The 127,384-nt window shown below is 50.2% G+C and overlaps 3 protein-coding genes and 1 long non-coding RNA gene across 9 annotated transcripts; 3 read left to right on the forward strand and 1 right to left on the reverse strand.

Annotated features, from left to right (window-relative positions):
* Positions 1-9,564: 9,564 nt before the first annotated feature.
* On the forward strand, positions 9,565-20,974 carry LRRC37A (leucine rich repeat containing 37A; the record flags this gene model as incomplete). The annotated part of the gene is made up of 7 exons (XM_079798659.1): positions 9,565-9,642; positions 11,761-11,892; positions 12,151-12,278; positions 13,135-13,239; positions 17,896-17,945; positions 20,698-20,752; positions 20,834-20,974. The coding sequence occupies exons 2-7, from the start codon at positions 11,790-11,792 to the stop codon at positions 20,972-20,974; spliced, it is 582 nt and encodes a 193-aa protein (XP_079654785.1). The 5' UTR covers positions 9,565-9,642; positions 11,761-11,789.
* A 2,293-nt stretch (positions 20,975-23,267) lies between these two features.
* On the forward strand, positions 23,268-71,478 carry PLEKHM1 (pleckstrin homology and RUN domain containing M1). Of its 2 annotated transcripts, XM_079796846.1 has the most exons (13): positions 23,268-23,402; positions 26,440-26,817; positions 32,379-32,467; positions 36,642-36,889; positions 38,426-39,052; positions 47,230-47,629; positions 54,339-54,609; positions 56,584-57,501; positions 59,737-59,882; positions 63,820-64,013; positions 67,671-67,734; positions 68,387-68,544; positions 69,358-71,478. In XM_079796846.1, exons 3-13 carry the CDS (start codon positions 32,420-32,422, stop codon positions 69,464-69,466), a joined length of 3,183 nt encoding a protein of 1,060 aa, XP_079652972.1. In that variant the 5' UTR covers positions 23,268-23,402; positions 26,440-26,817; positions 32,379-32,419; the 3' UTR covers positions 69,467-71,478. The 2 variants fall into 2 exon arrangements, with proteins under 2 accessions (XP_079652972.1, XP_079652973.1); XM_079796847.1 differs by lacking the exon at positions 26,440-26,817 and having other exon boundaries at positions 23,294-23,402.
* A 1,364-nt stretch (positions 71,479-72,842) lies between these two features.
* On the forward strand, positions 72,843-105,581 carry ARHGAP27 (Rho GTPase activating protein 27). Of its 5 annotated transcripts, none has more exons than XM_079797336.1 (18): positions 72,843-72,960; positions 74,350-74,481; positions 76,021-76,701; positions 97,104-97,523; positions 98,875-99,057; positions 99,298-99,375; positions 99,447-99,530; positions 99,901-99,968; positions 100,672-100,762; positions 101,266-101,370; positions 101,660-101,758; positions 102,574-102,679; positions 102,826-102,948; positions 103,028-103,126; positions 103,310-103,387; positions 103,469-103,603; positions 103,721-103,826; positions 103,917-105,581. In XM_079797336.1, the coding sequence occupies exons 3-18, from the start codon at positions 76,039-76,041 to the stop codon at positions 104,092-104,094; spliced, it is 2,616 nt and encodes an 871-aa protein (XP_079653462.1). In that variant the 5' UTR covers positions 72,843-72,960; positions 74,350-74,481; positions 76,021-76,038; the 3' UTR covers positions 104,095-105,581. The 5 variants fall into 5 exon arrangements, with proteins under 5 accessions (XP_079653462.1, XP_079653461.1, XP_079653463.1 ...); XM_079797335.1 differs by lacking the exon at positions 72,843-72,960 and adding an exon at positions 72,992-73,338; XM_079797337.1 differs by lacking the exon at positions 72,843-72,960 and adding an exon at positions 73,557-73,784.
* LOC307114684 lies at positions 77,379-79,094 on the reverse strand. The gene is made up of 2 exons (XR_013815031.1): positions 77,957-79,094; positions 77,379-77,648 (listed from the first exon to the last, which is right to left on the reverse strand). It is a non-coding gene; the product is annotated as an uncharacterized lncRNA (long non-coding RNA).
* Positions 105,582-127,384: the final 21,803 nt, after the last annotated feature.

Genomic DNA, 127,384 nt, shown 5'->3' on the forward strand with positions numbered 1-127,384 from the left:
CCTTTGTCCATGGCATCCAGAACTGCGTATGTCATTAATCTTTATTAAGCAAATGAATGATGCTCTTTAGCAAATAGATTCTTTTTTCAAATGTAGAAGGCTTAAGGGAAGTGGGTATAAAGAGTATCATATGACACTAAAAATAGTCCTTTGGATTACCAAACATTTCAAGCCTTAGGAGGACACCACTTTTGTATTAGTCTTGGGTATCTGCCATCTGGGTTCCAAACCTTACAGTTTGGAGAAAAGCAAATGAGGTAACTGCTCAATAGATTAGGTTATTGATTACTTCTACTGTGAAATACTTTGTAAGCTAATTATTTCATGCTATCATAAGTATTCGCATTCACTTAAAAATGTCAATCAATAAATAAGCTAGTAAAGAATATGCCAAGCACTATACCTAGAATTGTAGGCACAAAGATGGGTAAAACAGGGTTTCTACCCTTCTAGTAACTCATGATCTCATGGGGAAAATAAACACAAGCTCAAACAGTGCACAAGTACTATATGGAAGACAACGTGCTGCAGAGGCACACAGGAGGGAGCCATGAAGTGATAAAACTGAAAATCATTTTTCTCCCTCTACTTCCCAGCTATTTGTTTATTTCATAAACTAGAGGCCAGTGCACAAAATTCATGCACGGGTAGGGTCCCTAGGCCTGGCTGGCGATCAGGGCCTATCGGGGCCTTCTAGCTGCCAGCCGGGGCCTTCCTTTGTTTTGCACCGCCCCCTGGTGGTCAGCACATGTCATAGTGAGCGATTGAACTCCCGGTCTCCTGGTCAAACTCCTGAGGGGACACTTTGCACATTAGCCTTTTATATATATACTAGTAGCCCTGCGCACAAATTTGTGAGCCAGTAGCTCTCTGCGGGGCCTGGCTGCTCCACGCCTGATGCCCAGAGGCTCTCCACGGCCCAGAGGCCCATCCGCGGCCGGGCGCGAAACACTTGCCTCATCACCCCGGCGACGACACAAGTGTTACCCCCCCACCCCCTGGCCACTCCGTGCCCGTTGCCCAGAGGCCCTCCGCGGCCGGGGTGGAATGCTTACCTCATTGCCGCGGCAATGAAGCAAGCATTCCGCCAGGCCGTTCATGCTGCCCGCTCTCAGCGGCCGCCCCCCTGGGACTGGGGGACTCCAGCAGGGCTGAGAGGACTGGGTGCTGCCATCTTGTGGCTATGGGCACCGCCATCTTTGTGATGGAGTGATGGTTAATTTGCATATTACCCTTTTATTAGATCGTATATAGATATTTGAATTTTTTTATGTTCACATATCTGTTTTTAACATAGTAGACAATGCAAATGAGCAAGACCCAGTGCATACTTTCAAGGAGTTATTCTCAGAGGAAATAGGATACAAAAATAACTTTTAAAACGAGGAAATAGATATGGGCAATGGGAGCTATAAATTGTTTTTGGTTACAGCAGAGGGAAAAGAGACTTCAAGTTGGATTAGCAAAGATGTTACTAGAGTAGCTTTTTGAACAGGACCTTGAAGGGCCCTTGGGGATCATCAGACAGACATCTTGGGTAGAATAAGCTTGCAAAAGGAGCACATGGAAAGGCAAGACACAGGAAAAATACATTTTAGAGTACAAGTAGAGAGAGTAGGAATTTAGAATCAGATCACTAAGGCTTTGAATGCCAAGCTACCATGTTATCACACCAGTGCTCTAGGACAAACTTTAGCCTACAACAGAATCACTTGGAGGGCTTGTTAAAACTCAAGCTTCACCTCACAGTTACTGATTCAGTGGGTCCAGGGGAGGATTGAGAATTTGCATCTTCAGTAAGTTCCCAAGTGATGCTGGCTAGTATTTGAGAGTAACTTCTGGAGAGTTAATCTGGTGACTGTGTGCAGGATGGATTAGGAAGGAGGAGATTATAGAGGGAAACACCAGTCAGAAAACAGTTATACTCGGAGAAACCAAGATGGCGTCATAGGTAAACACCTAAACTGCTGCCTCGCACAACAATATCAAAACTACAACTAAAAGACAAAACAGACACCATCCAGAAGCACAGGAAAGCTGGCTGAGTGGAAATTCTACAACTAGAAGGAAAGAGGAAAGCACATTGAGACTCAGAGGAGCTGCAAAAGGCTGAGGTACGGAGACACACATGCGGAGAGGATGGGCGGCTGAGTGCACGGGCGGCTGAGTGTGCAGCTGGCTTTCTAAAGCGGGAGGGAGATGGAAGCTCCTGACTGCGCTGAACTCCAGTCCCGGGTGAGACTCTGGGAAACCAGACTTATTCGGGGGGAATCTGGACTGTCAGGAAAAGAGAAAGCACACTGAGACTCAGGGGAGCTGCGGAAGGCAGAGGTCCAGAGGCGCGCGCAGAGAGGACTGACTGCTGAGTGCACGGGGCGGCTGAGTGTGTGGCTGGCTTTCTAAAGCAGGAGGGAGACGGAAGCTCCCGACTGCGCTGAACTCCAGTTCCGGGTAAGTTTCTGGGAACCCAAACTCACTCGGGGAGAAACTGGACTGTCTGGCAGCAGACAAAATTCAAGGGCGGCTTTCTCTCAGAGGTGCTTGCAGCGATTACAGAGGGACACTGAGACCCAGGGGCCTCATAGGGCAGGGCTGATGGGAAGCCAAGGCTGTCTGTTCCGTGCTGAGACTCCGTCCCATCCAAGCTGAGCACAGAGGCTTTTGCAATTTTGCAAGTCTTGTCTCATAAGGGTGTCTCCAGCACAGAAGTTCTCCCAGCATAGACACAGCTGATCCTCACAGACAATTGGCCTGGAGGTCAATTCCTCCCAGTGATATCAACAACAATCAAGACTTAACTACAACAAGGCTGTACACACAGTCCACAAAGGGGTGCACCAAGAGTGTCCACCTCAGGTAACTGGAGAGGCTGAGCCACTGGGCCCTATAGGACACCTACCACACAAAGCTACTTAACCAACTCAGGGAAGCAGCGAAAATGCGGAGACAAAGAAACAGATCACAAATGAAAGAAATGAAAGAAAGCAAACGACTGGATATAGAGTTCAAAACCACGGTTATAAGGTTTTTCAAGAATTTCCTAGAAAAGACCGATAAATTTAGCGAGACCCTCGAGGATATGAAAAAGGACCAACTAGAAATTAAACATACACTGACTGAAATAAAAAATATTATACAGAGACCTAACAGCAGACTAGAGGACTGCAAGAATCAAGTCAAAGATTTGAAATACAAAGAAGCAAAAAACACTCAACTGGAAAAGCAAAAAGAAAAAAGAATCCAAAAAGTTGAAGATAGTGTAAGGAGCCTCTGGGACAACCTCAAGCATACCAACATCCAAATTATGGGGGTGCCAGAAGAAGAGAGAGAGCAAGATACTGAAAACCTATTTGAAGAAATAATGACAGAAAACTTCCCCCACCTGGTGAAAGAAATAGACTTACAAGTCCAGAAAGTGCACAGAACCCCAAACAAAAGGAATCCAAAGAGGACCACACCAAGACACATCATAATTAAAATGCCAAGAGCAAAAGACAAAGAGAGAATATTAAAAACAGCAAGAGAAAAACAGTTAATTACCTACAAGGGAGCACCCATATGATTGTCAGCTGATTTCTCAACAGAAACTATGCAGGCCAGATGGGAGTGGCAAGAAATATTCAAAGTGATGAATAGCAAGAACCTACAACCAAGATTACTATACCCAGCAAAGCTATCATTCAGAATTGAAGGTCAGATAAAGAGCTTCACAGATAAGAAAAAGCTAAAGGAGTTCATCACCACCAAACCAGGATTACATGAAATGCTGAAGGGTATTCTTTAAGAAGAGGAAGAAGAAGAAAGGTAAAGATAAAAATTATGAACAACAAATACATGTCTATCAACAAGTCAATCTAAAAATCAAGTGAATAAAAAATCTGATGAACAGAATAAACTGGTGAATAGAATCAGGGGCATAGAAAGGGAGTGGACTGACAATTCTCAGGGGGAAAGGGGTGTGGAGGGTGCTGGAAGAGACTGGACAAAAAGCGTACACCTATGGATGAGGACAGTGGGTGGGAGATAAGGGCAGAGGGTGGGGTGGGAACCGGGTGGAGGGGGAGCTATGGGGGGAAAAAAGAGGAACAATTGTAATAATCTGAACAATAAATATTTATTAAATTTAAGAAAAAAAAAACAGTTATACTCATCCAGGTGAGGGACTAAAGTGGAATCAATGAAAATAAGAGCGCCAACTATAGACAACAGTGGGTGTTTTCAAGTAAAAATTCAGCAACATGTTGTTTTCTGTTGTCCCACCACTGTACAACTGATGCAGTTACATTCATGGGTTATTAAAGCAATGTAAAATTAAAATGAATTTCTATTAATATAATAGAAGGTATCATTCTGAATTAGTTCAAAGTTCTGTATTATTAGAGAAATAACTTCCTTTCAAGTTATGTGAAAAGGCATCTTTTATTTCATCTGATAGTGAATTGGCTTAGACAAACAGAACTAAACCAGAGGGTGTGTAAATGTGAGACTATTTATTTTAATATACATTTATAATTACATATGAAAATACAACCTTTGAGCTCATAATCTAAATTTGATGGGATAAAAGGTCATCTAGTTGATTCTTCTGCTCTCAGGAAAGATTACCCTTAAAGTCTATCAAGATCTATAGTTGCATATTTTATTTATGAAGGTCATGAAAGTGAGAGAGGTGAGGGCAGGGTGTGGGGCTCGGAAAGGTTCAAATCACAATTCCTAAGATTTCAAGTTTAGACTAAAGCTATATTTTCAATATTACCATTCTAACCTCTACCAATTATTCCTACTAATTAGATATCTAGTACCTAATTGAGACACTATTTTTCTTTTACTTTTTCTAGAGATTTATCCTGCAATAAAATACAATTTATTGAAAGGAATACATTTGCATCACTACCTTTTTTGCAGTATATGTAAGTTATAAATATAACTTAATTATCTTTATAATTTTTATAAAACTTAATTGTAAACCTCATTGTTATTCACCGTTTTGTATCTAATGTACCACATATATAAACATGAAAGCATAAATCATAAGCAACTCTCTTCTACAGTGAGATTTATTTAGTGTGTGGAGGGAGTATTGAGGTTGTTTATTATATATAAACTAGCGTTCCCGTTGCAGGAAAAATCCTGCAATAGGGTTTCCTGCTGCACTCTACCCCACCCTGCCTGCTCTCCTCCCTTGTCCCCCGCCCCGTGATCTCCGCCAGCCCCCCTACTTTTCTAACTTCTCCGCCAGCCCGCTCTCCTTCCTTCTTCCCTGGCCCTGCCCCCGCTCCTCCCTTCTCCCCCGGCCCGCCTTCTCTGCCAGCCCGCCCGTTTTTCCCTTCTCCCCCGGCCCCGCCTCCGTTCTTCCCTTCTCCCCCGGCCCTGCCTCTACTCCTCCCTTCTCCCCTGGTCCCGCCTCTGCTCCTCCCTTCTTCCCCGGCCCCGCCCCTTCTCCCCGGCCCCGCCCCTTCTCCCCCGGCCCCGCCTGCTCAACTTCCTTCTCCCCCGGCCCCGCCTCCGCTCCTCCCTTCTCCTCCCCCTGGCTTGCTTGCTTCTCTGCAGCTTTGCTCCCTTCTGCAGCTCTTGGCTTCTTTCTACGCTGTCGCGATATGCAAATTAGCCGCCATCTTTGTTTTGATAATTTGCATACTTGTCCTGATTGGTTGGTGGGCGTGGCTTGGCTGGTGGGCGTGGCTTGGGCGTAGCAAAGGTGCGGTCAATTTGCATATTTGTCTATTATTAGATTAGATTAGAATCACTGCCAAAAGAAAAATGATCAGAAATAATATTTTTTGTCTTCTTTTGCTTGTGTCTTTTTGTAGAAACCTTGGTTGCAATTTAATCAGAAAAGTGAGCTTTGGAACATTTCAGGCTTGGCATGGAATGAAGTTTTTACACAAGTTGTAAGTGAAATAGAAGATAAACATATGTAAAAAGCTATGTGTAAAAACATCATACAGTGATTGGTTAGTTGGATGTAAGCCCAGTTTGAATTCTGAAAAGTATGGCTTAAGAGCCATTCATTTTTTACTCAAATGAGGAAAGTAAAGTACAAAGAGACCAAGAGACTTGTCTAACTCATATATGGCACTGTCTGCTTTCCCTTGTACTGACCTTTGGCATGGGCAATAGAAGGCACCAAGCACATAATGTTCAATGTAGCATCGTCATGGGAATCCCAGTGGTGCTGCTGCTCCGATATATGAATGGTCCTTGAAATTCCAACATCTGAATTTAACTTTGATTCCTGTTCATGTGCAAAGTTCCTAACTGCTTAAATGTATGCAACATAGAACTGAAATAATTAAGTTTAGCTCAGAGTTCTCCAGGGAGCAAAAGGTGTGGGTGTTTCCTCAGCCATGAGTCTCTTTTAAATGGCAAAGCAGAAAGAATTCCTAAAAATCTGCCACAGGGTACTTCTCTCCCCAATCACCCAGAACATTATTTTTCAGAAAGTATATGCCTCTGAAGTGAATTATCTGTGGCAAGGGGAACCTTTGAGAGGGAGAATATGGCTGTTTATGCTAAGGTGGGGTGTGAAAAATATAAAGAAAAAAATAAATAGCTGTAGCCTCATTCCAATTTCTTTCCCGGAAGGAAACCATCCCATTGCTCTGCATTGCTCTAGAAATTCCTGTCTGTTCACAGCTGGAGGTACAGCTGGAGGAGTAGAGGCAAAAAAATTAATTTTTAGTGTTGACTTCAAATAGTCTAGTGTCAAGAAAACAGAAACCGCAAAACTGACCCCAAAATTTGGTTTTGAAACCAGGATGTGTGACTCCTCCCATGTTGTTCCTCTTTATCAAGATTGTTTGGGCTATTCTGGGTCCCTTGAATTGCCATATGATTTTAGAATTAGTTTGTCACTTTCTGGAAATAAGTCAGTTGGGATTTTGATAGGGGTTGCTTGAAACCACACATCATTTGGGGGAGTACGGCCATTTTAACAGTATTATCTTCTGATCTGTGAACAAAACATGTCTTTCCATTTATTTAGATCTGCTTGAATTTCTTTGAACAGCATTTTGTAATTTTTATTATTTTTATTATTTTTTAATTACTTTATTGATTAAGGTATCACATATTTGTCATCAAACCCCCCCCATTCCCTTCCCACACCCCACCCCACCCCCGCATTTTGTAATTTTTAGTGTATGAGTCATGCACTTCTTTGGTTAATTTTTTCCCTAAGTATTTCATTCTTTTTGATGCTGTTATACATGGAATGGTTTTCTTCATTTTATTTTTCTATTACTCATTGTGTATAGAAATATAGTTAATTTTTGCATAGGGTTTTCATTCTGAAAAGTTCTTCAGCAGTTTTTCCCGTATGCTGTCTACTTTTCTCCTTCCTCCTTCTCCTCCTTCTTTTACTTTCTCTTCTTCACTTTATCATTAGAAACCTGGGTAATTCCCTGAAAAAGAGTGCTGTACGAATTCTAAGGGTGATCTATATGGATAAAGACAGAAAGTTATTTTTTCAATCTTCAAGTTTTGTACCAACAAAATGAATATAAACTTTCATGGAAATTATTGAAAATGCAGATAATTTTAATTCCATTGCATTTTTCAGAATTCTCAATCGGAATCCTCTGACAACTGTTCAAGATCCATATCTTTTTAAATTGCCAGCATTAAAATATTTGTAAGTATTACAACAATCTCATGGCTCATGAGATGATTTCTGCTTTCTTACTTTCATCAATGATTAAGTATTTTGGGTTTTGACTAAAAGGTCATAATTTACATTTTAACTGGGTTATTGGATAAGAGTTATTGGCACAGAAAAGTGATTAAGAAAGAATGCATATGAACAAGCCAGCCAACAGAGGAAGGGAGTGGCGTTGAAGAACACATACAGATATGGAACATGTAGGTGCATGTAGAAATACTATTGACACCAGAAAGAAACAAGTTGTACATTATGTATTAAAAGAGTAATCAAGTGGTGGGCGCAATAGAGAACGAGAAGTAGGATAATGGTTTTAATCAAAGATAAAAGATTGTTGCACCAAGGTCATTCATTTGATGACACAAATAAATTTAAATTTCTTCAAGAAGAGCTTTCTGAAATTATCTATGGCAAGTAAGCTCTTAAGCTGGCTTGACAGAAGCCAGAATTGAAGTATTCACATGTTGCTAAATGTCTTTTTAAGTGTACAGTTTTTGTCTTTGGGTTTACATCATGCATGTTTGGGCTTTCTCCTTCAGAGACATGGGAAGGACACAAGTGTCACTTATAACAGTTGGGAGCGTCCTCATGATGACCCCTCAATTGGAAAAATTGTAAGTTGATTTTTCTTATATTTATTTTCACTTAGTCCTTCTTTTAGGCTTCTTTTATTATTTTCTTAAGTCAGGCTTCTTGAGGCCAGGTAGCCACATAAAGTTTTTTATGCCCAGAGTAATTTCTAATATATGTACCATTCATAATTAGGAATTGAGAAAGGGACTCCATAAGATGGGGACTTATCCAGAGTCTTCTCAGAAGTCTTCCCTCTTCCTGTGTATTCTCAACCCAAAGTGAGACCTTTGGGTTGGGAAAAGGAGATACTTCTGAATTAAACTACATACTAGTGTCACCCAGTTCTAATGCCTATCACCTTTATTCTGGGCATGCCATACCCACTGCCATTCTTATCCTTCTGTTGGGCACTTCTGTCCTCTGCTCTATTTATTTACTGTATTCAAGAGTAGCAAATGGCCAACTGATCCCTACCAAAGTGCTCAGGCGATATGCCCAAACAACTCTTGTTGTTGTTAATCCTCACCCAAGGATATTTTTTTCTATTGATTTTAAAAAAATTTTTTTAATCCTCGCCTGAGGATATTTTTCCCATTGATTTTCACACACAGTGGAAAGGAGTACAGAAGGACTCTACTGATTTTTTTTTTTTTGATATTTTATTGATTTTTTACAGAGAGGAAGTGAGAGGGAGAGAGAGTTAGAAACATTGATGAGAGAGAAACATCAATCAGCTGCCTCCTGCACATTCCCCACTGGGGATGTGCCCGAAACCAAGGTACATGCCCGCCCTTGACCGGAATCGAACCTGGGACCCTTAAGTCCACAGGCCGACGCTTTATCCACTGAGCCAAACCAGTTAGGGCGACTCTATTGATTTTGAGAGAGAGAGAGAGAGAGAGAGAGAGAGAGAGAGAGAGAGAGAGAGAGAAAGAGAGAAAGAGAAAGAGAAAAGGAAGGAAGGAAAGGAAGGAAGGAAGGAAGGAAGGAAGGAAGGAAGGAAGGAAGGAAGGAAGGAAGGAAGGAAGGAAGGAAGGAAGGAAGGAAGGAAGAGAAAGAGAGAGAAACATCGATATGAGAGAGAGACATCCATCTGTTGCCTCCAATACTTGCCCTGACGGGGGCTGGGATCCAATCCAAGACCCTTCATTGTGTAGGCCGATGCTCTAACGATGGAGCAACTCTGGCCAGGGCAGCCCCAACAATTCTTTTCTTCACAGCTCTGTGGTAGCCTTGGCCTACCAACTCAAGTAACTCCTTTGCCACTAATTTACTCTGTGTTTCCATTTATAGGATCTTACCTAGCCATTTGACCTGCTGCCTCTGCCAATTTAAAAATAATATTGAGACTGTTGCCAAGACAGTCAAACTGCATTGTGATACTGAATGTCTGAAAAATATACCTTGTGGTGAGTCTGAATTGCCCAATGATAAACTTCTAAATTTTTATTTGTTTTAATTTTTTATTTTTAAGCGATGATAATAAATTTTTAAACAAATAATGTAACTGCATTGTTTTTATTCACTCATTCAGAGTTCAACTGCCTAGATTTCTAAGAACTACATCTTGCTAAAAGTCAGATAAAGAACAAGAGAGGAATAGAAGGGGAAGAATGGAAGGGGGAAGGGAGTTAACATTAATGGCCACATAGTGTGTGCTGTGCTCTCTGCTTGGTGCTTTACTTCCAAATGAGAACTTGTTCATTAGTGTGTCAGTTTGTAAACTGGTTTTGTATGCATGCAGTTTCAATTGCCCTTTGCCTTGTAGGACAGGTATAGGTACATTTTTATTTCATTTATTTTTGCAATTTTATAAAAAGAGTACAACTGATGCTGTTTTATTTGGAATCTGAGAGTTTCTGGATCCATCCCCAGAAGCTGCTACTCAGCCCTTCTAATGGATGGGAGGGCTCTTGCATCCTTAGACCAGCGGTCGCCAACCTGTGGTCCTCGGACCACTGGTGGTCCCTGAGGTCTGAAAGGTTGGCGAATGCTGCTTTAGGCCATTCAGCTCTGAACTTGCTCTGAAACACAAAGTTTTCTATCCACCAAACACTCAGGTGCTTTTAAGTATTTTTCTACATATTAAGCTATTGGCACTACTTGATAACTTCCAAAATGTGCTTTCATGCCCAGATAGCTTGAATATGGGTCTCTGTCAGTGATCTGGGACACATCATAAATAATAATGCTGTTGCTTATTTTTCAAAACAATGTTTTGACCAATTATATTATTCCCTTTTACCTCAAGGGTGGGCAGAGCATGCATTTTAATCTCCTTTCACAGGTGAGTAAAAACAGGGTCAGAAAGTGCTAAGTGCTGTCACTGGTGCCAGGTCTCTGGCTTCAAGTTGGGGCTCTCGCAAGCCCACGCTCCTCCTTCCTCAGGGCCCTTACCTCCTCCTCTGGCCCTCACCACCACCAGCAATACTTGTAATTTTTCTGGAAAAAAAACAACCCAGCTGCCCAATGGTACATTTGACCTTCATGCAGTCAGAAGCTTTGGATGGTTCCCCACATGAAACTGAAAATATAAGAAATGACATGAAATGAAAGCAAAGTAGGCAGCTGACAAAAGTTGCTCTTTCCACCCTAGCCAGTTTTGCTCAGTGGCTAGAGCATCGGCCTGGGGCCAGAAGGGTCCCAGGTTCCATTATAGTCAAGGGCACATGCCCGGATTGCAGGCTTGATCCCCAGTAGGGGCATGCAGGAGGCAGCCAATCAATGATTCTTTCATCATTGATGTTTCTGTCTCTCCCTCTCCTTTTTTCTCTGAAATCAATAAAAATATATATTTTTTTAAAAGTTGCTCTTTCCCCAAGTATTATTTCATAGATTTATTGAACATTCCACAGTGGCACACAACCTTGCACATTTCTTAATCTACATCCCAGATGCCCGCCTAAATTTAAGCGAAGAGCAAGAGTGGACATAGTGTTTTTTTCTGTATAGAGCCTTCTGTTATGGGGGCTGGGATGTGTGGGAGCAGGGACCAAGCTAAGGAATTGGTGGGTAAGTGGAGAAGGGCGTGTCCAGATGAGGACCTGTTAGCAGTGGGCGTTAATCCGGGACCTCTTTGATGGTAGCAAGAACACGAGCTCCCTGAAGAGTGGAGAGAGGAAGCCTCTGGCCCTCACTGCATCTCAGGCAAGACAGGATGGGTACCCGAATGTGGGGAGTCACAGTAGGTCTTCAGGTTCTCACTGAGTGGGTCCTTCAGACTTGGCTTTTCTTCAATAACCGGCAATTGGCCCTTGGGGACCAATGGAATAATCCTAAATATAGCTACTATATTCCACACTATGGAATGTTCTCAATAAATAACCACTTTTTAAAATGACACCTTTTCTCCTTTTGTTGTGTTGACAATAATAAGTTTAAGTTGGGATTTATTTTTCTCCTCTCTAAATGGCACTCAGATATTTGCTGATTCCCAATTTATTTGACTGGGATGTATGGCTGAGGACTGAAGAAAAGCTGTCCCATGAGTCTTTCATTATCAAAAGTGGTCTCTTCTTTTTTGACAGATGAGGAACTACTTATAGAAGGACCATTCATGAAAATACTACAAGGCCGGAAGAACACCGGCACTGAGCTGACTATTAAGCCAGAGAGGGCATCCTCAGACAAAAATGGAGACAGTTCATCATCCCTAATGCGTGAGCAGCAGCTAGACTCTAATGATAAAAGTGATGTTATGCATGCACCAAATTACATATTGCCCTATTTCTTGGAGGAAAATCTAGAAAATCTAGAACTAATGTTATTACCATTCACTAAACTTCCCTTTTCAAATGTACAAGATGGAGACATGTCCCTGAGTCATTTGATAAACAACAGAGGAAATCTTTCTCTTAAACCTGAGTTTTCCCGTTAAAGTTACAAAAATAAATTGAGGAAGCTGTTTTCTGGAACAGGCCCCCTGAAGAAGCCGCTCAGTAAACAGCAAGAAGAAAATGTTTCCAAGGCGGAGCAGGCTACGGATCAAGGGAAAAAGCAGAGGCTGAAAGCTCAGCGTGAACGGGAAGAGGAGGAGCCCAATGAGGTGAGGACAACTCCCCAAACATACGACCTGGACTTCTAGGCAGTTTAGGACGCCATGAAAGCACCCAGGCAGGAAGGCCAGGGCGCCTGGTCTGAATCTTGTCTTAGCCGTCTGACTTTGGCTAAGACAGCGATCCCTCCTTTGCTCATTTGGAGAACAGCACCACTGTTCCTAGGGTAGACGAGAAAAGATAAATAAGTTGTACAAGAAAATGCTAATGCTCAGATTACATAGCACATTAGATTTGGTATGTTCTTTTTTTTTTTTTTCCTTTATCTTTTTAGATTTGGTATGTTCTTTAAGAACCTATAAGCTGCCCTAACCGGTTTGGCTCAGTGGATAGAGCGTCGGCCTGCGGACTCCAGGGTCCCAGGTTCAATTCTGGTCAAGGGCATGTACCTTGGTTGCGGGCACATCCCCAGTAGGGGGTGTGCAGGAGGCAGCTGATTGATGTTTCTCTCTCATCGATGTTTCTAACTCTCTATCCCTCTCCCTTCCTCTCTGTAAAAAAATCAATAAAATATATATATTTTAAAAAGAACCTATAAGCTATTCACCTGAAAGAATGGGGTTTTAGAGTAGTAGTTAAGAATAGTTAGCCCTGGCCAGTATGGTTCTATGGTTAGAGCATCGGCCCATGCATAGAAGGGTCAAGGGCACATACTCGGATTCCTGATCCCCTGCCCTCCTCCTCTCCTTTCTACTCTCTCTAAAAATCAATGAGAAAAAAAATCCTCTGGTGAGGATTGACAACAACAAAAGGAATAGTTAGAATAGGCTAGAGAATAGTTTGTTTTTATCCTTTCCATCTTTGTTTTTTTTTTCTTTTAATGCATTCTTTGTTTTTATTTTTTAGCTCACAAAAGAAGTGCCAGGATATGGCTATAACAACCATCTCATCGTGGCAATAATTGTGACTGTAGTAACAATAATTTTTATTGTAATTTTCAGTCTCATTGCGGTAAGACAATAGTCGATTCAATTTCCAAAATATATTCTGTCTTTAGAATAGATTCAGAACCCATAATCTGAAAATCAAGGCCATTTTCCTACTGACTCCTACTTCATATTCCTCTTTAGCCATGAGCACTGATATATGCTTTGTTCTTTTACTATAAATTATATTCCAGGGATTTTATATATATATATATATATTTTATTGATTTTTTAACAGAGAGGAAGGGAGAGGGATAGAGAGCTAGAAACATTAATGAGAGAGAAACATCCATCAGCTGCCTCCTGCACACCCCTCACCGGGGATGTGCCTGCAACCAAGGTACATGCCCTTGACCGGGAATCGAACCCGGGACCCTTGAGTCCGCAGGCCGACGCTCTATCCACTGAGCCACACCGGTTAGGGCTATTCCAGGGATTTTTAAAGGAAGCCCACCCCACTCCCAGAGACCTCTGTGGAAGTGAAATCAAGATAACAAGCCCCTAGAATAGTTAGAAAAATTAAGTTTAATAAGCCAGAGCTGACATGATAGCAAAATTTCTTCAGTTCAAAATGGATGATGTTAATTTGATGTACCCACCAATTACTTACTCTCTATCGCTGATTTCTTTCCTTGTTGGCTGAAGTGAGGAGAGAGATAGAATCTCCACCTCATGGAGCAATGTCACCCTGGAAGAAAGGACACAGCTAAAAGATAAAAGTGTGATCTTATCAATTCATAAGATTTACTCAGCAGCTTTCTTCTCCAGTGTGTAAGATATGGTGTAAATAGGTTCAGTTGAAAAACACAGCAACCTAAATCCTGCATCAGGCTTCTTTAAAACATGTCATAATAGAGTCACCTGTTCCTGGAGCTTGCCTGTATCCCTTTTGTTCAATGACATATGGTGTATTTTCCCTACAGGCAGGTTGCTAACATTAAAGAGTGATTTACTAAGCTGGGGATCTTGACTCTACCCTACTATCCAACCTAATTTACCTTTGCAACAGTCATGGCAGCCCTCCATTCAGCCAAAGCAGCCCCTCACCATAACCCCGCCACACCATGCCCATTCCCACTTTTGTTTGTGCCTTGCCCAGCTAAAATCCCCTTATTTTGCTCTGTCTGCAGAAGTCCTATGAATCTCTCAAAAGCCAGTTCAAGTTCATCTTTCTTCAGGAAATCTTCCCTGAGTACTCCAGCCCCACTGGTCTTACTCCTTTCTCTATGTTCTGTCACCATTTTTTTTTTCAGGGTAATAGTGAGGCATTCCCCTCCCCTGAGAACTTAAAAATATGGTAAACAATTTTTTACTCCCCATCATAGCCAATTTGGTTCAGTGGATAGATCGTCGGCCTGTGGACTGAAGTGTCCCTGGTTCGATTCCGGTCAAGGGCACATGCCTGGGTTACAGGCCCGATCCCCAGTGTGGGGCATGCAGGAGGCAGCCAATCAATGATTCTCTCTCATCATTGATGCTTCTATCTCTCTCTCCCTATCCCATCCTCTCTGAAATCAATAAAAATATATTAAAAAGGAAAAAAGGTGGCTCCCCCAGAGAGAAATACTAAGGTGAACATGTCGTAGAGCAGAGTCGAGTTGTGTAAGGACCAAATGGCTTCCTGGTCTATCAGACTTGAGTAAAACCGATGGATGTATTAACTGCTAAGGAGAAACATGCCTATGTGCAGTTGGTCAGCAAAAAGCAGAGGAAAGGTGAAGAAGAGCCCAACTTGAGCATTGCCCATCGTAGCATTGCTTAAGTGTAGCGATGGCATCTCAGGCAGCAGATGTGGAGAGTCAGGCCCACTAGCCAGGCTGTGCCTGTTGGGGAGACAGATGGATCCTGCTCAGTCCTTTCCATTAAACACTGGATCTAGCTGATTCCTTTTGTTCTAATTCTGTTCTCACCAGTAGCCTTCTGATGGTTGCTTTAGTGTGCCATGGTGGCCTATCTCTACTGAATGTGTTTCCTTGATCATGTAGAGACAGATGCTGTCTGTGGAACAGATGTAGTTCTCATCGTCAGGTCATAATCTGGCATTCTGATTTTTTATTTTTATTTTTTAAAATATATTTTATTGATTTTTTACAGAGAGGAAATGAGAGGAATAGAGTTAGAAACATCGATGAGAGAGAAACATGGATCAGCTGCCTCCTGCACGCCTCCTACTGGGGATGTGCCCACAACCAAGGTACATGCCCTTGACCAGAATCGAACCTGGGATCCTTCAGTCCGCAGGCCGACGCTCTATCCACTGAGCCAAACCGGTTAGGGCCTGATTTTTTTTATTAATCCTGTGGTATTGATAAGGTGAGACATCCCCTGAAGGAAGAAGTGAGTTCTCTCTTGGTGAGGACAGAGGCTGATTTCTAAGCTAGGAGGCTGGGGACTGGCATGGGGATCAGTTTGCCAAGGCCTCTGGGAAGACAGTACCTGGCCATTGCCCAGACAGTACCCTCTGCATCTCCACGTGGCAGATGGCCCTTTGCTTTGTTGGAATTTCTATAAACTCCTATACTGCACTCAATGTCTATATAGTTTAACTTTACATTTATATATATGGTTTCATTATTTCCTCTCCCCACTTAGATGATAAGCTCTTTGAGGATGTGGACCATGCCTTGTTTTGTTTTGTAGTGGACAGTAATAGTGTTCAAAGGCAGAAAGATGAGGCGTTTTGTCAATTTCACAATGAGGACTAATGCAACTTAATATTTATTTGAAGTAGCATACAGAGTCCAGCAATAGACAGACCCATGTGTTCCTAAGACTTTTGAAATGTCATCTTTCAATATTCTAGTCAGTGAAATATAATTAAATGGAAATCAAACAGCTACTTAACTATTTGAGGGAGAAATAACAGCAGATCTCTGTTTCTCACCTTAAACCAATGTATTTACGTAAATGTAAAAAAAAAACACAAAAAAGAACTCGTAAAAGTACTAGAAGAGAAACAATACTTTTGTAAACTGGTGGTGGGAAAGAGCTTTTTGAGCCTGATACCACAGGTAGAACCCTTTGATAGATTTGACCACTATGACACCATTAGCAAACTTGGCACTAGTTTATGCCAAGCATAGGATGAAGAATTTTCCATATAATGTCTGATTCAATCCCTACAATCCTGTGAGGATGATAGTAACACCCTCTTCCATAGATGGAGATCAACTGGAGGCCCCAGTGGCAAAACCAAAAGCAGAACCCCATTTTGCCCGACTGCAAAGCCTGTGCTTCTTACTCCACTGTTCTGTCTCCTCAAACACAAAAACACTGGGGCGTATTTGAAACACTGAAACTCAGAAAGCTACGGAAAGGAGTAAGATAAACGGACAGGAAGATGATAAACAGTCAAGGGGAGAAGAGGGCAAGGGCTGTGAGGAGGAGGCTTTGTACTAACAGTCTGTCACCATACCTGTCAGTCCTCTCATGGCTTACTGGGGTGTAGGTTTGGTTAACAAGGCCTTTGTCACCTCGTGGTATGAAAGTAGTCTCTGGTATTTTCAATTCCTTTTTATAACATTTCTTGTTATTTATAAGTTTTTAAAATCTGTCTACCATTCATTTTGTTTTCAGTCTGGTTGACTGTTTACCCCCCACACAAAGATGCAATTGTTTTAGAATCTTTTATTGAATGACTCATTCTTCTCTGATCTAAAATACTCTCTTTGTCTGGCTTCTATTCTGTTGATCCAGTTATTTTTTTTTTCTGTACCAGTAGCAGTATCACCATATAGTTCCAATTCTTCTTCATATATTTTGATATCTAGTAGGATAAGCTCCTGCTTTTTTATCTTGTTTCTCATACATTTCATAGCTATTCTTGCATATGTTTCCTATTAAATGTCAGCTGGCCAGTTTTTGTCTTTTTTTTTGGGGGGGGGGAGGGTTGTTTAAAAGCTATCTTGGAATTTGAATAGGATCGAACTGCATTTGAAAGTTAATTTGTGGAGAATTGACATGTTTACAACATTCCAGGAGCATGGACATTCTTCCTAATGTCCTTCAGAAGAGTTTTGATGTTTTCATCACATAGGTCTTACACATTTTTTTTGTTAAGTTTATTCCTAGGTACTTTCTGTACTTTCATTGATATTGTAAATGGGCTCTTTCATTTTTTAAACTAGTTATTTGTGGGATATAGGAAAGCTATTGAGGTTTGCATGTTGATCTCTTGATCATGGATTTAGCCATCTTACTGAATTGTTGTAGTACTGCCAATAACATTTTAATAGATGCTTTTGGGATTTTTAGGTTATACATCATCTCATGTGCAAATATGTTTTATCTTTTTTCAATACTTCATTTTTTAAAATTAAATTGATTAGGACCTCCTAAAAAATGATGAATAGTAACAGTAATAATAGGCATCCTACTCTTGTTCTTGGCCTTAAAACAAAGCTGCTATGTAGGTTTCTGGTAGATACTTTTATTTTATTTTCCTACTTCTAAGAGTTTTTTGTTAGGAATTATCTGCTGAATGTTCTCTAAAACAGCCAATAAAATACATTGCCAGCTGCATGCAAAATTCTAAGTTAGGAACTATGGAACAAAAGAGTCAAAGGACTACTCAACAGAGTTCCTGTCAAAAAAGTTATCATCTCACTTAAAAGGGAACAAATAAAGATTTAGAGATAGTGGTCATTGTGATGAATAATCATGATGTTTTCTTCCAAAACAGATTTATTGTCATAGAACACCATCAAAGGAAAGGAAAGAAGGAAGCTCAAGGTAAGTATGAGTCTGGCAATTTTTAAAGTGGAATTTTGAAAGTAGAGGAGCTTCTTCTCCCCATAAGGAGCCTGAGGTGACCCCTGAAAATGGTTCCTCATTCACGTGACCCAGAAAACCCCCCAAATCAGGCAAATCAATAGGTTTAAATCTCCATGTTCACTTTAAGAACACTAGTGAAACCCAGCCACCATGGCTCAGTGTTGAGCGTTGACCTATGAACCAGGAGGTCACAGTTCAATTCCCAATCAGGGCACATGTCCGGGATGAGGGGTCAGTCCCCAGTGTGGGGTGTGCAGGAGACAGCCAATCGATGTTTCTCTCTCATCATTGATGTTTCCATCTTTTTCCTCCCTCTCCCTTCCTCTCTGAAATCAATTTTTTAAAAAAGCCACCAAACATCTGAAGGATGTCACTTTATAGAAGTAATGTGTGCCATTCTGTTGTTAAAATGGTGGAGTTAGTAGATATGCCCAGGCCAAAGAGTAGGGCTAGATGCAGGGTCGGTGGCCCAAAAAGAATGCTCAATTTTTGCAGAGCGTAGGGATGTAGATGTAGATTCTCTGGTCTTTTAGCACATCTAGGTGAACAAAGCTCCCAAGATGCGGCACAGAACTTACAGAGCTCATGGGTGGATTAACCCATAGATATGTTCTCCCTGCTACATTGAGATGATCCTTACTGAAAAAGAACACATTGTTCCTAAAGCAGAAGAGGAGGTTGCACAGAAAAAAAGAAGAAGAAGAAAAAAAAAAGATATCCCAGAAGAAACTTAAGAAACAAAAGCGTATGGCCTGAGAGTAAATTCATCATAAAATAAATACTAATAAAAGTAAAAAAGAAAGAAAGAAAAAAAAAACTAGAGAACTTAGAACTTACCAATTTCAATCTCCTCATTTTCAATGAGGAAACCACCAAATTTGGAAAGAATACTTATTTATCCTGATGCTTTACTTGGATTTTGCAAAATCAGCTCCCAGCCAAAGCTGAGATAGAATGGGACTGACATGCGTCTGCTGTCACTGGTCCTTTAAGGAAGCGGTGCAGAGGGAGAGGTCTTGGTTGGACGCGTTTCTGCTGGAGGCACTAGGGAAGGGGTAGGGAAGGCCACATGGCCTTAGGGTAAGGACGCTAGTCTCCTTCAGGCTGATGAAAGATAGAATATGTGAGTTCTTCCTGTAAAATAGCAGGAAAACGTCTCATCCTGTTGGTTTTCAGGCCCCTACTCTATATCCTTTATCCAAACCTCATAGAATTTTAACTGGGAGAGACCTTAGACAATAGTTTGTCATTTTCTTTAATAAAAAGGAAATGGAGAAGGGGAAAGAGAAGAGATCTTGCTCCAGGGTCACACAGCTAGTGTTAACGTAAAAACATTCAAACCTGTAAAGAATTTTTGTGAGTTTATTTGAGCCAAACTATTGACAATTGTCGGGAAGCAGAATCTCAATGGACTGGGATAATGCTCCGCAGAATGGTGGTTTTCACCTATTTTTTATACATTACAATCAAAGGAGGAGATGTAGACGGGTTACATGAAATCCATGGGTGATAGAGAGGTGGGAGAAAGCAAGGCGGGGTGGGGGTGGGGAGAACCTCTGGGATTGGTAAAGAGTAAAATGATAGACTCAGACTTCTTTTACTTAGGTAGGTACAGGATAGTTAACAGTCAACAATTAACAAGATAACAATAACAATGAAGGAATTTGTTGTGCCCTGAGGGGTCCGGAGAAAGGGAAGTTACAAGTTACCCAGACTTTTCAAGGATACGTTTATCGTAGATGCAAAAAGACAATAGGCACAGTTAAGGTAAAGATTGACCTTGTCAGGGAAGATACCAGCCTAGGACGAGACTACCCACCATCACTGCTTTTAGTGAAAAGTTTAATTTCAGACCATCCTTTGTGGTTACTTTAGGTCTTAGAGTTTGCAAGACTGCCATGCAGGCCCTGAGCTTGTCAGGTTAGCATGGCCCCTTTCGTCCACACTAGTGTCAGAAGGAAGATGGCTCCTTTCCTGTTGGGGACTTCTCCATTGATTGTGCTGTGCTTGGGCTGTGAGGTGCATTTTATGTCACAGCTCGGTACGCACATACCACACAGACATAAGTAGTTTCTAAAGCAAAATTATTATGCAGTCTGATTTTTTTTCTATTTTGTTTGTATTCAAAAGAGAACCTTTTGTGTTTTGGTGCTGGTTATGACCTTTAATCTGATTTCACAACTCATCAGTGACAGCCTGCAGTATGGAAGTCAGCAAGCTAGATAACCTGGCTAGTTGGACTCGGACATTTAGTTGGTGTGATTTAACGTATGGGATAAAGCAGCTAGCAAAATAAAAGCACCCCCCCCACACACACCCTGCCCCAGCAAATGATGCATGTGAGACACAGTCTAAAGGGGACCTAAGTAAAATGTTTCTGCCCAGTGTGTTTCTGCTTTTTTGCTTTCACTGCATGAGGGCACTTGGTCAAGGGCCAAGAAAGTGAGTGGGGCTGAAAATCCTGCCTATACTCTCTGCCAAGCCGCATACAAAGGTCTCCCCAGAGACATTGTGGGGCCACTTTAAACACAGAGAACTTCTGGAAGTCCAGCATGCAAGGAATCATTTTCAAGGTCTCAGGTCTGTGGTGATTTTGCTCGTGAGTATGGACCCAGGTGCCCATTTAGTCCTCATAAGACCAGAGCTATACGTGTGAGAGACATGGAAATGGCATGAATCACTAATTGTCAGTATGCGTTTTTCCTCCAAGGGGCTTTTTTCCATTTTTCCAGCATATGAGATGGTCACCGGAACACAAGATGCAGGTAAATTTGAGGAGGATAAAGTACTGTGGGGGGACAAAGTAGGAGGGACACAGAGCTCATATTTCCCTGTCTGCTCTCTAGGAAGGCGGTTTCTGGAAGAGGCAGCCGCTTTGGCTGAGGGATATACATAGACCTCTCAGTGCCACACGCGTGGAAGACATGGCACGGGAGCTACACGACAAGGATCCGGCCACTGAGGATGAGCTGTTCTACAAAATGTAAATGATTGGGAACGATTTCGAATTCTTGTCAAAAGTGAGGAAATAATGAAGTTTAATTGTTCCTTTCAGGAGTAAAAGCCTTGGCCTTCTTCTCGCTCCAGGTTGCGTGGAGAGTTCTCAGTGTTGAAGGTTGCTGCTACAGACCCTGCGGCCAAGAGCCCAGCGAATGAGCACCTGCCACCCAGCGAACCCCATCCTCAGGCTCCCTGAAAATTTTATTGACCTGTGTGTACAATAAATATTGTTCTTTTTTTTTTTCGTTCATTATCTTGTGATTTTTTTTTTCTAGCTTTATTGAGGTATAGTTGACAAATAATAAAAAACACACACTTTTAAATCCTTTTTTTTTTCTTAAGGAGGGTGGGAATAATCAGCCTCCTACAGCAGAACTCAGAAGACCAGCTATTCCAGTATGGAGAGAGATGCATGAATGCTAGTTTGATGATTCCAATCTGATGGCAAATAAGGATTCAAACCAGAAAGGATCTGGCTGCAGTGCTCAGAAGAGCAGTGAAAGGCAGGAACGTGACTGGCTTGGAAAGGTGAGAACGGCCAGAGCTGTAATAATAATAGCTAGTCATCTTCAAGTGCTCACTACAGACCAAAAACCCTCCTGAGGATATGATCTTATTTAATCCTCACATCAGCTGATATCTTCCCCAATTTAGGGATGAGGAACTGAGAGAGAGGTTTTGAAACTTCCATGAATTCACACACTCGGACCCCTCTTCCCAACGCCAAGGGGCCCTGGGTAGTGTGACTTGACTTCTCTTTTTTGAACATCAAGAGAAGTTTCGATTTTCAATGTTATCTCAAGGGGCCTATGAAAAAAAAACACGGTGGCAGCTGTCTTAGCCCCACACTTACCGGGTTGCCCTGGGCCCCTGTGTAGGGAAGACCCAGAAAACAGCATGGGGTAGAGCTGGGATTCAAACCTAAGCAATCCTAGCTCTCTGGCCCACTTGCTCTCTTACTGAGGGAACTACGCTACCCCTCCAACTAGACTCAGAAAGAGCTGGGGGAGAATTTATTAGCTGTGCAGCCTTGGGACCCCCAGGTCGGCTCTCAAGCCTGTTTTCTTCCCTGCCCCATGGGGATGACAAAGGCACTTACCTTCCAGGTGGCTGATAATGACAAATGTTTTTACCTGGCAAACAGTAGGAGCTTCTGTTTACCACGAATGTTAAAACCCTGACTCCCTCATCTCTTAGGTTAGGGCAGAGCGTCTCACATTTTGCTAAGTTTTTATTTCTAATCGTCCTGCTCAATTAATCATAGTGTAGGCACTTAGCACTCACTCATCTAGCCTAAAACCTAGGGAGCCAGTGCATTTTCACTCCTGGAGAGAGAATTGCAGGGTGGGGGGAGGGGGCACACCCCAACAGCTGATTTTATAAGTGGGAACAGGCTCTGGGACCTCGACCTTCTCAGAGACACTAGGAACACCTTCCTTCCAGGGAAGGCCCATGGAGCACAGGAACCCTTCTCTCACCTCCCACCCCCATTCCCCTCACTCCCCACAGAGGTCAGTGCAACTTGCTTCCAAGAACTGGCCTGATCTCAACCAGCCCTGTGGCCACCCACAGGGGCTCCCTGGACCCGCCTCCAGCCCTACCTCCGCATCCCTGTTCACACCAACGCTGGCATCTAAGAAGTGTCTGAAGCACCGCAGGACACCCCTGGCTATTTTTGTTTTGAATGCACTGGAAAGAGAAATGTCACGTCGACGATGAAAATCAAATTTAACCCTGGCTAGTTGAGCTTTGTGTCTCCCTGCTGACGAGCTGGCTAAAGGAGAATGCCAGGGGGCCTGTCTGGGCGCTTCCTTTGAGAGGAAGGTGTGGTCTCCGTGTTTTTCCCGAACGCCTCCAGGCGGGAGGCTCCGACTTGGCCCTGCGCCCGGTCCCCGGGCTGCACCGACGCCCTGGCAAGGCAAACATGGGGTAGCGGTGATTCATCCCCCGGTACAAGTGGGCAGCCTTTGCTGCAGGAGGTCAAGCGGCAGCCCCAACGCTACGCAGCACCAAGCCGAGGCCGGGAGAGGTCAGGCACCCCGATGCCAGAGTCTAGAGTCTGACCAGACCCTGCGGGGAGCGGGCAGTGAGGGCGCGCTCGGCCCGCCGTCCGGCCTGGGACCTCCGAACCTGCCGGGTAACCGATCCCGAGCCTCCGAGAACCAACCACCCGGGGGCTGGGAACCTGGGGCGTCCCGGAGCGCCAGCCCCGCCCCCCGCCCCGCCCCCGCTCCTCCGGGCTCCGCGATTGGCTCCGCGGGCCGGGGGCGGGGCGGACAGCGAGCCGACGTGATGGCGTCAGGCGCCCTGGGCGCAGCTTGCTGTTGTCAGTAACTGGAGGCCGCGGGTTCGGGTCCGAGCTTCTGCGGCTGCGGCGGCCGGGAGTACCCCCGGCCCCGCTCCCCACCTCCTTTGGTGAGTTAGGCGTCGGGGCGTGGAGGGCGGCGGGCCGAGACGCGGACGGGCGATGGGCCAGCGGCCCTCCCTCGACGGGATCCCGAACCCCTGGTTGCCTTGAGCCTGCCTGCCTCAGAGCCCTCACCCTTCCCAGCCCAAACCCCGTGCCCCCGCTTCCTCCTCCGGTCCTAGCCCCCGGCCCGCACTGCCACTGCGGCCGGTCCCCTCTGTCCTCTCCCGCCGGGACCTGACGCCAGCCTTACCCCCACCCCCTCACCACCGGTCTTGCGTAAATGCAGTCTCACCCTTGGCCCCACTCTAGCCCAGTTCCTACCCCGATCTCGGCTGCATTCCTCCGGCTCCCTCTGACACATGGCATCCTCACCCCCCAACCCCTTTGGCAATCCTCATGCTCCCCGCAAATCTTGAGACCCACCATTCTGGTGTGCCTTTTTCTGGATCAGCTTTCTTATCCCAATCTCCGGCAGCTCAGCTTCCCAAGACCTGCTCACCCGAAACACCCACCTCTGCCCACGCTCCCTTAAGACCCACCACCAAAGTAAACTCTGAGCTCACCCCTTTCTTCCTGATAACTCTGATCCCAGTCCTGTCCCAGGGCTGTATCTTGTCTGCACAGACTCAGCCCCTAACTTCCTAGCCTGTCATACTTCCTTTCCATCTCCAGCCATCCTGAGGACATCCTCCATCCCTAGGTCTTTGCTAAACCGCCCCCAACTCTTGCTGCCTCAGTTCCTACCACTCCCACTCAATCTTATTTAAAATGGGGTCTCCATCTCCTTTCACTTCTGTTGTCTTCACCCCAACCCTCCACCCATTCTTTCCTTCACCCAACCCCCCCCCCCCCCCCGCCATTCAATCTGAGATCTTAGAGTGTCCTGCCCGCCCCACCAGCTGCCCCTCGACAGCCAAATCTAGTTGCTTGTTCGGTCTAACAGCCGGGCAGTTAGAGACTAAACAGCTTGCCTGGTGCGTGCAGGGCCTCAGATGGTAAATAAGTATGGAGGAGTAGAGATACACCCACTTCGGTCAGTGGCTTTTTCTGGATATCTGGTCCCCTATATCTGTCCCAGGGATTATTAAATTACTAGAGGCCCGGTGCACAAAATTCATGCAGGGGGGGGGGCGGGTTGAAGGGAGGGGTGTCCCTCAGCCCAGCCTGCATCTTCTCCAATCTGGGACATCCCTCTCACAATCTAGGATTGCTGGCTCCCAACCACTCACCTGCCTGCCTGTCTGATTGCCCCTAACTGCTTCTGCCTGCCAGCCTGATCACCCCCTAACCACTCCCCTTCAGCCTAATCGATGCCTAACTGCTCCCCTGCCAGCCCACTTGCCCCTAACTGCCCTCCCCTGCTGGCCTGGTCACCCATAACTGCCCTCCTCTGCCGGCCTGGCCACCCCTAACTGCCCTCCCTTGCCAGCCTGGTCGTCCCTAACTGCCCTCCCCTGCAGGCCTGGTCGCCCCCAACTGCCCTCCCTTGCCAGCCTGGTCGCCCCTAACTGCCCTCCCCTGCTGTCCTGATCACCCACAACTGCCCTCCCTTGCAGGCCTGGTCCCTCCCAACTGCCCTCCCCTGCTGTCCTGATCACCCACAACTGCCCTCCCCTGCTGGCCATCTTGTGGTGGCCATCTTGTGTCCACATGGGGGCAGCCATCTTTGACCACATGGGGGTGGCCATCTTGTGTGTTGGAGATGGTCAATTTGCATATCACCTCTTTATTATATAGGAATTTGTGCTGGCCCCTGGAATGGTAGGTATCTTTCAAATGCCTGGTAGGTGAGGAATGGCCACCCATCCAGCTCAGTCTGGGGCAACAGAAGCCATCACTTCCTTTTGGCTGGTGTTGTGGCCTTGAAGAAACTTAGAAAGTACCACCGTGAAGGATTGGCTGTGGTTACAGGACCATGTCCATGTGTGTTGTCCTAGCACCCGGAAAGGACCCTCACAGAGTGCTCCTCCTGGCTAGATCTGAGAACAGATCAGTCCCAACACTGAACACTGGGAACACTGGGAGCCAGAGGTGATGTTACATGTTGTAAAGAGTGTAGGTGAGTGGGTCCTGGTTAGGCTGAGGCTACGGTGGGCATGGAGGCTGTTGAATCGCTTCCTCTTTTTGCAGGGGTTGCATCATTGACTTTTGGCCCCTTGATTACCTATGAACACAGCTTAGTTGTCTCAGAAGGACATTCCTGGGGCCCAGGCCCCATGCTCAGCCTATACAATCTGGGCTTTTGAGTGCATGTTCCCTCCAAATTCTGGTGACCTGGTTTCATAGGATTGGCCAGTTGACAGCAATTTTCAAGGGCCCCAAACAGAATCATTGTTTTTCCTTGCCATTTATAGTCTTGTTCCTTTGAAAATTGAATGCCCTTCTACCTCCAATATCTCCCCGTGATAGATCAGAATGGTTTTCAGCCTGTTGGTAGCTTGGTCTAATGCAGTGGTCGGCAAACCGCGGCTCTCGAGCCACATGCGGCTCTTGAGCCACATGCGGCTCTTTGGCCTCTTGAGTTTTTAGCAAAGGCCAGCTTAGGAGTACCCTAATTAAGTTAATAACAATGTACCTACTTAAATAGTTTAAGTTTAAAAAATTTGGCTCTCAAAAGAAATTTCAGTCGTTGTACCGTTGATATTTGGCTCTGTTGACTAATGAGTTTGCCGACCACTGGTCTAATGGAAGGAGTTCCCACCTCTGAAGAGTTGTATGCTTCAATTCTCCATAGTCGATGATAGGGAGGTACCCACCCCTGAGCCTTACTTTTATTTTATTCATCAGTTGACTCAGCAAGTATTTTCTGAGCCCTACTGTGTGCCATGCACTGTTCTAGGCACTAGAAATGTAATGGTGAGTGAACTGGGCAAAGCACCTGTTTTTATTCGTTCAGAGTTTGGCCCTTGCTAGAATCCTAAGGGGTACTGGACAAGAATATGGGGTGGGAGGGGGGAATGGTTGTTAATGGATGGAAAGAAAGAGGGAGGAAAAAAGATAGCCAGTGTTAACTGACTTCACATTTCTGGCCTCACCCACTAGCCCTTGTTCTGGAAATCACAAGCTAGAAGTTTCTCGCCCTCCAGCTGGACCAGAAATCCAATTTTCTTTAGGTGGAAGGAGATGCTGTTTACTCATTCATCGCTCACAAGGCTGAAAGATCAGCTGCCTTTCTGAATCAGACGATAACTCTGTCATTCTTTTCCGACTGAAAACCATGACTCATCAGTTGGTGCTGTAGGAGCTGGATGACTTAAACGCCAGGTTGTTGTTCTGAACAGCCAGGTACAGGATTGGATTCAGGCCACAGAGTGGAGGCTGCTGGGAATGCCTGAGAAGTCTCTAAGGAGAGGAGGTTGCTGTTTACTCAGATGGAGTGTTTTAAAGGGGTGAAGCCGGTCACCCATTTCTTCTCTTAATGTAAGTCTCGTGTAAGCCATTTTTCTCTTTTCTTTCTTCCTTGGTTTCTGGAGGAAGTGAAATTGCACATACTTAGAGGGCTAGGCAGCATAATAAAGAGAAACAACCAGAACAATTCTTTCCTAACTGCGTGTTAGAACATTTCAGAAAGGACAGCTCTGAAATTTGTCTGCCTCAATTTCAGCAAGATTGTTTTTAAGCCTTATTTGATAAATGGAGTTTCTGAGTGCCTCTTAAGGCTCTGTAAGTAATAAGTTTGCCTGAAACTCTTTGAATCAAAGACCTGAGGCAGTTTGGTCTGTTGTGGAGTTAAATGAGATTAGAGAAGTTTGAAGAGCTATGCCGGGTGAATTGGTACTTATGGGGAGAGGTAGACTTAGCAGGGTTTGGAGTTTCCTAAAAGTCAGAAAGTCACCTTTTCTGCTAAACGCCGCTGTGCTGTTGGAAGAAAGCTGCAGGTAGTGCTGCTCAGGGTCCCCCCGTTTGCCCTTCAGCCTCGGTCTCCTTGGGGCCACACCTCCCTTTGCTGGGGTTCTTGGTGTCAGTGAGGGGTGTTCTGAGGACAGGGAGTGAAACAAGTCCCACAGACGGGCTGGGCCCCCGGGAGCATGATGCAGCACTGACTCAGCAGGAGGAGACCCCAAGTGCTGCTCTGGGTCCACCAAGTTCTCGGTCAGAGGCTGTCTGATTCCTGCCTCAGCCCGTGTCCTGCCCCTGTGAAGCATATGGAACGCACACCGTGGGCAGGGTTCTTCGCCTTCCTGCGATGAAAGGTGTGCCCTAAATTGTGGCCCGAACCCCACAGTCCCAGTTCTGTGTTGTGAATTGTGCCGTGGCTTTTCTCCTGGATTCTTCTAGGCTGGTGTCATTTTGTGGCTTTTCTGACACTTTGTTTTAGGCAACAGTTACTTGTCTCTTATTTGACCCTGCTCTGACTTCTTAGTGTCAGTTTCCTTTGTTTTTGTTTTTGTTTAATATTTTTTTTATTGGTTTCAGAGAGGAAGGGACAGGGAGAGAGAGAGAAACATCAACGATGTGAGAGAATAATTAATGAGCTACCTCCTGCACGCCCCCTACTGGGGATCGAACCCCCAACCCAGGCATGTTCCCCTGACCGGAATCAAACCCAGGACCCTTCAGTCCGCAGGCTGATGCTGTATCCACTGAGCCAAACCAGTCAGGGCTGTTTTTGTTTTTAATTATTGATTTGAGAGAGAGAGAGGGAAGGGGAGAGAGGGAAACACTGGTTTGTTGTTCCACTTATTCATGCATTCATTGGTTAATTCTTGTATGTGACCTGGCCAGGGATCAAACCCAACAAAACCTTGGCGTATTGGGATGATGCTCTAACCAACTGAGCCATGCCGGCAGGGCCACTTTGGTTTTTTAGGAGGCCTCTGCTTGGCCAGAGCATCCACTGTTGGTAAGCGTCCCTCCCTCCAATGAGTACGCTCTTATTTTCAATTAATTAGTTAATGAGGTCTTAATGGGCCCAGGCTATGATTCAGATTGTTGAGGTCTGAGACCTGAAGGGCCTGGCCTGTGGCTGGCTGAGGGAAGGTTAGTTTGGGATCTCCAGGCTCTGTGTAGAAGGCAGGCCTGAGGGAAGGCCTTGGGCCACGGGAATGGCTGAAAGGGGTTAGATGGAGCCCAGGGCCTTGGAGCCAGAGAACCTGGCCTTGGCCTGCGGGGCTGCACCAGAAGGAGCCCAGCCTCCAGGATCGGGCATGTTTGCAGAGGGACTCACCGCAGCACATGCCCGTTTCCCAGTCGTCCTGGTGGGCAGAGTGTGGGGCTGGTCTCCTGGGAGGGCCCTGAGGATCCTGGGTAGGTGTGAGCAGGAACAGAGTGAAGGGTGAGGCAGGCAGGCAGGGCTGCAGCCCGGGCCCACTGTTCTTTCTGGTGGTCTGTCGCACCCTGACTAGAGCGGGCTCTGCAGGGCCTTCCTCGTGCACACCTCCCTCCCTCTGCACGCCCTTCCTTAGCCAGGTTGGCTCTGGGTCCTGTTCGCCCTCTGCCAAGTCCAGGGATTGAATCTGAGCCTTTTCCACCAGGGCCTCCAGCCGAGGAGCCTTCCTTTCCCCAGTCCCCCATTGCTCCCTTTTTCCTCTTGCCCCCTCCCCCCAACCCTTAGCCCTAGCCCGCACCGGCCTCTTCCAGAAGGGAGGTGATTGCACTCATTCAGGAGTCGGGAGGGTTCCCTTGAGCTGGTGTTGGCATTGTCCTGGGTGGGGTAGTCTGCCATATCAGCTCTGGGATCTTGGGAATTTCCTTGACCTGGGTCAGCCTCTATTTCTTATCAGCCAGATTGCGGTAATAAAAGAGCCTTCCTAGAGTGGTTATGAGAAATAGAATGAGGCAATATATGTAAAGGGTCTAAAACTCATTTAGCAGGCCTTGGTTTTATTAACTTCTTTAAGCCACGAGTTTTGGGGAGCAGAGACAGCAATCGCCTTTTATTTTTGGTGTCCCCTCAAGCTCAGCTGTGTGCTCACTAGAGACTTGTTTAGATGTGAATGTGCCTGCCTCGTCCTGGCCTTTCCAAGTGGCTAGGAAGGCCACCCAGCAGCCCCCTCAGACTAAGAACACAGCCCCTACCCCCACCCCCACTTCACCCTCAGTCACTACTCCTGGGAGGAAGCCAGTTGCCTGAGGGATTTTCCTGTGTACTGATTCCACCTACGTGTGCATATTCATTTACACAGTGGCATTCTCTGTGGCCATATCCACTGGGATTATAGATACCATTTGCCCATGGTCCATATTAGGCCCTGTCCTAGGCACTTTCCACAGTCATATTCTCCATTTGAGAGGCTGATACAGTGCCCCAGTGTGCCTAGCTGGTTAATGGCAAATTGAGATTAGAATTGTCAACATAAGAAACATGCAAATCTACAGAGAATTTTTGTGAGTTTATTTGAACCAAACTGTCCACAGTTGCCAGGAAGCACATTCTCAAGGGATTGAGAAAATGCTCCAGAGAATGGCAGTTTTGCACCTTATTTTATACACTAGAGGCCCGGTGCATGGATTCGTGCACTGGTAGGATCTCTCGGCCTGGTCTGCACCCTCTCGCAATCTGGGACCCCAGTGGTGCACAATCAGGGCTGGGAGGGACCGTGGGAGGGCTCCAGGGCATGTCCAGCCAGTGTCGCCCAGTCCCAATTGGCCAGACCCCAGCAGCAAGCTAACCTACCAGTCAGAGTGTCTGCCCCCTGGTGGTCAGTGTGTGTCATAGCTACCAGTCGAATAGTCAAACGGTCACTTAGGCTTTTATATATATAGATAGATTACAGTCAAAAGAGAAGATGTAAGTGGGTTACTGGTGATAGATTAGGGAAGCAGGAGAAAGCAAAACTTTATGTGGGATTGGATCAAAAGTAAATGATACATCTTTTACATAGGTGGGTACAGGATAGTTAGTCAACAATTAACATGATAAAAATAACAACAAGGAGAGGATTTGTAATCTCTAATCTGATCCATTGGTTGTGCCCTGAGGGGTCTGTAAAATGAAAAGTTACCCTGATATTCCAAAGGTATGTTAATGTACTAATAGTGGTCGGCAAATTCATTAGTCAACAGAACCAAATATCAACAGCACAATGATTGACATTTCTTTTGAGAGCCAAATTTTTTAAACTTAAACTTCTTCTAACGCCACTTCTTCAAAATAGACTTGCCCAGGCTGTGGTATCTTGTGGAAGAGCCACACTCAAGGGGCCAAAGAGCCGCATGTGGCTCACCAGCCACAGTTTGCGGACCACGGTACTAGTAGCTCAAGCATGTCAAACTCACTGCCTGTAAGCCGTGAGTTTGACATGCCTGATGTAGATGCAAAAGACAATAGACAGGCTCAGTTAAAGGTTGACTTTTGTCAGAGAAGACATGACTACTTCCATAAACTGCTTTTAAAAAAGTTTTCATTTCAGACTATCTTTTGTGGTTACTTTAGGTCTCTGAGTTTGCAAGGCCGCCCCATGCAGGCCTTCCCTGAGCTTGTCAGGTTAGCATGTTGCCCTGTCTGTTCATAGAACCTGTGTTGTTCCCCTTTACACAAGTTCCTGTGCTACTCAGGCTTGACTCTCGCAGCCCAAGGGAGAAGCAGATGTGTAACGAGAGTCTCCCTTTTGAAGCTGTTTTGTTGTAGGCAGTGGTAGGAGCAGTGGGGTTAGATCAAACCAGCAAACTTGGTACTTGGGTTCTGGCTAGGAAAGAATTCAAAGCAAGACCCAAACTGTAAGAGAACACTTATTGGGTAAATTACAGAGGTAGAAAAAGTGATTCCTGGGGGGAATGGGCTTAGGAAACAAGTTATGGAGGTAAAGGAAGGACCTTGGAGCTTGGGAGTGAGGACGCTAATGGTAACCTGCCAAGAGGGTGGGGTTGGACGGGAAAGGCTCTGGGTGTGCTCCTGGGAAGGAGAATGCGCTGGGTCCTCCATCCTAAGGTTGCTGTTTTTTTGTTTTGTTTTTTAATATTTGATTTTTTAGAGGAAGGGAGAGGGATAGAGAGTTAGAAACATCGATGAGAGAGAAATATCGATCAGCTGCCTCCTGCACACCCCCTACTGGGGATGTGCCCACAACCAAGGTACATGCCCTTGATGGGAATTGAACCTGGGACCCCTCAGTCCACAGACCGATGCTCTATCCACTGAGTCAAACTGGTTAGAGCCATCCTAAGGGTTTTAAGGGTAGAGATTTTAGGGGAGGTCCCAGGAGATCTCAATAGAACATTCAGTAGTCTTCCGGGTGTGTCCATTCAGGATTAATTATCTGGCATCAGGGGAAGGGTTCATTATTCAATGCAGCAGCTGGTCCTGATGTCAGCCATGGCTGGTTGTGTTGTTTATCTGGGCCTGGAGCTGAACAACTGAGGCCTAGATGTTATCTCTAGAGAGGAAAGGTCAGGGGTCCAAGCCTCAGGACCGGCGATATGCTAGGGGAGGAAAAGTCACCCTGGGGACAAGGTCCCACCCTACAGTTGATTGTCCATTGCTGGGCACCTGGGACTTTGCACCCTGGTGACCTTCTGTACCGGGCCCATTGTCCTTGCTCTGTTTGTCTGTCTAACTGCCTACAACAGCTTCACTTGCACTGTTCACTGCTGTGCGGCAGACACCAGGCTGAGACAGGGGTCAGAGGGGCCGGACTCAAGGCCCCGGCTTGACTGTGGCTTGTGAGGCCTGCTTCCTGGTCCCTGCGGGCTCTTTCAGACAGCTGCAGCGTCCCCTGCACCCTCCGCTCTGTATATAAACCATCAGCCTTTCCTTCCCTGTGTTTGGTGTGGAGGTAAGGGTGCTTTCCACCCACTCCGTGGGGCAGGCCTATCCCTGGCACACAGGGCTCCTTCCCTCCCAAGATCCAGGCCCTCGGACTTTTTCCTTCCTTGTTCCCTTCCTTAAAACCCAGTTTCAGTTTTTTACTTTTGTATTCAGAGGCCTTTCTTTCAGTTGCAGTAAAATGGGCTGAGCTCCTGCTGGCTGCTTGGGGACCCAGGGATTGGCTGGGGATGGCGAGTTGGGAGCTTGCTCACCTGGCCGCCATCTGTCTCAACAGGTGTCATGTGGTTTTCCCTGGGAGCTGCTGCCTGAGTGGAAATGCTGTCAGTGGTGGAGAATGGAGTGGACCCCCGGGATGCCATCGCGGTAGGTGACAAGGGAGGATCAAGAGTGGGGAAGGAAGTGCACAGAACAGCCATTTCATTGGCTTTCCTGACCTTGAAATGTATGGACACTGCCTGGAAAGAGAGGCCTCAGGCTGAGAAAAAGTTATAGCAGAAGCAAGCTCTGAGGAAGTCCTGCCCTTTCTAGACCATCTTATTGGTGACAAAATGAGAATTTACCAGAAAACAGTTGGGATTTAATAAAGGTTATCTGAAAATGAAGGATTTCTCCAAAGAAGATATGTAAGTGGCCAGTAAGTACATAAAAAGATGCTCACCATTATTAGACACTAGAGGCCCGGTGCACAAAATTTGTGCAGGGGAAGTGGGGAGGCCCCCAGCCCGGCCTGCACCCTCTTGCAGCCCGGGACCCCTCGCTCCTTACTGCCCGCCTGCAGCAGAGGCAGGAGAGGCTCCCGCTGCGCTCACCGGCCATGAGCCCGGCTTTTGGCTGAGCAGTGCTCCCCCTGTGGGAGCATACTGACCACCAGGGGGCAGCTCCTGCATTGAGCGTCTGCCCCCTGGTGGTCAGTGTGCATCATATTGACCGGTTGTTCCACCATAGACACATTTGCATATTAGGCTTTTATTATAAAGGACTGGAGGCCTGATGCACAAAATTCGTGCAAGGGGCTAGGCCCTCCAGAAGGACGTCTGGAAGGACATTGGAAGGTCATTCGGCTGTCTGGTCTAATTAGCATATTACGCTTATATTATTATAGATTAGATAAATGCAAATTGAAGCTATAATGAGATAGTTCTTCACACTCCCTACGATGGCTACAACCAAAATGTCAAACAATAATAAGTGTTGGTGGGGTCATGGAGAAATTGGAACCCTCCTACATTGCTAGTGGGAATGTAAAATGGTGCAGCCATTGTGGGAAACAGTTTGATAGTTCCTCAAGAAGTTAAACATAGTGTTCCATATGACCCAGCAATTCCACTTCTAGGTACATACCCATGGGAATTGAAAACATATGACATATGTCTACACAAAAACTTGTTGAAACTGGACAACCAGTGGGTCTGGGCTGCCTGTCACTTGAGCCAATTAAGTAGAGACAGGGTTGAATCATGTATGAGCATTTATTCCAATAATGCGGGTAGTATGGGAGAGCAGCAGGTCACCCACAAAAATCTGCTCTCCAACCCTCCCCCTCCATAGGCCAGCTGCTTATATTGGGTGGGACAAAGATTACATGGGGAAGTAGGAATTACAGGCAAGGGGAAGTAAGCAATGGGGGCTGGGGCAGGACTCCACTGTTTGGGCGATGAGGTTGTTAATATTTCCATGATAATAAGACAGTTCTTGAATGAGAATGGAAGGGATTCCAAGGTTGACTCCCAGGTCCCAGCGGCGTACCACTCCCAGCCAGGGTAGAATGTCCTTTCTTTAATCAGATCAAGGCAATCACGGTTAATAGAGCATGATTAATATTTCTTAAAATTATAGCTAATCCCCGATATTCTATTTTTGCCCCTAACATTGCGGGTGAATGTTCATAGTGTTAATGTAAAAACATTCAAGCCTGGTAAAGAATTTTTGTGAGTTTATTTGAGCCTAACTGTTGGCAATTGCCGGGAAGTAGAATCTCAACGAATTGGGATAATGCTCCAGAGAGTGGCGGTTTTTCATCTATTTTTATACATTGCAATCAAAGGAAGAGACGTAGGTGGGTTACATGAAATCCATTGGTGATAGATTAGAGAGGTGGGAGAAAGCAAAAGTGGGGGGGACCTTTGGGATTGGATAAAAAGTAAAATGATAGACACATTACTTAGGTGGGTACAGGATAGTTAAATTAACTCGATAATAATAACAATGAGGAAATTGGTTTCTGCCCTGGTGCCATTTGTTGTACCCTGAGGGATCTGGAAAAAGGGAAGTTACAAGCTACCCTGACATTACAATGCTCTGTTTTTGTAGATGCCAAAAGACAATAAGCTCAGTTAAAATAAAGATTGACCTTGTCAGGGAAGATATTGGCCTAGGACGTGACTACCCACCATAACTACTTTCAGTTAAAGTTTAATTTCAGACCATCCTTTGTGGTTACTTTAGGTCTTAGAGTTTGCAAGTCTGCCATGCAGGCCTTCCTGAGCTTGTCAGGTTAGCATGTGGCCCCTTTCGTCCACAATAGCAGCGTTGTAGCCAAAAGGTGGGAACAACCCAAATGTCTACTAATCTATGAATGAATAAATAAAATGTGGTATATCCATGCAATGGAATATTATTTGGCATACAAATGAATGAAGTACTGATGCATGAAGAATGCTACAACATAGAGGAAAAGAAGCTAAAATGAAAGAAAACATGCTAAAGTGAAAGAAGCCAGACACAAAAGGCTGCCTATTGTATGATTCCATTTATATGAAATGTCCAGAACAGGCAAATCCATAGAGACAGAGAGTAGATTCGTGGTTGCCAAGGTTTGGGGAAGGGAATAGGGAGTGACTGCCAGTGGGTACAGTATTTCCTTTTAGGGCAATGACAGTGTTCTAAAATTAGATAGTGGCCATGGTTGCACAATTCTGTGAATATACTAAAAACCATTGAACTGTATACTTTAAATGAGAGTATTTTATGCTATGTAAATTATGTCTCATGAAAGTTGTTATAAAAAAGGAACATTTAACTAACAATATAATATTTACCCAGAATCCTATCACCTAACGATTCAAACCAGTTTTTTTGCAATCCCTTCCAGTCCTTTTCCAAATAATTGGGTAATTTTTAAATATATATACATATATATTTATTGATTTTAGAGAGGAAGGGAGATGGAGAGAGATAGAAACATCAATGATGGGAGGAAATCATTGATTGGCTGCCTCCTGCGTGCCCCACACTGGGAATTGAGCTGCCGCAACCCAGGCATGTGCCCTTGACCGGAAATCGAGCCATGACCTCCTAGTTCATAGGTTAAGGCCCAACCACTGAGCCATGCTGGCCAGGCTACTTGGATAATTTTGACATACTTCTGTTTTTGTTTTTTTTTATTGATTTTTTACAGAGAGGATGGGAGAGGGATAGATAGTTAGAAACATTGATGAGAGAGAAACATCGATCAGCTGCTTCCTGCACACCCCCTACTGGGGATGTACCTGCAACCAAGGTACATGCCCTTGACCGGAATCGAACCTGGGACCTTTCAGTCCGCAGGCCGACGCTCTATCCACTGAGCCAAACCGGTTTTGGCAACATACTTCTATTTTGGCAGAACTCTCCTTACTCTGTATTTCCAGAAGACTTGTATATTTTGTAATTTATTCATTTAACAAACATTTATTAAGGACACAAGGTTGAGTGAACAGAGGAATCCGTCCATGCTGCAGATCAGGAAGTATTCTTTCCATTTAACAGGTGAGGAAAGTGAGGCTCAGAGAGGTTAGGTGAAATGTCTGAGGTGCTCCAGCTGGTGACTGATAGCTGAGACTAAACCTGATTTTTCTGAATGTAGACCATACTCCTGTTTGCTGGTCTTTTTATTGTTCTAAAGCAGCATTTGTTGAGTCTTAGCTTCTTGATTCTGTCTGGAATCTTGGTCACGTAACTAAGGTGGAACACCTCACCTCGGTCCTAGATGGATTTACCCAAGTCCCATCACCATTACTAATGATGGAGCCACTACTTAAACACAAGGTTTATATGGCTATCAGTTTATTGACACTTAGTTTACAAAACAAAAAAGAGCCCTGGCCAGTGTGGCTCAGTTGTTTGGGGTCATCCCATGCATCAGGAGGTTGCCGGTTCAATTCCCGGTCAAGGGCACGTACCTGGGTTTTGGGCTCGATCCCTGGTAGGGGGCGTGCTGGAGGCAGCTGATTGATGTTGCACTCTCACATCGATGTTTTTCTCTCTCTTCCTCTGTCTCTAAAAATCAAACTATTCTGTAAAAGAAATAGATACACAAATATCTTTGCAAAAAATAATAGTATCTCTGGATGGTGTGTGTGATTTTCCTTTTCTTCTGTATGCTTTATCTTTATTTTCTATAATTAGCATGTGTTAGTTTTGCAGAAGGCACATACAGATACATACATACAGGTGTGTGCGTGTGCAGTTGTGCATGTATTTTGTGACAGGCAGAGTTATATTCCACGGGTCACCATGGGATATTCTGAAGGCCTGTGTTACGTCTGACCCCGCCTAGGTCATCAAGAAGAAGCTAGTGGCATCCATGAAGGCGTTGCAGAAGCAGTATGCATCCTCGGACACAGTGGTCACCAGTGAAGACGGAGATGCCAACACCATGTGCAGCGCCCTGGAGGCCGTGTTCATCCACGGCCTGCACGCCAAGCACATCCGAGCGGAGGCCGGGGGGAAAAGGAAGAAGAGTGCCTACCAGAAGCCGCTGCCTCAGCCTGTCTTCTGGCCCCTCCTGAAGGCCATCACCCACAAGTGAGAGCAGCCCGGGAGGTTTTGCATTGGGAGGGAGCTTTGGAGGGTGGGACATGGGGCTCTTCAGCTTTGCGGGAAAGCAGCAGGCGCTCATGTGTCTAGAGCATGGGTGGCTGAGGTAGGGGATATTGTCAGACCAAGCCTCATTAGCCCCTCCTTCCTCAGGCAGCAGCCTGGCACTGCTTCGAGCCCCTGGGCTGGTCACCCCCAGCAGGCGCCGTCTTTTGGCCACATCCTGGCAGAGTTCGGTGGCTGCATCAGAGGTGGTTTGGCCTGCAAAGCCTAAAATCTTTACTACCTGGCCCTTCACAGGAGGTTGCTAACCTCGCCTTAGAATGCTTGAACTAAGGCGAGGTTAGCAACTTCCTGTGAAGTATTTACTCATACTTCAGTAAATACTCCCTATACCATGTTATGAGTAAATACTTAGTATTTACTCATAACATGGTATAGGGAGTTTTTTGTAAAAGAGTGGAATCCAGTAGAGCATCTGAATATTCGCTCTGAGACACTTGTCTTTGTGGCCCTGCCCCTAACTGCCTGGGCTTTGGAGCCAGCAGCTGGCACTGTGCCTCTCAGGGATATTAAATGCCACCTTCAGCCCAATGGTGCTTTGTCAGTCTCTAGTCTTCCTTCCCATGCCTACTGCCACGGCCCTATCTCAGGTTCTTACCGCACTCCTGGGTGGCAGTGGCTTTCTAATTGTCCCCCTTATCTCATTCTGTCCTTTCTTGACATTTACTGAGCTTAAGCGAGCCGGAGCCAATCACTGCGTCCTGTAGAGCACGGTCTGTCCTCCTATGCAGGGGACACGAGCAGGGGACTGTGGTAGTCAGAGGCGGGCATTTAATCCGATCGAGGCGTTCAGGAACTGAGTTTGGTATACCCGGGTCTGATCTTATCCAGAGCAACCCACCCTAAAGTCTGCGTAGCTGAGGTCAAGTCACCTTCCTGTGCAAACACCTATAGCCCACAGGCTCCCAAATGCTAGCCTGGAGTCTGGTTCACTCGGTGGGGGCCCCAGAATCCGTATCCTGACCAAGTTCCCTGGTGATTCTGGGGCACAGCCAAGTGTGGGGACCGTTGCCCCACTCTGCCTCACCAGTTTGATTCTCAAAAACCTGCATTACCCGGCTCTGCCACCAAATCACCCACTCCTCCCCACATTGAGATGCCAGTGCTCCCCACTCCTGTTACAGGTCTGTGGCTTTCCTACCCTTCGTGCCTTGCCTTCTGTTGGTTTCATGTGCCTACGAGGTCCTCCTAGCTTTCCCTCTTGAAATCCCACAAGGCCCAGCTCAGAAACTGCCCATTCTATGGCATTATTTTCACTCCAACCCAAAAATGATCACCCAGTTCCCGCCACGGCTCTTCTAACAACAGGTGTGCCCCTGAAAGCTAGTTACCTGGACGGAGGACAGGGACCATGTCTCTTCCCTGTGTCATCAGTATTGGCTCTTGCCAGCCAGTGGATAAAATGACGTCTCCATGATTCAGAGTCATTTCTGGACATAACCCTGTTCTCCGCCTTCCCAGGCACACCATCTCGGACGTGGAGCACCTGGTCTTCGTCAGCACGGACGTGGGCCGCTGCCGGGCCTGGCTGCGGCTGGCCCTCAACGACGGCCTGATGGAGTGCTACCTGAAGCTGCTGCTGCAGGAGCCGGCCCGCCTGTGCGAGTACTACCAGCCCTCCGCCCTGCTCCGAGACCCCGAGGAGAGCGAGTTCCTCCTCAGCTTCCTGCAGGGACTGACATCCTTGTCCTTCGAGCTCTCCTACAAGTCCTCCATCCTGAACGAGTGGACGCTCACCCCGCTGGCCCTGTCTGGGCTTTGCCCATTCTCTGAGCTCGACCCTGTCACTACCTCGGGGACAGAACTACAGCGGAAGGAGTCTCTGGATTCCATCTCCCACTCCTCAGGCTCAGAGGACATCGAAGTCCAGCACTCGGGCCATAAGATCCAGCGGCACAGGCAGCTCACTGCCTCCTCCCTCAGCCTGGACACGGCCAGTTCGTCCCAGCTGTCCTGCAGCCTCAACTCCGATAGCCTCCTACTCCCGGAGAATGGCTCCAAGAGTCCAGATCACTCCGAGGAGCCCATGTCCTACGACTCGGACCTGGGGACAGCCAATGCCGATGATTCAGACCCGTCTCTGCACGAGTGAGTACCGCTCCTTCCCTCTCTTTCTGCTTCCTTCCTTCTTCTCTTCCTCTTTCCCTTCCTTCTTCCCTCCCTTCCTATAGCATGTGATTGCCTGTCACCGCACACTGAACTCTATTAGGGCGTAAGGAAAGGCAAAGGGAACATCTCTTCCTCAGGGACTGAGGTTGCTGGGAGCTGTAACTGGAGGCAAAATGGGGGCAGTGAGGAAATGGATTTAGACAGCGCTCAGAGCTGGTTCAATCCAGCTCTGTCCTGGGCGACCTTCTCCCCCCCCACACACTTTTATTGATTAAGGTATTACATTTGTGTCCTTACCCCCCTATTGCCCCCTCACCCCCCTGGTGTCTGTGTCCATTGGTTAGGCTTATATGCATGCATACAAGTCCTTTGGTTGATCTCTTTCCCTTACCCCTGTCCTCCCCTACCTTCCCGCTGAGGTTTGATGGTCTGATCGATGCTTCTCTGTCTCTGGATCTGTTTTTTGTTCATCAGTTTATGTTGTTCATTATAGTCCAAAAATGAGTGAGATCATGTGATATTTATCTTTCTCTGACTGGCTTATTTCACTTAGCATAATGCTCTCCAGGTCCATCCATGCTGTTGCAAATGGTAAGAATTCCTTCTTTTTTACCGCAGCGTAGTATTCCATTGTGTAGATGTACCACAGTTTTTTAATCCACTCATCTGCTTGATAGGCACTTAGGCTGTTTCCAAATCTTAGCGCTGGTGAATTGTGCTGCTCCTGGGCAACCTTTGACAAGTTATTTCATCTCTCTGGTACTCAGAGAAGACAACAATATTTTACACCATCTAGAGAGAAGGAAACTAATAGTTCAAGGCTATATTTACAACTTCTGAAAAATACAGTAAAGCATGATGCAAAAGAATGGTCTTCTGTGACGTCCCAGAAGACCTCCCAGAGGATACAAACCTGAATGCTGCCTGGAGGAGGTGGTAGACATATGGGCCAAGCCCACGTGTGGAAAAGGAATCCGCGGAGCGACAACATTGGCTAGAGAAGGGAACCTGGGCAGAGCCTTCTTTTTTTTTTTTAATATGTTTTTATTGATTTTATTTAAAAAGTATTTTTCTTGATTTCAGAGAGGTAGGGAGAGGGAGAGAGTGATAGAAATATCAATGATGAGGGTGAATCATTGATTGGTTGCCTGCTGCACGCCCCTACTGGGGATCGAGCCCACAACCCCGGCATGTACCCTGACCGGGAATTGAACCATGACCTCCTGGTTCATAGGTAAACACACAACCACTGAACCACACCAGCCATGCTGTTTTTATTTATTTTAGAGAGAGGAAGGGAGAGGGAGAGAGAAACATCAACGAGAAACATCCATCAGCTTCTTCTTGCATGCCGCCTAGTGGGGTTCAAGCCTGCAACCGGAGCATGTGTCCTGACTGGGAATTGAACCTTTGACCTCTTGATGCATGGGACAGTGCTCAACCAACTAAGCCACACTGGCCAGAGCAGAGCCTTCTTCATTCAGGCTTTTTAACATTAATTTTTGAGTAATAGTCTATTTTTATGGTTAAAAAAAAACCTAAAAAGTGTTTCCCACCCCTATAACCATAATTATTTTCTTGCTTAGTCTTCCAGTGTTTCTAAATACATCTATAACAAATATGCATATGCAGATTTTAAAATTGTATTTCTTATTCTCCCACCTCTTTCCACAAAAGCTAGTATAAATACACTGTTATACACCTTGTTTTGGAGGAGATCTTTTCATATCAGAGTTTCTTTTTATTTCCCCCCTGGCATATTTTTTCATTGTCTGAAAGTACCTTAGTTTATTTAATAAGCCCTATATGTAGTGGTCATCGGAATCCAGTGTTTTATAAGTAACCTTGTGTGTGTAGTTTTTTATTTCTCTGTAGTTATCTCTGCTCAGTAAATTCCCAGAAGCAAAATTGCTGAGTCAAAGGATAGATGAATTTGTCATCTCATGGATATCGCCTAGTTATACTCTGTTAGCCTTATCAACAGAAGGTATTATCAAACGTTTGGATGTTTGCTCATCTAATAGGTAACAAAGGGTAACCGTTTTATTAACCATTTTCTTCAGTTGGATCCATGTTCCATCAGCCTGTGTTTAGGACCTTTTTCACTCCTGCTGTCCCTGCCACCTCCCACCTTTGGTTCAGGTCTTTACAGGGATACCACCTGGTGTGGGAATTGTACCAGTTTGGGCTGGTGGTACGGACGGGCGTGGAGCAGATCTTATTTCAAGCCCTGTTCTACCACTTACAAGCCCAGTAATGTCAGGCAAGTTGCTGGCTTTTTTTGAGGTTCTGTTTTTTCATCTTTAAAATGGAGATCATGGCCCTAGCTAGTTTGGCTCAGTGGATAGAGCGTCGGCCTGCGGATTGTAGGGTCCCGGGTTCGATTCTGGTCAAGGGCACATGCCCGGGTTGCGGGCTCCATCCCCACTGGGGGGGCGTGCAGGAGGCAGCCAATCAATGATTCTCTCTCATCATTGATGTTTCTATATCTCTCTCCCTCTCCCTTCTTCTCTTAAAATCAATAAAAATGTATTTAAATAAATAAAATCAATAAAATGGAGGTCGCCTCAGAGGGCTGGTTGAGGATCAGATCAGATGCCTGTTAGTGAGTTGCACACATAAGAATGTCTGGTAGGCACCAGAAAGAACTTCTGAGCACTGAGTGTGTGAGATAGAATTTTCAAATGTCAAACGGAAGGCTTTTGCTAGAACATGTTGGAAAGGAGCAGGCCCTGCCCCAACACGGCTGGGCCTGTGGCATGACGTAGGCTCATTCACATGTCTCGGTCATTTGTTGCCTCTCCCTCCTCCCACAGACCAGCCAGCCTTCTCTTTGTCATGTGTCTTTTCTTTATCTTTCATGAATCTTGTGATTGGAAAATTCCAGCTTAAGGTCATTGAGCCAGTGGCCATCCACCCTGTGTGGTTATTATGGGGAACTAACTCAGGGGAGAGGGTCAGGATGTACAGACCAACACTAGTGTGAGGAACCAGCATACACTAAACACACAGATATGCAAACACATATGCAGCCTTCTTAGAGCTGGGCTGGAAGTTAGTCTTTGAGCATCCACAGACCCTAGCATTTCTTGGAGTGTTTTAAGGGTAAAGAGTCTCACCAACAGTTGAGCGTTCACTTAAGCTATTTTTATTAAATTACTTAAAGTAACTTAAAAATTATGTGTAAATACCTTGTGCTTATATACCTCTTAAAGTTGTACAATCAGAACATCTACAAATAGCCCAGCCAGAGTGGCTCAGTTAATTGAGCGGCATCTTGTGCACCAAAAAGTTGCCAGTTCGATTCCTGGTCAAGGCACATGCCCACGTTAAAGAGGATTTAGTCCCTGATTGGGGTGCGTGTGGGAGGCAACCGATCGATGTTTCTCTCTCGTCCTCTCTCTGAAATCAATAAAAACAATTTTTAAAAAACCCTACAAATTAAACAAAGAAAAGTACAAAACATTAATGTTCACAATGAAATGTATTCATATAATATTTCACAGAAACCACATTACAGCTTGCTTCTTTTGTGTTTTTTGAGTGTGAATTATAATTAGCACAGAGAAGCCTGGGTACATTCTAGTGGTTGAAAATGTGGACTCGGAAGCCAGACCTGAGTCTTCCTTAACCAGCTTTTTGACCTTGGGCAAGCTACTCAGTCTTTCTGACATTCACGTCCTCATCTGTAAAATGGCGATAAGAATGTTTCAGAGGGATGCCAGGAAGATGAAATGAGTTAAGATAGTGCTTCGAGCGGTGCCTGACACACGGTGAGTGTCCAGTAGGTGGTGTTACTGTCATTTACTGCTAAGTATCCTGAGAACTGATGACCTGAGTTCTACTGCTTGTCTCTATAAGCACTGCTGTGAATAGCTGGTTAGTAACATTTATCAGCTGTCATCATGAGGTCTTCCCGTGTGGGAAATGATCCTTAGACCATGCGGCTCATCTCTGTGCAAGAAACCACAGGCTCAGAACCATTGGCAGGGGTTCTTTCCCAGGTGGCCATCAGAATCTCCACGCCATGCTTTTTATTGATTTCACACATACACACATAGATGCATGTGCATATAATACATGTGCTTTTTTAAGATTGTTTTTTAAGTGAATGTGCCAAGAAATTTTTTAAACAGACGTTTTTGATCACCACTGCCCTGAACCAGAGAGAAGTGGGAACACTATCAATTTCAGTTCTTTTTTTTTTTCTTTCTTTCTTTTTCTAGAGAGAGAAAGCAATAGAACCATCGATTTTGTTGTTCCACTTATTTATGCATTCATTGGTTGATTCTTATATGTGCCCTGACTGGGGATCGAACCCACAGACTTGGTATATCAGGACAATGCTTTAAGCAACAACTGACCTACCCGGACAGGGCTGTTTCATTTGTATGTTGCATTTTATTCAGTTTTCTTTCTTTTGCCTTTTCTTCAAAATCTCATTCTTGCACTTTTTCCAGTTGAGGTATCTATCTCTTATTCTCATTGGATCCTGAGACCAGAACTGATTCTGATGAGGCTCTGTGAACTTGATTTCACCTTGACCTTGGTTTTTGTTTGGTGGAAGCTCTAATTTATTGCACCATCAATCACTCACTACTCTACCTCCCAGGAGCCCATGAAGAGACTTCACAGGGGATGTAAAAATCTGTCCCCCTTGCCTAGCTGGTTTGGCTCAGTAGATAAAGTGCCGGGCTGCAGACTGAAGGGTCCTGGGTTCGATTCTGGCCAAGGGCACGTACCTCAGTTGCAGGCTTGATCTCAGGCCCAGTTGGGGCATGTCCAGGAGGCAAAATCAATGTGTCTCTCCCGCTCCCTTCCACTCTCTAAAAATCAATGGGGGCCTGGCTGGTTTGGGTCTGTGAATAGAGCATTGGCCTGCAGACTGAAGAGTCCCGGTTTCAATTCCGGTCAAGGGCACATGCCCGGGTTGCAGACTCGATCCCCAGTAGGGGGCATGCAGGAGGCAATCAATGATTCTTTCTCATCATTGATGTTTCTATCTCTCTCTTCCCTTCCTCTCCGAAATCAATAAAAATATATTTTTAAAAAATCAATGGGAAAACATATCCTAAAATCTGTCTCCCTAGTTCATTTCATAATGTGGCCCAGTCTGTCACAGTGGTTTGGACACATACAACTGGTCAGCAAATGTTCCTTCCTCCTTTGCCAGTGGAGACTAGCCCTTTGCTTCCAGAACTCAGCAATCCCTGTTCCCTGCAGGTTGCACTCCCAGACTTTTAACTCTGTTTTTAGAGTGAGGCCATAGAGCAGGAACCAGCACCCACCTGTGTCTTCCATAGCTATTCTATAAGCACATTTACAGCTTTCTCTGATAGGTCACCTTTTTGTTTAATGAGACATGATTCACACACCATAAAGTTCACCATTTTAAAGTATACAGTTCAGTCGTTTTTAGTATATGCGCAAAGTTGTACAACATCTAGTTCAAGAACACTTCTATCACCCTGTAAGGAAGCCCCTTACCCATTAGCTATGGATTTACCTATGTTGGACATTTGATGTCAATGGAATCATATAATACACGGCCTTTTGTGAATTCTTTCACATAGTACGTTTTCAAGGTTCATCCATGTTGCAGCATGTATCGTAACTGAATGATGTTTCCTTATATGGATATGCCACAATTTGTTTAGCTATTTATCAGTTAATGGACAGTTTTTAATTATAGCCATCCTAGTGGGCATAAAGTAGATCTCATTGCAGTTTTGATTTCTACTTCACTACTGTCTAATGATAATTGAGCATCTTTTTATGCACTTATTGGCTATGTATAGGCCTTCTTTGGAGTAATGTCTATTCATATCTTTGCCTATGTTTAAATTGGGTTGTCATTTTATTACTGAGTTGTAAGAATACTATATAGCCCTAGCCAGTGTGACTCAGTTGGTTGGAGCATCATCCTGTACAACAAAAGGTTGTGGGTTCGATCCCCGGTCAGGGCACATATGGGAGGCAACTGATCAATGTTTTTCTCTCATCTCTCTCTAATAATAATTAAAAAAAAATCAGTAAACATATCCTCAGGTGAGGATAAAAAAAACTATAGCCCTGGCTTGTTTGGCTCAGTGGATAGAGCATCGGCCTGTGGACTGAAGGGTCCCAGGTTCAATTCTGGTCAGGGGCATGTGCCTGGGTTGCAGGCTCGATCCCCAGTGGGGGGCGTGCAGGAGGCAGCCAATCAATGATTCTCTCTCATCATTGTTGTTTCTATCTCCCTCTCCATTCCTCTCTGAAATCAATAAAAATATATTTTTGAAAAATCAATAAACATGTCTTCAGGTGAGGATAACAAGAAAGAGTGCTATATATTCAGGATACTAGAGCTTTATCAGAAATATGATAGTAGCTGCATATAAAATATGCAAATATTTTTCCTATTCTCTGGGTTGTCTTTTCACTTTCTTGGTGGTATTCTCTGGAAGCACAAAAGTTTTTATTTTTATGAAATCCAATTTATCTATTTTTTTATTGGCTGCTTATGCAGTAGATGTCATAGCTAAGAAACCATTGCCTGACCCAAAGATATGAAGATTTATACCTGTCTCCTTCTAAGAGTTTTATGGGTTTTGCTCTTACCTTTAGGTCTTTGGTCCATTTTGAGTTAATTTTTTAACATGGTGTGATAGGAGTCCAACTTAATTCTTCCGCATGGAACTATTCACTTACCCCAGTATCATTTGTTGAAAAGATTATTCTTTCCCCATTAAAATGTCTTGGCGCCTATGTTGAAAGTCAATTGCCCATGAATGTATGGGTTGGTCACCTAGTCTTGACTAGAATGTCTTGAATTGTTGTTCTGGATTAAGATGGTGTTGTGTAGATAAGAGCAGAGTTCAGCCAGAAGGTAAAAACTTGAGTTCTAAAATCTTAGTTTCCATAATCCCACATGAAGGAGAGTTTGATGTGTCTTTCTAGACCCAGTTTAAGCCATTAGGGCCGATGTGTGCAATCTCTTGGGCTCCAGACAGCTTTATTGTCATGTGAACCTGCATTTATCCACGATGGACTCAACTGGGTTCATCAGCAGAAGAGGAGCCAGCAAATAGACTTACTTCAGAAATGGAACTCAGATTCCCAGAAACTTCAGGAGAGGGAGGACGGAGCAGCCACTAGCCAGTGCACATTCCAGAATGCCCAGAAGTATGTTTTTGCGTGCATGTGTGCGTTTGTGTGTGTGTGTATACACAAAGGCAGTAACACTGGCTCCCTCTGGCCCCAAAAGCACCATTTAGGGGCAGGAAGAGCCAGTTCCGTTGGGAGGAGTGAGCAGGAGCACACCTCATGTATACTTGTATGCACACTTGCACACCTTGTGTACACTGACCCCCAGCAGCAATTTCTGGGAACGGGAGCCTTCTCTGACTCCACAGCCAATCCAGCTCTGAGGTGGACCAGCCCTTGCACCTCACCCCAACCATGCTTCCCAGATACTGTTCCAGGAACAAGGTGGGTCCTCACTTCAGCTAAGTCCATGTCCCGGGGGCGGGAGTCCTGGTGCCTCCGTGCCGTTGGGGAGCCCCGCTCTGAGACGCTCTGTTCACTGGGCTGTGCCACAGTCGGCTTTGGGAAATGACTGCCTACACAGCCATTTGTTTGGCCGGGCAAACTCTACAGGGAGCCTGTGCAGCAGGTAAAGGCAACCAGTTCCCGTTCACATCAAGTCCTTTTCTCTGCTGTGTGAGCTTTTCACCTTGGATCCTGGGCTCCATACTCACTTGCCAGCTGCAGAGAAAGGGAGATGATGAGTGTCAGAGGAGGAGGCTTGTGGTCGAAGGAGAGCAGTGGGTGATGAAGAGTGTTTTGCCCTGGCCAGTGTGACTCAGTGATTTGCGTGTCTGTCAGCCCAGGCACCAAAGGTCTCGAGTTCTTGTAGCAACCAGTCGATGTCAATCTCTCTCTCTCTCTCTCTCTCTCTCTCTCTCTCTCTCTCTCTCTCTTCCCTGCATTCGCTCCCTTCCATTCCCTCTGAAAAGCGATGGAAAAAATATCCTCAGGTGAGGATTTTTTTAAAAAAAGAGTGTTGCTTCTTAAATCACAAAACAGCAGTTTTCCATTCTTACCACTGCCCCAGTAGCCATGGGCATTCTAGCTGACAACCTGTCACACAGGTTTCTTTGTTTAAAAACTTCCAGGGTGTTGTCTGAATTCAACAAAGCCCAGGTAAACTCTGTGCCAACCAACGGACTGAGCCGAGAAACGGAGATTCCCACACTACAGGCCTCACTCTCCCTCCACGGCCTCTGCCTCGACACCAGCACACACCTGCACGTTGAGGCGCCTGCAGAGCCCCTCCCTGCCCGAGCAGCCTCTGGGGCTGCAGATGGTGGCCACAAGCAGGAACCACTTTCCCTGGCACCTGGCATCCCGGGCTTGCAGCATCTGGGCACTGCCCAAGCTGTCCCTTGGAGGAGCGCTTCAGACCAGCAGCCTTCTAGTCCTGTGAGAGCAGTCGGCCAAGGGGATGGCCAGCAGAGGCCCTCGGTGGATGACGGAGCTGGACGGAGCCTCATGGTTTCCTCACCCACCAGTCCGGTGAGTGGTTCAGGCTGTTCTGGGGGTGGTCTGGAAAAAGGTCTCCAAGTCAGGGTTTCCCCACTTGATGACCCCAAGTGGTCTCTGCCTTCTTCCCATTTACCCCCTCTCTCTGGGTGGTGTTAGTGTTAAAAGCATCGTGATGATGGAGCTGATGTTTCTTGGTGTGTGAGTAGTGGATATAAGCTGGGCACCGTGCCCATCAGTTCCCATGGTTATCTCTTGTCATCTTCGCATCAACCTTATGAGAAGATAATTCTCTCTTGACCACAGACTCTCTGCTCGTAAGCACTGCCACTGAGCAACTTAAGGCCTTGGGCCAGGAACTTCACCTCACTGAACCTTGGTTTCCTCATCAGTTCTTGTTATTAATAAATTGATATTTTTATATAATTCCTTTGAAAATACTCATTTTGCAACATGATCCAGATTTAGAACTGTGCTGTCCAATTTGACAGCCACTAGCCACATGTGACTATTGAACACTTAAAATGTGGCTAGTGTAAATCGAGATAAGCTATGAAAGCAAACATTGGATTTGGAAGAGTTAGTATGGAAAAAAGACTGTAAAATTTCTCATTAATAATTTATTGATTACATATTAAAATGAAAATATTTTTATATATTGGGTTAGATAAAACTTTAAAATTAATTTCATCTGCTTCTTTTTACATTAAAAAAAAAATGTGGCTACTAGAACACTTAAAGTGACATATAGGACTCACATTGTATTTCTATTGGACAGCGCTGTTCTAGAATCAGCCAATTCAGTTTGTTGATAACCCGAGGGAAGTCAATCCTGGGGATGTCCTGGAGAGAGCCATGGTAGTGACTCGAGAAGTACTGGCCCAGTGGAACAGCAGTCAAAGCTGTGACCCAAGCTCTTTGGCTATTTCCGTTTGTTCTTGTGTCATGGAATGCAGACAGGAATCTATGCACGTGTGCTCCTGGACACAGGAAGCATGGAGTTTGTCCCAGCTGCAGCCTGGGGCTCATGTTGGTGCATGGTCTTACATTTCATGCACCATCATGCACATCCTCACCATCCATGCACATCTCTCCTTTGACCTGTAACTTCCAGATCCTATAACTCAGGATGGGACCAGGGCCATGAAACAAACGGAAAGAGGCACACACACGCACCCTTTTTAAAACAGCTTTAGTGCCTTTAAAATTATTTATTTATTTTTAAAAATATATATTTTATTGATTTTTTACAGAGAAAAAGGGAGAGGGAGAGAGAGTTAGAAACATTAGTGAGAGAGAAACATCTATCAGCTGCCTCCTGCAACACTCCCTACTGGATATGTGCCCGCAACCAAGGTACATGCCCTTGACCGGAATCGAACCTGGGACCCTTGAGTCCGCAGGCCGACGCTCTATCCACTGAGCTAAACTGGTTAAGGCTATTTATTTATTTTTTTAATCAGAGAGGAAGGGAGAGGGAGAGAGATAGAAACTTCAATGATGAGAGTATTATTGATCGGCTGCCTCCTGCACGCCCCCCACTGGGGATCCAGCCCGCAACTTGGGCATGTGCCCTTGACCGGAATCGAACCTGGTACCTTTCAGTCCACAGGCCAATGCTCTATCTACTGAGCCAAATTGGCTAGGGCTTTTAGTGCATTTTAAGTTCACATGATTAAATTATAGATTCATTTTTTTTAAGTATATTCATGGATTTGTAGCTATCACCATAAACTAATTTTAAAGCCTTTTTATCTCTCATAAAAGAAATCCCCTACCCATTAGCAGGCACTCTCCAACCCTTTCTCCCTCCCACTACCTTACTCCCCTCAACCCCTGGCAACTACTAATCTGCTTTGTCTATAGATATGCTATTCTAGACATATCACATAATAGAATCATATAATATGTAACCTTTGGCAATTGGTTTCTTTCAATTAACAATGTTTTTAAGGTTCATCCATATTGTAGGATGTATCTATCCCTACTTCATTTCTTTTTCTTTTTTTTTTTTTTTTTTTTAAAATATGGAACGCTTCACGAATTTGCGTGTCATCCTTGCGCAGGGGCCATGCTAATCTTCTCTGTATCGTTCCAATTTTAGTATATGTGCTGCCGAAGCGAGCACCCTACTTCATTTCTTTTTATTGCTGAATACTATTCCATTGTAGATTCCATTTATGCTTATGTTGCATTTTATTTATCCTTTCATTAGTTGAAAGGCATTTGGGGGGGTTTCCCCCTTTTTTGGCTATTATGAATAATGCTACAATAAACATTCATGTACAAGTTTTTGGGTGGACATACTTTTTTTGTATTTATTTATTTATTTATTTATTTATTTATTTATTTATTTATTTATTTTTCACATATGTTGTTCATTCTCTTGGATACGGACCTAGGAATGGAATTTTTGGATCATATGGTAACCAAAGGAGCTGCCCCATTTTATATTCTCACCAGCAGTGTATTCCTCTACATCCTCACCAGTAGTTCTTGTTGTTGTTGTTGTTGTTATTAGAAGTGGCATCTCATTATGGTTTTAATTTGCATTTCCCTGATGGCTAACGATGTTGAGCATATTTTCATGTGCTGTTGTCATTTCTGTATCTTCTTTGGAGAAATGTCAATCAGAACCTTTGCCCAGGGTTATCTGTCTTTTTATTACTGAGTAATAATAGGTTGGGGTTTTTAAACATATTATTGAATTTATTGGGGTGACATTGGTTAATAATTATAATAATTTTTTAAAATATATTTTTGGAGTGCCACTGGATTTTATTTATTTTTTTAAAATATATTTTATTGATTTTTTTACAGAGAGGAAGGGAGAGGGATAGAGAGTTAGAAACATCAATGAGAGAGAAACATCGATCAGCTGCCTCCTGCACGCCCCCTACTGGGGATCCAGCCCACAACCTGGGCATGTGCTCTTGACTGGAATCAAACCTGGGACCCTTCAGCTGCAGGCCAACACTCTGTCCACTAAACCAAACCAGCTAGGGCGTCTTGTTCTTACATTTAGATGTGTGGTATATTTTGAGTTAATTTTTGTATATTGTATAAGGATGAGGTCCAACTTCATTCTTTTGCATATAGATATCCAGTTCTACCAGCACTATTTGTTGAAAAGACTATTTTTTCCCCTTTTTAAAAAGTTTTTTTATGTGATATGCATTCTGTAACCACCATCCAGATCTAGATATAGAACATTTCCAGCCCACCAAAGGAAACTACCATAGATTCATTTTTCTTGTCATTGAACTTGTTAAAAATGGAATCATACAATATATACTCTTATGCTTCTTTCACTGAACTGTGCAATTTACCTATACATACAACCTGGGACTATAGTTTGGTCTTTTCCTTTGATCTATAGTATCCTATATAATAAAGAGGTAATATGCAAATTGACCATCACTCTAACACACAAGATGGCCACCCCCATGTGGTCAAAGATGGCTGCCCCCATGTGGACACATGATGGCCGCCACAAGATGGCCAGCAGGGGAGGGCAATTGTGGGCGATCAGGCCAGCAGGGGAGGGCAGTTGGGGGGAACCAGGCCTGCAGGGGAGGGCAGTTGGGGGGGACCAGGCCTGTAGGGGAGGGCAGTTGGGGAGAACCAGGCCTGCAGGGGAGGGCAGTTGGGGGGACCAGGCCTGCAGGGGAGTCTGGTTGCTAGAGAGTTGCTTGGTAACATGGAATCAAAGCACCTCTCCTTAGGGGAGTTGTGGATCCATTCATTCCCCCACTCCCTAGTCACTGGGCAACACTGTGTGATCCGCCCATTCACATTGACCTGGTATCTTCACTCCTCAGCCAGACTCCTCTCTGGATTTCACCGTTGTATAAAGTGTCCTAATGCCTTTAATAACTCCAGGTGGCATTCCTGGGGTGCTTTGGGTCCCTGGTGGTAGGTGGTTTGGGTCCCTGGTGGCAGGTGCTGCTCTGGCTGAGATTCTTGGTCAATGGTGATTTCCCCTCACTGTTGAAGGGGCAGGGAACTGGCCAGATATGGGCCCCTGAGTGAGCAGGCTGTAGGAAGGTGGCATGAAAGAGGGGGACGGGAGACCGTGGTGCGCTCCTCTCCCCTACCTCCCTTTCTGCTTTATAACTGGAGGCCTTGGTGTGGAGCACAGCCACGGGGCTTGGTCCAATTCCATGTGCAGAAGTTCCAAGGACCCAGTGTTCCCACTTTTTTTTCCTCCGTTGCTTAAGAGAACAAAAGGTTTCCCCAAGAGTATGATTTCCTGGTGGCTAACGTGTGGTCCCTGGAGTGCGTCTGACCATTTCCAGCTGTCTCCCTCTCCACTGCGGATGAAGGAGCCCTCACCAGTGAACATACATCATCTCAGAATCCACATTTGTCTCCTTCCTTCCACTTCCCTCACCTCACCCTTGTGTTTTATGTTAAAGATGTTTGGAAAGTCAAGATTTGTTCTTTCATCTGTTATAACTCTATGCCAGGCACAAATAAAAATGACTGTTCCAAACAGCTTTGTAGGTGCTAGGATGGGGCTAAGTCCAGAACTCCATGGGAGCCCCGGGTGGGATGGAGGCTTCCTAACCCAGCTGCAGGGTGGGAGTGGGGTGGGGATGAGTAAGGAAAGCTTCCAGGAGGAGGTAGTAGATGACCGCTGAGCTGAGTCTCAAGGGATAGTGGTCTCTCCCAGTAGGGCCATTAGCAGGGGCTGGGAGGTGTGTGCGCCTTGAGTCCCGATGACCCAGGCAGGCTTTGTTCAGAGTCCTGTGTTGTAAATGGTCCCCTGTAGCCACCTTCATTGACACATTGTCCTGCCACTGGCAGAAGGAAGCACCTGCCAAGTCTGAGGGTTTTCAGAGGAAGCCCTGAGGCCCAGCTCTGTGAGCCTCCCCCTGAAACTCCTGGCTCAGAACTCTCACTCTTGGCTGAAAGGAGTCTTATAGCATCTGAATGAATTAAATTGTCTAAACCAGTGGTCGGCAAACTCATTAGTCAACAGAGCCAAATATCAACAGTACAACGATTGAAATTTCTTTTGAGCGTCAAATTTTTTAAACTTAAACTTCTTCTAACGCCACTTCTTCAAAATAGACTCGCCCAGGCCGTGGTGTTTTGTGGAAGAGCCACATTCAAGGGGCCAAAGAGCCGCAGTTTGCCGACCACGGGTCTAAACCAATCTTTCTGGGGAATCCCCAGTCCTACTCCCCTTCACTGTCTAGGGGAGCAGGGAGGGCAGTCTTGATTTAGGGGTTGGAAATAGCAATGTCAGGTTGAGGTTGGTGGCACTTAACAAAACAGCTGGGCTGGTCCCCCCCGTGTGACTCATTTCCTCTGTGTAGACAGACATGTCTGGTGGCCCAGCCGGCTTCCTTGCCTCTGCTCTTGCACACTTAGGCACAGAAAGGCTGGGAGCACTTGAAATAGTGGGGGGTGAGGGGGGCACTAGAATCCGTTCCCTCAAGCCCCTGACCCCAGACCCACTCCACTTCTCAAAGCCAGTGAGCAGCTTCAGACTCGGAGAGAGAGCAACAGAAGGGGAAGAGTAGGGTAGGCTGCCTGGGCCCTAGGGGGCCTGCTCTGAAGTGGGGAGCAGAAGCAGGGGTTGCCAGTGAGAACTCTGGATCCTTCTCCCCCATGCCTCCCTTATCTCAAACCCTAGAAGCAGAGCCGAAAAACTCTGCATCCCTTAGACAAATGGTGCTAGGACAACTGACTGTCCAGATAGAAAAAAATAAAGGTGGACCCTTCCTCACGCCATATATATAAATTAACTCAAAGTGGATCATAGACCCAATTCTAAGATCTAAAACTAAAGCTCTTAGCAGAAAACAGGAGTACATCTTTGTGACCTTGAATTAAGCAATGGTTTCTTAGATACAACACCAAAGGCACAGACAGACGAATTGGACTTCATCAAAATCTAAAAATTTTGTTCCTCAAAGGGCACCATCAAGAAAGTGGAAAGACAACCTACAGAATTGGAGAAATGATTTGCAAATTGTATTTGTTTCCTAGGGATCCTGCAGCAAAGTACTATAAATTGGTGTAAAACAACAGAAAGGTATTCTCTGCTAGAAGTCCAAAATCCACATGTTGGCCGGGTTGATTCCTTCTGGGATTCAAGAATCTGTTCTATGCTTTTCTCTTAACTTCTGGTGTTACCAGCAATCCTTGGCATTCCTTGGCTTGTATACCCATTGCTCCAGTCCCTCCCTCCATCACATTCCTCTGTGCCTCTATCTTGACTTGGCATTCTCTCTCTTTCTCTGTGTGTGTCTTTCTCCTCTTATAAGGACACAGTCACATTGGACGAAGGGCTCACCATACCCCAGTATGACCTCATCTTAACTAATTGCATTTGTAATAACCCAATTTCCAAATAAAGTCACATTCTGAGGTACTGGGGGCTAGGATTTCAGCATATCTTTTTGAGGGATAGAGCATCGACCTGCAGACTGAAGGGTCCTTCCTGGGTTCGATTCTGGTCGAGGGCATGTACGTCGGTTGCAGGCTTGATCCTGGCAGGTCGATGCTCTATCCACTGAACCAGACTGGCTAGGGTGGAAAGGGTTGTTGTTTTTAATGGAGTAGGAAAATGTTCTAAACTTAGTGGTAATGGTAGCCCAATTATGTGAATATACTAAAACTATTGCATTATACAGTTTAAATATATTTTTATGATATGGGAATCATATCTCAATTAAGATGTTTTTTAAAAAACTTAATAAACAGCCTGTGTCTTTACTTCTTTCCATAGAAAAGCAAGAGCTGGATCTCGGAAGATGACTTCTACCGGCCTCCCCAGGAGCCACCCCCAGAGAGTCCTTCAGACGGTTCCGTAGCTTCTCCCAGAGGGACTCCAGAGTCCAGGCCGTGTCTTCTCAGGCATTTCTCTCAAGGACCAAGAAAAAGCTCCTCCATGGGGGCCTTAGACAAAGCTTGTGTGCCTTCTCCAGGAAGCAGGAAAAGCCCGGCAGCCACCACGCAGGAGCATAAGAACTTCAGGGTGGTGCATCGCAGGCAGATGGGTAGGTGGCTGCAGCATTCCAGGCCTCACCGCAGGGGCACGCCGTTCAGAAAGCCTTCTGACGTCCTCTTTTCCATGACCAATTGGGTGGCGTCTTCTCACAAGAAAACGTCCATCCCATGATGAGTAATTCAAGAAAGCATTGCAGGAAAAGTTATGTATATTTTCTCATACAGTCTCAAAAAGTAATGCCCAAAATTGCCTACAGAGTGCAAAAATACTGTATCTCATATATATATACAGACACACACACACACACATATGTTTAAATATATTTTTATTGATTTCAGAGAAGAAAGAGGAGGGAGAGAGAGAGAGAAACATCAATGATGAGAGAGAATCACCGATCGGCTGCCTCCTGCCTACCCTACACTGGGGATCGAGCCTGCAATCCTTGCTTGTGCCCTGATGGGGAATCAAACCTTGACCTCCTGAGCCACTGAGCCACACCAGCTAGGCTACTGTATCATATATTGAGATGGAAACTATTTTCCCTGAAACTACCCTATAAGTCTTATTATATGGAACTCTTGGTTCTGTCTTGATCTCCACACCCTCCCACTCCCGTGAAGTCCAGAATGGACTAATAACTAATTTTTCTATAACCTTCATAAATGAACTTCCTGTTTCAAACAAGCAAAAAAGTGTGCCCTAGAGTCCGTCTCTTTCTTTCATTTTCTGTTTGCAGTGATCCAGCAGAGAATTCTGGCCAGGTTCCTGGGGCCCTGGTCTCCATGCTGGCTTCTTTTAGGTCAGTGGTTCTCAACCTTTCTAATGCCGCGACCCTTTAGTACAGTTCCTCATGTTGTGGTGACCCCCCAACCATAAAATTATTTTCGTTGCTACTTCATAACTGTAATTTTGCTACTGTTATGAATCGTAATGTAAATATCTGTGTTTTCCGATGGTCTTAGGCGACCCTGCTAGCGGTTCTCAACCTGTGGGTCAAGACCATCGGAAAATACAGATATTTACATTACGATTCATAACAGTAGCAAAATTACAATTATGAAGTAGTAACGAAAATAATTTTATGGTTGGGGGTCACCACAACATGAGGAACTGTACTAAAGGGTCGTGGCATTAGAAAGGTTGAGAACCACTGTTTTAGGTTTTTCTGTCAGCCTATGTGATATGGTTGTAACCATGTTGGAGAAGGTGAGCTCAGTCCTGGGTCCTCTTCTCTGTCGACACCCATGTCCCAGCTGATCTCACCTACTCTCAAGGGCTTTATGCCAACAACTGCCCAATGTTTATCTCCAGCGTGGACCTCGCCCTTGACCCTCAGATTCACATCTCCATCGGCTCCATGCATGTCTCATAGGCTTCTCAAAATTGACATGTCCAACAATGACTCCCTGGTTCTCCACTCCAAACCTGCTTCTCTCCTAATTACAACATGATCAGATTATTTTGGAGCAGGGGCATGGTCCCCTTTCAAATATTTTGCAAGTGGGCACAATTTTTTTAAATTACAAAAGTGGGCTCATACTACTCAATACTGTTCAATACAACTTCCTGTGCTGATAAAAATGTCCTATGGGGTTATGTTTCTCATCTCATAAAATGCCCAACTCCATCCTCCCAGACGCCTGGGCTAAAAACCTTGGAGTTACCCTTGACTTTCCTTCACATCACACATCAAATCCGTCAGCAAATCCTGCTGGCATATCCAGAGTCTTCCACCACCTCATGGTTCCCATCCACCGGCATCCCTGGCCTGGGTGATGGCGATGGCCTCCTAACCGGTCTCTCTCCCCGTTGTCCTTCAACATATGAAGCCAGGATGACTCCCCCATTTAAAGTATGTCCGACCATGTCCCTGCAGCGGCTGCTTTCCCCTCAGAGCAAAGTGGCTGGCTGGTATTCTGATGGCCATTTTCCCGCACCCATGACAGGACCTCGGGCCCACGTGTTTTTTCTTGGGTGACAACGGGACAGGCCCATTGTCTGAAGTGCCTCTTTCTGCCCGCAGGACTGTCCAACCCGTTCCGGGGTCTCATGAAGCTGGGCACCGTGGAGCGGCGGGGGGCGATGGGCATCTGGAAGGAGCTCTTCTGCGAGCTCTCGCCGCTGGAGTTCCGCCTCTACCTGAGCGGCGAGGAGCGCACCTGCGTGGACAACTGCTCGCTGCTGCGCTGTGAGTCCGTGGGGCCGGCCCACAGCGACGGCCGCTTCGAGCTGGTCTTCTCCGGCAAGAAGCTGACCCTGCGCGCCTCCTCCCAGGACGAGGCCGAGGACTGGCTGGACCGGGTGCGGGAGGCCCTGCAGAAGTGCCGGCCGCAGCAGGAGGAGGAGTGGGTGAACATCCAGTACCCGGAGCAGCCCAGCGACCTGCCCGAAGGCCCCCCGGGCGGCCCCCCCTCCCACTCGGACCCCACGGAGCCCGCATCCCTCCCGGGCACGCAGTTGGACTGGTCCTCCGCCCACGTCCCCGAGCCGGACGCCATTAAAGAATCCCTCCTGTACCTGCACACGGATAGGACCTGGACCCCCTGTATCTTCTCCCTGTCCTTGGAGGCCCTGAAGTGCTTCCGCGTGAAAAACGACGAGAAGATGCTAAGTGACAGCCACGGAGTGGAGACCATCCGAGACATCCTGCCGGACACCAGCCTCGGGGGCCCGTCCTTCTTCAAAATCATCACGGCCAAGGCCATCCTGAAGCTGCAGGCCGGCAGCGCCGAGGAGGCCGCCGTGTGGAGGGACCTGGTGCGCAAGGTGCTGGCGTCCTACCTGGAGACCGCGGAGGAGGCCGTGACCCTGGGCGGCAGTCTGGACGAGAACTGCCAGGAGGTGCTGAAGTTCGCCACCGGGGAGCACGGCTTCCTGCTGCAGTACCTGGTGGCCATCCCCACCGAGAAGGGCCTCGACTCCCAGGGCTGCTTCTGTGCAGGTGCCGCCGCCCCCCTCTGCCTCCGCTGGGGTTGCTGCCTTAGGCTCGGCACCCCTTCCCGGCCGGCCCCTCCACCCCTGGGGTGTTGCTGCACATGAAGCTATTTGCAGCTGTTGCAGCGAATAGGTCTGCTCCTCCCAGCACCCAGTGAGCCGGTGCCCCTGCTTGTGGGAGCCCCCTCCCTTGCCCTTCCCGCCACTGCTCCGGGGTGAGACCTGTGGGAGTTCCCGGGAGCTAAGCGCTCCACTCCCTTCGTATTCCGATTACAGCATTATCGTATTATGTTGGAGCAGGGGCATGGCACCCTTTCAGATATTTTTGCAAGTGGGCACAATTTTTTTAAATTCCAAAAATGGGCTCATACTACTCAATACTGTCCAATACAACTCTCTGTGCTGATGAAAATGTCCCATACAGTAGCTACCAGCCACATGTGACTACTGGGTACGTAAAATGTGGCTGGTGTGACTAAGGAACGGAATTTTTTACTTTATTTCATTGAAATGGATTTAAATTTAAAAGGGCACCCATATCTTACGGCCACCATGTTGGACAGCACAGCGGTATATATATATATATATTGTTTTGCAACTTGGTTTTTTTTCTAGTTAAAATACGTATGGGTATTATTCCAAGTCATTGCATCTGCTGTATCATTATCATCACCAAACCTAATTCTTCTGTGCTGGGTACTGGCCAGATGCTTTATTTGAATTGTCTCATTTAATCCTCACAACCACCCTGTTGGGACAGGTGCACTATTATCTCTACTTATAGCTGAGGAAACTGAGTCACAGGGCAGATAAGAACCTGTCCCAGGTCCACACAGCTAGCAAGTGGCGGAGCCACTTGAGGGCCAGCCATGTTGGTCCCAGAAGCTCTGCTCTTAGCCAGGTCCCCATAGGCCCTCTCTGCTGCCTTGTTTTCAAGGCTGCCTGATATTCTGCTGCTCGTGTTCCATCTTTAGCTCTTCCCTCCCAATCCAACAGCCGTTTCCATCACCCTGGGCCCTCCCAGGGAACTGAGTGGCGTGCCTGCTGCAGCGTGCCAAAGCTGCGGCTGCGGCTGCAAGCGGGTTAGGAGCTGTCCTGTCGGGTGGAGCCTGTGGGACCGGAGGGGAAAGCCTGCTTCGGGCGTCTGGGAGGAAGTGGCCTGCGGTCAGTACCCCTCGGAAGGCAGAGCAGTTTCCTGCTGAAAACTTCTTCAAGCCCCCCCCCCAACCTCCGCCCTCCACCAGCACACCCCCTCACCCCCTCTGAGGTGATTCACACTTGTGGATGTGAATGAATGCTGGCAGGGACCGCTCTCACTGTCCCTGCCACCCGCCAGCCTTCGCCAGCTTTTGGGCAAGACTCAAACGGGAGCCTGGGCTTCCTCTCCGCCTGTGCGGCGGACACCAATCACAGCCATTTGGCTTGTGTCTCATAGTTTGTGGGGCACTTTCAAAGCCTGTCTCATTTAAACTTTGTAATAACCCCACAGAATAGCCAGTAGCAGCTGCACAGATACTGAAAGGGGAGGGGACCAGGCAAAAAATTCCCTGAAGGTCAGGATGCGGCATCTGGTAAGCAGAGGAACCGGCCTTTCTAGTCCTGAGGCCGGAGGGACTCTGGGCACGTGCTCAAGATTTGAGCCAGACCCTTGTTTGCCTGGGCACAGCGACTCTCACTCCCTCTGCTCCCTACTCGGAGGGACCTCCAGCTGAGGCGCTGAGGCTGGGCCCCACCCCTGTCCTGAGGCATCCAGCAGCTCCCGCTTCCAACTGGCTCCAGGCCCTGCCTCCTACTGCCTTCCTGTCCACTCCCTATGCCCGACTAGCAAGGCCCTGACTTAGTTGCTTCCTTGTCTGGGTCCCAGTGAGAGACAGACCTAGAGGAGGTTGACATCGGTGAGCAAGCAGGGGGAACATGGAAGAAGGCAGCCAGTTATGAGAGAATGCAGGCTCTAGAACCAACACCACGCAGCTCTGAATCCCGGCTGTGCCGCTTCATCCCTGTGTGACTGACCAGTCTCTGCATCCGTTCCTTCAGTGGTAAAATGGCAGTGTTGTGTTGTAAAGATTAATTAGTGGGGTTGATTCTGAGTGGTGGTGGTTCTTATCTTTATACTCTCCTTTTTTATCTTTATACTCTCCTTAGATAGCAGGCCTATCCACCTTGGTTGCTTCTGAGTTACTCAGGAGCTGACTCTGGCCCCGCCGCTGCTCACTCTCCCAATATCCTTCCTTCTCCCCAGGCTGCTCCCGGCAGATCGGCTTCTCATTTGTACGACCCAAGCTCTGTGCCTTCTCTGGCCTCTATTACTGTGACATCTGCCACCAAGACGATGCTTCAGTGATTCCGGCCAGGATCATCCACAACTGGGACCTCACCAAGCGCCCAGTGAGTCCCAAGCCCAGCCTATCATGGCCACACAGGGCTGCTGAATGATAGAGAAATGGTCACCCCTCTTTGCTGCTGTTGTTCATCTGTTGGGAGGAGTTTGGCTCTAAGGAAGGCAGGGTCACTGGTTCAGGCCTTGTGATATGGGGAAGATAATCAAGAAAAAACTTGGTGCTGGTCTAGAGCCTCTGCGTAGAGCTCTGTCAGTGCCAGACTCAGGTAGGAGTCTGAAGATGGTTTTCTGCAGCTCCTCATGGCTGGGACAAAGCTGTTTAAGGCACCAGCAACTGAATGGATGGATGGATGGATGGATGGATGGATGGATGGATGGATGGATAGATGGGCGGGTGGGTGGATGGATGGATGGGTGGGTATGGATGAGTGGATGGATATGGATGGGTGGATATGGATGGGTAGATGGATAGAAGGGTGGGTGGATGGATGGATGGGTGGATATGGATGGGTGGATATGGATGGGTGGGTGGGTAGGTGGATGGATGGATGGATGGATGGATGAGTGGATAGATGGATGGTCTGGCCAGCTGGTTGCAAATCCCCTTGGAGCAGTCAGCCTTTTCTGTTGTCAATGTAAGAACCTGACAATGGAAAAAAACTAATGGCAATTGCTGGGAAGCAAGACCTCATATACTCTAGAGAATGACAGCTTTGCACTTTCTTTTATACATTGCAATTAAAGAGGGAACATAATGAAGATTACATGAAGGTGACAGAAAACGAGGCAGGGATTGGATTACAGGATGGTTAACAAAATTCTGTGCTCTCTTAAGAGTCGCACTTTAGGAGGAGGGGCTTTAAAAAGAGGCATTTCAAAGGTGTGTTACCCTAGATGCACAGGAACAATGGACCTCGCTTGCTGAAGGCAGAGATAAGCCTTTTGCTAGAGAACTTATAGGCCTGGGGCATGACTACCACCCGTGACCTGCCCAGTCAGGAATTTATGATCAGATCACTTTGTGAGGTTACTTTCGGTTAGATGTGGCACCCCTTTTTTGTCCACACCATGCATCTATTTATATATGTATCTGCTTTTTTATCAAGCTGGGATTATACTGGACTCACATTGTTTTATAACACTTTGTTTACTTAGTATGACAGCTTTGATACTTTATGTTCACCAAATGCTTTTAACTGTGTTTTAAGATGGTTCAGGCTTTCCTCCTCTCCAGCTGAGCTTGCCCACTTTCCTGGCTGTGTTACGGGAGCAGATGATTTACCCTCCGCCTCCTCATCGGGAAAGGCGGGTTATACCAGTGTCCGTTTCGGGCTTGTGTGAGGGCCCAAGGGGACGGTTCCCTGCAGTCACTCGGGCGGTGCCTTACATGATGCCTTTCCCCTCTCCCGAGGCAGGTCACACGGGCCCCTGGTTCAGGTGCCAGGGTCCATGCAGTCTTGGCATGTGGATGTGTCCTCGCCAGGGCACAGGGAGCACGGGACTCGGAGTCTGTGCCATCCCAGCCTCTCCCCTCCTGGGGGTGGGAACCCCAAAGACGTTAGCTTCATTTTGTTTTTGTTTGTGGGGTTTTTTTGGTTACCTCATCCCCACCCATGCCTTCAATGTTAAGTATTTAAATAACTACATGGAGAAAATTAAACCTCAAAATCACCACAAATGCAAAGAACCCTTTGACCATAAAACACACTCACTATTTACAACACCTGGATATTTCTGTGGCGCCACCTCCACATTCATTGCTGTAATTCTGGTGCCACTTCCTCGTTCCAGCTAGAAAATGACAATACTCTTCTCGGCATATCTGAGATTGGGAAATAGCCAGCTCTCCCTAAGATCCCTGGCTTGGGAAGACAGGGAAATGCAGACTGGAAAGCGCCTGGCGCTCAGGTTAGGGGCCTTGTTGCTCACCGTCACGCCTCTGGCTGACCCACTTGTGCGAGGCCCGCCTGGCACTTGGCAGGATGTGAGGCCAGGACTGGGGCTGCTTTCTTTGTCTGTCTCCTCCGCGCGCGAGCATGCGGGCTAGAAACAGTCCCTGGAGCACAAAGCCCCTGCCCGTCTGCAGCGCTTGGCTGTTTCCAGCGCACATTCCTTGTGTTATTTCATCTGAGCCTCACCCAAGGCCTGAGGCTGAGTTGTGGTCAGGGATGGGATGGGTGGGGGCTGGGGAACCGCAGTGTGACCTGACTCACAGGGGCTTGGACACTGGGCTGCCCACTGGTTGGGGGCTGGTTCCTCTGGGAAATGGGAAAGAAGGAGTTGTCCATTGCTGGGGGAGGCGAGAGATGACAGTGCAGTTGGGGGACCAGAAGCCAGAAGCCTCCTGAGGCCCCTGTTACATTCCTGACCCTCAGGGGGCAGCTGGTCCACAGCTGAAGCTCGGAGTCTGATGGCAGCCCCTTGGCTGAGTCTACGCTCCGTGCCCGGAGCTTACATAGACTTTGTTGTTGTTGTTAATCCTCACCCCAGGATATTTTTCCATTAATTTTTTACTTTATTTATTTATTTATATTTTATTGATTTTCTACAGAGAGGAAGGGAGAGGGATAGAGAGTTAGAAACATAGATGAGAGAGAAACATCGATCAGCTGCCTCCTGCACACCCCCTACTGGGGATGTGCCCGCAACCAAGGCACATGCCCTTGACCAGAATCGAACCTGGGACCCTTGAGTCCACAAGCTGACGCTCTATCCACTGAGCCAAACCGGTTAGGGCTCCATTAATTTTTTAGAGAGAGTGGAAGGGAGGGGGAGAAAGAGAGAGAGGAACATCTATGTGAGAGAGACACATCGATTGGTTGCTTCCCACAGGTGCCCTGACGGGGGCTGGGGATCAAGCCTGCAACTGAGGTACGTGCCCTTTACCAGAATCAAACCAGCTCCCTTCAGTTCAAGGGCTGATGCTCTTAACCACTGAGCAAACCTGCTAGGCCACTTGGATATTTTTTAATCTAAATTCAAAATAATTCCAGGAGACTAGTGGTCTTATTTTTTTCCATTTTACACATAAGGAAACTGAGTCACCGAGAGGTTAAGGAAGGAAGTTTCACAGGTCATAAGGTGGAAAGTAGTAGAGCCAGGATTCAAATCCAATTCTGACTTGACAGACAGACTCCTAACTACTGCACAGTAGTTGACAGTGGAGGAGACCACACCTCAGTTTAGACCTGGTGTCCACTTCCTACAGGTGGGCTGGATAAGCCACGTTAGCTTCTCTGAACCTCAGTTTCCTCACCAATAAAGTGGGGATGATGGCACCTTCCCCTTTAGGTTGTTATTGGGGATGAAGAAAGGAGGTGGTCAAGATCCTCAGCCCAGTGTCTAGCAAATAGCAGGTGCTCAGTACTGGGCTTTGGCATTAGGGCTGGGCCTGAGGGTAAAACTTCCAACACCCTATCAGGCGGTGCAGACTGAGATTGGTCACTGAACTCTGCCCGGAGACTCGGGGGAGCCCTGGGTGCTGCTGCTGGCGAGAGCCGAGGGAACTGGGGAAACCTCTTGTCAAGCTGCGTCTGATCTGTGGCTTCCTGTGGTTGGAGCCTGACTCAGCCAGTCACCTGGTTCCTGAGTCGGCCCAGGAGACAGTGCGTTTCCTTTAGGCAGGAAAATGGGGGCTGGGAGGAGAGGAAGTCATGGGAAGGGTCTCTGAGGCCCAGGGGAGAGGGACCCCTCCTCCATCCCAGCGTGGCCTGGGAGGGCGGCAGGCAGCTGGTGCCATGGAGCGAAAGGAGGTTTGGGGCTCATATAAACTGGGTTCGGATCTTGGCGTTTATGAGCCGTGGGCCCAGGCCACGTCACTTCATCTCTCTGACCCTCAGTTTCTTCATCTGTAAAATGAAATGGCACCACTCCTCTTGGAGGCGGCTGCAGCCTGAGTGGGTGGTGGGTAATATAGGGCCTGACCCAGAGGCGCTTACTGAATGGCCTTTCTGTTTCACCCCCATTGCCTGGTGGTGTCCCCAGATCTGCCGGCAGGCCCTCAAGTTCCTGATGAAGATCCGGGCCCAACCCCTCATCAACCTGCAGCTGGTGAACCCATCGCTGTACGAACATGAGGAGCGGATGCACCTCATCGGGAGGAGCCGGGAGCAGCTGAAGCTTCTGGGGGATTACCTGGGCCTGTGCCGAAGTGGGGCCCTGAAGGAGCTCAGCAAGAGGTGAGCACCCTGCACACAGACACACACGCTCAGGCGTCCTCTTGGGGACATGCAGGAGGCAGCCAATCAGTGATTCATCATTGATGTTTCTATCTCTCTCTCTTCCCCTCTGAAATAAATAAACGTGTTTAAAACATATATATATATGTATATATGCTGTTATTGATTTTAGAGAGAGAGAGGGAGAAATAGAAACATCGATGAGAGAAACATTGATTAGCTGCCTCCCCCACGGCCTCCACCGGGGATCGAGCCCGAAACCTGGGCATGTGCCCTGACCAGGAGTTGAACTGGCAACGTCCTGATGCCTGGGTCCACGCTCAACCACTGAGCCACGCCAGCTGGGCCATAAAAACATATTTTTTAAAAAAGAAGCAGAACAGGCACGAGAAAGAGCACGAGAGGAGCCTCTGCTGGGGCTCAGACCCACTGTGTGATTCAGGGAAGTCGCTTTACTTCTCTGAGCCTCATTTTTCTTGTCTGTAAAATGGGCAAGTCACCCCTGTATTCACGTGGCCTTCCTGAGTTGTGGTGAAGGCTGCATAAGAGGCTTAGAGTCTGGGAAGGGACACAGACAGACAGACAGATGGCCCTGGTTCCGCGTGGCATGTGCCATGAGAGCGGGCACCTGAGCCAGCTTTGGCAGGGCCCAGAGGGCCAGGGTAGCCCCAGAGGAGGTAACATCTGAGCTGAGCGTTTGTGGAGTTCTGCCTTTTCATTAAGGAAAAACAGTGCTTTTCTTCTTGCAAAGATAATATTCCAACAGTAAGAATGAGAATCAGGCAGAAAGTTGGGACCCCCTGCAGGTATTGTTTGAGCTTCCAGACCTCACTCTGCCTTACACACAGGAAAACGGTTACCACAGCACATGGCACCCCATGTATAGGGAGATGGGCTTAGAAAACTAAGGGGAAGGGGAGGCCGGCTTTCCTGGCTAAGGGGACCTGTGGCATGGAGGGGGGTGGGCGTGTGGCTCACCAGGACCCACAGGGGGCTTAGTGCAGCTGGACTGTGGGTGCAGGGCCAGACCTGGAGGTCCTGTGTGCCACAGCAACGGCACCTGGGTTTTATTCTGCCAGCAGTGGGAGCCATTGGAGGGTTTGCGCAGGGACTGTCGCATTCCGGTCAGGAGTTTGAAAAGACCGAGTTTAGCAGCAGCGGTAGTAACTCGCCGAGAGGAAAGGTGGCTTGGACTGAGTCATCCAGGTGGAGGAGGGTGAGAGGACGAGGAGGGCTGACAAGGAATAGGCAGGTCCCGGATGTGGGATCTCCTTTCTCTCAGAGGACCCAGCCAGGGGGCTGCCACCAGCAAAGGGGAGCTCCCCCGCCCCCTTGACTTCACCTCCCTCTGCAGTTGTAAGGCCTCTCTGAGTGTGACAGGCCCAGGCGCAGGGGCTCACAGGGAAGGCTCTGGACCTGGTGGCCCCCAGGGCTTCCATGACTGAGCAGAGAGCAGATGATAGAGGTGACTCCCCATCCAAATCAGCCCCACCCTTCCTGCCAACTCAGGAACAGCCTGAGCACCCCCCTCCCCCGCCCCCTGTGTTTTCCTGGTGATAAATGGCGGCTTCCTGTTCCCAGAAAGCTGGGATTTTCCTAGGGAGACCAGCATAAAGAGCTGAGTGTATAGCCCTAGCTGGTTTGGCTCAGTGGATGGAGCTTCAGCCTGCGGACTGAAGGGTCTGGGGTTTGATTCCCATCAAGGGCACATGCCCGGGTTACGGGCTCCATCCCCAGTGTGGGGCGTGCAGGAAGCAGCCGATCAATGATTCTCTCTCATCATTGATGTTTCTATCTCTCCCTCTCCCTGCCTCACTAAAATCAATAGTGTGTGTGTGTGTGTGTGTGTGTGTGTGTGTGTGTGTGTGTGTATTAAAAAGAGAAAAAAGAAAAAAGAACTGAGCATCCAGTCGGCAGCGTCCCCACCCCGCGGATCACCATGTAGCCTGCCAGGCTGCTTGGGGGGACTTGCCATCTCCACCCTGGATTGGTTTCCCCCTGGGCCATAATTGAGGCTGTGGAGTGAGCCATGGCCAAGCCCCCATTCCAGACACCCCAGGGTCTGGCCCCATCCTGCCGGATGTTCAGAGCATCCTGGGGCAGGTTTCCAGGCTTCCTCGGAATTGGAGCATTCTCCCCAGAACCCCAGCACCATGCACACTCACACAGCACGGCCAGGCAGGCTTTGTACCAGGGGAACGTGTGCAGGTGTTTCCTCTCTGTCCCTCAGGATGTCACCCCTGGGACCTCTGTCATTAGCGGGGTAGAAACCAGAGCCCGGTTGGTGGTGGAGCCTCATCCTCTGTCTCCCCGCCTCCCCACCCACCTCTGAAATGGGATCAGCCGTGGGGCTTAGGACAGGTCTCAGGTCCTCACAGGGCACCGAAAGCAGATGCTTGAATGTCTGTCCCTCAGCCAGACCAGGGCTGCGGAGGGCAGAAGCCACGTCCTGTGCATTTCTGTCCCCAGCACTGTCCCTGATATGTGATGGGGGCAATAATGACAACAGCTGACACCTAGGCATCCGCAGGGCGGGTAAGAACACAGGCTCCAGAGCCAAGCGCTTACACTCAAACTCCAGCTCTGCAGCTTCCTAGCTGGGCGGCCACAGCAAGTTATCTAACCTCTCTGTTCCTCCATGTCCTCTCCTCCTCAATGTGAGTGTTGTAATAGTCCTGACCTCAAAGGATTATTGTGAGGTTGAATAAGTTTATATACACTGAGTGGCCAGATTCTTATGATCTCTGAACGCATAATAATCTAGCCACTCAGTGTATATCCCATATAATAAAAGGCTAATATGCAGATTGTCCCCTCAACCAGGAGTTCGACCAGCAGGCAGGCCGGCCAACTGCCCATGTCCCCTTGCCCTGGCCAGGCTGGCCGGACCCCACCCATGCACGAATTCATGCACCAGGCCTCTAATATATTGAGTGGCCAGATTATTATGCATTCAGAGATCATAATAATCTGGCCACTCAGTGTATATATAAGCCTTCTGCCCAGTTCCTGGTACCAACTGTTAACTTTCATCACCCTCTTCCTCATTATTATTTTTATAGACATTTATTTTATTTTATATACATTTAAGTTAAAAAAGTATTTTTAGCCTTATTGAGGTATAGTTGACAAATAAAATTGTAAGATATCTAAAGTGTACCTCGTGTTGATTAGCTATATGTACACATTGGGAAAGAATTCTTTCCATCTGGTTAATTAACACATTCACCACCTTATTTACTTATTTATTTTTCATAAATTTTTTTGGTAAGAACATTTAAGTTCTGCTCTCAGCGAATTTCAATTATGCAATACAAGTTTAGCAACTAGAGTTAGGTAATTATTCATTGTTTACGATGTGCTAGGCACTGTGCCAGAAGCTTTAAATAAATTATTTAACCCTCAAACAGCTCCATTTCTCAGGTGAGGAAACGTGAGGCTCAGGGAGGTTAAGTAACCTGCCGAGGGGCCTGTGTTAGTCAGTCACTGGAAGGCCAGGTTCCGGCCCGGCTGGCTGGCTGTGCTCCTGGTCACCACCCCGCCCGCCCAGGTGGGAGGTGTCTGTGCCTGGTTAGCCCGGCTCAGGGGATGACAACAAACACAGGTTGGCTGGGGCTTGGAAACCCTTCTAAGGGACCTCTTGTGTTTTCTTTGAAGGCTCAGCCACAGGAATTATCTCTTGGAGTCTCCCCACAAGTACAGTGTCGCTGACCTCCAGCAGGTGAGAGAGTTGCCCCCCCTCTCCCCGCAGACCTCTCCAGAGGGACCCCATTCCTGGGAAAATCAGAAAGGGAGGTGGGGTGGTGTTGCTGAGTTCACTGAGACAAAACGGAGGTCTGCAGGACCTTGGAATGGTGTCCCGCCGTCCCTTGCTTCCTGGGGCAGGGAGTGAGACCGCAGTGCCCCTGGAATAAGCAGGCACTACAGCGAAGCCCAGGATCACAGGGCGAGAGTTTAGGCATTCCTTTGCTCAAGGAAAGGAACAGTGGATTTGGGCCTCATCTACCAATCCCGTGATCCCCAACTGCACAAAGGCTGATGCCTGTACTGCTCGGCCTGATTTGGGGAGGATTTTTTTTTTTTTTTGAGAGAGGGAGGGAGAGATAGGAAGATAGATGAGAGAGAAACATCGATCGGCTGCCTCCCGCACACCCCCCACTGGGGATCCAGCCTGAAACCCGGGCATGTACCCCAACCAGGAATCGAACCAGGGACCCCTTGGTGCATGGGTTTATGCTCAACCACAGAGCCACACCAGCCGGGGGAGGAGGAGTTCTTCAGGCAGGGTGCCACCAATAGGCCACGTTTTGCAGATGGCCTTGGCCTCAGCACAGCTCCCTAAAATGCCTGGCGGCCTGCATCTGCCCCTACAGATCTCGGAGGGAGTGTATGAAGGGTTCCTCAAGGCCCTGATTGAGTTTGCTTGCCAGCATGTCTACCACTGTGACCTGTGCACCCAGCGTGGCTTCATCTGCCAGATCTGCCACCACCATGACATCATCTTCCCCTTTGAGTTTGACACCACTGTCAGGTATGCGGGTCACCCAGCCAGATGCCCCACCCCGCCCCTTCCCCCAGCATTTCAGGGTGGCAGGCCCTGCGTCCTTGAGTGGGAACACACTTACCATCCCCTCTGCACTAGTGCCTCGGGTTGGTGAGGTTGTTTAGAGCAGCTGATGCCCTGGGCAGTCATGGCCAGCCCCAGTCCTGCTCCGGGGCCAACACAGGCCCTCCCAGAATGCCGTTGGCTCTCGTCCGGGGTCTCAGTTTTGTCAGCTATGAATGGGTTGAGGAGGGACTGAATGAGTTATTGCCCTGGAGTGTTGGACAAGGCCCAGCACAAAACGGGCAGCTGGTGGGTGACCTCTGCCCCGGTCATGGTTGTTCTTATTCCCAGTTATCACTCGCTCATTATCAGGAGCCTCTAAATGGACAAATGCATCCACCAAACCTTCCTTCCAACATGCGGGAGTGGCAATCTGAACTGGTGGGAGCATTCATTCATTTTCAGTAGGTGTTCCCTGGCCCAGATTCAGCCCCTGAACAGACCTGGGCTGAGTGTTTTCAACTGCAGAGTATCTTAACCATAGGCAAGAAGTCATTAGTGAGTCTCAGCAGCATTTATAAAAAATGAAATAGAGGGTGAGCATGCATCACATGACCTTGGGTACGCATTGCTGCAAGACTCTCTTCTCCCTGGACGGAGAAGTGGTGCCCGCGGGCCTGGGGTTGTGGGTGGAGCACAGCCGGGCTGTGGGCTCTGGTCAGGAACACTGGCCGGCCTCAGGCCCCAGGGGAGGCCTCCAGCCCATTCGCACAAGTAGCACTTGCCTCTCTCTCCCAGGTGTGGCGAATGCAAGACCGTCTTCCACCAGAGCTGCCAGGCCGTGGTGAAGGGCTGCCCCCGCTGTGCCCGCCGGCGCAAGTACCACGAACAGAACGCTCTCACCTAACCCAGTCTCCTCACCCCCCTCAAAGGCCTCGGGGTGAGGGTTCAGCTCAGCCATGCAGCTGGGTTTGCCATCAGCCCCGGCCACTCTCTCAAGGTGTCACAGCTGTCTCCCTCGTCAGGAAGACTCTCAGATGTGACCGGAGCATGAGCGTTCCAGAGGGAGCCCTTGATGATTGGTGCCCCCCCCTCATCTGCTCCAGGAGGTGGGACACCAGCAGACGCCCCCTGTCCGGGGTGCTGGGGTGGGGGGACTTTGCACTCATCAGGCTCCAGCTCACCTCACTGACATGGCACCCCCATCAGGGCTGTTCACACACTGTGGAAATAAGACTTGGGGCGCATTTTCAAATCCACATTCCTGATTAAAAGGTCTAGTTTTTTAAGGTGGGTTTTCCCCTTCCTATTTCAATAGAAAATATTTTTTTATTCTTAACCCTATACAAGTCACCCAAGAAATCCAGGCATTCTCACCATGAGCAAACGGGCAGGTGCCGCCCAGGCCTGGTCTGCAGACAGGCGGGCGGTTGGGCATCCCTGGGGCAGAGCCCGTCAGCTGCCTTTCCTTCACCCTCCCCAGACGCTGGCTGCCAACATCTCAAGTGCAATGTGCCAAACCGCCCATGGGGCCAGGCGGGGTCGGTCCTGAGGCCACCTTCTCCCTCTCCCTCTCCTTACTCCCTGCCCCCTGCTCCCCACCTGGAAAGCCCATCTTTCTCTGTGTTCGAGCCCCCCGGCTCTTCTGTAGCCTGGACCCTGGTCCCTGCAGGAGAAGGGGAATGACTCCAAACCAGCACTGTCAGCACTTTGCATCTTCCTTGGGCCAGGGAAGGGCCCGCCCCGCAGCCCCATGCCCTCCTCACTCCTGCCCCACACTGGGACACTCTCAGGGGTCCCACCCCTGCTGGGACAGGTAGTCTGGGCTCACAGAGAGGGCAGCGAGCCCAGGCGGGGGCCGGCCTTGGCACGCACTGGAACAGTGGCCCGTCCTTCACGAAGCGTGCCAGCCTGCTGCTGAGGTGTGCGGGGCCAGCGCGGGAAGGTCCATGGAAGGGCTTCACCTCCGTTCACACAGCCATGCAGTCACACAGCTTTGCTGGACTGGCCCAGGAGGGGCGCCGCTGGAGACTGGGAAATTTCATTGAAACACCGTTGCCATTTGAAGGGGTGTTGGCATTGTTTTCAAATGATATTTAGACCCTTGAGGTTTGGAGGAATCTGGGTGTGATTTCTCTGCTGCATCCTCCCCTCCCCTCCCGAATCCAGCAAGCCCCCCCTCAGCCCTGGGACCCTCTGGTCATCTCTGCACTCAGCTTGAGATTGGGGGCCTCATGTGAAGGTCCACCTGTCCTGTCAGGAGATGAGCCTACTCCCACTTCTCCCCTGGGGTGATCTGGCTGCTGAGTCACCAGTCTAGCCCTGTGGAGCCGGATAAATTGTGCAATAGAACAGAGGAGGTGCTAGGCAGGTGGGGGAGGGGCTGCCACACAGCCTCTGTCCCTTCTCGTAAGATGGTGCACACCTGTGCAGCACACCAAAGCCTCCAGAACCAGAAATGGATCCTTATCCTCACCCCACCCGCACAGAGCATTTATGCAAGCACAGCCTGATCGGAGCCCCAGCTGCCCCGATCCCTGAGTGGGCAGGAGCCCAGCCTGGGATGAGCAGTGTGGCCCTGGCCTGGGCCTGTGAGTATATTCTATATTCCACGAGGTGCCCTAGGAGGTGGCAGCAGTGAGACCCTGGAGGCGCTCACTTCAGTCCGCTCCACCCCTGCGCTCCCTCCCGGAGATTGGTAGCATTAAAGCTCTCCCCATCCCCTAAAGCTGCTGATGCTTTCAGATGAGCTGAGTTACACCTCCTCACCTCCGATGGAAAGCTGATGTGAACCCCCGTAGTGTCCACACTATTTAAAGCGTCACTTTATGCAATAAACTTGGCAGTATGGGGCCCCGGTCCTGAGACGTGCTTTGCAATGTACTGAAGGAACTGCTGCTGTGTGTTGTTTGAATGATTTTGCAGTAAAGATCTGATATTTCTAATCTCTGGTTCGGCTTCTGAATCGTAATACTGTGGCTGATTGGGGGAGACCATGGGCCAACCATTGCCAGTCTGATTGGGCCTCCACTCTCCTGTCAGTCCCTAGGCACCCGAGAGAACAGGATGGGGGGAGTGGTAAACATTTTGCAAGCAGGAGACTTGTGTGCCAGCAGTGGGCATGGAGGAGAGAGGGCAGTAACAGGTTCAGTATATACCCCACCCTTGCCAGTCTGAGGAGGCAGGGCCCCCATGGGGTTGGATTTCAGGGCCTTTGGGAGGTTTACTCATATGCAGCAACGGAAGCTGATGCCTGAAATCCCACCACCATGGCTCCTGTCCTGTGCCTTAAATGCCAAAGCACAGACCCCGGGCCCTGGAACATGTGAGACCTCAGGCCTACATTTCCCACTGGATTGAGCGAAGGGGCTCAGGAAGGACAGGCTGGGCAGGGCCCCTGATTCAGCCCTCATGGTCTGAGGGCTCACATGGGCTTTTACTTGGCTGCAGACCTTCCTCTGAAGCCCAGGGGGCCCCTGCAGGGGGAAGCCCACCACTGCCCACTGTAAGGACAGAAGGAAATGCTAATTTTCAGGGAAATCAGGTTGTAGGAAAATGGGATGGAGAAGATGACATTTAGGTCTGCGGTTTCCTGTCCTTTCAGCCCATGAGGAAGTACCCCTGCCCATCCCATGAGCCCAGCTTCCTTCAAGCTCACCTCCCTCCAGGGGCAGTAGGTGGTGATGGGCTCCGGGAAGACAAGAGGAACCTGGTTTGAGGATGGGGGGCGGGGGCGGGGAGGAGGCAGGCCCACCTGTGGCAAGAGGACCAGGGGCAAGTGACCTGCTGCCTTGGGACTCAGCGCCTTTGTCCTCAGCAAAGTGCCTGAGGACTCTTGCCCCCCACACCCACCACCACCATCTAAAGGAGGAGGGAGATTTGGAGACCTCATTCCAACCCCAAAGAGGCTCGTCCCATTATAAAAGTAGTTAGTCAGGCCTGGCCAGCGTGGCTCAGTGGTTGAGCATGGACATAGGTCACATGCCTGGGTTGCAGGCTCGATCCCCAGTAGGGGGCCCGCAGGAGTCAGCTGATCAATGATTCTCTCTCATCATTGATGTTTCTGTCTCTCCCTTGCTCTCTGAAATCAATAAAAATTTATTTTTCTAAAAGTAGCATTAATCATAGCTAATAGACTGTGTGTTTTACAATAACAATGTGATAACAACATCGTCCTTAGTGCACCTCATTTAATCTTCTCAACAATCCTGTGAAGTAGGTGTCGGTGTCCCCAGCTCACAGGAAGCAGACGCAGAGATAAGGTGAGGATCTTGAGCCCAGCCCCAGGAAGTTGCTCTGATCTTACCCTGGAGACAGACCGGAGGGTGGCCCTTCTCCCCAACGAGGCTCCAGGAGAAGATGAGAACCAAGTAGTTGGAAGGGAAATCTAGCCAGAAATTGGTGAGGAGACCCCCTACCCCCTCGTCCTCCTATCCTGGTCTTGCTGCCTCCACCTCCCGGGAGACGGCCAGGTGCGGCCCCGGATCCCGGGAAGTGCTGGGGGAGGGGGTGGCGCCTCTGTTCCTAGGGCGCTGGCTCGGCCCGGAGGGGACAGGAAGCCAGGACACCGGGGATTGTCTCTCGCCGCCGCAGCCCTGCCCCGGCCCGGGAGGAAGTTCTGCCGGGTGCGCTCGGCTGGTGCCTCCCTCGCTATATTGTTGAACAGGAAACCCGGCAGCGCGGGAGCCGGGCGGCGGAGGAGAGCGAGCGCCGGACGCCGAGCCCACGCGCTCGCCGCCGGGACAAGTGGAGGCCAGGCTAGCGAGTGGACACCCCGAGGTGCTAAAGCCGGGCCAGACTGGGCGGGGGTGCTGAGCCGGGGGTGGGGGTGGGGGGCCGGGGGCCGCAGGTGCGGGTCCCCACCCGGGAGCACCGCGCGCCGGCTCCTCTTCCTATCGCGTAGGGACTGGAGCTGCCGGGCCCGGGAGGATGCGGCGCGGGACGGCCCCCTCCTTGCGGAGGACGGGGGGGGGAGGGGGGGAGAGAAGGGCGCCCTCAGTCCGGGGATAGGAGGGGCCCAGGTCCAGGGCCCCAGCGCCGACCGGGGCGTTGGCGCCGCTGAGATTCGCGTCGCAGGGCACCTCCTGGCGACCGGTCCGTCCCCGCGCTCCAGGGATCCTCCCCTCTCCCCGCTCCCCGCATTCCTCCCTTCCTCTCCGCTCCCCCAAGGTCAAGGAGCCGAGGCCCGGGTGCCATCCTCGCCCATCCCAAGACCCTGCGCTCCTGTGAGCGTCCCTGTTGCGAACCCCGCTCCGAGTTTCCCAGGCCGGCCGAGCGGCGCCGGGAGCGGGTCTGGGAGGGGCGGGGGGTGGGGCGGCCCCGAGCGCGCAGTGCCGGCCAGCCGGCTGCAAAGGGCTCGTAGTTGGCGATTCGAGTGCAAGTGGCCTCGCTCGGGTTGAGAATGCCCCGGGCAAACAACAAGCCGGAGTCCAGTAGTCCCTGGGACGCAGAGGCTCGTGGTCAACAGATCCCGGGAAATGGGGGGGGGGGGGGGTCGGGGAGCAGGAGGGCAGGGGCGGGCTCTACCTTCCAGAGGCTCTGCTTGCGACCCGCCAGCGCCCAGCGCCCCGTCACTCGGAGCCGGGTTCCCAACAGGGACGCCAACAGTCCCCGCTCCCCCCCCCCCCCCCCCCCCGTCCCTACCTCATGGTTTCTCCTGCACCCGGACCAGCTTCCAATGTCTTCGCGGGCCCATTCAGGCTCCCCCTCGCCCCCTCCCAGACAAAGCTGCTTTGGGGGTTGGGGACAGCCCGCCAGAGCGCCCCTCTCCCTTTTTGTTCCCTTTGCCAGCTCCTGCTACCGGAAATCTCTCCAGCCCAGCCTTTGAGTCCCGGCCCGACGAGATGGCCGGCGCCTAACCTGCGTCCATCCGCAGGCTCAGCCCACCCAGCCCATGGGCTCCCGAAGACCCGCCCTGCCAACGTGAGTGCGCCGCGGAGGCAGGGAAGGTGGTGAGGAGGGTGTCCTCCCTGGGGTTTGCTGGCCTAACTCTGGGCAGCTGGCTGATCCCGCCTCCCAGGCCCAGCGTGCTTAGTGACTCAGTTTCCCCATCGAGGAAAGCTTGACAGAGTCCAGAAGGAGCGTTAAGCGCCCCTCCGCCGGACCCAGTTCCCCGGTCCCTCCGCCTCAGCGAGCAGCCGAGCTCGGTCCACTTTTGGGGGCCAGGCGGTGTGGCCAGTGTGCGGTGTGGCCAGTGTAAAAGGCCTGCAGGAACCAGCCCCTTCCGAAGGAGGCCACCGGCTCGGGCTTTGATGGAGGGACACGGGCAGACTGAGAGTTAGGCTCTGAAGCCAGGCCGAGCCGGCATGGAGAGGCTGGGGTGGGGTGCTCGCTCCGGGGCCCCTGGAGGAGACAAGGCCGGAGCGGTCCCGGACACACGCGCATTCTCTGGGGGCCGCTGTCAGGCCGCAACGTGGAGATCCCGGGGCAGCCTGTCCCCGGAGGTGGAGGGGGGAGCCGCAGAGCAGAGGCGGTGAGGGCCGGTTTGGGCGGGCCAGGCTCCGGGCTCACGTCTGCGGCAAAGCCGCTGGGGAAGGAAAGAAAAACCGAGAGAACCGGTTTCCCGGCCTTGGGAGTCTGGCCCCGGATGCCGAGGCTCTTGGATTAAGCGAAGCGGGGACGCTCCGTGGGCTGAGCGGCCCGGGGCCAGGAAGAGGCGCTGCGGACGCGCATTCTTTCAGCGCTGGAGGCGGCCAGGTGGGGCGGGATGCAGGGGATGGGTTGTTTTTCCCACTTCTCAGAAGGGGAAACTGAGGCCCCACTCAACTTTCAGGCAAATGGTGGTGTCGACTTGATCTCGGGGAATCACCCTATGTCAGCAATTCTCATCCCGTGCGCTGCAGCACACTGAGGTGCCAAAAGAATTTTTTAAACATGCAACATCTGACTAGTCAAGGGCACCGACCTCTTCTCCCTGGGATTGTCAAATGAAAAAAATGACAGCAGCCCACACCATAGCCGTCTTTTGTGAATAAATCAAAATTATACTTTCTTTCCAGATGTTGGTGTGCCACAGAATTTTAGTTATTAATTTATGGTTGCCATGAGATGCAAAAGGTTGAAAATCGCTTTTCTCTCTCCTTCCCTCCCCTCCCCTCCCTCCCTCTCCCTCTCCCTCCCCTCCCCTCCCCTCCCTCTCCCTCCCTCTCCCCCTCCCTCTCCCCCTCCCTCTCCCTCTCGTTTTGTTTTGTTTGTTTGTTTTGCACTATCCCTTTGAACAAGGCTTTCCTGGCCGTAAAGTTGATCCAGTATTACCCACAATCCTCCACCAAGGGATTGAATGAAAGGGTTGCCGTAATTCCATCACTGGGTGTAAGAATGAGAATTTAAGAGATTATGTTATCCAACTCTCCCGTTTTAGAGATAGGAAAACTGAGGCCAGAGCGCACACGAGGAGCGGAGCACTAGTGCGGTTGCCTCCGTGGCTCTGACCTCCGTGCCCCTCCTCCGTGCTGTCCGCAGGGAGAGGCCGCGGCCGCGATGGCGGCGGACGTCGAGGGGGATGTGTACGTGCTGGTGGAGCACCCCTTCCAGTACACTGGCAAGGACGGGAGCCAAGTCGCCATCCAGCCCAACGAGCGCTACCGGCTGCTCCGACGCAGCACCGAGCACTGGTGGCACGTGCGGAGCGAGCCGGACGGCCGCCCCTTCTACCTGCCGGCGCAGTACGTGCGCGAGCTGCCAGCGATCGGGGACCCCGCCGCCGCCCCGCCGCCGCCGCCCTCGCCCCATCCTGGCCCCGCAGTCCCGGAACCGCTCACCTACGACTACCGCTTCGTGAGCGCACCGGTGCCCGCGGGCCCCGACGGCGTGCCCGCCGAGCCCCGAGGCCGGGTGGGCTCTCTGTGCGGCCCCGCGCTGCGCGGCGCCCGGGCACATCGCAGCAGCCTGACGCCCGGCCAGCCCGCCTGCCTGTACACGCGGCCCGCGGCGCGGGTGAGGCCCGCGCAGTCCCTGGACGACCTGGCGCGGGCCGCCGCCGCGCCCCCTGCCGGCCTCCTCGGGAGCGCGGGCAGCTTCAAGGCCTGCAGCGTGGCGGGCTCCTGGGTGTGCCCGCGGCCGCTGGCGCGCAGCGACTCCGAGAACACGTACGAGACCATCGAGGACGTGCGCGGACCACCGCGGGAGGAGCGTCCAGAGCAGGTAAGTTGCGGGGAGCCGGAGGCGGGACGGGGGTGGGGGGGTGGGAGGGCTGCACCCGCCGAGGCGACCCACTTGACTTAGCGTAGGGCTCAACAGGGAGCAGCAGTGTCCGCCGGCTTTGGACGAAGCGCCCTCACCCCGAGTCTCGCTTTCCTCTACCATGAAACAAGGGGTTCAGGCTCACAATCTCTTATCTGCCAAAATGCCAAACTTCTTGTAGCCCAAAGGTTTTAAAAAACAAAAACAAAAAACAACTATGGCAAAATTTGACTTGAACCCATGTGAGGCCGTTGGTGGTCTTTATTCATCACATTTAATGTGAATATTCAGGTTTTGCTACAGATGAACTTGATTACAGGGTGCTGGCCCAGGCCTCGCGGGGAGCGTTGTCATTCTGAAATCCCAACCGCCCAGAAACGCATCCGGCATGAAACAGGGGCATGTGGGCCTGCGCCGGCTCTACCTGCCTGGCCTTTCTCACAGGAGCTGGGGGTGGGGGTGGGGGTGGGGGTGGGGGTGGGGGTGGGAGTGGGGGTGGGGGTGGGGGTGGGGGTGGGGGTGGGAGTGGGGGTGGGGGTGGGTGTGTGTGTGTGTCAGACAAGATAATGGATATGAAAGTCAGGAGGCTGCTTCCCTTTTTGGCTGCTTCCAACATTTCAGTTCCCTCTTTAAAAAAAAAAAATAATAATGGGTTTGTTTCAGGAAGAAGTCCAGTCATAGTGGCTTTTTCTTTCTTTTTCGCTTCAGATTCTAGTTATGTTAATTGGGGAAATCGAAAACAGCACGTTTTAAAAACTCTTACATCCGCAGAAATCTGCCCACGGCATGACTTCTTGAACTTAGGAACTTTTCAGGGAGGGGAGGGGAGGGGAGGGGAATGCGCAGACGTCTGCCGCCAGCTGTGCGATGGTGGTCAATTCGCTGCCTCTGGGGGTCTCCGTTTGCCTCTTAGCCTAAAGGGAGGAGGGGGTGGAGGGGAGATGGCTGGATGACCCTTGAAACTTATGAGGCTATAGTTTCTTTGTAGTTGATGTAATTTCAATAAACATTGATCCCTGCCAAGTCCCAGGACTGAGTCTGGGATGCCCAGAGGAAGGAAGCACCGTCCGCATAAGCAAGCTGCTGGGTATCTCTTCCACCCCACGTGGTTACAGCGCAGGGAGCTCAGGATTTGCCACTACAGATTTTGATTCCGCTGAGTCACCGCCCCCCGAGTCATCCTCCAGCCCCAGTGTTATGGTGTGTAATGTAGAACAATACCTGGGGATTAAGGTTGTTGACAGCTTCCAACGAGGTGAGGCTTGGACGCGCCTGGCACGTAGTAGGCAGTCCACCTAAGACCGGCCACCGTCCCACTGAGTATCCTTTCCTCCTGGGCCGCGCCGCCCACGCTCGGGTTTCTGCAGGGGGGCAGCCCGCCCCCTTGTGGCCAGCGTGCAGAACAGCATCCGGCGTGTAGGGAACGGGCCCTGCCCGCTGGTGGGATGCAGGGGGGATAGGGTGGGGGAGCGGAGGGACCCTGGTGCCCGGCGCTCTTGCCTGCCAGCCAGTTTCTGTGGGATAGATGGCTGGATGCCAGCGCTTCGTCTCCCGGCGCCCCTCCGTTTCCTGGGCAGACTCCTAGCGGCGCACTCCTGAGCCTCCACATTCTGTGTCCTGGTGATAGTGGGGTGTCTGTGTGTCCCTCTGCACCCCCGCGTCCCGCACAGACCCGGGCCCCGAGCGTGTGCAGTGTATTGCCTAGGGACGAGGAGCCGCAGCTCCTTTCCCCTGAGCCCGGGCTCTGCAGGGCTGCCCAGGGACACCACCCCAGAGCTCTGGGCCAGGGTGGAAGGAGCGGGGGAAGACCCTACATTCGGGCTCCTCCTGAGAAATTACCCGGGCAGCCACAGTCACTGCGGAGTGGCATCTTTGCCCCTCCGCCCCCAGGCTCCCAGCAGTGGCAGTGGTATAGTGGAGAGGGGGGTGGTGGTGCATCTGCCAGAGACCCGGTTATTGGCAAAGAGACTCTGCCCGGCCCCACTTCTGGCCCTAATTCACGGTGTGACCTCGGCAAGTCGCTTAGCATCTCTGGCTCCGTTTCCTCCTTGTGTGGCGGGTGTAAACCAGGCTCTCTGTGACCCTGCTTTCTTCCAGGGTCAGCTGTGGGTCTCCCTGACGCCCCATCCCCCACACTCTCCAGGGAGGGGGGCGGGGCGGGGAGGCGGTTGTCCCCTGGAAAGGAAATGCCACTCTGCTCTTAGCTGTGCGAGGCAGCATTTAGAGAAGGAATTTCCTGAAAGGTGAGCCGGCCTGTTTTCTTCTGGGAAGAGACGGGAGAAGCAGGTGCTGGCTGCCCTTCCCTCCGTTTACTCACCCGCTAAGCACGCACGGACGGAACCTGCCAACCAGCAGTGCGCCCTCAGACCCAAAGGTGACTGAGGCCCGGCCCCCGGGGCCCAGCATCGGGGGCAGGAGGATGTCAGGAGGGGACAGAGGCCCTGGCCAGCATGGCACAGGATGTCTGTGATCCAGCCACGCTCAGGTGCCTGGGCAGAGGTGGAGGTGGGACATCAAGGCCCCACCCCACTGTGCAGCTGGGCTCAGGAATGGGGGCTGGGGTGAGCAGTGGGGAGTGCCTGCCCCCGCGGGCCTCCTGGGCTCTCACCAGGAATCCGGGCTTTATCCTGCAGCCTGGGAAGGCTCTCAGAAGAAAAGGGCGTGGGTTTGAGAAAAGACCCCTGTGGCAGGGGCTTCGAGAATGGAGGACGACCTTCATGGTCTCCTGGACACTCCATGATGACAGGAGACTCGGGAGGTGGACTCAGCGGGACTCGGTAGCCCTTGGGCTGAGGGGGGGGGGGAATCACAGTTGGCACACTGGGGGTGGGAGGGGGTGACAGGCAGGAGAGGAGTGGAGGAATGAGGCTGAACCACTCTGGCCCGCTGGGCTGGGCCCAGGAGGCAGTGGGCTAGGGAGGTCTGCGGCCCCGGGAGAAGGCGTTCAGCATGTGATGTTGGAGCCCTGGGTGTGGAGAGAGGGGGCATGGGGACAGGAGTGCTGAGACAGCCCTGGGGCTGCCATGTCTGGGTGACAGACCAAGGGAAGAGAGGAGAGCCTGAGAGGAAGAAACCATCAAGGAACAGGAGGAGACGCAGGAGAGTGTTGGCTCAAAGCTGAGGAGAAGTGGCCAGAAGAAAGGGGAAGTTAGATAAAGGCCATTAAACATGCATCGGAAGTAGCCACCAGACGTCAGTGGCCACCTTATCAGGAACTGGCCAAGGGGATTGCTGAAGCCAGAGGGTCAGAGGATTGAAGGGGAGGATACGGACGGAGAGTGTAGACAACTCTCAGAAGCTTGGCAGGGAAGGGAGAGACGCTGTGTGGCCAGAGGCAGGTGCAGGTCAAGGGTGGAGACTTCCCCGAACCTAAGTGAATGGGCAGGAGCTGGGAGAGGGGGAGGCTGCGGATGGTGAGGGGGCAGTGGATGAGATGGGGTCCCCAGGAGAAAGGATGTGAGGCAGGGCCCAGTGCAAAGGGGGAGGAGCGGCAAGGATGTGAAGATGGAGACGGCATGGAGTCGTTGAAGAGGGTGGGAAACAGCATCCAGTCGATGGGCCACTGGGAAGGGGGTGGTGTGGAGGGCAGGGCAGTCGGCAGAGGCAGGGACCACCCCCCTCCCCAGATGAGAAGAGCCTCTACATACACTCTACAGCATTTTACAGCCTTGTCACTCACCAGTCACTCAACGAGCACCTGGTGTCTGCTGGCCACCGTGCTGGCCACTGGGGACACCAAGCCTGGTAGGGTACCACATGGTCCCGTGGGCTCTCATTCAAAGGCTCCCCCGCCCAGCAGCGCAGAAGGCAGAGCACAAATAGAAGTTCAGAGCGTCTCAGTGACTGGCTGGAAGGCACACAGCCAGGAGGTGGCAGCATTCAGGTCCGCGCCGGGCCTCCTGACCCCAAACCCCACTCTGGCCACCAGGCTCAGTCTCCGCTGCGTGGCCTTCAGGCCTGGCCACCCTGTTCCCCTCAGCAAGGATGGTACAAGCCGAAGGTACAGAGGGCGTGCCCTGGACGTGCCCAGCCCCGTCGTGGACGCAGGCAGCAGGGAAGGAGGCATGAACCCTAAACCCTCCCCTCGATTCTGCAGCTGAGGGCGTAGTAGGAAAATGAGAGGAACCAGGAGAGGGCGAAGCACCCGCTTCTGAGGGGGGAAGAGATGGAGGACAGGGGAGGCAAGCTGGAGCACGCTGCCCCCTCACCCCCCCAGGTGCTCCAGGAGCCCAGGGGAGTCTGGGGAGGGAGGGACCTGAGACTCCTCCTCTGTGGCTTGGGGCCCACCCCTGGGCCAGGGGGCCTTCTGACTCAGGGATTTCAGGGTGAGGTCACCATCCCCGCCCAGGCTGGCCATCTGGACTAGCCCGCCCCTGCTGCCTGGGCATTGGCCACAGGGAGGAAAGAGTTACAGCCCTGGCCTCTGAGGCTGCTTATGCAAACAGCCCAGGAGGCACCTCACCTGAGCAGGCGGCCTGGACTGGAAGAAGCCCCAGGGCCCTGGTTTCGCCCTCCTCTGCCAGGAACTGTGAGTGACCCTTCAACTCCAAATGGAGTTGGACGTTGGGGCGGAGGGCGGTTTTCCCACTCTCTCCCCTGCCTCCCGGGTCCCACCGGTCTTCCCCTGCACCATGCTAAAGCCCACCCCGTGACCGACAGCGGCGAGGTGCCCTGCCCTCCTCTCGGGATCCCAGGCTAGCACCCACTCCCCAGGGCAAACTCCGAGGGCAGCCCAGGCAGCTGTGATGGAAACAAAAGAACTGGCCTTGGGCAGATCCCCTTGGGCCAGCCAGGCAGCCTTTAGGAAAGGGAGGCTGGTCCGAGCAGGGCGCTGAGCCAAGAGGAAGGTCCGGTGAGTCCCCTTGTCTGTACTCCCTCCTCTCAACAGCTCTCCCTATCCTCTGGCAAGGGCAGTTGACCTGGGTGGCCCAACTGGTTTGTTCACACTTGACCTGACCTTTTACCCTCATGACTCACCTGCAGCCCCAGGCTGACCCAGGATCCCCGCTGCCCATGCTGCGTCCTGGCTTGTGAAAGAGCAGGTTGTTGGGTAGCTCTGTCCCTTCCTTCTCCCACATTCCTGACCCGGAAAGCCCTCCCCACCCACAGCTCACAGGCTGAAAGGAGCCCCTCTCCCCCTGTGTGTAGGCTGGTAACAGCCCCTTTGCCCCCTGGGCTCTCTCCCCCAGCCTGGGCCTCTTCACCTCCCTTTGGCCCCGGGATCACCTGTCTTCCCACTTCCTTCTTGAGCCCCAGCAGCTGGCCTCCCTCTAGATCTATTTTCTCTGTTCTTCCTGGATCTGTGTCCAGCAGTGGGAGGAGCCGGGAAATCGGGACTGAATGTCAGCCCTGAGTGCCAGGTCCTGGGCATGGAAAATCCATCATCAGGACCGGGGTTTCTGATGATCAGAATGTGGTCAGGGTTCCACGCTCGAGTGCTGGGGAGTGAGGAGACGGTTGATGTTGGTTGGTGCGGAGGGAAATGGGGCTGTACCAAGGCTGGGTCTCAGGGGCACAGGGGCTCTTGCTTAAATTCGGAGACTCTGTTTCCAAATTGTGAAAGGATTGTGGTGTCCAGGGGATTTCCAGAGCTGCTGCCTAGGCAGACAGGCCTGCAGGCCCCTCTGTTCAGGCCAGGCCAGGGATCTGGTGGTGCCGGTCCACCATGAGGCATACAGCTGAGCGGGGCTGGGGTCTGTCTAGACCTCAGTGTCTGTCCTGGGGGCTGGCATTGCCTTGAGCCCAAGAGAGGAAGCAGAGGTGGCAGAGGGGCTGCCTCCAGGTGCTCTCAGCATCACCCTTCGTCTCCGACACCACCTGGTAAATTACTGTTCCCCCTACAAAAATAGTTTAACCCTCGTACAAATATTTGGCTAATTGGGGGAAATGTCAGTCTGATGACTGTTAGCATTTTGGTTTCTTTCCCTCCATTCTGCTTTCCTGTGTGTTGGGGGTTTTATAGACATCGGGACATGCTGGTGTGCCGACAATGATATGTAATTTGTCACCGTATTCGTTGATTCAGGGAATGGCAAGTGCTGTCCTGTGCACTGGGAGGCAGTGAAAAATAAGGCGTGGTCCCTGTCCTCAGGTAGCTTACCGTCCGGGAGGAACTATTGCCAAGCAAATGGATAGTTACGATCTAGTGTGGTGATTGCGCCTATAAGGTACCGGGGTGGCGAGCACTTTGGAGGAGCCACCACCTCCCTGCCCCCACACCAGAGGGAAGCCCAGGATTACCTCCTGGCCAGGAAATGGATGTCAGAGGGGAATCCAGCTTCCTCTGTGAAACCCTCTGGACCTGGCCGACTTTTTCTTCTCATCCATCAGAATTGGTATTTGCAAATTTCCCACTAGTTCTCCAATTAATTTTGATTATTTCCTATTTAACTAGGAAAGCCCTTGTGTTTTTGGTTGTTGTTGTTTTTTAGATTTATGAAATCCCGTTTTTAAATGTATTCATGGATTTCTTTGTGGCCAAGTTAATGATATTTTCTAGTTAAGGTTCCATATGGATCAAATCTAGTTTATTGATTATACTATTCAAATTGGCATTTCCTTTGTGTACTTCTTATTTTTTATCCTTTATTCTAATTCTGATAAAGGTTTATTAATTAAGTCTCGCATTCAACTTTTCTCTATAGAGTTCTTCTTGTATTTTTAATAGTTTTTGCTTTTTATATTTAACTATGGTGTTATTGAGAGCATATAGATTTTGACTATTCTGTTATCACAAATTGTGCCTTTATATCATTATTTTGTATTATTAACCTGAAATTCTACCTTTCTGTTATTAATATGGTGGCCAATCTTTCTTTTTATTTCAGTTCTTTTTTTTTCATTTGCTGGTATCTTTAGTATCCTTTTATTTTCAACCATTATCACATTTTTTAAAAGTGTATTTCTTGTAGATAACTATCATATGACTATGTTTTTAAACCCAAGCTAACTATGTCTTTTAATGGTGTAACTCAGTCTGTTCACATTTAGTTTAACAGCTGAAGCACTGCACTTGATTTTATTATGGTTTATTTTACCTTGTGGTTTTCTTTTGTCGTCCAATCAGGTTGCTATTGATTCCCCTTTTCTCCTCCTGTTGATTTGTTGTCCTCCTACACTTTCCAATTCGTCTGTGGCTTCTGCTTTTCCCTGGGGTTCCTAACCAGGCGGACTCTATAGAATGTGCAGCCATGGGGATTCCTATTCTCAGCACTTCCATCTGGAACTCACACGAGCCTGTCAGCCTGCAGACTCGGGCCTTTTTTCAGCTTAGAGAAATCTATTTGTAGCATGATTATTGTTTCTTTTACTTTTTCTTGTATTTGCCTGTTCGTTCTCCTGGCTGGATCCTCCCAGTTTCTTATCTTTTCCCTCTTAATTTCTGTCTCCATGTACTTCTGCCCTGAGGCTTAAGATATTCCTCTGCTTGATCTTCCAGGCCACAGATTTGAGTCTCAAGAGTGCCCAGTTCATATTTTAAGTTCTAGAGTAGGCCTTTTTATTTTTTCCTTTGGGGCTTTACTTGAATCTCCCTGTGTGTTCTTGTTTTTTGTTCAAGTTGTAATTGTATTTTCCAGCCTCTCTTATTGATAGCCTCAATTTTTTTAAAAACCAGTACTATACATACATAGTTTTTAAAAAATCAAAGCAATATTTTAAAGTATATAATAAAAACTCTCACACGCTCCCCTGCTTCCATGCTCTGTTCTCCATCAGCTCCAACATCACCGCTTTTATTAATTCTTTCTCTATGCCCAGGTTTTCTTTTTCCTTTTATTTATTTTTTTTAATTTTTTTATTTCGGAGAGGAAAGGAAAGGGAGAGAAAGATAGAAACATCAACGATGAGAGAGAATCATTGATCAACTGCCTCCTGCACACCCCACACTGGGGATTGAGCCCGCAACCCAGGCATGTGCCCCAACCTGGAATCCAACCATGACTTCCTGGTTCCTAGGTCAAGGGTCAACCGCCATGCCAGTTGGACCTAGATTTTCTTTATACAAATACAAACTAGTATGAACATACAATTGCTTACTTAATTTTCTGTCTGCCTTACACAAAGGTAGTAGGCAGCCCTAGCCGGTTTGGCTCAATGGATAGAGAGTCAGCCTGTGGACTGAAGGGTCCCGGGTTCGATTCCGGTCAAGGGCACATGCCTAGCTTGTTGGCTTGATCCCCAGTGGTCAAGAAGAGTAAAAATATCTCTCTCATCATTGATATTTCTATCTCTCTCTCCCTCTCCCTTCCTCTCTGAAATCAATAAAAAACAAAGGTAGTAGGCAGTACACATGGTCCTACATCTTGTTTATTTCTTGCCTTTTTGGTATAACAATGTTATCTTGGAGATTGTATATAGAGAGTATCCGGCTCCTTCCTTATAGCCTTGTGGGTTTTCATTGTCAGGATGTATCACAATTCATTTAGCAGCACCACTGTTGATGAACACTTGGTTTGTGTCCAATCTTTGCCTATTATGAACAATGCTATAAAATATTATCTTAAGGTAGTTTGAATATGCATTTCCATATATTTAAGGATCGTTGTTGTTTTCTGCAAATGATTTGTTCATATCTTTTGCCCATTTTTCTGTTGAGTTCTTGGTCTTTTCCTTACTGATTTTGAGGAAGTTTTTCTATATTAGGAAAAATAGCCCTTTATCTCTGACATGAGTTGTAATCAACCCTCCAAGTTTGCCTCTCTACTTTGCCAGTGATATTTTTAGCAACACTAGTTTTCTTAAAATACATTTATATAAGAAATATGTAAATCACTTATTTTATTATGAAGGCCTTTTTTTTGTTGCTGTTAATCCTCACCTGAGGATATTTTCCCCCATTGATTTTTAGAGAGAGTGGATGGGAGGGAGAGGGAAGAAAGAGGGGGAAAAACACATTGATGTGAGAGAGACACATCGCTTGGTTGCCTCCTGCATGCACCCCGACCGAGGCTGGGGATTGAACCTGCAACCCAGGTATATGCCCTTGACCAGGAATCGAACCCTTGGCCATTTGGTGCACAGGACAACGCTCTAACCACTACGAATACCGGCCAGGGCACAGAGGCCTTTTTAAAATATAGGATTTTGCTCATGTTTCCCTCTGAGTGTTTTTATTGTTTCACTTATCAAATCTACATCTTTGATCCTTTGGCGGTGGGGGTGGGTAATATCTGAGTGAACAGAGTGAGATGTAGGCCCGCCTTTAATTATTTTTTTCTGGTTGGCCATCCAGTTGCCCCCATCACCTCTGATCAACAAGTTCCTCTTTCCACCACGATTCGCGAGGCATCTCTAGCACGTCCTGGGCCCCAGGCTTATTGGGGTCTGAGAGCAGTGGCTGGGTTGGTGGTCCTGTTTGTCCCTTTTCTCCAGCCGCTGGGCTGTGGGAGGAGTGGATTTTATGTGTGTTTGCTCTCCAGGACTGGGGTGGAGCTGTCAATCTTGGACTGCAGGGGCCTAAAGAGGAGAAGGGGTGGTTGTGGGAACCCCTTTCATGTCCCGCGGGGTTCAGGGTTCAGGTTCAGGGTTCGGGTTCTGGAGGAGGCCGTACACAAATGAAAGAGACTAGAAAAGTATTAATTTGGGAAATGGCGGCCAGGCGGAAGCCCAAGAGAGGACTACGCCCCGCTCCGGCCTTGCTACCCCTTTTATTAAGGTTTGGGATCCACCCATAGAGGCAGGCAATTCCAGTAATAGCCAATCAGCAAGGATTTACATAAGATTGACAGGTGGGCCCTAGCCGGTTTGGCTCAGTGGATGGAGCGTCGGCCTGCAAACTGAAGGGTCCCAGGTTCGATTCCGGTCAAGGGCGTGTACCTTGGTTGCGGGCACGTCCTCAGTGGGGGGTGTGCGGGAGGCAGCTGATCAATGTTTCTAACTCTCTATCCCTCTCCCTTCCTCTATGTGAAAAAATCAATAAAATATATTTAAAAAAAAAAAAGATTGACAGGTGGAAGTTGCTTTAGCTACCCTTGTCTCAACTAGACAGGGAGTGATTGGCTCTGACCTTTCAGAGCTTCCAAGGTTAACCAGCCTTCCGGGTCCCTTGTCCACACCTCTCTGCCCATGGGGACAATAGTCCGTTTCCGACAGGAGATGGTCTCTAGGAGTGAGGGTTCTGCTGGCCCCTGCAGTCCAAGATACCAGCAGGAATTCTGCCTGTCCCCGCCTCCTCCGTGCTCCCAGCCTTAAGGGCAGAGAGTGGGGGCTTTTTTGTTTGTTTCTTAAATATATTTTTATTGATTTCAGAGAGGAAGGGAGAGGGAGAGAGAGAAACATCATTGATGAGAGAGAATCATTGATAGGCTGTCTCCTGCACGCCCCACACTGGGAATCGAGCCCACAATCTGGGCATGTGCCCTGACTGGGAATCAAACCGTGACCTCCTGGTTCATAGGTCGACGCTCAACCACTGAGCCATGCCGGCTGGGCAAGGGCAGAGAGTGTTTAGCCCACCTGCTTGGCTCCCCATCAGCTCCTGGGGGTTTGGTACAACGGTTACTCTGCCTTCACCCTAAAGTCTCATGGGGGGCCCAGTCTGCCCTGGAGTTTCCCAGGTCTCAGACACTCTGACCTGTGCTAGCCAGTCCTGCCCACCCAGCTGCCCCAGCCCCTGCTTGGCTTGGGCAGTAGAGCATAGCCGTTGGAGAAGAGGAGAAACAAGGTGTGTTTAAGCTGCCGTGTTCCCAGAACTCTTGGGCCCCAGAGCTGTATCTTAAAGGGAGAGAAATTCCTTTGTCTATGTTAGATTGGAGGAAGGAAGAACTGGAAGGGCCAGTCTGTCTCCAGATAAAAAATAATGAATACCTCGTAGAGTAGTAACACTTAGGGTGTGGAAGAGTAAAAAAAAAAAAAATTAAGGTTTTTTTTCCCCCCCCTTTTTATTATGAAAATTTTCAAACATACAAAAGAGCAAAAAGAATATTAAAATGAAAACATCTATACATATGACCTAGATTTAACAATTACTCTATAAGATCCAGGCCATAGTTAAGTGTCCCCCATTAGCTAAAGCAAGTCCCTCCCAGCCACTTGGTTTGAACCAGGATCCAGTCAAGGGCCATCCCTTGCATTTGATTGTCTCATAAGTCTCTCTTGACAACCCCGTCCCTTTCCTTCTGCCCTGACAGGGACTTGTGAAAGAGACCAGACCGGTTGCCCTGCAGAATGTCTATTTTAAGCTGGAATGTTGGCTTCCCTGTGGCGGTGCCCCGTGTTCCTCTGACCCCTGTGTTACCTCAGGGCGGTAGGTCTGAGAGGCTTAGGCAGGCCAGGTCACCCGGGCTCAGGGACAGATCATCCAGGGGAAGCAGGAATCAAGGATGATTCTATATCTCTGTTTGAGCAACAGAGGTGATGCCGAGATGGGGAGCTCGAGGCGGGTGGAGACGCACTCAGGCTGAGGCAGGTAGCTTTTCAGTGTGTCAGGGACATCCAGGTTGGATTGCTGAACCTGGGGACGCAGTTGTGAGTTGTTAACCTAATGAGGTCAGTTGCGCTTTCCCAGGGCAGTGGAGTGAGAAGCAAAGATGAGACACCAAAGCACCGAGGAGATGGCAGAGGAAGACGAGCGTGGGCCCGAGAGCTGAGAAGTAGCAGATAGAGGAAGAGAAAGCTGACCGAGAGGCCATGTCCTAGGCAGTACGGGAGGGAGAGGATTGTGAGGACTAAGTTCCAGGGAGAGTCAGGCCAGACAAGGACCAGATTTGTCCTCAAGGAAGTTGTGGGAGGCCTGAGCAGTGGGCTGGGTGTTGAGTGAGTGGACGGCGAGACAGGGGGGCACACACACCACTTCGAGAAGTTGGCTTTGAAAAAGAGGAAGGGAAAGTTGGGTCCAAAGACATTCTTTCTCTTTTCAAGATGGAGAGACCTTGCCCGGCCGGTTTAGCTCAGGGGGTTGAGCGTCAAGCCAGGAACCAAGAGGCCACTGGTTCGATTCCCAGTCAGGGCATATGCCAGGGGTTTTGAGCCCGATCCCTTGTGGGTCACGTGCAGGAAGCAGCTGAATGATGATGTTTCTCTCCCATCAATGTTTCTATCTCTATCCCTCTTCCTTCCTCCCTCTATAAAAAAATCAATTAAAAAAAAAAAAAAAGATGGAGAGACCTTGAATTTGCTGAAATGCCAAAGAGACAAAGGTGGAAGGGTTGGAGATTTGAGGTGAGGCAGCTTTTGAGCAAGTGAGAGGCAATGAGGTTGGCTGGGCATTGGGTTGGCTGGGACAGGAGGACCCTGAGCTCCCCATTAGGGGAGGGAGAAGGCATGGTGGGTACAGGTTCAGATACGTCTGAGGGGGTGGGCAGGTGACCACCCCCACCACAGCTTTCCACCCCCTGAGACTGACATAGCCACCGCCTTTGCTTGACAACTTCCTTGACAAACCATTGGTGACTCCTCCTAGCTTAGTAGCGGGAGAGCTCCCAGCCTTACTCAGAGCACAGGGACTGTGAGCCAGGAGGGGGCTCCACCCCAGGAGCAGGCTCCACCCCAGGAGCAGGCTAAGCAGGCAGCCCCATGGAGCCACCCAAAGACTCAGAGCCAAGGGCGCGCAATCAAAACCCAAAGCCAGCCCTAGCCGGTTTGGCTCAGTGGGTAGAGCGTCGGCCTGCGGACTGAAGGGTCCCAGGTTCGATTCCGGTCACGGGCATGTACCTTGGTTGCAGGCACATCCCCAGTAGGGGGGTGCAGGAGGCAGCTGATCGGTGTTTCTAACTCTATAACCCTCTCCCTTCCTCTCTGTAAAAAATCAATAAAATATATATTTTAAAAAAACACACACACAAAAAAAAAAAAACACCCAAAGCCAGAAAAGCAGAAGTGGGGGACAGAGCCCTGCTCTCTTTCCCATGCCCTGGTGGATGTGGGAACTCAGGCTGCTGCTTGGCTGTTTCACAGAAACCAGCCCTGTGAGCGGGGAGAGAACGACAGCCCAATCTCTGGATAAAGAAACCGAGGCCCGATTGCAGGCTCCATCCCCAGCCCCTGTTGGGGTGTGTGCGGGAGGCAACCCATCCATGTGTCTCTCTCACATCAATGTTTCTCTCTCTCTCTGTCTCTCCCCCTCCCTTCTACTCTCTCTAAAAATCAATGGAAAAATATCCTCAGGTGAGGATTAATAATCATAGAAAAGAAAGAAAGAAAGAAATGGAGGCCCAGAGATTTAAGAGTTTGTCCAGAGAGAAGCCGAGGCAGAGAACACACAAGTTTCTGGACTCCGGCTCCACCCCTCTTTCCTTTGAATGGAATGACGCTTCTGCCCCAAACCCCAGAGGAAAGCCTCACCTCGGGCCATTGTGTTTGGAATCTCATGCTACCTGCATGTGATAAGAGTCCACTGAGCCCTCTGGGCCTTGACACCACATGCATGGCCCAGGCCCCTGCCCAGACGGGTGACATCAGACTCTCGGGCTTACGTGGATCCCCTGGTGTTCTGAGGCTTGAGGACCCAGATCCTGCGGGTGACCCAGCCTCCCTCCTGCACGGAGGTGGAGCTGGGGTGGATACTGAGTGAGGCCGGACTCTGTTCTGGAGCAGGTGTGCTCAGGGGAGGGACAGTTCTGTGCACTCGGCTAAGCTTCCAGAGGAAAAGGTCACAATCATTCTCACGCTCCCTCCGCTCAGCCCAGATGACACAGAACGACAGAACAGGCTCAGAGTCAGCAGAGGAGGTCCTGTTCCCTGCCTCCCCCCGCACCAAGTCGAGGGTTTGTGGGTATTTCTTTTGCCTCTAGCCCCAGAGGCCTGATGGGATTTTCTGGTTGCACCTGCTCTAGTTGCCCCAACCCTCTTGTGAGGGTTTTGGAGAGGGGTGAGCACAGAGGGCTGGAGAGATGGATGATGTGCAGTTGGCTTGTTCTGTCCCCTCCCCCACCACGCACCTCTCAAGGCTTGAGGGTGTGGTTGAGGAGAGAGGACCCCACTGGGGAACCATGTGATCATCACCTTTTCTTGCTGGGGGAGGAGAAGCCCAGGCAAGAGGCCTGAGGAGCCAACCCCCATCATCAAGAGCAGCCAGAGCTGTGAGGGTTTGGCAAGTCGCTGTGGTGTGGGGCCAGGGCCCGCTCGCTGGGAGACCCCGGCATGCAGGCCAGGCCTCATACCGTGGGAAAGCAGCAGGTGGAGCTCTGGCTACCTTTTGTGTGGTCCCAGCCCCTTATACTGTCACTCCAGGCTCCTGCCACATGGACACCCTGCTTCCCAAGTCCACCTGCAGGGCAGAGCCGAAGGCCGTGGTTCCCACTCCTGCCCTCCTCTGCTCTCTCCCCTCCCCTCCCCGACCCCAGCCCCTCCCTGGTGGCTCAGAGTTTCTGGCTGCTCTGGAATTTACAGCTGTTTCCATCTCCTGGGCGTGGCTCCATAACTCTTGTTGACCTGTCGTGTGTGTGTGTGTGTGTGTGTGTGTGTGTGTGTGTGTGTGTGTGTTCCCTGGCCCCCAGGGTGGGGTACTGTAGTGTGTCATGTGTGTGACGCATGTGAGGACTTGAGGCTCTCGGGAAGGGATTAGTCCACTTCTGGGGCTCTGAGTCGGGGCACAGGAGCCTGTCCGGGAGCTTTTGGGGTGGAGCAGAGCATAGACCCCAGACTTGCTCTGGATGTGGTTCCCCAAGTGTCCTAGAGCCCAAACCCATCCGTGCATGGTTTACTTGGGTGTCTCTGTGCTGGGCCCATTGTGGGTGCAGGGGAGGAGGGGCTGGGGAACATGGGAGAAGGGAGAGCCCGGTCTGGGGGCAGGAAGATGACTGAAATGGAAGAATAAGGGATGGGAAGTGCCCTAACCGGTTTGGCTCAGTGGATAGAGCGTCGGCCTGCAGACTCAAGGGTCCCAGGTTCGATTCCGGTCAACAGCATGTACCTTGGTTGCGGGCACATCCCCAGTGGGGAGTGTGCAGGAGGCAGCTGATCGATGTTTCTCTCTCATCGATGTTTCTAACTCTATCCATCTCCCTTCCTCCCTGTAAAAAAACAATAAAAAATGTTAAAAAATAAAATAAAAAGAGATGGGTAGTCTGGGATCCAGGGTGGGAGGGTGGGGGTCAGAGCCTAAACTGGGACCCGAACAGCCCCTATGGGACAGCCTTAAGGCGGGCAGGTGGGTGGGCAGGGTTCGGCCTGGCACTTGGGGTTGGGGAGGAAGCTCCCCTGAGGGGATTAGTGAAAACAAAATGGTCCCCAAGGGGTGGGAGGAGGGGCTGCTGCTTCTCACCGGGACGTGCTGTGTCCGCTGTGCATGAGAGGGTCAAGGGCGGACAGGCCAGGAGGAAGCTCCTAGGCCAGGGCTCTGGAGCGGTTCCAGTCCCCTTCTCCAGGGTTTGGAGAGTGGGGGTGAGACCAGACATGCTTGTTTGTGTATGTGGACACGCGGCGGAGGTGGCACATGCCTCACGGAGGCAGACCAAGGCGGTCAGGCGGGTAGATGGTGGTGTGGTCAAAATCCTTCCTGCCCTCCACGTGGCTAGAAACCCATCCAGAGACCGGCTTCTTCTGATACCACATCTGCCCCTCCCCCTTCCTCTTTGAGACACCCACCCGAGCAAAGCTTCCTCTTTCCCATCACACCCCCCCGGGGCCTTGAGGGAGTTGATGGTCACTCACTGTCCTGTCTTTGCCAGCTCAGGCCCCAGCACCAGCTGCCCCCAGGCTTGTCCCCATCTGTGAAGCCCCCCTCCCCCACCCAGTGCTCCCATGCGTCCTCTGTGGAGCCTGCCCAGTGGCTGCGTCTGGGCCTAGGAGTCAGACTCATCAGTAATCAGAGCTGAGCGAGGCAGCCAGTCATGTCCCTGGCCACATAAAAATCTCCCCATTCTCTCCCATGGCTCTCCCCCCCGCCCCAATACACACACACACACACACACACACACACACACACACACACACACCCTGCCCCAGGCAGCCTGCCTCATGCAGCACTTCCGCAGCCCTGACAGGAAATGGGCTGGAGGCTCAGCCTCCCACCATCTCAAGGCAACTTCTTGTTTCCCTATTGCCCTGTGCCAGCCTGGGGTTGTGCCCCGTGGCTCCACCCCCAAAGCTTCCCAGGGCTCCATCCCAGCAGCTCAGAGGGGACAGGATGGTGGACGTGATTGCCAAACTGACCAGGAGGCAGAGCCGGGCCCTCCGGGTGCAGGTAGGGGAACTTGGCATTGGGGGACTGAACTTGGCCTCCGATGGGGGCAGCAGACGGTCCTATGGAGGCAAGGGGCCAGTAGTGGACCTCCATCCCCGGCCCTGTCAGGAACTGGGGGGAGCTGGGGTTCGGAGCAGGGAGTCTCACGGAGCTTGGGAATCCTCCCTTCTTTCCTCTTTCCTTCCCGAGGCCTTGCCCGTCCGAGAGGGGCTGAGAGGTGATCAGCTGGGGGAAGAGAGGCAGGCCTGCTCCCTGCTGGTGGGTGGGAATTGAAGACACGAGGAGCTGGGGGCTGGGAAACTGAGTGTGGTGAGAACTGGGCCCCTCTCAGCTCCGTCCTCTAGCCTGAGGTGGGAGGACACTTCCTCTTTCCCCCTAGGTGTCCCTGTGTCTCTGATGACTGTGACTGGGCCCCGAGAGCCCTGGTGCCCTAGCCAGGCTGCATCTGGGTCTTGTCTGGGCCTCTGGGAGTTGGGGGTGGGGATGGCAGGCCCTGCGCTAACCCGGGCGAGCTCCCCCTGGAAGGCCAGGGCGCATGGAGGGACTGGCCCACCTGGCCTCCAGGAGCTGGCCTGATCCAGACTGAGGCTCTGCCAGGAAAGGAAAGTACCTCCGTCTTAGCACTGGGAGCTCTGTAGAGTTCTAGAGCAGTGGTCGGCAAACTCATTAGTCAACAGAGCCAAGTATCAACAGTACAACGATTGAAATTTCTTCTAATGCTACTTCTTCAAAATAGACTCGCCCAGGCCATGGTATTTTGTGGAAGAGCCACACTCAAGGGGCCAAAGAGCCGCATGTGGCTCGAGAGCCGCAGTTTGCCGACCACGGTTCTAGAGTTTGAAGGGGCCACAGGACTGCCACATCCCTACAACTGGGGGCGGGGGGGGGGGGCTCTGCTTGCTCACCTCCAGTGAAGGCCTCTCACGACCTCCTGGGGCAGCCCCCATCCAGACAAGGTGCCCCCTTCAAAGGGACACTGCCTTGCCCTCATTTAACCTCCGATCTGCAGTCTGGAGCCCCACAGTATGATTCTGCATCTTCTCTTCCTCATGACAGCCCGGTCATGCTGGAGGCCGGAACTTGTACCGCCCAGGTCTCCTCTGTACCTGCTGGGAGTGTTCCTTGTGCAAGATTCCCATCAGCTCGACCAGCCTGAGGCTCCCCATGGACTCAGAGCCAAGGGCAGCAGCCTAGCCAGGTGGAGATCCCTGCTCCAAAGAGCCTGGCTCCCTCCTTGGCGGGTCCACTGCCCATGCGCCCTTCCAGCCCGTGTCCCGGGGTTAGCTGGGGTGCATAGCAGGTGTGTCTGGTGGTTCACCTTCCTCTGCTGCCTCCATCCTGTCATCCCAAGGAGTCTCCTGTTCCTTTGCTTGAACCCTCGTTTCCAGGAAGTTCTTGCTAATCCCGGTCTCTCCTGCAGTGTCAGGTGTGTGTTTGTTGCTGAAGTCTGGTATGGAAATGACCTGTGTACTCAAGCAGGAAGTGCTTTGGGTGGATCTGCATTGGACCACCTAGTGCGGGGTGACCATGTCAGTTACAGTCCCTGAGTCTTGCTCTTAAGAAACTCATGCCTTTAGGGGCAGAGAAGGGAGGTAGATGGGGGGACAACGAACCGACCACCAAGGCAGCGTGCCATCAGGCCCCAACAGAGCAGAGTGACAGCAGGTTAGACTTTTCTCTGGACGGAGAAAGCCTCGCCCAGTGAGGCCTGTGAGCGGAGCTCCGTGGAGGAGCCGGATTTGGGCGGGCAGGGAAAGAGCCGGGAGTTCCAGGCTGAGGGCGTGGCTGGGGCAAAGGCACGGAGGTAGGAGGGTGCCTTTGTGTTTGGGGGCTGGTGTGGTTGGAATACAAGATGCCACAAAAGGGCTGTTGTGAGTGGAGAGAAAAGAGAAGTGGGGTGGAGGGTCATCTCAGCCACGCAGGAGCTGGTAGGGGAGGGGGAGGAGGGACGGACTGCTGCACCCAGCTCTCCCTGCCCCCTACATGCCTGGGGCCTGCCACCCTGTGTACAACTGCCACACCCCATTCCTTGGCAGTGGTTTTGTTCTTCTGTTAGCAGTCATCATCATTGACATGACATGCTGTGCATTTTACATCACCCTGCTTCCCCCCACCATTTGCACACGTGTGCAGGCTGCCAAGGCAGGGGTTTGGGCCCATTTCTTCACTGCTGCATTCCTAGTGCCTCAAACCATGCCTGGTGCAGGGTAGGCAGAGCTCTGCTGGACAGATGAGTATTTTTGTAGGCACCTAAGGCTCAGGGAGAGGCCACCGTGAGCAGGACATGCTTCCCCTCTTGAGGCGTTTATAGCTTAGTGAAGGTCTCATGACAACAGAGAAACTTCTATGACTTAAAAAAAAAAGGGGGTTAGCCCAGAGGATGTGGCTCAATGGTTGAGCATTGACCCATGAGCCAGGAGGTCACAGTTCAGTTCTCAGTCAGGGCACATGCCCGAGTTGCAGGCTCAATTCCCAGTGGGGGTCGTGCAGGAGGCAGCCAAGCAATGATTCTCTCTCATCATTGATGTTTCTATCTCTCTCTCCCCCTCTCTCTTCATCTCTAAAATAAAAAATACATATTAAAAAATAGATGTTAAGTTTATTGGCCCTGGCCAGGTGGCTCTGTTGGTGGGAGCGTCATCCCATACAGTGTATGGCAGACACCAAAAGGTTGCTGGTTTGATTTCTGGTCAAGGCACATACCTGGGTTTCAGCTTTGATCTCGGGTCAGGGCACATGGTGGAGGCAACCAGTAAATGTTTCTCTCTCACATCATGTTTCTTTCTCCCCACCCCCCTTCCTCTTTCTAAACATATCCTTGGGTGAGGATTAAAAGCTTAGAGAAAAAAACTAAACAAAACAAATCCAATCCCTATAATTACACCTCTGTTTCTAAAAACACAATATTGGAATTGTGCTAAGTTTATCATCTTGAAATCTTTCCCTTGCAGCATTTTGTATTCTTAGAAAACAGTATTAATCTCCTTGTGCTATTCTGCTGCCTGGGGTTTGAGAGGGTAGCTATCTACCCCTCTGATGGGCTGAGGGTACAAGGCTGTGGTGGGCACAGGGGAAATCTTGGGAAAGGTCTTGAACCTGACACCTGAGCTGAGTCCTAAGGGACTAGGAGTCAGCCAGGTGGGAAAGGGGTGGGGAGGGGCCTGGGCAGGCTGTGAATGAGCTGAGGCCTATAGGAGACACAGCAGAGAGGGTGGGGGCGGTGCTACAGGAGCTTAAAGTTCAAGCTCAGGAGCCAGGAGGGGCAGGAAATAAGGTGATGGCAGGTGATGGGCTGCCTCTGGTGGCCTGTTAAAGGCTTAGACTTTGCCCTGCCAGGCTGCAGGCAGCCTTGAGGTGTTAAACATAACCAGGCTTATCTTCTGTGTGACTGAATCCTCTAGCCCACCTCACTTTCCTTTGGGGGTAGGAGGGGTTCACCTTTCTTTGCCCCTCCTCCTCCTTTTCTTTTGTGTTGTTGTTGTTGTTAATTCTCACCCGAGGATATTTTTCCATTGGTTTTTAGGGAGAGTGGGGAGGGGAAGACTGAGAGAAGTAGCGAGGTGAAAGTAACACATCGATTGGTTGCCTCCTACATGAGCCCTGACCAGGGCCTGGGCCAGGGAGGAGCCTGCAACCGAGGTACTCGCCCTTGACGGGACCCTTTGGTCCACAGGCTGATGCTCTATCCACTGAGCCAAACCGGCCAGGGCTGCCCCTCCTTCCTCCCTCCCATCTGGCTGTCCTCTGTGTTTTCCAAGTCTGGAGTCGATTCAGAGGCCTGCAAACCCCACATCCAGGAGATTCTAGTCCCAAATCCAGAGGCAGTGCTGATTCTGGCCCCAGAGGGCACCTGGCCAGGAGAAGGGCGGGATGTAGAGTGCAGCAAGACCCTGGTCCCATAGGACCCGAATGGGACAGGGAAGGGGTGGGTCCCAGGCCATTTCTCTGTTTCTGCCCAACCTTTGGTTCTCCTCTGTGAGTGCCCAGCTGGGAGAATTCGGTTATCAATATTTTATTAATAAATAATTCCTGGCATTGCCCCACCTTATCCGGGGCATTTCATACGTTACAAAGCACTTTCAGGAACATTTCCTCATTCTCTCTTCACTACAGTTTCCAGAGCGGCGGGGCAGCTATTTCACAGCCGGGGGAACTGAGGCAGGGAGGTACGGTGACTTGCTGAAGGCTGCCCAGGTGGCAAGTGTGACCGCAGCTGACCTGTCTCCTCCTCCCTGCGCAGGTGGACGAAGCCCCAGAGCCCGTGTACGCGAACATAGAGAGACAGCCTCCGGCCACTTCGCCGGTCGCCGCCGCGGCCCGCCGGCCCGGCCAGGTGTGGGAGACACACACGGACGCGGACACCGGGCGGCCCTACTACTACAACCCGGACACGGGCGTGACCACCTGGGACTCGCCTTTCGAGGCTGCGGAAGGCGCCACCAGCCCGGCCAACTCCCTGTCCTCGGTGGGCAGCCACGAGAGCCTCGAGACTGAGTGGGGTCAGTACTGGGATGAGGAGAGCCGCAGGGTGTTCTTCTACAACCCGGTGACGGGCGACACGGTCTGGGAGGAGGAGTCCGAGGAGCCCGAGGACCAGGAGGACCACGACGCGCTGAAGATGCAGCCAGGCCTGAGCCCGGACAGCCCCAAGGACCAGAGGGTGAGGGGCGGGGCCTGAGCTGGGTGGGCGGGGCTGGCTCCTAGGCTCTGACCCCTCCTCTCCCCACAATCCTGGGAACTTGGGGTGAGGGGCGTGGCCTGAGCTGGGTGGGCGGGGCTGGCTCCTAGGCTCTGACCCCTTCTCTCCCCACAATCCTGGGAACTTGGGGTGAGGGGCGTGGCCTGAGCTGGGTGGGCGGGGCTGGCTCCTAGGCCTCTGACCCCTTCTCTCCCCACAATCCTGGGAACTTGGGGTGAGGGGCGGGGCCTGATCTAGGTGGGCGGGGCTGGCTCCTAGGCCTCTGACCCCTCCTCCTCCCCACAGCCCTGGGAACTTGGGATGAGGGGCGGGGCCTGAGCTGGGTGGGCGGGGCTGGCTCCTAGGCCTCTGACCCCTCCTCCTCCCCACAGCCCTGGGAACTTGGGGTGAGGGGCGTGGCCTGAGCTGGGTGGGCGGGGCTGGCTCCTAGGCTCTGACCCCTTCTCTCCCCACAATCCTGGGAACTTGGGGTGAGGGGCGGGGCCTGATCTAGGTGGGCGGGGCTGGCTCCTAGGCCTCTGACCCCTCCTCCTCCCCACAGCCCTGGGAACTTGGGATGAGGGGCGGGGCCTGAGCTGGGTGGGCGGGGCTGGCTCCTAGGCCTCTGACCCCTCCTCCTCCCCACAGCCCTGGGAACTTGGGGTGAGGGGCGTGGCCTGAGCTGGGTGGGCGGGGCTGGCTCCTAGGCTCTGACCCCTTCTCTCCCCACAATCCTGGGAACTTGGGGTGAGGGGCGTGGCCTGAGCTGGGTGGGCGGGGCTGGCTCCTAGGCCTCTGACCCCTTCTCTCCCCACAATCCTGGGAACTTGGGGTGAGGGGCGTGGCCTGAGCTGGGTGGGCGGGGCTGGCTCCTAGGCTCTGACCCCTTCTCTCCCCACAATCCTGGGAACTTGGGGTGAGGGGCGTGGCCTGAGCTGGGTGGGCGGGGCTGGCTCCTAGGCCTCTGACCCCTTCTCTCCCCACAATCCTGGGAACTTGGGGTGAGGGGCGTGGCCTGAGCTGGGTGGGCGGGGCTGGCTCCTAGGCCTCTGACCCCTTCTCTCCCCACAATCCTGGGAACTTGGGGTGAGGGGCGGGGCCTGATCTAGGTGGGCGGGGCTGGCTCCTAGGCCTCTGACCCCTCCTCCTCCCCACAGCCCTGGGAACTTGGGATGAGGGGCGGGGCCTGAGCTGGGTGGGCGGGGCTGGCTCCTAGGCCTCTGACACCTCCTCCTCCCCACAGCCCTGGGAACTTGGGATGAGGGGCGGGCCTGGCCGGTGGTGGATGGGCTGGCTCTGAGGGATCTCTGACCCAGTCTTTTACTCCCTGTAGCCTCCCACCCCTGAGACGGACTACCCTGAGGTACTGACCAGTTACCCCGAGGAGGACTATTGCTCTTCGGGCTCCCTCAGTGAGCCCGGGCCCGCCTCTCCGTTTGTCACGCCTCCCGGTTGGTCATGCCACGTGGACCCGGAGGGGCAGACACTCTACACCAACCAGTTTACCCAAGAGCAGGTAGGGGAACAGGTGGGCCCAGAGAGCCTCGGGGCACACCTCCAGCCCTTCCTCACTAGTAGCTCCCCTTAACACTGAACTTCAGCTCCTGCTCTGGCTCCACACCAGCCTCGGACACTGTGTCACCTGCACCTTCCCTCCAGACTCCTTGGGCCTATGTTGGGCTCTGGTTAGAGGGAACCTTTTCTGTTCCTCTCTTGAGGCCACTGGCAGCCCTGACCTTCCCTCTCCCCTTCACAGTGGGTGAAGCTGGAGGACCATGGGAAGCCCTACTTCTACAACCCCAAAGACTCCTCTGTTCGGTGGGATCTGCCCCAGGTAACCGACTGGGAAGGGAGAGTCCAAAGGAGAGAGGGAGGGTTTACATATGACAGTGTCTTTCTCCCCAGATCCCAATTCCTGCCCCTCGAAGCATCCTCAAATCCAGCCAAGACAGTGAGACCCCAGCCGAGGCCAGCCCTCCGGAGGAGAAGGTAAGGGAAGGGGCATGCAGGCCCTGGTAGGACCCCACAGAAGAAATAGGGGAGTTCTGGAGGTCCTGGGATCTGGAACTGGGCCAGGCATGTCTCCCCCATAAGCCCCAGCACTAGCCTGGGCTCAATGAGCCTGGATCTGGGTCATCCCAGGCCCAGAGGTGGGTGAGATTGGGAGCTGGGAGGAAATCTTTATTGCTGCTGCTGCTGCTGCTGTGGGACCAGGTACCCCACCATCAGCAGCAGCAAAGAGGGTTCAGTGGAGGTCCAGGCCCAGTCTGTGGAGCATTGCTGGCCGAGGGGGAGACTAGCCTGGGCCCACCATGGCTCACATCCTTCACTGCCTCCTCTTTCCCCTTCTTTCTCTAAGATCAAGACCCTGGACAAGGCGGGCGTGCTCCATCGCACTATGACAGTGGACAAGGGAAAGCGGGTCCGGTGAGAGCCCTTCTGCCCCCACATTCACTGAGCACTTCCCCTATGCCAGGCTCTGTTAATCCTCGTAGCAACTTCATAAGAGGTCCTGTGAGGACACCGAGGCACGGAGAGATAAAGGGAGTCCACCTCTAACAGTTGGGTGTTCCCAAGCTGTGATCTTTTATTGATTTTTTACAGAGAGGAAGAGAGAGGGATAGAGAGTTAGAAACATCGATGAGAGAGAAACATCGATCAGCTGCCTCCTGCACACCCCCTACTGGGGATGTGCCCACAACCAAGGTACATGCCCTTGACCGGAATCGAACCTGGGACCCTTGAGTCCGCAGGCCGACGCTCTATCCACTGAGCCAAACCGGTTTTCCCAAGCTGTGATCTTTTAAAAAATACATTTTTATTCATTTCAGAGAGGAAGAAGAGGGAGAGAGAGAGAGAGAGGAACATCAATGATGAGAGAGAATCATTGATTGGCAGCCTCCTGCATGCCCCCCACTGGGGATTGAGCATGTGCCCTGATAAGGAATCGAACCATGACCTCCTGGTTCAGAGGTTGACGCTCAACCATTGAGCCACTCTGGCCGGGCCCCAAGCTGTGTTCTTAAGCTCTGTGTCCTGCTCCCGGGGGTGGGAAGGAGGCCTCAGCCCAGGGCCAACTCCAAGCTCTGCCACCCCCCCCCTTCCCCATCCCCCCCCCCCCCCCCCCCAGGAAGAAGCACTGGAGTACCTCCTGGACAGTTCTGGAGGGTGGCGTCCTGACGTTCTTCAAGGACTCCAAGACCTCAGCTGCAGTTGGCCTGGTGAGGCCCGGGCCGCGAAGGCAGGGATCACCCCGTCTACTCCTGACTCCTGTGGGTCTTTCCCTGATGTGTCTTGTCAAAGGCCAGTTCTGAGACAGAGGAACATAAATGTCCTGCGAGCTAGGCCTTTGGCAAAGACAACAGCAGATTGACCCCAGGACAAGCACCTGCAGCCACTGGGCACGGGGCGCTGTCCTTGAGGGCCGACAGCTCCAGCCTCCTGGGCCGGCAGCTGGGGACTAGGTGCCCTGTTTGCAGGGATGGGGGCTGCACACTTTTCTCCTTTCCTCTCCTGGGAGGGCAGGCAGCAAAGGACCCACCAGCCCTCAGGCTCTGTGGCTAAGAAGTTCCAGGATCTCTGGGTTCCAGAATCCCTTGGGCCCCCTTCTCCCAGAGCTGGGACCCCATCCTGTCACTAGAGCGGAGGGAGCCTGGTGAACTGGAGTCAGGGTACTGTGGCAGGCCTGTCCAAGTTGAAGGCTCTCTCCTTCCCTCTCCCACAGAGGCAGCCTCCTAAGCTCTCTATCCCCGAGTACACGGTGAAGCTGAAGGGGGCCTCTCTTGCCTGGGCCCCCAAAGACAAATCCAGCAAGAAGAATGTGCTGGAGGTGAGTTGTGGGGGGTAGAGAGAAAGAAAGGGGGCTTACTGATGGCTTGGGACTCAAACTAGTCAAGTCCCAAGAAGGGGGACCTGGGGGGGAGTTGGGTCTGGAATTCTCAGGGATCCAAGCTCAAGTTGCCCCCACCTTAGGGATCCATCCACAGTATTTCTGGCATCATGGACTCGGCAGTTTCCTCTCCAGGAGCTGAGTTCCCCAGTCCTTGGCCTTGGACGGTGATGAGAAGTAGGAGGGGTCTCTGGGGGACAAAACGCTGTCATGACTTGTGTCTCTCCAGCTGCGGAGCCGAGATGGCTCAGAGTACCTAATCCAGCACGACTCGGAGGCCATCATCAGCACCTGGCACAAGGCCATCGCCCAGGGCATCCAGGAACTGGTAGGCAGGGCAGCTGTGCCCACTGTGGGTGGGGTCCTCTACTCAGGCACTGGGAGCTCCATGGCACCCGTGGGTAGTGCCCCCCCCCCCCCATGACTGGATGGCAAGAGGGCTGCTGAAGAAACAGCCTTTCTTACTTATATGAAGCAGCCTCTGAGGCTGGCCCTGCAGGAGGATTCTTCATTGAGGGGTGGAGGCACATCCTAGAGCACTGTCCCATTTTAAGGGGCATAGAACGAAAAGAACATATCTGAGAAATAGCCTCAGGCTGGAATGAAGATGAAATTGTTAAGGGTTGAATGGAAGAGTCTTCCATTTTTAGGTTCAAATATCAATGGCATAAGTAGAGATGGGACAGTCCCCCTCCGACAGCGATTCACCTGGAAACAACCTGGGGCTTTCTGAAATTCCCTAGGACCCAACACTGGGTGCGGCATCTGGCTGTATCACTAGAGGCAGGAATCCAGATCCAGGGAGGTGATTCTGGTGTGGTTGTTGGCTCAGGCCCCAGCTAGAACTGCAAGCTCAGAACTGGGAGCCACATACTGAGGAATCCTGACCTACTGGAGTGTACAGAGTTGCTGAGAAAAATATGGAAGGAGTGGGGGGCAGGAACTGGGACATGGGTAGGGCAGAACAGGAGGTCTGTCTCCCAACACCTAGAGAGCTTCATGCAGCTAAGGAAGGTGAATGTTCAGAGCTTCCATGGTGGAGATGAGAGGAATATCCTGGTTAAGGGAAGGGTGAATTTTGTGGGGTCGGGGGTCACCAGGCCAGCGGGCCCAGGCCCTGCCTCTGAGGCTATGTGGTTCTAGTCTGCAGACCTGCCTCCGGAGGAGGAAAGCGAGAACAGCAGTGTGGACTTCGGGTCCAGCGAGCGCCTGGGAAGCTGGCGGGAGGATGAGGCCCGGCCTGGAGCAGGTGTGCGCCGGGATGGAGGGGATGGAGGGGTGGGGGGTGTGGGAGTGGGGTGAAGGGAATCTTTTGGAGGGGGTGGTGACCCAGATGGGGCCTGCTGGGCCCCCCGGGCGCCACCGACTGACACGCCCTTGCATTCCCTGCGGCAGCCGCTCCTGTCCTGAGCCCTGGGGTCCCGGAGAGCGACTTGAGCAAGGTCCGGCAGAAGCTCCGCAAGTTCCTACTCAAGAGGCCCACGCTGCAGACGCTGCGGGAGAAGGGCTACATCAAAGGTACCGGAGGGGCCTGGAGAGCGAGCGGGCCGCCGGTGGCCCACGCAGGGGAGGGCGCGCTGACCTGCCTCTCCCCCAGACCAGGTGTTCGGCTGCGCGCTGGCCGCGCTGTGTGAGCGCGAGAGGAGCCCGGTGCCGCGCTTCGTGCAGCAGTGCATCCGCGCCGTCGAGGCCCGCGGTACGTACCGCAGTCCGCGGGGGCAGGGTCGGAGGAGGGCGCACTCAGGGCGTCTGACAGCCTCGGAGGCCCCTGGGTGGGCGCAGGGTCGAGAGAAAAGGACCGGGAGCTCCTTCCACGGAACCGTAGCAGGGGCTTGAGCCCCGTCCCGCGAAACCCGGGCTCAGCGCCTCCTCTCTCCAGGGCTGGACATCGACGGGCTGTACCGCATCAGTGGAAACCTGGCCACCATCCAGAAGCTGCGCTACAAGGTGGACCACGGTGAGGCTCGCCCGCAGCCCTGCCCAGGCCCGGAGGCATGGCACGAAGGGGCGCTCACCCCCTCTTCTTCCCTTGCTGCAGATGAGCGTCTGGACCTGGAGGACGGACGCTGGGAGGACGTGCACGTGATCACCGGCGCCCTGAAGCTCTTCTTTCGAGAGCTGCCCGAGCCCCTCTTCCCCTTCTCGCACTTCCGCCAGTTCATCGCGGCCATCAGTGAGTGGGGCGGAGGGGGGAGGAGGGGTGCAGCGGGCCTGCCTGGGGCAGGACCCCCACACAGCGGGGGTTCGCTCCATCCGTTCCCCTCGCCGAGCCCACCCTTCCCTTCGCCAGAGCTGCAGGACCAGGCCCAGCGCAGCCGCCTTGTGCGCAGCCTGGTGCACACGCTGCCCGCCCCCAACCACGACACCATGCGGCTGCTCTTCCAGCATCTGTGCCGGTGAGTGGGCGGCCGGCCATGGGAATGGGGACCCCCCCACACTCTGCCATCTCTGGGCCCTGATCCCCCTCCCCCCCATCCCTGCTGCAGGGTGATTGAGTACGGCGAACAGAACCGCATGTCTGTGCAGAGCGTGGCCATCGTGTTCGGGCCCACGCTGCTGCGGCCGGAGACGGAGGAGGCCAGCATGCCCATGACCATGGTGTTCCAGAACCAGGTTGTGGAGCTGATCCTGCAGCAGTGCTCAGACATCTTCCCGCCGCACTGACCCCGCTGCCGCCACTGGGACCTGGCACTGGAGCTGGCCACGTTTGCCCCGCCACGTGGCTAGACTCGATTTCTGACACCCTCCACTTCCCCCGGTCCACAGGCTGCTGGGAATTCGGCACCCCTCGGTGCTGAGGGTCTGATGACCCTTGGTGGGTAACTCACAAAAATGTGATTTTTCCCCTCCCCTGTCCTGTTTTGGGGTTAATGGGGTTCTGTTCTTGATTCCAGCGCCACCTGCTGTGTGTGCGCGGGCGCGCACACGAGAATGTAGTGGGGGGGCGGGAGCGGTGAGGGTCGCTTTCTGGGATGGCCCAAGGCCCTTGTTGCCAGGAGTGATTTGGGTGAGGGGCTTCCTGGCTGCTTCAGGCTTGAGGCCTTAACAGAGACCCTGTGGGCTGGCACCGTGCCCATCATGAAGCAACTTCCCTGCTGCCGAAACGGGACTGACCCGGGCCTCCAGCGTGGGCAGCTGGACCTGCTTCCCTCCGGCGGCAGGAAGGAACTTCTGCCCAGCCCTCCCGCTGGCTGGTGGTGACAGTGTTCACCTGCTTTCTTGTCTGCGGATCCGGGATTCTGCCCTCCTTGACCCGCTTAGGTTCTGTGCAAGGGGTCTTCCCATTGGGTAAATGTGTGTCTGGCACCTGCCACCTGACATGGCACCGTTTCCACACACAATCCCGCTTTGCAGATGAGAAAACGGAGGCTTGCAGAGGCAAAGTGACTTGGTTCAGGGTCCAGTGGGTGATCTGACTCCCCAGCTCAAGCTCCCCTTATACCAAAGCACAGCCTCGTGGTGGGGTAAAACCAATCCTTTCAGCTACCCCCTAACCACAGCATGGACTTATGGGAAAAACGAAGCTGGGTGGGTTCTGTCTGGGCCTAGGGAGGTACCTGAAGGTCAAGAGGGAACCTGCCCAGCTGTTCTTCCCTGGGGGGAGGGCAAGTGGCACTAGCAAGAGCCCCCAGTCCCTCTCAGCACCTGGCTGACAAGTACGCCTCCCTGGTGGCTGCCTTGCCACACAGCTGGGAGAGGCCTGCAGGACGGAGGGAAGGAGAGTGTAACCTCCACAAAGGAAGTGTGGACCCTGGGGCCAGCAGCCCCCTTCCCTCATACACAAACCGCATCCGTTTATGGGTCTTACCTCCCTGCCCCACCCGCCCGCTCACTTATTCAACAAGCAATAATAGCTAATATTTATTGACATTTGCACCATGCCAAGCATTTTACTTGGATTATCCTGTTTGTTCCTCACAGCCAATATTTATTACCTGCTCTTCTGTGCCAGACACTGTGCTCTGGAGCAGGGGTGCTGCACGTTGCCTCCCTGGTGGAGCTTATGGTCCGGTGGGTGAGGCTGCCCCAAGCCCACCCCTAATGCCAGCGGGGCTCGGGCAAGAGTACAAATGGAGGCCACATCCGTCGAAATACTGTAAACTTACAAATCAAGCTAACAACTGTTCAATAAAATGTGTTTTGTTCTCCGACTTCGGCAAATGTACTTTCATACTGACCTGGAAGGCCAGGTTCTGATGTAAACTTGCTCTCAGCCTGCCCCCTGTATCTTCCCACCCAAAGACCCATCCTGCCCCAAGGAGAAGGTCATGTGCACGTATGTGGACACTCCAGTCCATGAGCGCAAACGGCCATACCCCCTGCAACCTGCTTCCCCATGGCCACTCCACATGGTCCACCCTTGAGGGAATGGGCCTGGGGCCTTTGGGGCAGGGGATTTTGGGGTCCCGTGTGTCAGGAGTGTGGTCCTAAAGGAAAGGGCCTAGGCTCTGAGAGAGCCCCACAGATTCCTCATCCTGTGTGGAGAAGCACAGAGAAGGTCCAGAATAGAAGGATCCAGGGCGGGGCAGGGACCCCCTCATCCAGGTGTAAGGTTTGGAACGTGACATATTAAACACCCGATTACTTGGGTAAGTACATTTATAGGAAGGCCAGGGAAAGGCTCAGGGTCCTCCGCAGCTGTGTCACTGGCGTGTGGCTGTCTCCCGGGGACCTGAGATGCCTCTGCAGAAGCCACATTGGAGTCAAACGCTAAAGAAGGCCGAGGAATTAAGGGAAGAGTATATAGTCAGAGGGAACAACATAGGCAGAGGCTCTGAGGCAGGAAGGCTTGTGGGGAGAACAAAATCTAAAACCATCATTATCAGCCGGGAGATCCCGTAGGCGGGGGTGCGGGGGAGGCTGGCAGGGGCAGAGTGTGTAAGGCCTTGTGTACCCCAATAAGGACAACAGGCAAGAGGATCCCTGGGCAGGGATGTCTTAGGAAGTGTCAGCTCAGTGTAGGACATTCACACCTCAGAGGCTTCTTACGATGATAAAAGGAGACGTGTGCAATATACATGGCCCACAACCTGGTGCAGGAACCTTCATAAAGCCTCTTTTACTACCTGAATTCCTATGAGTTTGTTAGTACGGTTTATTTTATAATTACTACCTGGTTTGTATATTATGTTTTTTTCAATCACAAGACCACCTTCTTTCACCATACACAAGAATAAACTCGAAATGGATTAAAAACATAAATGTTAGACTTGAAACCATAATAATCTTAGACGAAAACATAGGCAGTAAAATCTTGGACATTTCTCGAAGCAATATTTTTTCCTGATATATCTCGGGCAAGGGAAATAAAAGAAAAAAAAATAAACAAATGGTACTACATCCAACTAAAAAGTTTTTACACAGCAAAGGAAGCCATCAACTGTGGGGCGCGGCTACAGAGTTTGGACAGGTTCAAGCCTTGGACCGATGAGAGGGCACAGTCCTCTCGTGGCCACGTGCAAGTCCCAGCTTGGAGGGCAGAGCCCTCCCCGCACAATTATAGCCAACAGCTGTAGTTGTAAGCTTGAACCTATGGTCCCAACACATGGCCCCACGTGCCTAAGTGATATAGGCTGCAAGTAAACAAAGCTGGATCAGGTGCATGTAATTGAGTAGATCGAAACCCAGGAGAATGTTGTAAACACATTGACCACACCCTTCCTTTGCCTCGTGGCATCGGCTATGAAATAAAGACACGGCTTGTAGTCCGTGGCGCTGCTGGGTTCCTATCAGGGAAGCAGCGTCCCACCGAGTCCCAGCTTTCCTTCTCTTGTCTGTCTTTCCTAATCCTTCACCGCCCCCACCCGGGTTCACTGAACCTGGCTGAGCTGGCGCGGCACATAAGGCGCCCTGGGGCTGAGTATGCCATGGCCGTGCCGGCTCCCCACGATCAACAAAATGAGAAGAACACCCACTGAGTGGGAGAGCATATTTACCAATGATACTCTGATAAAAGGTTAATATCCAAAATTTATAAAGTACTTATACAACTCAACACCAAAAAACACACAATCCAATTAAAAAGTGGGCCAAGGACTTGAACAGACTCTTCTCCAAAGAGGACATACAGATGGCCAATAGACATATGAAAAGATGTTCATCACTAATTATCAGAGAAATGAAAATTAAAACCACAGTGAAATATCACACCTGTCAGAATGGCTATCCTCAATAAATCAACAAACAAGTGTTGGTGAGGATGTGGAGAAAAGGGAACCCTCGTGCACTGTTGGTGGGAACGCAGACTGGTGCAGCCACTGTGGAAAACAGTATGGAGTTTCCTCAAAAAATTAAAAATGGAACTGCCTTGTGACCCAAAGATTCCACTTCTGGAAATATATATAAAGAAACCCGAAACACTGATTCGAAAGACTATATGTGTCCATATGTTCACTGCAGCATTATTGACAATCGCCAAGATTTGGAAGCAGCCCAAGTGCCCATCAGTAGATAATTGGGTTAAAAAAAAAAAAAAAAGCTGTGGTTCATTTATACAATGGAATACTACTCAGCTGTAAAAAAGAAAAATCTTACTTTTACAACAGCATGGAGGACCTGGAAAGTATTATGCTAATCAGTGGTCGGCAAACTCATTAGTCAACAGAGCCAAATATCAACAGTACAACGATTGAAATTTCTTTTGAGAGCCAAATTTTTTAAACTTAAACTTCTTCTAACACCACTTCTTCAAAATAGACTCGTCCAGGCCGTGGTATTTTGTGGAAGAGCCACACTCAAGGGGCCAAAGAGCTGCATGTGGCTCGCAAGCCGCAGTTTGCAGACCACGGTGCTAAGTGAAAGAAGCCAGAGAAAGACAAATACCATATGATTTCACTTATATGTGGAATCTAATGAACAAAATAAACTAACAAACAAAATAAAAACAGACTCATAGATACAGAGAAGAGACTGACAGCTGTTAGAAGAGTGGGGGTCGGGGGCTGGGTGAAAAAGGTGAAGGAATTAAGCAAAAACAACAACCACCTCATAGACACAGACAACAGTATGGTGATTACCCGAGGAAAAAGGGGTTGGGATGAGGTAGATGAGGGTGAAGGGAGGATACATAGTGATGGAAGGAGACTTGACTTTGGGTGGTGAACACACAATACAATGATGATTGTACACCTGAAACCTGTATAATTTTATTAACCAATGTTACCCCCAATAAATTCAATAAAAATTTTTAAAAAGAAGTCGTCACATAAGTAGTACAGAGATGTCCGTGTACCCATCACCTAGCCTCCCCCAGTGGTGACAGCTTACAAAACTGCAGTGCATTATGAAAACCAGGAAAGTGATGGCACTATACAATAACTAGGCTCCAGACACTACTTGATGTCACCATTTTTTGGATGCACTCACTCTTTTGTGTGTCTTTGTGTTTAATTCCTTGACATTTTATCACATGCATAGATTTATATAACCACCAGCACAATCAAGATAGAGAACTGTTCTATCGCCTTAAAAGAAATTTCTTATGCTGCCCCTTTATAGCCACACCCTCTTTCCCCTTCCCTAGTGCCTGGCAACCTTGTCTGCTCTCCATCTCTATAATTGTGTCATTTCAAGAACGTTACATAGATGGCATCATAAAATATGTACCTTTTGAGAGTGGCTTTCTGCACTCAGCATAATGCCCTTAAGATCCATTCAAGTCATTGTGGCTATCAATAGTTCATTACTTGCTATTGCTAAGCAGTATTCCACAGATATGCTTTTTTTTTTTTTAATTTTATTGACTTCGGAGAGGAAAGAAGAGGGAGAGACAGATAGAAACAGCAATGATCAGAATCATTGATTGGCCGCCTCCAGCATGCCTCCTACCGGGGATCAAGTCAGCAACCTGGTCATGTGCCCTGACCAGAATCAAACGGTGACCTAGGTGACCTCCTGGTTCATAGGTCGAAGCTCAGTCAATGAGCCACGCAGGCCCGGCGTCCACAGATATTCTTTTAAAGAGACTCTCCCAGCTGTGTATGGAGGGAGGAAGGAGGGAGACCAGCTAGGAATCCAGGTAAATATCACAAGCCAGACCTCCATCCTGGCTGGCCTCTGCACTACCTCCCTCCCGCTGCAAGTGGCCCCAGATGTGTTCAGGCCCTCAGGGTCAGGCGATTGGATTGTTGACGCAGAGCCGCCAGTAGAGGGCGCCAGAGGTCTTTTGTCCAAGAGCTGACTCTCAACAGTGAACCACAGAGAGGGTTCCGGGGAGCAGCTTTAGGCCTGCTGTGCGCATGAATCAAGAGAACCCCGGAGTCTTGTACCCCTCCGGAGCCCAGCCCCCAAGTTTCAGTGCAGCCCTGAGCTCTAAGGCTGGGGGAGGAGGCTGACGACGTGTAGTGGAGGAGGAGGCAAGGTGAGGCCAGGACCGGGAGGAGGTGGGCTGGCGAGGTGCGGAGGGAGAGTGCTCCAGCTCCTCCACCACCCCCCCCCCCCAACCCACACCCCACCCACCAGCCCAGGGCTCACGCTCAGAGGGTGTCTCTGAGCTCAGGCTGCCAGCCTGGGCCTTGGCACCTCGGCCCCGTCCATCCTCCCTCATCCCTGATCATTGCCCTCAGGTCCTTGCCCACATCTCCTAAGAGAAAGCTCCCAAGACCCTGGAGCTTGCCAACCCGCCTGTCGATGCTGTATAGCCCTCTCTCACTTGCCTCCCTGCACCACCGCACCCTCCTGCATGCGCCGACCGCTGACACTGGGCTGTGTGGAGCTGGCATTTGGGAAGCGAGCAGAGTGGGCCCCTACTGGTCCCGGGCACCTGCCCACCTTCGGGCCAGAAGAGAAGCTCTGCGGCGGTGTTCCGAGGGCCCACGCGGTGGAACGAGGCCGCCAAGGGGGCAGGCACTCTCCTCCAAACCCGCGCTGCCCCATCGCCTTCCGAATTCAGCCCCCTCTCTAGGCATGGTCTTCACTCTGCCGGCCCAGGCTCCTGGTCCCCAGGTGCTTGCGGGTGCCCCGCTACCAGAACGTGCCCTGCAGCTGCCCACCTCCACACCCTGGCTCAAGCCCTTCCCTCTCTGTCCTTGCGCCTCTTCTCTAGCTCCATGTCCACTCCTTCCCCTGTGCCCAGCACAGAGCGGGCTAAAAGGCGTGCGTTCCCATCCTCCGTGCTCCCACCTGATGTCTGCACTTCCTTAAGGGAATGTGTTTCGTGTGGCCTTGCCTGACAATTTGTAGTTTACAGTCTGCCTTGCCAGAGGCTTCTCATTCCTCTCTGGTTCCCCAACTTGGATGAATGAATGAATGAATGAATGAATGCAGCAGGTGACAGATCTTTGAAATCCTCTTCCTGTGACTGTTTCTGTTCTCCATCCCCTCTGATGACGCCTGGGTGGGTCTCTTTGCCCCTCCCCCACCTCTAAACACTGGTATTCCACCCTCCCCCCTGCCAGGCTCTGACAGCTTTAACTGTTGCCCTTGCTCTAAAGGGCCCCCTCTCCACCTCACAGCCCAGAGCCCTGGGTCCTGAGTCCCGAGCATACCGTCCTTGTCCTTATGTGTCTTTCCAACTATTTATCTTTTCCAGGAACGATAAGCTCCATTAGAGCAGAAATGTTATCTGTATGACCCACTGCTGCACCCCTGGCACCCGTACAGGCTCGGTAAATGTTTATGAAATGAATGAATGGAGACTGTCCCTCTGAGGTCCTGTGAACTGTTCTTATTCAACACATCCCAGGTTAATTTCATTATCTCCTCCCTCCTTGCAATTTGCTTCTCCAGTCTTTGCTTCCTCTCTCCTCTCAGTCCTCCAATTTAGAAATCCCACAGTCACCCCAGACATCATCTTTTACTCTCTCACCACAATCACTCAGCCACGTCGTTGCCCAGATTCTACCTCCTATCTTTCCAGCTCCCACACTCACCCCAGTCCCTGGCACACCCCTAATTTAGACCCTTGACAGCACCTGGACCTGTCCAGCGGCTTCTAACTTGGGTCCCTCGCCTCTGTTTTTGCTTTTACCCACATTGCCTACTGAGTGGTTTTTCTAAAACATCAATCTCATTATGTCAGCCCCTAGTTCAAACCCTCATTACATCCATGTCCCTTACAGCTGTGTTTTCCCAAGTGTAGACCTCACACAGTGGGTGGCAGAGGACATAATTATAGAAGGTTAAGGATAAAGGGTTAGAGGGTGTCTGAGACAATGAACAGGAAGCTGAATAATAAGGAAGTTATTTCTTTTCTGATTCTTTCCAGCCTTTAGAAGACATCAAGGAGAAAGTCTCCATGTGGTGCTAGACTGTCCTTCACACCTATTTTTCACTTGCTAATCTCTTAACAGGAATCAGGATTCTAGCCACGTTGCCAGCCACAAGGTATTTAGCTAGAACGTAATAACACTGTCTTGTATTTATTTCACAGTTACCTACTCTCTATGGTATGTGATATTGTTTTCTTATTTATAATAACAATAGTCCATAAAATTTATTTAGGAAAAGATATTGCAAATCACATATCCATCAAAGAACTAACATCCAGAATATATAAAGAACTCTTACTTATCAATAAGAGTAACCAATAGAAATTTTAAAATAAAAAAAAAAATGAGCAGAAGACTTAAACACTTCATAAAAAGAGGATGTATAGGTGGCAGTAAACAGATGAAAAGTGCTCAGCTACATTAGTCATCAGAGAAATGTGAATTAAAACCACAACTTGATATCCTTGTACACCCACCCACCAGGACTAAAATGAAAAAGACTTCCAGTATCAAATGTTCACAAGGATGTGGAGTAATTGAAGCTCTGACTCACTGGCAGTGAGGATGTAATTTATAACAGCTACTTGGGGAAACTGGCCATATCTACTGAGCCGAGCATACCCATCCTACCCTCTGACCCAGGAATTCAACTCCTGGGTGTACTTCTAACAGAAATGCATACATGGATTCACCCAGAGTCATGCATAAGAATGGTCATAGCAGCTTTCTTCATGATAGCCAAAAATCTAAAACAGTCTCTATCACAGCAGTAGAATGGATAAATACATTCGGGTCTAGTCACAGAATGGAATGCTGTATCAAAGTGAGAATGAATAAATTAAACTCTACAAGTGTTGAGCCAGACACAAAAAAAGGAACCGTCTTTCTGGTTGCATTTATGTGAAGTTCAAAAGCAAACAAAACTAATCTAGGCTGTTACTGTTGGCGGCAGCGAAAAGGGCACCACCAGGTGTTAGACCTGTGGAGTCAGGCCTGACCTCCTGCAGCCTCGGTACTTGCGTTCTGGCTAAGAAAGAATTCAGAGCCAAGACTCAAACCTAAGGGACAGTTTATTTAAAAAGTCACAGAGGTAGGAGAAGTGAAGCTATGAAAGAAATGGGCTCAGGAAACAAGTTACAGAGGCCAAAGCAGGGCCCTTGGAACGTAGGAGAGAGAAAGGTAAAGGTAATGCACCTGGGGGTAGGCGAGAGGGAGTGGAAAGGAGCTCGGGCTCAGGGAGGGGGGAGGGAGGAGGGAGGGCCTGCGTCCTCAGTCCTTTGAAGGGTGGGGGTTGTCGGGAGGTCCCAGGGGAGGACCTCAATAGAAGATTCATCAGCGTTCCAGGTGTGTCCTTTTAAGGTCATGGCCTCCACTGGTTGGCCGGCACCAGCGCAGGGGGTCATTAGTCAATGCAGTCGGCCCTGATGTCAGCTGTGGCATCACTTGTCTGGTTTTGCTGCTTTTCTGAGCCTGGAGCTGAAACATAACTGAGACCTAGATGTTATCCCTAGGGGTTAAATGCTTAAGGGAATGGACCTGCAAGGGCCCGCCTGGGAGTGGTATGAGGCCACTCTTCTGCCCCATGTTTCTCCTCTAAGGTAGTCTACCCTATGACCAGTGAATGCCAGGGAGGAATGGTCAGGGGAGGGTCAGAACTGCATGACCAGCAATATGGAAGGTCAGGGGGTCTAAACCACATTCCTAGCCTACCACAGGACAGCTCAGACTGGTTACCTGTGCGGCTGTACCTGGGCGGAGGCGCAAGGTCAGCTGCTGAGGGGGCTCACAATATTACGTTTTGATCTGGGTGAAAAGTTACTTTTGTTATGTGAGTGAAAATCAATTTATTTGTGTGCTTCTTCCTACATATGTTATACGTCAAGAAAACTTTACTTAAATTTAACTTTTAAAAAAGTGAATTATTGAAAGACAAGCATTAAGAAAATGGAAGTCTGGCCCTGACTGGGTAACTCAGTTGGTTAGAGCATCATCCTAATATGCCAAGGTTGTGGGTTTGATTCTCATTCAGGACACACAAAGAATCAACCAATGAATGCATAAATAAGTGCAATATCAAGTCTCTCTCTCTCTCTCTCTGTCTCTCTCTCTCTCTCTCTTTCTCTCTTTCTTTCTCTCTCTGGAATCCATTTTTAAAAAATGAAAATCTGAGGACATGACAGTTCTCTTGAAGGTAGGGTGCAAATGGCAGGTGATCAGGGCACTGTGCCCTCTACCATCAAGTCCAAATGGCCGTTCCTGGCTCCTCAGTTCCTGCATCATGTCACAGGGCAGTTCGGTGTGATGCTTAGGAGCACAGACTTGGGAATCTGATGAACCTGACTTTGAACCTGAGCTCTGCCACTGGCTGTGGGACTGGAGCCAAGTCACCTAGCCTCTCCGAGCATCAGCTTCTTCCTCTATAAATCACCTCAAAGGGTGATGGGCTTGATCAGTAGAAATGGCCCATCACTGGGCACAGAAGGTGGACGTGACAGATAAAGCCACACCCAGCTGCCTGCTGCTCCCTAAACAAGCCCTGCTTGTTCACACGGTTTCGCACCCCAAGTGTCTATACATGCTGTTCCCCTAGAATGCCCTTCCACCTGGCGATCACACCCCCATTCCTTCAATGCCCAGCTTAAGCACCTGCTCCTATAAGATGCCACACCCCTCATGAGGTTAACCCCACCCCCTCTGCACCATCCACCCATGAACACATATGGTTTGTATGGCTTGCTGTTCCTTTAGGGATTGGCTCTTGCTTATAGAGAAGGCTCTAAATATATACCTACAAAATGCAAGAATGAACAGTTCTTGGAATGATTCTAATTTCTCTGCAGTTTCTTGGGAGAGGGAGGGCTGGTTCCTTTTCCGTGCTCATAAGGATGTCAGACATTCAGCCCCGCGTTGGGGACCTCATCCACCTCTATGGAGAACTGGCAACACGAGACGTGTTGTGGGTGAGTGGTTATCACCATGACGTCAGCCTCAAAGGTTAGGGATGTCCCCAAGTCATCCCAGTTCCCTTTATCGCCCTACACGGATAGGTCACCCATGAGAACTCCTCCAATGTCCATTTAACCTCTTGGTAGCTTCACAGGTTCCCTAGGCCAGGCACTTGCTGTGTGAGACAGGAACACTGTTTTAAACCTTTATAAGCCATGGGTGGGGCAGGGAGGCGAGTGGGGCAACTTGTTCAGATGTGACTTCACACGTGACCAAGTCCTGATGCCCTTGGTGGTTTGGTAAATCGGGACATAATCCCTTAGCAAGACAAGTGCTATAGAACCCCATTTGAATCCTGCACACCAAAATCTGGTGCCAACCAGCGCACCACTTCACTCCCCCTCCTGCCCTCTCCCATGCTTTCCCCAAAAATGCAAGGCACCTACACAGCGCCCGTGCTCTGCCCCTGCCAGCTCCTCAGCCCAAAATATGGCACCACAACTTTTCAGCCTTTGGAATTCAACCCAAACGTACAGTTACTAAGTGCTGGCCTCGTGCTGGTCGGGATAAGAGACGGAAAACAGGAATCTGGGCCTTTCTGTCTCCTAAGCGGAGACAGATACAGACACCGATTCATAGTACAGGGTGGTGAGTGTGGTTGAGGAGGGGCACGGGACCCTGACGGCAGTGAGAGGAGAGGCGACAGATTTGGGAAGGGGGGGCAGTTTAGGGCAGGCTTCGGGAAGGAGGTTAATGTTTTGATTGCTGATCTTCCCGCTCTGTCCCACCCACAGAATGTAAGGTCCTTAAGGGCAGGAGCCTCACTCCTTGTCCTCAGCTGTTTTCCCGATGCCTGAATGTCTGGGACAGGGACAGGGACAGGGAAAGAGTAGGTGTTCCATTAACATTCCTGCCAGAATCAGGTAATAGCTGAGCTGAGTAGTGAAGGATGGGTGGATAGTTAGCCTTTCTGAAGGTGTTCTAAGAGGGAGGGGCCTCGTGAACCAAGGGCTGGCAAATGGAAACAGCTGGACATGGGGGAGTGAGATGCAGCTGGGGTGGGGCAGCCAGGGACCGGCAGAGAGGGAAGTGAGAAGAGACTGGCCCTTGGACCCACCATCTTGGCTGTCCCAGAACAGTGATCCTTATGGTGTGATGGAGGCGGGCTCTGGTGTTTCGGGTCAAAGTCTGACAAACTGGGGGGAGGGGATTATCAGGGGATCTCAGAGGAAGCTCTGACCAACTCAGTCCCCTCATTATCCATTCCCAGCTCCGGGCAGGAGTGGGGCTAGACCAGGGATAGGGAGGATGAGGCTCGGTCCCCAAACCCTGGAGTTTCACAGACCAACCAGTGATCAGTGCGCCAGAGCTGGGATTGGGGTTCACATGGCGGCGGAGCCCCAAGGAGGTGTCTCATCTGCTCAGAAGCCCAAATATGCCCATAGGTTGGCAGGCCTCATGGAGCCTGGGCCACGGGGTCAGAAAGCCTGAATATTCTCTAGTCAGAGGGGACTCAGCCGAGGCCTGGAGATAACCTACAATGCCGAGAAGCCCAGGGACCCTCACTGGAGTGTTAGTGGCACACCAGGCAGGAGACTAGTCTGTCCTCTCACGTCATCCACCGACACCCTGACAGGTGGGCCTCATCTTGGCTTGCATTTCACAGGAGCGAGCAGGGCCTGGTCTACAGCTGGTCTGGCCTCACACCACCCACCCATCCACTCATTTACTTATTCAGGGAATGTTCATTGAGCACCCACTATGTGCCAGGCACTGTTGTAAGTGCTGGAGATGCAGATTACCACACAGATAAACTCCTGTGAGCGCCTGCCTTCAGAAAGCTCACACTCTGTTGGGGGAGAGAGCTAACTAATAAACAAAGAAGTAAAGGAAACATAGATTGGAGAGCTGGTGTGGTTTAACAGTCCAGACCACTGACCCCTTCCAGTCCAATGATCATGAAAATACTGTGTCTGGGCTGGATCCCAGGTGCTAGCTTATGAGTGTAGAATGGGGGGGGGGGGGCGGGCAAACCCCCAGAGTCAGTGTCTCTCATTATTGTGAGCCCAGGGAGTAGAGGAGTGTAGCCGCGTGATTCCATCCATCTCAGAACATCGAGTTCTGGGCCTTTAAGTCTGATTTAGGCCAGTCCAGGTTTCACCTGTGAGCTTGGTCCTAATTGAGAAGCTCCCAGCATCCCCAGCGGGAACCCCTGACTCATCCATTTCTCTCTACACGAAGCGTCCCTCACCGTCTGCCATTGATGCTGGCTGCGGGCATAAACCTTGGCTGGAACTGTTGGCCAGGCACCTGCACATGGTCCGGGCTTCCTCACAGCATGGCCGCCTTGCACGGTTTCCATGGCAGCTCAGGACTCCAATGGTGAGTGTCCCTGAGAACTTGAAGGAAGTTGATTGTCCTGAAAACCCAGCTTTGGAAGTCACATCACAACACTTCTGCCATACCCTGTCGTCCCCATAGTCTGTAAGATTGGCTGAGCTCCCAGGAGAGAAGACACAGACCCCGCTTCTCCAGGGGCAGAGGGCCAAAGAATTGGGGGGCATGTTTTGGAACTGCCACACGCAGCTAAGAGCAGTAGGCAGCATCAGGAGGTGAACTGGGGATGTCTGATGGCAGAGTCCACATATCAGGCATAGAACTGCACACGATGCCAGGCTGCCAGGAAAGACAGGGCAGGGTCTTTACTAGGGCAGTAGATGTGGGCATGGAGAGGGCACAGGGAGGAGTGACACTAGGAAGGAGAAAGCTCTGTCCTGTCCCTATGGACATCCCAGCCTGAGCATGCAGAGGACTGGGCACCGCTAGGCTGGCTGGTTCTGGCGGTGTGGGGGCGCATGTTCAGGGAGCCCGTCTCCAGGGCTGGGGACCTGAGTCGGCATCTAACACTGGGGAGAAGGGAAGAGGAGGGTCCTGCACTCAGGGAGCCTGGACGGATCACAGAGCAAACTCCTCCGGGTTGTTGCGAGGAGCCGGTGAGGGAGCATTAGGGACGCCAGCTATCACTGCCCAGATCGTGGCCACCACAGTGAAACTTGGGAAGTGAAACGTTTTCAAGGCCAACTTTCTCACTTGTTGCTTGAGGTTGGCTTTCAGTGGCTCCCCTACTCCGAGCTGCAGGCAGAGACCTGGAGGCCCTGGTCGGGGGAGTGAACATGCACCGAAACTTGCCTGGAGGATGTGGGAGAAGGGGTGCCCGTTGTGCTCCCAGGTGACCCCTGTTGGGGATTCCCAGTGGGGGGAAGGGCAGTGAACTCACAGGACCCTTCTGCTTTAGCACCACTGGGGTGGGGGTGGGGGGACGGGTGGGGACGCTGGCCTGGGAGTCAGCCTGGGTTTTGGTGGCAGCTCCACCAGGAAAGATCTGTGTGGCCTTCAGAAGTCACTTCCCTCTCGAGGGCTCAGTTTCCTCATCCGTTAAATGTCAGGTCAGTTGATCTTTAAAGCGTTCCTCTCCCCTGACATCACGAGCCGATCGCCCTAGACTCAAGAGACATCATTCACCTCAAATCGGTTCTCTTAGCGCTCACCCAGAGCCTGCTCACTGGACAAACATACAGGAGGATGTTCCTAAAGGTGAGGGCGTGGCCCTCGATGGTTTGGCTCAGTGGATAGAGCGTCGGCCTGCAAACTGAAGGGTCCTGGGTTCGATTCTGGTCAAGGGCACATGCCTGGGTTGTGGGCTTGATCCCCAGTAGGGGGGCATGCAGGAGGTGGCCAATCAGTGATTCTCTCTCATCATTGATGTTTCTCTCTCTCCCTCTCCCTTCCTCTCTGAAATCAATAAAAATATATTTTTTTAAAAAGATGAGGGCATGGATTCAGCCCAGATCCACCTTGATCTCAACTAGACTTGCCACCTCCCACCGAGTTCCGTTCACAGTGAGGATGGGGGGAGGTGTGATAGCTTAGTATGGGCCAGCACCACTGAAAGAACACCGTTGTACATGGCAGCCCTCCTTCCCCAGGGACCGGGAGCATCTTCCCCAAGCCCTTCTCTATCAGCACCACCATCCGGCCGCCCACCAGGTGGGACACTGAGAGCAGGGGTGAGAGGGAGGAGCTGGAAAATTCAAGGCTTAGGTCCCCATCATAGATTGTCCTCTCAGCCAGGACTTCTCCTTGGGGCTTGTCACAACGGATGTGAAACATTTTGGGTAATTGGTGTTTAATACTAATCTTCCTTGACAGACTGGAAGCTTCCTGAGGATAGGGACCAGATCGGGTTCACTGCTTTATCCCCAAAGCTTGGAACTCTGACTTGGGTATAGTAGGTGCCCAGTAAATAATTGTTAGCACTGAACAGACTGTCAAATTACAGCGGGAAGGCTGGGGAGTGTTGGAGAGGGAGGGGAATAGATCGACCAAAGGACTTGTATGCATGCATATAAGCACACCAATGGACACAAGACACTGGGTGGGGAGGGGGGGAGGATGAGGGCACGCGACAGGGTTAGGGGAGCCTGGGGGAAGGTCAATGGGGAAAAAAAGGAGATATATGTACTAATATATGTAATACTTTAAACAATAAAAAATATTTTAAAAAATAATAAAAATGGGGGGAAATATTAAAAAAATAATTGTTAAGTGAATGAATGCTTTTGAAGCGCTTTTAATCTAGTAGGGAAGATTAGGCACAGGCAAGTACTATGGTAAAAAGCCTCTCACCTAATTCAACATTTATTTATTTTTAAATATGTTTTTACTGATTTCAGAGAGAGAGGAATGGAGAATGGAAGAGAGAGATAGAAACATCGACATCGATCCATCGGCTGCCTCCTGCACGCCCCCCATCGGGGATGGAGCCCACAACCCAGGCATGTGCCCTGACTGAGAATCAAACCTCCTGGTTCATGGGTCGACACTCAACCACTGAGTCACACCGGCTGGGCTGGGAGGGGTGTTATGATGATGCCCCTTCGGATGAGAAACCTGAGGCCAAGCGGGATAAGGAAGCTGCCCAGTGTCACACCTCTGGAAAATGGCCGGACCAAGGCTGGGTCCTGAGGCGTTGGAGCCTCACGTCAGCCTGTAGTCCCTGAACTCTCTTGCCTCCCCATGAAATTAATAAATAAAATAAAATCGGAACAATTGTGAATTCCAGAACCCATAAGTGGTGGGCAGGGGCTGGGCCTGGGACCCGGCAGGGAAAGTCATTTGCAGAGAAGGGTATTAGCTTTGGCTGGGTGGAGAAGAAACGCTCCCAGAGGAGGGTCGGGAGCGGGGGTGGGACAGACACGGTGGGGGAAGTGCTTTAGGAAGACACCAACTCGCGTAGTAGACCCAGCTGCCCAGGTAGACCTCCCTGAGCCCGACTCTGCTCAGTAGAAGGAACGCAACACAGACCCACATTTGTTTACCTGAGATCCCGGTGGCCAGCTGGGTTTTGGAATTCCCATTGTTCGATTTTATTTTGTTTATTAATTTTATATATTAAAATTGATTTCAGAGAGGAAGGGAGAGAGATAGAAACATCAACGATGAGAGAGAATCATTGACCGGCTGCCTCCTGCATGCCCCCTTTACTGGGGATGGAGCCCACAACCTGGACATGTGCCCTTAATGGGAATCAAACCCGGGACCCTTCAGTCCACAGGCTGGCGCTCTGTCCACTGAGCCAAACTGGCTAGGGCAATTTTTCCGATTTTAGAAAGAAAATTCAAAGCATAAATTGTATGTGATAGTGCACCCCCAGGGGGCCTAATACAGCCTCCTGGAATAAGGCGTGTACATTTCTGCAGCAAAACTCAACGGGATAAATAGACTCTAACTTGGCCTCTGTCCGTTCAGGTCCGGTTTTGCCATCCTGTACGTTTAGTTTTCAGGCATTTGGGGATTCTGGAATCGGGGATAAAGGGAGCGTGGACCGGTTCTAAGCCCTGTGGGTCACTGCACACAGAGGGTGTTTGTCCGAAGGCTTCCCTGCCCTCCTTCCCCCCCCCCACCCCCCCCTGCTGGGGGCCAGGGAGGAGGTGGGGCTGGTTGGAGCAGAGGCGGCCAAGGCGTTTCTAAATAGGAAAAGCAGGCGCTGCGCTGCGGGCCCCAGGAAGAGCCGGGCATTCCCGGGCTGCCTGGGCCGCGAGTCACGGCTGTGCAGCGGGCTGCACGCAGGAATGTGTCCTGGCCCCTGGCCCGGCAGCCGGTGGGCGGCGGGCAGGCAAGGGCATGGCTGAGCTGAGCCACTGCCCAAGACCTTCTCAGCGGTCCCCTGCCGGTCCCCAGCGGGCTGGCTGCTGCCCTGTAAGCATGTGGGGGGAGAGGCAGTGGGAAGTGGGGAGCAAGACCCGCGGGCAAATGTCCCGTGGAAGCTATGCAGGAGCTCCCCAAGGGGGTGTGGGAGGAAAGAGTACAACTTCCATTCCTATGGATTTGTATGTCATCCTTAGAAAGTTTATTATTTTTTCAAATAAGTAGCACATTCATATGCTTTAAAAACATCAAGAGCCCTGGTCTGGTTTTCTCAGTGGTTAGAGCATCCGCCCGCAGACCAGAGGGTTGCGGGTTCGAATTCTGGTCAAGGGCACGTAACTCAGTTGCAGGTTCCATCCCCAGCGATCCAGTGCCTGTGGGAGGCAGCCAGTCCATGTGTCTCTCTCACGTGGATGTTTCCCTCTCTCCCTCTCTCTCCTCTCTCTCTTCCCCTCTTCTCCTTCCCCTCCACTGTCTCTCTCAAGATCAATGGAAAAAAATATCCTCCGGTGAGGATTAAAAAGAAACAACAAAATAAAAACGTAAAGATATAAGAATCTGGAAGAGACATTTGTACCCCCATATTCATAACAACGTTCTTCATAATAGCAAAAAGGTGGGAGCAAAGGCGTCCATGGAGGGAGGAAAGGATAAACAAGATGTGGTATATACACTGGAATATGGTTCCCTAAAAAAGGAAGGAAATTCTGACACGCTACGGTATGGGTGGACTTGGAGGACACTGTGCTGTGTGAAAGAAGTCAGACACAAAAAGGCAGCTAGTGGGTGATTCCACTTGGATAAAGGGCCCGGGGTGGCCACACTCACAGGACCAGGAAGCAGAGTGCTGGTTGCCAGGGGCTGGGCGAGCAGGGATGGGCACGGAGCTCTGCGTCCCCAGGGACGCATCTGAAAGACAATGCGAGGCTCTGGAAGCCTTCCAGGCGCTCTGGCCAGCATCTGGAGAGGGGCCAGCGGCGTCTGGCCTTGCCTCTGGAAGCTGTCTGCTGGGGGCGGACACAGAGGGACGGTGCCGAAGGCGAGCAGCTTTGGAAACCATCAACGGGGAGAAGCCCGATGCCTGGCAGAGGAAGAACCTGAAGCCGGGCCTGGGGGCCCCTGCTGCTCGGAGGGGCTGAGGAGGACCCTCGGAATTCTCCCACCTGCTTCTGGCTGCTTGTCTTTTTTTTTTTTTTTAATATATTTTATTGATTTCAGAGAGGAAAGGAGAGGGCGAGAGAGAGATAGAAACATCAATGATGAGAGAATCACCGATTGGCTGCCTCCTGCACGCCCCCCACTGGGGATTTAGCCCACAACCTGGGCATATGCCCTTGACTGGAATCGAACCTGGGACCTTTCAGTCCACAGGCCGACACTCTATCCACTGAGCCAAACCAGCTAGGGCTGGGCAGCCACTCTTATTCCAGGGCCTATACAGTTCACAAAACCTAGTGTCTGAGGGACATACCTTATCAGTAGCTAACTGAGTGGAACAGGGATATATATGGTACCCTCTTCTGACGTATTGGCTTGTGTTGGCTGCGGTAACAAATGAATCTGGCACTCAGCTCTGCTGCCAGCAATCAAAAATACAACTGGAAACATTTTTATCTGCAATAGCATTCATAAAAACCATGAACCACCCTAAGTGCCCATCAGCAGATGAGTGGATTAAAAAACTGTGGTACATCTACACAATGGAATACTACACTGCTGTAAAAAGGAAGGAACGCCTACCATTTGCAACAGCATGGATGGACCTGGAGAGCACCATGCTAAGTGAAATAAGCCAGTCAGAGAAAGATAAATATCACATGATCTCACTCATTTGTGGAATATAATGAACAACATAAACTGATGAACGAAAACAAATCCAAAGACAGAGAAGCATGGATCAGACCATCAAACCTCAGAGGGAAGGCAGGGGAGGGTGGGGGAAGAGGGAGAGATCACCCAAAGGATGTGTATGCATTCATATAAGCCTAACCAATGGACACAGACACTACAGGGGTGAGGGTACGAGCTGGGGGGAGTGGAGGGGGGACAATGGGGGGACAAGGACACATGTAATCAATAAATAATAATAATTTAAAAAAACATGAACTACTTAGGAAAATTTTCCACAAAATATGTGTAAAACATCCGCACTGAACACTACAAAATATTGCTGAGAGAAATTCAGGAAGACCTAGGGAAATGGAGAGATATGTTCATGGATTGGAAGACTCAATATTGTTGAGATGTCAGTTATCTCCAAAGTTATCTGTAGATGCAACTCAATTTCAATTATAATTCCAGTAGATGCTTTTGTAGAAGTTGACATGTTTGATTCTAAAATTTTATGAAAATGCAAAGGACCTAGAATATCCAAAGCATCTTAAAAAAAAAACACAAAAAACTGGAGAATTTACCTTTCCTGATTTCATGAATTATTATAAGGCTACAGCAATTAAGACATTGTGTCACTATCAAAACGATAAACAGATCAATGGAATAGAACAGAGAACTCAGAAATAGATCCACAATTAAACAACCATTTGATTTTTTATAAAGTACACCAAAGCAATCCAATGGGAAAACGAAAGTCTTTTCAATGAATGGGGCTGAAACAACTGAATATCCAAATAGAAAAACAAACAACTTTAATCTCTCTCTCACATCATTCACAAAAGTTGATGTGAGATGGATCATAGGCCTCAATCAAAAGCTAAAATCATAAAGCTTCTACAACAAAGCAGGAGAATATCTGTGGGCAATGGGGGTAGGCAAAGTTATCTTAAAATAGATCATAGAAAGCAATAACGATAAACTCACCCCCCTGGTTTGGCTCAGTGGGTAGAGCGTTGACCTGTGGAGGGAAGGGTCCTGGGTTCGATTCTGGATAAGGACATGTACTTTGGTTGCAGGCCTCCTGGTGGGGGCACATATGGGAGGCAACCAATCCATGTATCTCTCTCACCTTCATGTTTCTCTCTCTTTGTCTCTCCCCCTCCCTTTCACTCTCTCTCTAAAAAAAAAAAATCAATGGAAAAATATTCTCAGGTGAAGATTAACAAGAAGAAGACTGATCAACTGGACTTCATGAAAATTAAAAACTTCTCATCAAATTACAACAGTAAGAAAATTATAGCAAGCTTCAGACTGGAAGAAAATATTTGTAAAACGTCTCTGACAAAGGACTTATACACAGAATATATAAAGAACCCCCACAAGTCAATAGTAAAAAGAACCTAGTATTGAAAATAGGCTAAAGATTTGAATAAACACTTCACAATGGAAGATAAGCAGATGGCCATGAATGACATTAAAAAGTTCTTAACAACATTAGCCATCAGGAAAATACAAAATAAAATCAAAATGAGTCACAAACATACACCCACCAGAATAGCTAAGAGATCGACAACATCAAATGTTGGCAAGGATGTAGAGCAATCAAAACTCTCCCACATTGTTAGTAAGAATGTTAAATGGTACAACTACTTTGGATGAAGATCTGATAGTTTCTTAAAACAAAAGCTACCTATGAATCAGCAATTTCACTTCTCAGTATTTACCTAAGAGAAATGAAAGCGTATGTCCATAAAAAGACTCATACAAGAATGTTCTTAGCTGCTTTATTCATAATCGCTAAAACTAGAAACAGCTCCAGTAACTATAACAGAAGAATAAATAATTCTTTTGGTATAATCACATAATGGAATAAAAAGGAGTTAACCAATGCATGCAACATCATGAATGAATCTCACATTATGTTATGAGAAAGAAGCTAGACACAAAAGAGTACACATAATATGACTTTATTTATATGAAGTTTTAGAACAAATAAAACTAATCTATGATAAAAAAAAAATCATGTGCCCAGCTGAAGTGGCTCAGTTGGTTGAGCATGGTCACTTGCACTGAAGGATTGCTGGTTCAATTCCCAGTTAGGGCACATGCCTGGGTCTCAGGTTTGATTCCTGGTCAAGAGCTTATGGAAGGTAACCAATCAACGTTTTTCTCTGACATCATTGTTCCTTCTCTCTCTCTCTCTCTCTCTCTCTCTCTCTCTCTCTCTCTCTCTCTCTCTCTCTCGGCATGTCCTCAGGTGAGGATTCAAAATAAATCAGAATAGTGGTTGCCTGAATGAGGGAAGGAAAGGAATGACTGGGAAGGAGCATGAAGGACTTTCTGGGGTGATGGTAATTACTATATCTTTTCTTAAAATATATTTTTACTGATTTCAGAGAGGGAGAGAGAGAGAGGTAGAAACATCAATGATGCGAGAGAATCATTGATGGGCTGCCTCCTGCGTGCCCCCTACTGGGGACAGAGCCCGCAACCCCAGACATGTGCCCTTGACCCTTCAATCTGTAGGCCAATGCTCTATCCATTGAACCAAACCAGCTAGGGTGTAATTACTATATCTTGAAAGGTGTTTGAGTTATACAGATATAAGCATTTGTCAAAATTCACCTGACATATAACTAAGATCTGTGTGTTTTCTGTTTGTAAATTCTACCTAAAAAAAGATAAATAATTGAACTCTAGTTAATTATATACATCTTTAAGTGTTCATGGGTAAAATATACTGATGTCTGCAACTTTCTTTGAAATGGTTCAAAAAGACAAGATGGAAGGATAGGTAGATGAATAGATAAATGGAGAGATGAAGTGTTATATAGATACTAGAGGCCCGGTGCACGAAATTCGTGCATGAGGAGAGGGTGTGTGTCCCTCAGCTCAGCCTGCACCCTCTCCAATCTGGGACCCCTCGAGGGATGTCCGACTGCCCGTTTAGGCCCGATCCCACCGGTGGGATCGGGCCTAAACGGGCAGTCGGACATCCCTCTCACAATCCAGGACTGCTGGCTCCCAACCACTCACCTGCCTGCCTGCCTGCCTGATTGCCCCTAACCACTTCTGCCTGCCAGCCTGATCACCCCCTAACCACTCCCCTGCCAGTCTGATCAACGTCTAACTGCTCCCCTGCCAGCCCGATTGCCCCTAACTGCCCTCCCCTGTTTGCCTGGTCACCCCTAACTGTCCAACCCTGCAGGCCTGGTCCCCCCCAACTGCCCTCCCCTGCAGGCCTGGTTGCCCCTAACTGCCCTCCCCTGCCGGCCTGGTCACCCCTAACTACCCTCCCCTGCCAGCCTAGTTGCCCCTAACTGCCCTCCCCTGCCAGCCTGGTCGCCCCTAACTGCCCTCCCCTGCAGGCCTGGTTGCCCCTAACTGCCCTCTCCTGCAGGTCTGGTCGCCCCCAACTGCCCTCCCCTGCTGGCCTGATTGCCCACAACTGTGCTCCCCTACTGGCCATCTTGTGGTGGCCATCTTGTGTCCACATGGGGGTGGCCATCTTGTGTGTTGGAGTGATGGTCAATTTGCATATTACATCTTTATTATATAGGATGTGATTAAGCAAATAGAGCAAAATTTCAACTATAGTATCTAGGTGGTAGGTATAGGAGTACTCATACAATTCTTTCAAATTTTCTGTATATTTAAAGAGTTTCATAGTAAAATGTTTTGAAAAAAAGGCAAATAAGCCTGGCTGGTGTGGCTCAATGGTTGAGCGTCGACTCATGAATCAGGAGACCATGGTTTAATTCCCAGTCAGGGCACATGCCTGGGTTGCAGGCTCGGTCCCCAATGTGGGGCATACAGGAGGCAGCCAGTCAATGATTCTCATCATTGATGTTTCTATCTCTCTCTCCCTCTCCCTTCCTCTATGAAATCAATTAAAATATAGTCAAACAAAAATAGACAACATTATTTAAAAAAATGAAAAAAGGCAAACAAGTCTTCATCAGCAAGTCTATACCATTTTCCCTCCTAAGAGACCAGTGAGACTATTCCATGAAGCCCCTATTCACTTGTTCACTGAATGAAGCTGATGTTGATCCACATCATCACTCAGACACTTATCCTAAACTGCACAACCCCTCTCCTCATCCTTCCAACCCCCCTCTCCCCCCGCCTGGCTCTCTGGAACTCTAACTCCTCTCCAGTACCCTCAACCTCTTCTGGAAATTTACCCCTACCTCCTGGCCTAATGGAAACCAAGCTAGCGTCTGAGACATTTCCTCCTGCTCAAGAAGAAGCTATTTTTTCTCTCATATTCCAAGTACCTCAGAGTCAGGAAGTGGGGGTGAGTGGGGGTTTTCTTTGCTCTCCTCTGCTTCTTCCAAATTATTTCTCTTCCTTGCTCCCTAAAAAACTCTAGATGCTTCGAAGTTCATACCAAATGGCTAAACCTTAGTGCCTCTTGATTCCAATAATTATAGGCTGTTGTTGTTCCTTGTGATTAAGCCCCTATGGCAACCACCTGACTCCTGAACAGCCTCCCAGTTCAGTGGTCGGCAAACTGCGGCTCTCGAGCCACATGCAGCTCTTTGGCCCCTTGAGTGTGGCTCTTCCACAAAATACCATGGCCTGGGCGAGTCTATTTTGAAGAAGTGGCGTTAGAAGAAGTTTAAGTTTTAAAAATTTGGCTCTCAAAATAAATTTCAATCATTGTACTGTTGATATTTGGCTCTGTTGACTAATGAGTTTGCCGACCACTGTCCCAGTTCATTTTAACACATTAAGTGCCCAGTCAGTCACCAGTG

Source organism: Cnephaeus nilssonii, assembly GCF_951640355.1.
Source record: "Cnephaeus nilssonii genome assembly, chromosome: 19".
NCBI classification, from domain to species: domain Eukaryota; kingdom Metazoa; phylum Chordata; class Mammalia; order Chiroptera; family Vespertilionidae; genus Cnephaeus; species Cnephaeus nilssonii.

Coding starts and splice junctions, on each gene's coding strand:
- PLEKHM1 (XM_079796846.1), top strand. CDS start 32,420: ATGCTGTCAGTGGTGGAGAATGGAGTGGACCCCCGGGATGCCATCGCG. Junction 32,468..36,641: donor ACCCCCGGGATGCCATCGCG/GTAGGTGACAAG, acceptor GACCCCGCCTAG/GTCATCAAGAAGAAGCTAGT. Junction 59,883..63,819: donor GGGACCTCACCAAGCGCCCA/GTGAGTCCCAAG, acceptor TGGTGTCCCCAG/ATCTGCCGGCAGGCCCTCAA.
- ARHGAP27 (XM_079797336.1), top strand. CDS start 76,039: ATGGCGGCGGACGTCGAGGGGGATGTGTACGTGCTGGTGGAGCACCCC. Junction 102,949..103,027: donor GGAGAAGGGCTACATCAAAG/GTACCGGAGGGG, acceptor CCTCTCCCCCAG/ACCAGGTGTTCGGCTGCGCG. Junction 103,127..103,309: donor CCGCGCCGTCGAGGCCCGCG/GTACGTACCGCA, acceptor TCCTCTCTCCAG/GGCTGGACATCGACGGGCTG.